We start from the raw sequence: 122392 nt of genomic DNA, 5'->3' as shown, positions 1-122392 counted from the left end.
GCTTCACACAGAGGCTCGTGACCTTTTAATGTTTGAAAGAAAGGCTCATGACCTCTTTAATACACAAATTAATATCTCTTCTAAAAGCATTTTGAAAATTTGCATGCATTCATACATCCTGTAATACTGTCGTATGACAGGTTATGAAGTGCCTTTTGATACTGCAAAACAGGATATCATGAATTCCAGGCAGTGCCAAAAAAAACCCCAGTAAACACAGCAAATTTCAAGTACCGGTAATTGTCTTTGGACTAAAATCAGCTTGTCACTGACTTTCTAAAATCACGAACCAATGTTTCTAATTTATATTTGGATCATCCCATAATTTTTCAGCACAGCAAACAATAAATCATTAACAAACTGCATCTTTTCATCAAATATAGTAACAGAAAAATCTGGCGTGCAACACTAATTTATCCTCATGTTTTTGTTTCCATTTTTATGTTTTGCTAAAGAGCCTGCTGTTAAAATATAACCTCACTGACAAAACAATATCATGTGCATATTGAAACAACATACGGTGAAAATTTAATCTGCACGTACATGAATTTCTGAATGTCTGTCTTTGGTATAATAATGCATGATGACATGATGGTATCTGTTTTGGGTAGTTGACATATTGTGCATCAAATTAGCTACATGTAGCTACAAAGCAACCTTTAATAAAAGGGGCATGTTTGAATCCCAGGATCTGATGAAAGTGCTCTCTTATCAGTGAACCCATTAGTATTACATACGAGATCATTATTTTTTTCACGCCTGACTTTTTTCTATAACTCTGCCAGAAAACTGTTTTTCTCACCTATATTTAATATAACCCGAACTGGACTTGCTGGATAGTTGAATTTAAAGTTATATCTGAGCTCAGTACAGACATGAGACTAACTCATGTACTGAAGATCACTAGCGTGAACAGCGCCCTCAACATATTTATATATCTTACTTCTACTTTACTTTATTATCAAATTGATATTGTCAAATTAATCAAAGACATCTGATGATTAATAAGAACTATGCAATATTTAATTAATAAATTGCTACTCAGTACACTGCCTCATATATATTTAAATTTATAAAGTTGAAAGTAATTATTTTCTACCCGGCTGCATAGTGCAATGTAGTCTAGTTCCAATACAGTATCACACCAATACAGTATTACGATTTACACCTCCCACTCATAGTTCAAGACCACGTAGGCATCCAGATTAAGAGTAGTGTCACTGAAATCATCATCAGAGTCTCTGCACTGAACATTTAATCTGGGATCTGAACAACTCACAGTTCCGACATCATTCAAAAAAAATCTTGAAAATTCAAAATATTAGTAGTCGGATATTCTCAAGAGAACTGGATATGGTATCTAACAATAATATAATTACAGATAGCCAGAGAGTGTAAGTAAGGCCATAATGGATTAATTGGCAACATACACCCATATGACTCTCTTTAAGTAGTGTATGGTGAAAATATTTATGTATAATTAGGAATCAGAACCACACAGTGTGATGACTATGCTCCTACTGTTTATTGTCAGGGACAGAGTCAATATGGCCACACACTGAGCTCCCACTGTTTATCAATTCTCTTCTTCATTTTTGTCTGGTTTGACCTCGGAACTACAAAGATCAGAATAATTTACTTTTGGTTACAATTTTGACTTCAGGGTGATAACTTGTATGTTACTGTTACACAGTTGAGATATTACCTGTGATCTGAGATGCGATGCCAAGTATAGAGTTACACTACAGTTACAGGAATCGAGTCTGAATTAGTGATCACTTTGGTGAAAAATTAAGTTTGACTTTACGCCCAGGAGACAAAGATAAAGTAATTTACATTTGTTTACAATTTTGACTTTGGGGTGAAATCTTGTGTTACTGTCACACAGTCTAGGTATTTACCTGTGGTACTAAATAATCTCTTAAAGAGAGATCTTCAGATTTGATGCCATGTATAGCACTATGGAGTACAGTTACAGGAATCGAGTCTGAATTCAGCGATCATTTTGGTGAAAATTTGAATAATTTGACCTCCTCATTTACTTTTAGTTACAATTTTGCATTCTCGCAAACCAGAGCTGTTATTTCTTCTGCGACACTGCGAAATAACAGCACGTTTTGAACGGTGCCGTAAAAGAGGCTGTGGTTTGCGATGATGCAAATTTGACTTGTGAGATTTTGTATGTTACTGTTATCGACATCAACAGGAATAGAGTCTGACTTCAATAATTACTTCGGTGAAAAATCTTGTCTGACTTTACCTTCACAAGACAAAGACAGTAATTTACTTTTGAAATGTTGTATGTTACAATTATCAACACGCAATAGGAACTGAGGCAGAAGTTACCACGGTAATGGTCACTTTGGTGAAAAATGTTGTCCAACATTACATCCGCAAGACTGAGATGGAATAATAATTTACTTTTAATTTCTCTACAATTTTGACTTGGGGTGAAATTTTGCGTGTCGGTAACTACACTTGGGGGTAAAAAAAGAACTTACTCAATAACAATTTGGAATCAAGATTCTATTCAATGGTCACCTTGGTAAAAAAATCTTTGTGAGTTGACCTCTGGCAGACAAAGACAAACTAATTTACTTTTCGTAGTTTCAATTTTGACTTGGGGTGTGAAATTTTGCAAGTCAATGACTACTGATGGGTTGAATAAAGTACTTGTAATATTTGAGTGGATTTTGATTTGATTTACTGAACTTTTGGTCAAAACCTTCTGGAAATCAGATCCTCAGACTAAGGCCAAAATAATTCACATTTGGTTACTAATTTTAATTGAAGGTGAACTTAACATTTTGATAATTGCAGTGTTGTTTAAAACTGTACACTTTTACAACAAAAACTTGGCATTAATTTGGTGTCTTTATGTTGTGGTGAAAAGCGCAGTTCAACTTGACCTTTGCATTACAAAGAAAACGTAATTTACCTTTGGTAAATAGTATTGAGTCTTTGACATTGCAGTAATTGCAGCATAGTTGAAAATAACAGTAATTCTCTTTTATCTTAGACTCAAGGCTGAATTTTTAACTTCACTAATGTTTAGTCATAAATTCCGTCTACCCTAACCTCTGCATAACAAAGCATAAATGATTTGTCAATGAACTTGAGATGACATTTAATATATTGGTAATTATACCACCCGTAGTTGAAACTAATTAACTTTTTTTTAGTTAGACTTGTGATTGAACTTCAATTTCTAGTGTGTTTGTTAAGAATGTTAAGTAGGTAAAATCTACCAGGGTTCTCCAGTCATTTTACCAGGGTTCTCTACCAGGTTTTCATTAATGGCAGTAACTAGGTAATATCTCCCATGGTTCCCAGTCATTTTACCAGGGGTTCCCTACCACAGTTTTCATTAAGGGCAGTAAGTAGGTAAAGTCTGCTCGAGTTCCCCAGTCATTTTAACAGGGTTTCCCTACCAGTGTTTTTGTTAAGGGCAGTAATTAGGTAAAATCTACCAGGGTTCCCCAGTCATTTTACCAGGGTTTCTGTACAAAGTTATGGTAGATTGTATTGGGAACCTATGCCACTTTACCCCTTTCCCCTGTCTGTTATTGGGGTTCCCCAACCTTAGCAAAAACACTGACTTCACTTCTGTTAGGTCAAAAAATTCTTGTCATCTCTGACCTAAGCATAACAAGGCCATAGTAATATTACCTTTAAAGTTTACAATTCAATATTTGAATAAAACGTCATAAATTGGTAATTACTGTTGGTTAGCAGCGAAGTGATACCAGTATATGTTGTTAGCTTACTCTTTTGACCTAGGGTGAAATATAATGTCGAGAATTCGATCAAAAATAGCAAACTAATTTATTTGTACAAGATTGACTTGGGGACGAATTTGATGATGACTGATACTGGGTCAAAAAAAAAACCCACTCCAATTAAGAATTAAGTTACCATTTTGACTTGAGGGTAACTTGTTTAAAGTTACTGTATGGCTAAATATAACTTACATTTGTTTACAAATCTAAAGTCAGGACATGACCACATGAATTGAACTGTTAGGAATAAAAACTAGATGAGGATGGAGATTTATGTAAAAAGAAAACTCTGGTAGAATTATACGAAAAGTTGGTCCAACAGAAAGAAATTACTCAATGCAATAAAGACCACATTAATGTAAGAACCTGGAACAATCTGATTAACATTTGATGTGGTTAATATGTACCCCAAAGGGCAGCACATATATGTATTCTCAAATAAGAGGAGTAGCCACCCCCCCTACCCCCAGGTGATAGATGTTGTATCACATGTGCAACTTCAAGTAGATGGTGGTTGTTTTTCTAGTGTTTTTAAATACACATACCAGGTAGTTATCTGTTTGACACACACTACTAGTTTTTATATTAAAAGTAACTTAGATGCATAAAACTGACCAAAGTTCCTAAAGTATTTTATTGGGGTTCCCAACCAGAAGTATGGAAGGTATACATACCCAGACAACTTTTACCAGAAGGGGTCGCTTCCAAAAATTATTGCATAAAGTATAGAAATCTATATACAAATTTTACCACATTTCCCTACTCTGTTACCTTGGTTACCACTAAACTTATTGTAAAATGTATGCAAATCTATCCAAGTCTTACCATATTTCCCTACTCTGTTACCTTGTTACCAATAAACTTATTGTAAAATGTATGCATATCCATCCAAGTCTTACCCTACTCTGTTACCTTGGTTACAACTAAACTTATGGTAAAAGGTATGCAAATCTATCCAAGTCTCACCACATTTCCCTCCCATTGTTGTTGTGCCCCACTAAAATTACGGTACCAGATGTGCAAACTAATCTTAAGTTTTTATCACATTTTTACCCTTTCAGCTGCCACTGGGTTAGCAAACCGTAGCAAAGACACTGACTGACCAGTCACTATGTTTTTGTTGTTGTTGTCAGAATGACCTTGTACATGTACACGTACATGTATAAAGATTCACTCATCTACATGTAACATCTCCAATTGTTCTCTCTAAGTATTGTCTACTGTGACAAACTATTGTGAACATCACTTATGGAAAGCAATCAAATTATATGACCTAGTTTTAAAACTGTTAAATGTACACCAATGTCCCTATAAAACGGCTGACAATGTAAGGGTGGCCATGTTTTAACAATACTACGATGTCTACACATTCCTGTCAACAAAGTTTCTCAAAAGATGCACTTATTTTGTTTCGGTTGTTGCGTTTTATGAAATCGGTTTTAGTAGCACTATAACTCGATTCAGTCTCTAAATTGAACCAGAGCTTTGTTATGTATTTGGGATGTGTTTTGATCTAACTGTGGACGACGCCAGTCCTCAGAAGGCATGTAGACATCTGTTCTTCTCAGTTTTGTGTTTATGAAAGTGATTTAATCAGCCCTATCGGTTGATTCTCTATTAAAATTGGACCTGGCTGATGCATCTATTTAGGATGTGTCTTTGATCTACCTTTGTTCTTTGCCTTCCCTCAGGAAACATGTACGGCACAAATACAACTGTTCTCAGTTTTGCTTGTTTCATTTTTATGAAATTGGTTTCATAACCCTAAAATCTTATTCTAAATATGAAAATTGGACCACGATTTTTTGTTCAACAAAGCTTATGGTGTGCTTTAGCCATTCAGCGCTACTGAACAGAACATTGCTCTGGAAATTGACACTATAAAAATTTGATTGATTGATTGATTGATTGATCGATGCATCTATTTTGGATGTTTCATTGATCTACTGTTAGTCTTTGCCCAAACCTCAGGAAACATACAAACTTCGTACACATATACAGCTGTTTAGCTTTGCTTGATTCACTTTGTGTGGTTTTATTAATACTATTGTACAAATCCATCAACTTGAAATAGGTATTGATATCCAATCGGGATTTATCTTTGATGTACCTTGGTCTTTGCCGATCCTCAGAATACAAGTACAAATACAGCTGTTTATGTCTTGTTTGTTTCATTTTATGAATAAATCTATTTTTTATAGCTCTATTAAACAACACTGATCAAAGTTAAAACAGTTTGCATAATTTATTGGGATGCATCTTTAAGCTACCTTCTACACTAATTATGCATAAAAATACAGCTGGTGTTTTTTTTTGCTTGTTTGATTTTATGATAATGAAGCTGGTTTTTCAACTTTATTCTGCCTTGAAATTCAAACATGCCGCGAATTTTATCTGTTTTTGAATATCTTTAAAGTGGCCATATGAATGAGAATTGGGTATTTATTTTTGATTTTTATTGACAGAAGAACTTTACTATGTTTTTCTCAGTACTTGAAAAAACCTCAACTGTAATTCATATTTATCATTTGCCCCTGCTAACCAGTTGTGAAATCTTTGTAACGACACTGTTATATGTATACATTTTGTATTTCACAACATTGGACTCGAGAGTGAAACATTACACCATAACACTCTCTCGAGATTGCAAAGTTTACAAGCTAACTGCTTGAACCTTTATTCAAAATACACCTTTTTGTCTTTAAATTGTGCGTTGCCTGCACATGTTTTGGTCTACTTCCTGTGCGTCCTATTCCCCCGTTCATTCTATTGTCATGCAATGCATCAAAAGCAGTGACCTATAAGAAGTTACAAGACTGTAATTGAAACGGTTTCTTTATCTCTGGTGTAGATAAAACAAAACAGTCTCAGCTACCGTGGAATGTCCTTCTTTTGTCTTTCCTGTGGTTTCTTTAGATAACTGTGACAAGGGAATTACAAGTCCATCAACCCCCATCAATAGGATTAGCATGTTGTTTTATTGACCACATGGCACAGTTACTGGCTAAAAACCTCAGTTCTACGTTTATGAGAACCTCACCGACAACGACCAGATGATCTCCTAACTTGGAACAAAAGCGTGCAGCAATAATTCCACATGGTCTCCACAATAAGTTGCATACCTTGGCCATACTAATAATATTTCTTGTTTATATTGTACTCAGTCAGTTTTTTTTAGAAATAGATCCTTCATTGAGTAAAAAATGTGTCTTAGATGGACATAGTAGTTATGTATGAGAAGACGGTTGAAGAATGAACACATTCGTTTAACTGTGAACTCTCCAGGGGGAATAACATACTCATGTTCCCTGTGGATTTTACCGGAAGTTACCTTTTTGACACTATCAGTTGGATTAGAAAACTTCACAAATATCGCCGGTCGTGTGATAGAAACTGAACTTTAGCAAAAACTGTAATATGTAATCATTACCATACAACAATATATTTAAAAAGGATGGCCTAACGATTTTCATAAGTAACTGTGAAAATACCCAAGCATTAAAACAGCTCAATGAACACTCTGGACAACAAGAACTTTTTATAGGATGGCCAGGCTACATTGTCTAGTATTGATCAAAATGACCTGATATAAAAAGTTACTATCACTGCAACTGAACTCATAAAATCTATCAAATTATTTGGTATAGACAACTACTTCAGACTTCAACTGATCTTCATGTTCTCCTCTTACTCCCCCTCTGTGATTGTTTTTCACTGTCTAATTAGCTCTTGACCACTACCTTTTGTTTTTTATTCATTAACATGGTGACAATTTAAGTCGCTGTCTTTCCTGTCTTTCCGGGTTGTAATTAACTAATTGTCATGCTGGGTGTCTTGGTTTGTCTGGAACATTAATGGGATAATTGGCGATGGGCTGATATTTTTCTGGATGTCTCCATTTTTATCTTCAGAATGTGGATTTGCCTCAGTCTGAGTATTATCTCATAATGGTGATTTACAGAGATTAGAACGATTATGAAGATCTAATCCAGCCCTGATTTAAATGTATTTATGGATTTCCAGAGAATTTGTGTCAGTGGGAAGATTTTTCCAGCTGTCCATTGATGATGGTATATAGTTGGTATTACAGGAGAAATGAAGATACCTTGGTGTTTTACTTATGAGATATGTTTTACATACACACACACATACATGTACACACACACACACACACACACACACACACACACACACACACACACAGACACAGACACAGACACAGACACAGACACAGACACAGACACACAACTTCAAATGCAATAGAGGTGCCTTTCACGGTGGGGTGTACAAACAGACAAGTTAAGATATTGATTATCTGTTGGAAAGCACACAATCAAATCCTCAAGTCCATCTGTAATTTTGTTCAGTAGAAGGGTGACTGGGCTAAGGGCTAGATATTTCACAACCAATAAGCATACCTTCCCTGACTAACCCCTACCCCACCCCACCCCCACCCCACCACCACCACCACCACCACCACCACCACGGTAATATTGCTGTGTTATTTACCAAACACATTTACTTGCCATAGCATGTATTGACGAGTTGGCTACTTGTTCATCAATTGATTCCCTCCTCCCTCAAGACACAAAAAAAATTGATTTGCATTCCACAAATTCAGATGGGGATTATTAGTACTGTGGGCAAAAAAAAACTCTGCTGGTCAAGCCAAAACCTCACTCTTACTCAATTACGCTAAGGTTTGGGTACCAAGGAAGAGGGAGTTGGACATTAGATAAATGTTGCTACCATTTTGGTGGTAACCCTCATAACAGAGGGGGAAATCTGGTAAACTTAACAATCTCAGCTGTATACGTTCAGCAACTCCAGTACAAGACTAGTTTTTGCCCCCCCCCCACCCACCCACCCACCCACCCACCCACCCACCCACCCACCCACACACACACACCATTTTTTTTAGAGATCCTAATCAGGACAACAAACAATGGAAAGTGATCATGGGATCCTAATAATTATTATGTTCATTGTTAAAATATTTTCTTAAATATTACTCGGAAATTTATCGAGTTGGACTGAGGTGGCAGCATGGAAAAAAGAATAGAATTCAACACAAACACTTTATTTATTTTATGAGTCAAATGTGAATGAAAATTGATTTGAACTGAGTTGGCAGCACAGTTATATAACTTATAAATTAGAAAGCAACGTATAACAATTTTACGGCTCCTTTGAGAATTGAAATTAATTTGAAATGAGATGGCAGCAAATAAATTACTTGAAATCAACATACCATTTTTGTACCTTCTTTGGCAAATGAAATTAATTTAGACAGATTATTTGAAGTAATTTGGACTAAGGTCGCAGTACAGAAATTTACTAGAAATCAACATACCAACAACATATTTGTGTCTCCTTTGGGAAATGAAATTAATATCGATAGAAATGACATCACAAAAATGTACTTGAAATCAATATAACACAGCTTTTGTGCAACGTTTGTGTATTTAAAGTAATTTGGACTGAGGTCGCAGCACAGAAATCTACTTGAAATCAAAATAACACCATTTTAGTGCCTCCTTTGGGAAAAGATAGTAATGCCAGGACAAGTAGAGGAATGCTATTTGGGCAAGGCAAAACAAATTACCAATTGCATGGCTGGGTAAAAGCTTTGTTTACAATCCTTTACCGTTTTATTGTAGAAGGGGTGAAGGAACCCCAAAGGAGTTCAGAAACAGTGATCACGATTGGTCAAGAGTTTGCATTGTAATTATATATATACGTACAAATATTTAGCCATAGTCTAAGCTTTTCTCTAAAAAAAAACTCTGACCATTGTCAAATGCACTTCCAATTTCAAAATCAAACACTGCATTGCCGTCAAAACAGCTTTCTGGTTAGTCTCAACTGGTTCTCATTCCACAAATCTACGATTTAATCTAGACAAGAACGCCAAACTGAATTAAAATGATTCTCTGTACTCAAGATTTTTATCCTGCAAAGTTTCAACATCAGACAAGAATGAGGAACAGGTTGGAATTTCAAGGCCATGTAGTGCAGACCGACAACCAAAATAAACATCTTTCTAGTCTAATTAGCTGTTCTTTTCAATGATTTTGAATACGTGTTGACAGACTGGGTTACCTGAAAGGCTAAATGCAGTCGGACCAGTATGAAAACAATTCTTGTATTCAGTTCTCCACAATGCCTCGGATATTCCTGTTATGTGAGAAAATATTCTACACTGCTCAAATCACACGCACAAAACCACTCAGAATATTTTTGCTAATAATTTTAGCCTGCGTTAGGATTATTTTTCCTAATGACATATCCTAAATATCCTACATTGTAATGACAATTTTGATCTTGAACGTGAATTTTATACAATGTTATTACTGACAACATCCTAAAGACAATAGAAATCACTAAACCACGTAAAGAGGTTATTTTCACACAACTCTACCAGAAAATTTGTGATATTTCCACTTGGCTGGTTTTTGCGTAAGAAGGGATCAGATTTCCGAAGTACTTAAAATGTTCACATAAGGTTGTCTTTTACTTGTTTAGTCCTTGTGCAACCAGGCTTAATAACAAATTTGCACAATTCCGATTTTGTCTGAGTTTCAACTAAATCAAAACACAGACAACCTTCCTAGCTATCTGTGTGGATTTGAAGTTTGTTTATGTTGTTTTACATGTTACATCAAAGGGTAAAGATTTCAAAAGTTCACACACACAATTTGAAAAAAGTATGGCCACCCTATATCTTGTTCTTGAATTTCAGTAGTTTCTAGTTTCTATACAACAAAGGCAATAGTCTTTTTTCATGCACACATAAACTTTTGTCAAAAAATTGCCAAAGTTTTAACTAAATCAAACTTGCAATCTTTCCCCACCCTATTACATAATGACAACACAAAGAAAGTATGGATTTTACACACACAAACATAAAATTTACCCCCAAAAAATCAAAATCTACTTTTCTCTACTTCTGATATAAATACCCAAGTTGCCTTCTAATACTTAAAATTGGGATCTCATGCACTGGTTGGATAATAGAAAGGTCAACACGGGTCATTACACATGCTCAATACAGACGTCAGTTCTAATGATATCACATGAGCCTCTGCATCCATCTATGACTGGTAGACATCACTCGACAGCCTACACTGTTTGTACACTTGGAGTGGCGAGTTAACATCTAAATTGCTGTAATCATTTAAATGGCCCTGAACTTCTTAATGGTACACTTATTTCTAAGCTATTTGATTTCAATACCATTTCAAAGCAAACTCTGAAATGTTTAAACAGACATTTCTACTTTTCAACATGTAGCCTACTAACTGTCTACTAATATTTCTATCTTCAAATTCAAGGTTTGAAAAAAAAAAAGGTTCAAATTTTCTTTGAAGAGTTTTTTATTCACTTAAAATTTAGCTTCATCAAATGAATCCTGTCTTCTCGCATAAATTTGGACAAAATTTTCAAGGTACGGAATAAACTTTTTCAGGTATGTGAAAGGAAGTGCCCACAAACTGCATATCAGGGATAAACTAGGGGATCTAATGCTATTCGTAACCCTAAGCTAAATTAAATCTAACTCCCTAGCTTGAATACAGATGTGCATCTATTGTACAGTCCACTTTTGTATTAGTTCCATACTCAATCTACTTAGTATATATACACTCTGACTTTGGAACTAATACAAATTATGATTCCAGAGACTGGACTTTTCGAATATTCAAATACAACCAGAGATTTGGCTACCTAACACAACAAATTGGCTTCCAGATGATAACCAACGTTATCAAGTCAAATAGCCAAGTCTCTGAGCTATGGTATGCCACCCCAGTCCCAACACAAAGAGGAACCCTGGCATGCCAGCCCAGAGACTTGGCTATCAGACACAACATACTGGCTTTTAGATAGCGAATGAGCCAGATAGCCAAGTCTCTGGGCTACAGATACGACGGAAAATTCATACAGTATTAGCCCAGAAACTTGTCATGGTCTTTCTACATAGTTTTGCAGAACAAGAGGTAGTAACCTCATGACTAGTTTAGGCCAACTAGGTGTGTGCTAGAAACATTTCAAAGTGTGGTATACTTACATAAAACATTGAGAGGTGCCGAGTTCCTTTGCAGTGGATTTCCAATATTAGCATCATTACTAGACATACAGGTATAAGACTGGCCGTTGTCTTCAGCCGTCATTTCTACCTCAAGTCTATTACTGTTCAATACTTCAGACACTTTCTCTTGGTTATCCTTCCACCAACTGACTCTAGCGTCTGGTTTACCACCAGAACTTGAACACAGAACACCACTGGCTTGTTCACCTGCTTTAAAGTCTGTGTTGTCACCAATGATTTGTATATCGGTTGGGGGATCTGATAAACAGAAAGCAAAAAATGTTCAGGTAAGAAACGTTCTGTTCATTCTATGTTGATCTGACCTGTTGATCCTATGTTGACCGGATCTGATGACTTGCATGTTGCCTAATTGCATCCAATACTTCAGCAATTTCATCTGGGAATGAGACGATGACCCCAACAAAGGTCATGACCTGACATCTACAAGTGTGAAACTTTTGGAATAATTCTGAGTTACAAAAGTTGACCTTTAACATCTGAACTCTGGCTCATTGAAAGATGAAAATAAAAATGTCATTGAAATAACATCACTTACATAAAATTTCTAGTGTCACAAAGACTGTATTTGATGATGACAATGGTTCCCCGCTAGCTTCACATTGGATCGTCGCCCCATCATCTCCTTTAGCACGACTTGCCATGTATGTCCACGTACTCATAACGCTGACCCTACCATCAGAACTCGGTAGATTGTTAGTGGTAATACCAGTTTCTATGAGTTCACCATTCAAATACCATATTAACTGCGTCAATGGATAGCTGTCCTCGGCACGACAGGATATCGTAAATACTTGGTTTTCTATCACTGGTACTGCAGCGCCATTGTCATACCCAACAACATAATGCTGACTTGGCGGTACTACAAATTAACAAAACACATTTTTTTGTTAGTTTAAATAATGTCCTTTTCCCTTCGTGCCCTAGACCACATGTACTGCTAATTTGGAAGTCTGGATACAATGTTTAGTAGTCTACGTGCCATGGACTACTGCTAATTTGGAAGTCTGGATACAATGTTTAGTAGTCTATGTGCCATGGACTACTGCTGATTTGGTAGTCTAGATACAATGTTTAGTAGTCTACGTGCCATGGACTACTGCTAATTTGGAAGTCTGGATACAATGTTTAGTAGTCTATGTGCCATGGACTACTGCTAATTTGGTAGTCTAGATACAATGTTTAGTAGTCTGTGTGTCCTGGACTACTGCTAATTCGGTAGTCTAGATACAATATTTAGTACTCTCTGCCCTGCACTACTGCTAATTTTAAGAATGCTATTTTAGAAAATTTGCATAGCAGGTATATGTGAAATTCACATATGACAACAATGTTGCTGAGAACTGAGTATATAAAGTAAACAACCCTAAAGAACCTTTTGAAGCAGAATTTACGTATTTGCCCCCAAACCACAAAACAATGATTACGGTTAGGTTTACTGCCCTCTACATTGTACATATACACCCAATTCAATGTACACATGTACAAATGTACCTTTAGGTTTGTTGTTTCAATTCAGTAAATGTCTATAAATTGTTACAACTGAGATTTATACAATCAGGGTCATTATCACAGCAGGACTACACTGCATGCAGTGTACACATCTGCACTGTCACAACAATTCTATTAACCTTCAGTCAACATGCACATTCCCACCAAAAATGTTGAGACAAATTTGTTTCTTTTTTGAAATTTTCTGCCAAATTCATGTTAATTTTGGACTAATATACAAGACATAATCGTTATTCATAAATTCATGCCAAAATTTTGGTTTCAATGTGACAAATATTACAAAATTTGTCATAAACCTTTGGAAAATACATTTCCACTAAAATATTGTTCAAAATTCTTGTTTTTCAGGATTTTTTTTCACAAAGTGACTTCATTTTGGGTTGATCTAACGGAAATAATATCTATAAAGAAATTAATGTTAACTAAAACTAACAAAAATTACAAGAATTGTCTTAAAAAAGGAATATTAGCTAAAGTCAATTGTGTATGTGGAAATAAAGTGCTATGCTTGTTTGCCAGCTTAGCTTTCCAACCAGAACACTTGTTGACGTCCAAATTCATTTATTTTTATAAACTACCAGTAAAAGTGAAAAATTTTACAAAATTCTTCTCAAAATTGTGACATTTGTATTTTTATACTGCGAGTGTGTGTGTGTGGAAGTAAATAAGTTATGCTTGTCTGCTTGCTTTCCAACCAGAAACACTTGTTGATGGCAAACTCATTTACTTTCTATAAACTGTTATTACGACACCCAACCTCTGACATGAATGCACACAGTGTACAATAATTCTTCATGCTGGTCTACCCAAGTGTGTCTTAAACAAAACTTCCATGACTTTTGACGCCATCCTTTCTTGATACGCTAGGACAATACAAAAGACGACAAATCACACACAGAGCAAACCCGTGGCAGTCATAAATTCTATAACAGCTGTGGGTCACTGGAAAGCTAATGAGAGTTTTACTTAGTGGGCTGTTCTAGACAATAAGAACCAATCAATTTTCCATAAATGTCTGTCTGTCTGTTTGCTTGTTCTCAAATATAAGTCTACAAAATGTGACTGTTGCAAAAAATTTCACACATTTAGCTGCTTCCGAGTGTTACAAGGGTTATAAAACGTAAGCAAAAATCATGAAAGATGTATTGAACTGTGTCCATTTTACCACATTTCCCCTTCTTTACAATCAATGTAATCAAAGCATTGGTACAAGATATACGTGACAGAGTAGGGGAATCCAGTACAATTAACGTACAGTCATTCTTTATACCTAGCACCATAATTTGATCAGGAACCCTTGACACCTGGGGAACTCAGCTAGGATCTCTCTACATGTACTTACAACAACTCTATCTCAAATATTTCATATTTCCTTCTCTATTACCATATCCCAGACACTATTCTGTCATTGGCTTAGATTTGAAAGCTTGGAAAGATCATTAATTTGGAAAACCAATGAAGAGTGTCTCTTGAAGTGTTTTTTTTTGCTAAGGTCTTGCAAACACATTAACAGAAGAAGGAAATCTGGCGAAACATTCATAGTTTCCCATATCATGTACATGTAACATAACTGTGGTGGGAATCCCTGGTAGAAATGTTGGGGGAACTCAGGTAGATTTTACCTGCTTACCATTAACAAAAACACTGGTAGGGAACCCTGGTAAAATGACTGGGGAACTCAGGTAGATTTTACCTGCTTACTATACTTAACAAAAACTCTGTCTTGGCTACTGTTACTACGGTTCTATAACCTAAGTATCAAAGTGCAGAACACTGACATTTACCAGATTTCTCCTGACAGCACTGTGATTTTAACCCCCCCCCCCCCCCCCCCCCCCCAACTCGTGAGCTTTGAAAACTCAGCTTAGTAATCCAAACATTTGAGTGTATGTAACTGGACAATGATATAAACATCAAAGTAGAACAAGCCAATACAGAGAGCAAAGATCCCTTCATAGGAAGATCAATAGATTTAGATAGCCTGGGGCACTTGTATGCTTTCTTATGCACTCCTCCCTATGACTTGACTCAATAACAATACATCCCTAAGGCAGTGAATGTCTTGACAATATCACAAGAAGTGTGAATGTCTTGACAATATCACAAGATGTGTAAATCTTCTTCTCAAACTATTCATTGACTCTCCTCTCTATTCACCAGTAGTTACGAATCTCTACAACAACGTTTACCAATCTGCCCTTAAACAATTCAAAGAATTTAGCGTTTAGGTCAAATCTGAACACTGTCAGGCTAAATGTACCTGTGAGTTGAAAAGTTGGTGATAATGTATGTTGATTTTTAGGACCTGCAGTGCATGGTTAACACGCCATATTTTTTTCAATGACTGTACAGGCAAGAAAACCATAAACTCCAGGCGAAAAGGATGGTGAATGCGTGCACAAGTAACAACCACACTTCCTAGCCTGTCAACAGGCATTGGCTAGGAAATGTGGTTGTTACTCGTAGAGCATTCACAGTCCTTCTCGCCTGGAGTTTATGTCTAAAAGTAACAACCACATTTCCTAGCCTGTCTACAGGCATTGGCTAGGATAAAGCACATGTCATATATTATTTTTTGACTCGGCAAAACATCAGTTGGATATCTTAGTTCTAACACTAGTCTTACGGCTCTTACACTCCCATGTGTTAGATACTTGAAGGGATAGTGCTTGGACCAGTGTTAATTACTGGTGGGATAATACTTTGACTAGTGTTATCGGTAGCCCAGAGACTTGACTTGTCTTGGCGGTACTATCTCAAGAAGCTCTCGTCATACCGATTGGTTTGGAGAGCTTCTTGAAATAGTTATGTTACCTGCAACATCAGACTAGTCCAGTGTAACATTAGGCTCACACAGGCAAAAAGACCATATTTTAATTTGTTTTTTGTAATTTTTTGCTCATTTTCTGTCAACTGTCCACCTTCTAGTATACTTATGTATATAAATAGGCATCCTATGGAAATGCTGTACAGATACATAATGCAAAACTAGCCAAGAGAATTGTCTTGGTGTTAGTGTTACTATCTCAAGAACTTCAAGACATGTCTCTGGCCTGACAACTAGCTTCCATGCCTGGCATCCGGACAATGTCATATCACTTACTTCTGACAGCATATTTTGAGGTTTTACCAACTTTATCATGAAGCTGAAAAGTGTGGGAAACCTTATTCAGTGGTTTTAGCAACAGAATCATAAAACTGAAACGGGTGTGGGAAAACATTTACTACAAATGTTTGTTGCTATACACATCAGACACAGGAAGTTGAAATTGAACAAACCCAACGTTTAGTGAATCACTGAACATTTCAAACACACACCCTTGTTCCAGTGACATAATATTTATCGCACTGGGATAAAAACTGTTGATATAGCTTTGGGGTATATTTGCTAGGTATAGTTATGGTGTTTCATTATCACAGCTGTCTGCCATTCAGGGGTGGGTGTGGTATGGTCAAGTGTGACCTTGTGACCTTGGCAACAACAGTGTGTTAATAGTTTTACAGACAAACAATGTTAGATTACATGGAACTAATTGATCAGTCATGCATGAAATTAAAACTGTGTTAGAAGTGTGGTATGTCCTTAACGGAGAATGCAGACAGAGTGGAAATAATATTATTAAACTTTATAGGGCGTGAAGAATGTTATAATTCAGTGACAAAACTGATTTGCAGTTAGTAATTTGACTCTTATCAATATATTTTGAATTTAGTAGGCAGCAGACTTGTCAGGGTTTTATTATTTCATGCTATGTTGGGTTAGATAGTTTCCACCTTAGAGTAATTATAATTACTTCAAGGTTCCACCATAAGTCTCTTGGGGCCTAGCTAATTGTTATTGTTAATAATTAATCAATTGCACATTTTGCTCTCTTGACACACTTCATTACATTTCTTTCATTTTTCTTTCTTTCTCATTGTTGTAATGTTCTTCCCTTTCTCTTCATTTCTGTCTGTCTGTATGTCTGTTTATTTGTCTGTCTATCTATGTCTATGTCTATGCCTATCTGTCTGTCTGTCTGTCTGTCTGTCTGTCTGTCTATGTCTATTTGTCCGTGTATATCTGTATATATGTATCTACAATGTATCTATGTATGTATGTATGTATCTATCTATCTATCTATCTATCTATCTATCTATCTATCTATCTATCTACCTACCTACCTATCTGTCTGTCTCTCTGTCTGTCTGTCTCTATGTGTCTGTCTGTCTGTCTGTCTGTCTCTCTGTCTGTCTATGTCTTGTCTCACTGTCTCTGTCAGTCTGTCTGTCTATCTCCCCTCTCTCTACTCTTCCTTCCTCATCCACTTCCTTTCTCCAACCCTCATCCTTTATTCCCGTATATCTACTGATATCGATCTACACTGACATTCCAGATAGAGCAGTTCAGGTTTACAAGTGAATCAGTCAACCCTTTCATTTGTATTAAATTGTATGTCTGTCCGTCTGTCTGTATCTCTCCCTATCTCTATCTCCTTCCCCCTTCCAATCAATTACCCCCCCCCCCCCCACTTCCTTTCTTCACCTGTTCTTACTCAACTGTTGTCTTCCCCCTGAGTTCCAAACATAGCAGTCTAGGATTAGTACAGAATTAGTCAACCTTTTAACGTAATTAGACAAGGCTAGATTTGGGTCATAAACTTTAATTGTTACACCATCCTTTTAGCACTTATTCCACTATGGCTGTCTGGCTGCTACCAGTCTTTTGTTTACCTCCAAAATATGCCATTGCATCAAAAGTTTACGAGATAGCATTGCATAAGGTGACAACAGCTCTGAAAATGTAGAAATGTCATAAAAAATAACGATGAAAGGTTTTTTCCTCCTTCAAAACTGAAGTTGGACTTTGATTGAAAGATTAGTTATTGTGAGCACTGCTTGTTAATTACACGATAACATACAAATAACTATAGCTGAAAGGTTTTTTTGTCAAAATTTCACTTTGAGTTTGAGTTTGACTGAACGAGTCTTCGTTGATGAACATCATATATTTTAGCTCCGAGACAACACAATGTAGCAAAAGGTTTCAAGGTGTGTCCACAATGAACAGACTTTCAGTCTACAATTGGACTAAACTTGTCCCAGACTACTTTTCCACATCACAGACAACTGACAACTTTTTTAGAGATACAATCGACGACAATCTTGCAAACTTTTTCAAAAAAAAAAAAATTCTGCTTGACAGTTTTAGGTTATCATAATTACATCTTCTACTTGCTGTATGATAAACAAAAACAAACTAAAAATATTCACTTTATTGCCAAGAAATGACATGAATATTGAGTATTTCTCAAATTGATGTTTTTCGCTATAAACGAACTTTAAGTTGCTGAATTTACTATCTATTCAGAGGACCAAAAAACCCTAAGGCAAAAAAATAAAATAATAATAATAATTGTGTGTTTCCGATAACATGGCCTCAGAAATTAGGGTAGGTTGGTCATAATTTTATTTCATTTTCATTTTAATTCTATCTTTTAATTGTTTTTATTTTTTAGAAAATGTTGTTTCAAGTCGAAACAAAAAAAATGTCGGTTAGAATACCCCTTCTGTGATGGTTAGATGAAATATACACAGACATCGCTGGGGAAAGAAAACAAGCATGCATGATGGTAAAGAAGGCAAAGAATTTTGTATCTATTTGTTTTAAATACTTAAAAAAATGTTTAGGGTCGGAGGTTTAAAATAGGGTCGGTTGGGTTGTCAGAAACACACAACTTTTTCTATTAGGCCTAAGTATTCTTGTGTTACAAATACAAGTACTAACATTGTAACACTTTATATTCAGTGACTTTTCTGGCTGTTAACAGATTTCACGCCAAAAAATGAACTGAGAAATCAAACTGTCAGAAAGAAAAATAGCCTGAAAAATATACTTTAAAATAGTTTTTAAACACAGTCAAAAATAACAGCTATAGTAATTGAAAACACACTTTTTTTGAATTTTACTAAAAGTCGCAATTAGCCACGCTTAGCTAAGTTTGTTATTTGTTTTCTCCAGTTCACCGCACAACAGTAAACGTTCTTACCACAGGCAAACACTAAATCGGAAATGATCAAGTAAATATCACAGTTTGGTTGACTTTTCTGCTTATTTTTAACCTTTCAATTATAAGCAGAGATAAACCAACCATTAATATTCAAATATTTACTGTCAAAATATTTGCTAATCATTGGAATGTTGTGCTATTGTTTTAGCTTACACTTACAGTCAAGTTTAAATAATAATTGAATGGAACTGTGTATTTGCTGTATGGTTTTGTAAATTACTTTGACAAAGATTTCAAACATGGACATTTGTGCAGAGCTTTTTTTAGATAGTAATTAACACTGCGATAGTGGAAATGTATATTTGCCAAATGGTTTTACTAAAAATTTTACAAATTTTTTTAAAAGTGTGACATTTTGCAAAGAGCTTTTAAGATATTAACACCATGACAATGGATATGTGTATTTGTTGTTGTTCAAAGGGTTTTACTAAAAATTGACAAAATAATTTTGCAAAGAGCTTTTTCAGATATTAACATGACAGTGGAAATGTGCATTTGTTTCACTAAAAAATGTATTTAAAAAAATTAAATTTTGGCATTTTGCAGATAGTAACATCAAGACAAGTCTACAGCTGTTAGAATGACATAACAAGTCGTATCATACTGACTAATATTCACCCTCTTTCCCCATAAAGTGGAATGGTCTGCTATACATATAAGAGGATTAAACCACCTAATACAGGAAAAGAGGGGTGTTTTTGATGCGAGGGATGAGTTCTACTTACCCAATATTCTAGGGTAGACACTAAGCGTCCTCTCTCTGGTCATAACTTCATTTTGTGCCGTACACATTAATACGTGATTTTGATGCTGATTATAAATCGGTGAAAATGTAAGTTTGCTGACTGTATTGAGTCGGTTATCACCAGGCTGGTCGACTTCTTCTGTATTTGATTCTACCGTGAATCCCCCAACTCCTGAAATTATCTGTTCATTGCCCAAATACCACAAAACATCTGCGGCTGGATTTGCTTGCTTGGCCCAACAAATAATTGTGATTGGTCGCCCCTCTATCATGGTCACCATGTCATTTTCTCCAAGCAAGTCTATTTGACCTTCGACCCCCATGATGAGATCTTGCACTGGACCTATGAAAAACAAACAAACAAACAAACAAGTTGTTTAGTTGACGATATTTTTCACATCAATGTTTGCAATAACTTGTCTTAATTGTGACTACATTATCAAAATTTAAAAAATTCAGGAATAAATGATTTTTTTTTAATTTTCTACAAATATGTCTGTCCCAAAAGTTCATGGGGAAAATGAAATAATATTTAACAACACTACTAAAGTATGTGTCATTTATTTCATTTCTTTGTCCAGTGCTGAAGGTTTTTCTCTTTCTGCTGATTCAAAAATAACAACATTTTGACAAGGATACTGAAAGTGGAAAATGATAAAATTCTCTCAGATGCATAAATTTGTCTAGCATGGCTACAATTATATTCCTTCGCAGTATAGTGGAGTCATAGATCCCGTGAGTAAACAGGCTACGAATTGGGTTTGATGTAGCAGTACACTTCAAACAAGATGGCTGCCATGGTGGTAAAACAAGATGGCAGTAGTAAAACAAGATGGCTGCTATGGTGGTAAAACAAGATGGCTGCCATGGTGGTAAAACAAGATGGCTGCCATGGTGGTAAAACAAGATGGCTGCCATGGTGGTAAAACAAGATGGCTGCCATGGTGGTAAAACAAGATGGCTGCCATGGTGGTAAAACAAGATGGCTGCCATGGTGGTACAAAGCTTGAGTTTCATTTCCCTGACCTCTGATGATGGGAGTATAATTGATAGCTGTCAGTTTAGTACTATAAGTGAGGTAAATCAAGATGGCACCCTACTGGCATCGCTGACACCTACGTAGAAATTTAATCCTACTTTCTAGAAATCTAAAATAGACTCCACACTTCTCTTGTCTGATAATACCGCTGCAAATGTTTTTTAAATGGTGTCAGAGTCAATCTGATTAGTGTGTGATTGATGAAACAATTTTTTTAATTGTCATATTTCCTGTCTTACATGTGTCTGTCCTCAAGTAGGAAATATGTGAAATATGGTAAATATTACAATCTGAGCTTTCTAAATAACTTATTTGTTTCATTTGCCATATTTCCTGTCATCTCTATTTTTTCCAATACAAGACATGTACACAAAGCCTATATAGATAATTCATTGTTGTGTTCATTATTTTAAAGGGCTATGTTTCTATCCCGGGCCATCACATTAGTGTAAATATTACATAGGAATACTCTTTTGTGATGGTCCAACCTTTTCTTAGACTGGGTTATTCTGTAAGCATACAACTTACACCAGGACAGGTATGGTACATGTAGATGTAAAATATGGTTAGATTTCTCAAACTATAACGTAAATCTTTTGTGGTCAGAATTTAATGTACACCCTCACCACTTCCAAAACACATACCAAGTTCAAAGTGATGTAAACCGTTGAATGTCATGAGTCACTAAAAACAGATCACACGGAAGTACGGAAGCGGGGGCATTATTAAGACAATATTTGATGCGTCACAAAAACTGTCACGCACCAATGATGCATCACACCGTTCAAAAAGTGGCCTCCAACAACTATCCATCGGCCTACATTACCATAAATGGAATAAATTTACATCTAATATCCATATATTTATTTCCTAAGAATAGAATCTTTTATCTTTTTATTGAGGATATAAAAACGTAACAGGTTTTTATATCTTTTTTATTGAGGAAATACCAACATTTCACACTAAAATCGTTCTAATGATATAAATTCCTACGTACAATACACACACACCAACGTTTCCTTCATTATTATTCTGATAGCATTGCTAGCCGATGATTTAGCTGTCTAATTTGTTTCCAAGTTTATAGTAACCAGTTAACAACAGACATAGGTCTAAATTAATTACAAGTCACTACCTATAAAATTCACACCTCACTATTTTCATTTATTACATCACTGTTATTCACAAGAATACTACTGAAGTTAACCGTCACATTTTTGGCAATTTTATATACAGTAAATTTTACATATAAATTGGACACATTTTGTCACTTTTTTTAAACAATTCATTTCATTTCATTTGGCCCCAATAAAACTGAACTAAAATGACCTCAAAGAAAAAAAGTTATTCTAGCCAAAAAATAATTTGGACATTTTTCTCATTATTTTGACAGTTCCCTCCATTTTGGACCCAATAAAACTAAAATGTCCTCCTCAAAGCAAAAATGCAAAAACGCACAACATTACTGTATTTTGTGAACAATTAAAACAATTGATCATGTCTGCAAACGCAAGACAAGAAGTCTGTCGTAACGTTGCAAGAATGTGTCTATGTTTTGGGTTAGATTGTCTGAGATATAACCTTACCATTAGCCATCAGGTAAGAATGTTGTCTTTATTCGGACCGCAATACTATATACATTGTCATGTACTGTAGCCAATAGAGTGTCACGCTACACACCGATATACTATTAACGTTTACAGGAAGTCAACCACTTTCTGTACTACCGGTTTGATCACCACAGACAGTAATAAATGACTACCCAATGACACTCTTTCATACCTGCAAATTAATGACTTGCGCTGTTCATTCATATATGACGAGTTTACTGACCGCGTAGGCAATACGTAAATAACTGCATTATAGTGATACATACACATACGTTTCCATACCCTGGGGCTACTACAACTGTTGTATTCACCTATCCATTCTCAACAAGTGGGCAACACATAATACAAGTTTTTAGACACTTCCCCCACCATGCCAGCATGTTGATGACTTTGTGTTCACTCATAAATCGTAGGTTTACTGACCGCTCAGACAATACCCCAATAAATTATATTATGAATCATGGATTTTCGTCACCTGAAATATTTCAATTTCTCAGAATGAATTAGACCTATCATGACGTACCTTACAGACTATGAGTGCATTGACTTATAACAATTTGGAGTAATTTATACCTGATATGAAGGCTCAGGCACCATGACAATAAATGTATGGGTTTTGATACGATGATACAAACATTCATGAACTATTTTCCTAATTAATGTATTCGAACCATAGAAAAGAGACATATGGTAAAATTTGCATACGTTTTATATTTTTCATAATAATTTTGATGGGAAACCCTAGAAACAATTGGGGGAAGGGGTAGTCTAGCGGCTATTCCTGGCTTTGAGCCTCAAAACTGGAGACATGAAGCCACATTTACTTTCTAGACTACTGTAGGTGCAGGAATGGGAGTGGTGGTGGTGGTGGTGGTGGTGGTGGTGGTGGTGGTGGTGGGCATGAATTAGGCATAACTTGGATAGATTTCATACCCTGTACATGTACCATACATTTTTTTAATGTTGGTGGGAACCTCCATAGAGTGATTGGAAAAATCAGGTAGATTTCTCACTCAGCACCCAACAACACTAATACAAAGTACCTTGAGCTAGTCAACATGAAATATTCAGTATTCATTTCAATGATTCATAAAAACAAAGCCCAGAGACTTGTCTTGGTGTTACCATCTCAAGAAGCTCTCCTCTCCAAAGACAAGAGAAATCCAACATTAATCCAATCTCTGGTGTGGATAGCTCCTTTCAAGACAGTAACAACCCGCAACAAGTCTCTTGGCTATCATAAACCACAATATAGCTCATCGTGAAAAATCTATCTCTTTGCGGCAAATGTACAACACACTCCCCTCCTGGGGATAATTTTTCAGAAATAGCATAAAAATAATCTGAGTCGTGAGAATGGAACTGCTGTGTATTTTGCATGAAATCAACCTATCCTAAGAGTCAGTTTTATTTTTATACATTTGTAGTTAGTCAGTAATTACAGGAAATGTAATTTCCTTAGCCCCAAGACTTGTATTGCCATTGGTCTTATAGTTATACATGTACTAACCCAGGTACATCACCGTGACAACTTTCTGGGCTATACTTTCCCACACTTCATTCAAAACTCACGCTAATCTCAAGTCCAATTTCATGGTTCTGCTTTTCAGATATTTTCATAAATGTTTTCTTTACTCAATTATACTAACATCTATTTGTTCAGTCAATGTTTACACAGCCATACTATATTTATTCATTCAGCTAGGGGGTTATTGCTACATTTATATATTTTTTCAGGTTTATGTACTTTAGATTCATGTAACCAAACTGTCAAAACAGTAAACATTACTACCTATGAACCATGCAAATCTATCAAAATACACCTATGTAAAAAAGAACTCCAAATATTAGTTTAGTCCAGAGACTATATTTGCAGTTTCATCACCGGAAGACTACCTTGTGGTTCGGCAGGTTGGCTTGAGATAGTGAAGCCATGACAAATCTCGAGGCTAATATTAGCTAGTAATCTCATGCTTTGCAACATGGTAATAAACAAGACCTTGGCTCTTTTTTCAAAAGGTTTTCTCGATCAAAAGCTGAGAATGACAGTACTACTGGTGAGCAGCAAGCTCTTGACAGCACCTTTGATGCAATGTGAAGTTTCGTCGCTTTTAAGATTAGTGGAATTGTTCGAGGGTGTAACAACTACCCTAGAATCAAGCCTTCTCCATATGTACATATAAATTGGTAAATATATACAAAACCATGGAAATATCAAAATGTGTACAACTGTTCAAAAAATATTCATGGGAAAATTACTAAACACTTCAATAGGATTTTAAGCTGTCTATGTAATTACATAGTCTAGTTCCTATACGGTATCGTTACGATTTCAACTTTTAGTTAGAGACCATGTTTGCATCCAGACTATTAATTTCAGTAAATATAAATTACCTATGAACTTTATCAAAATATTAAAAAGAACTCAATTATCTACGTTTTGTTTGCCACAGAGTAGCATGAATCAAAATACTGAACTCCAATGTGTAGTTTGGTAAAAAAAAAAATTAACTCAGGAATTGATGGGAAGAGGAAGCAATCAAAATGAGTACATGTTTTCAAATATTTATTGGTAAAATTATACAGCAATATCGACCAATAAATGTATGTTTGTTCAGAGTTTTCAACAACTCCATACATACACACAATGCATTCACTGCCGGCTTCCGTTTCTGTACATTCATTCCATTTCTATAAAGTGAACCATTTCGATACCACTCTGTTAATGTACATATAAATTGTGTTTATGTTATTGAGTTGATAATGTTTTCATAGTAAATGATTTCATTGTTACGGCATTCAGCTTTAAGCTAGCCTTTATTCATGTATACTATCACACTTCGTCATGAATCGATCTTGTGCTCCATTCAAGTTTTTTTTTTATATTGTACTGAATTCATGTGAGTAGTCTGTTGTTCATTTTACAGCAGTTAGACCACAATGTTCATTTTCACAGTGAGTGTATACTAGCGTCGGTTAAACTTAGCTGGCAGTGACTGGGTACGTTTGAATTCAGACTGTAGTGAATTTCCAGGAGTGTATGAACAATGTTCTTAGATAAGAGATGGAGAATGGAGAGAGTAGAGAGAGGGAAATAGGGGGGAGAGGAGGGGAGGGGAGAGGGGGAGAACACAGGAGGGAGAAGGGGAGAGGAAGGGTAGGGGAAGGGAGAGAAGAGTAGAAAAGAAGAGAGATATGCATTTGCAGGATAGAAGTAATTCTCATATTGTGAATACCCATGCCTACAGGCTATAACAGATTATGAACTGATGTAAATGTTCTATCCTCATTGACTTCTACATGTACATGTACTAGTGTGATGTCTTTGAGCACACTAACAGTGATTGAATGAGAAGCCGACAATGAGACGTCAGTTCAACTTAAATGAAATGCACAGCTTCCACTGTGACTTTGTAAAGTTTTCACTGAACCCTATCTCAGGTCAGGGACCTCTTAAAGTGATTCCACTTACTAGATTGGGTTGCTGGTGGCCAAATGAATAGCTTGTAAGTTGTACACATTTCACTACAGTCTAGATTCAAACCTACCTAAGTGTCAGCTAATAAAGTTGATTCAATATTAACCTGGTCTAAATGTAAGAAAGATTGCTCAGTTTGACCATAGTCAGTGGATGGTCTCCCCTCCACTGTCTATGGTTTGACCATATCATACAAGTTGGCCCAGTTTCTATACTGTGCTCTTTCCCGACGCTTTACCACTATGGCACTGCTCAATATCAACAAATTTCCTCATTGTTTGGGGAATATTATATTCCTGTTCCCCAATTATGTATTTAGTACTACAGATTTCACTTCTTTTTTTCTCTGTTTACAGATCATACATCTACAGTTTAGCAATATGATAGTGACAAAGGTCAGATAAATTAGGTGCGAGAAAAGCAGTACTGTATTACTTCATGTTTCTTTAACTAAGCATTTGCAAAACATCGATAAGAAACTTCTGCAGGTAGTGTACATGTTTGTATTTATCTTGTTCACATGGCAGCATCAGGCCTATGAATGCATGAACAGTGGAGAAGTAACATAATTTGACATTGCTAGTCAGTCTGGCATGTTGCTTGACTCTTTTGTCGGCACTACCCGACCTATAAGTGTTCAATTACATGTGGGACGTTGATTCCACCTGACACCTTGCCGACTCAACTAAATTAACCTTACAGGCACCACACCAGGCTAACACAAACGGCATGCATTTCCCTGGAGTCATCTTGAATGACACCTCATACAATGTATAGTGTGTAACATACACCCTTCATTACCGTCGCTATGGAATGTGTAAGTTCTCTTTTGGAAGAAATCAGAAGACAAACGTGCTGTTGCTAAGAATATTTCTCTTGCCTTGAATTTCAAAACTTGCCGCAAGGTCTACCCGCAGTAGGTATCCGACTATGAAAAGTTTTGTTGTGTTTATCCCTGAGCAGAAATAAATATTTTTCACACATTTTATGTAGACCCTCCCATCGGTATGGTCAGTAATTCTCAAAGACAGACTCTAAGAGTCTCAGAAAGAAAGGAGAAACCTTACTCTATCGTTTAAAGGACTGCAATGAAATGTTTACAAAATAACAACCACCCCACATCTCGAAATCCAGACTCGTCTAAGAAATCTCAAATATCATTATACTCAAAAAGTATTATTTGGAAATTATCTAACATATTTGTCAAGTTCTTGTATAAATACATTTTTTCAAACAAAAATGTATGCAAAGTGATGCCATTCTCGCAAACCAGAGCTGTTATTTCTTCCGTGATACTATGAAATAACAACTATAGTGCCCGTCTTGGACGGTGTCGTAAATGAGGGTGTCGTTTATGACGATGAGTGCTGCAGGGTATAACAATATTTTTTTAAAATACAATTTTATACATCTCATATTAATACCATAATCAGGATCACTAAAAAAATATAAAAAATACAAAAGGAAATTCTTATAATTCTGAAATTACGTGAATCATTTTTGTCACCGAAAATTCTCGCACAAACCGGTTCAAAACAAGTTTTCAACAGACTGTAAAGTACTGCAGGGTATAACAATATTTTTCAAAAATAATTTCACATCTCATATTTCCACCCCTTTGGAATTGGAGCAGTATACATTTTATGTAGTATTTGCACGACATACATTTTTTGAAATTAGATTCCGTTGATGATCTTATCAAATAAGACATTGATGTACAACAGAATGTAATGCAAGTGTTGAAAATATTTTAGATAAATATAAAGTTTCATCCTGTCAGGAAATATGTCATTTCTACAAATGCTCAATTTTTGTTTTGAAAAATGACAAACTTAGGTCCTAACAAAAAAAAATTATGTGGTTCCGATTGCGCTATATTTTAGAATAGGTGGGGTAGGTAGATTTTTTATTTTATTTTTTTGAACATATTTTTTTTTCATATGTGAGTGTTTAGTTCAGGTTTTTTGTTGTTTTCCATATGGTCTCTGTGTTATTGGTTTCTTCCTATCAGATGTACAGCCATTATAGATTGGAAGAACAGTTTTATATTGTCTTTTTATTTAAGTTGATGTCAGTTTCCGCATCTATCATTTCTCGCGAGACTTCACAATTTTCGTGATTTTATTTACCTAGTTTTTCGGCAGTGAAAAACTACAAATGTAGGTGGGGTCAGGTAACCAGAACCAAACAATTTTTATTTTTAGGCTTTACATTACCAAAAGCCAGCAGATTTGTCAAACTGAATCCAAAATGTATTTTCTACACATTCAGCCCTTAGGAATCCTAATAATATGCAATATTGTCATATTTTCAGTAGAACGTAATGCTGAATATGTCAATATTTCTATATTTTAAAATAATTTTGAATAATCTTTTTATTTTTAACACAATACAACTTCTCAAATTTAACATTTTTACCAACTTAGCTATCCTATTTCATTTCAACACATAGCTGAATTTGATAATATTTTTTTTTTAAAAACAACAATTTTTAATATTTTGTATATTCATATACCTTTTTAAATCTAACACTTCTCATAACTACAATATTATATTTTCAATTGAACACATAGCAATGAAGGCAGAGTAAAATAATATTTTCATATTTTTTGAAATATGAAATATTAATATTTACAATCAATCGTAGCATTTTCACAATAATTTTATTTTGACTTAAAATACTATTATTACAAATAAAACGTCAAATTTCAGTAAAAACAAGAAGACAAGAAATCTAAAGAATTGCTCAGGACAACAGTATTTTGATTAGGTCAACCTTTTGGGGGTGTTTATGGTTTTTGTGGGTGTTTACGTTTTTTGAGCATTTACATATTTTTGGGGAGGGAGAGAGCTGTTTATGGTTTTCTTTGGAGGTGTTTATGGTTATGGGGGATGGGTAGGGAGGTTGTTTATGGTGTTTTTTTTGGAATTAAGTTATAGTATTTACATGTATATATATACATATTATCATCTATAAATGTGTGTAAGAATTGTATGGCGAGTCTAAAATGTTGATTCAAGTAGAAAACATGCTGACAAACCTATAATATCACAGGGAATAATAATATTTTCATATTTCCACCCAATGTAACACCTGTGCCTACACATATACACCTGTATGTACCAACTTCACATTGTTTCATATTGGACCTAAATCTTGACACCAAAAGAAATTTAACAAACCAGCCAAAAGAAAGCGATCCAATAAACATAAAATACCACAGGGAAATTGGCATCCCAATATTTTCATATTTCCACCTCCATACAACACCTGCATCTACACTTAGTACACCTGTAGGCAACAATTTCATAACGTAACCAAAACAGTCCAATTAAGACATGTAACACAAAGGAAAGCAAGTTGACAAACAAAACACCGAAGGAAAATAACAATACTTGTCATCATTAGTCTGAGTGGTCTCTATCACAAATACATCTACTTTAACTTGAAGTGTACGTTAAAACAACAAGAGAATGCAAGTTGTTGATTTTAAGACCATCTCTGCTGGGCTCTATGTCAACTAACTACTGATTCATCTATTTGTACTGCCATTACAAACTACAACCTATAAAGGGTCATCAAAGACACAGCTTCAAATATTAACCCGACTACTTAGTCATGCTACAGGCTTGTTGTAACATGCATGTCAACTAAATACTGCTAACTAGGGTAATGATCTTTACTCGCAATTATGTTCTAATCTTGCCTCAGGTGATATATTTGTAGTTTCAAGAAGAACAATACGATGAATCACATTATTATTTTTTTGTTTCAAACTAGAATTGTTCTAATGAGCTCTCCTGTTCTAATTTACCTGTGTTTTTGTTAAATTTGGTACGCTGACAAAATCTACCTGAGTTCATCACCAAAGTTATGCATTCAATGAATACTACGCCAATTTTACCATACTCCCCCTTTCTGTTACGGAGGTTCCCCAACCTTAGCAAAAAACATTGTATGGAATGCGTTAATCATATTCTCACTACATTTTATAAGTGAAAACAAGTGAATTTAGTTGAGTGAGTTATCATCAATTGTTGCAGAGAGAATTGGTGGTTTTTGTCAAGCCTAGAGATAGCCAAGTCTCTGGGCTGGGTAAGACAAGGCCAATATGTGGAGTTAGATAGCCGAGTATCTGGGCCTATGACAACCACGGATATCAGGCTACAATTACTAGGAATGGAGACTGGGTTCTGGGCTAAGAGGACCCTCTGTCAACAGAAACACAATGGAAATATCTGAAATTTTTACCACTTTAACAGACATTGATTTTTATCAGCATGTACACATCATGATTGTGTTCAACAAGAATGTGTCACTCTCAATAATTGATTGAAAATATTCTGGCTATGTGTAGGTAGTTTTATTAATGTTTACTTGTCAATTGGTTAGCTCTATATGTACTACGAAAATACAGACAGGGGAGGGCTGAAAGGCAAATAGGGGAGGAGAGATAAAAAGTGAGGGACAGTTTGAGGAGAGTCTAGTTCCTATACAGTATCGTTACGATTTACATCTCCCCAGACAGATCAAGTCTGAGAGACTGACAAACACAAACGGACAGATACATACGGACAGACAGATAGACACAGAGACAGAGTGAGTTAAGCCAAACATACAGAAAGACTGACTAACACAGACAAACACTGATGGATACTTGACAGACAGACACTCACATACACACACATACACATACATACATACATACATACATACATACATACACACACACATACATACACATACATACATACATACATACATACATACATACATACATACATACATACATACATACATACATATATACATACATACATACATACATACATACATACATACATACATACACACACACACACATACATACATACATACATACATACATACATACATACATACACACATACATACATACATACGTACATATGTACGTACGTACGTATGTATGTATATACATACATACCATAGACAGACAGGCAGAAAGTCTTGAGGAATAGATAGGCGAGAGCAGAGGAGGGAAAGAAGAAGAGGACACACAGAGCAAAGAGAGGAAACTGTCATTTGATGCTACTTGCGAGTGAGTTGAGAAGAGGCTGTAGCCCAAATTAACTACAGTCCTAGAGTCTAGGCTAGTAGAGCACTATGGACACTTGACCAACAATAGACCTAGCTGTCTGTCTTGTACTAGGATTAGTGTCCAACTGTTGGGAAGTGGCACCAAACGACCTTCTCCACACACCTGAAGACAACTGAAGTATCTTGGATGGCCTCTCAGTGCGCTCTGTTTACTTTCTCTCAGTGTATGAATTAACCTCTTGACACAGTAAAACCCTCATCTCATGGTCTGTGTCTACCTGAGAAGTTACATTTATGTTAGGAACGTCTTTGTGTTCTCACAGCTGGCCTCAGAATTGTGCGGCTATTGCTTCAAGAGCTATGAAGCTCTTGACATGGTTTATTTCCCATAATGCCTTGCTATAGTGTACAGCAGGCCTCTACTAGTACTAAACCAGATTTGCCCATTTCAATGGCTCTATTTTACCACAGTCCCTCTACTGTGATGAGGTTGAACATTGCAGGGTATATGTGAAAATAAGCCATAGCCTTTAGATTAAGCCTTAGACTAGGCTATCTGGCATGACATCCCAGCAAATGACATTGTCAATACATAGCTATTACACATAAAAGTCTCCAGGCTAGAGCTGATCTAGCATACTGTATGTATCTAGAATATTTACATGATTTGTACTATCTCAGAGGTTCTATCATAGACCCTACAGGACTATCAGGAATCCATAAACCTCAGTGCAACATCTTAGGAGCTAATAGGTTCTCCACAGGAAATGCTTTGTTTATTTTGTTTACTTACTGTATCTCTTGTTTACTTTCACATCAGTGAAATGTGTCACTGCTAATCAGTTTTGTAAATTTTAACAGGTGTGAAGTGCCAATCATTGCACAGTTATTGTTTTCAGAACATCTATGCTTGATCTGTGACTCAGTTACACTCATTCGCTATCCAGCTTTCCCTGATGTTTGTTAATGTATTACAGCAGAGTGTGTAACAGTTTCAATTTTGTAATGAGCCTCACACCCAAAAGTGACTGTGAAGCCTTGAAGTTGAAGGGGTGTAGCAGTCACAGGTGCAGTAAGTAGACAGTCTACAGAACATCAAAACATGTACAGAATAAATGATATTGTCATATGATGTCATACATAGGTAATCTTTTACACCCACACATCAAGGCAGCCATGTTGTTAGTTCAGGCTAAAACTCTGACTACTACTATTTGAAACCGAACCTTAATTTACATAATGCAACTTTGAGTCCTTCCAGTTCAATCTGGACCAAATTCACTCGTTGTGAATTGTGGCACACAGCAACTATACTTTTTCTTTGATTATAAAAATTTCCAAAAAACAACCCCTAAAAACTTTTTTTCCAAAAAAAAGTTAATTCCTGAGCAGAAGAATTATTGATTTACATGTATTAGATGACTCATGAAAAGAAAACCATGGGTGTTACTATAGTCTGCCCACAGGAGAGGTCAAGGGTCAGTGATGACATCATCAGAATGTTGCTTATTGTTATTTCCTCTTTGTTTGACTGGATCGATACGGATTTGTCACATTTTAAGTACTTAAATGGGTCTTTTTATGAAAACTAAAGGCTACACGTTTGAGTAACAATGGCTGATACTTCAACTTACAAGGTTAAGTTGTGAAGCCAGTCATTCACACTAACAATTTTAAACAGGAATCTCCTGGGGTCCTGGACTTGAGGGGTAGACATGTGGTTTGGCGCTAAGAAACATTACAACAACAGCAGTACACAGGTTGTTTTTGAGGATGTTTTAGAACATGGGAACAGAAAGGGAGAGAGAGAGGGGAAGCTGGTCAAATTTACAATATTTGAAACTGGCATTGTGCATTTGTTTGCAAGTGTACTTGGTATTTTGTTTCTAAATTTGTACCATACCACACTTTCTGTTAGTGTGTGTAGCGTAATAAAGATTGATTGATTGATTGATTGATTGATTGATTGATTTCTGAATTTGGTAACTGAGAGGGGTTCAGGAATCCGATAAAATTTACAATGTTTTATAAGATTCTGTGTGTTTGCATTTAGGTTGTAACAGTAACGAAGATATGAAATCGTAATCTTTCTACACATTTGAAGACAAGTTTGTCTGGAATTTGTGGAAGAAAGTCAGAATGAGATTCAATATATTGTTCCACCAACATAACTCTTCTGAACAAAGAATTTAGCCATTTTCATTCACTACTAGTTGATTTTATTTGTTGTTGTTGTTGTTGTCTCGATGCAACCTGTGGTATTAAATCATCTCATACTACTTTGCAAGAGAGATCTTGAGATTTGATGCCAGGATAGTACTAGACAAGTTTTAGCTAAGTAAATGCCTGTTTTTGAATTTAAAAAAGTTGATGAAAATACTTCTTGCCAAGACTTGTTCTAGAATTCAAAGTGCCTGTTCAAGACACACTGGCTCTAAAGAACAATCAACACAAGTCGCTTAATGACAATATAATGAAGTGTAATTAGGAAAAGACCGGACTTCAGGTTGGATACATTTTAGACCGTGATGTACATGTACATGCAAAATGACAAATTACTGTTATGTAATTAAATCTGGTCTAATCCTGCTGAATCATCAAAAGTGTTGTTTGTTCTCTGTTCTTTGAAAACTATGTATTGTTCCTGTATCTGTATGTGATGTATGGATACCTGATTTTAAACCCAATCTTTAGAAACTGTCAGTGATTTCGGACTTCGTTGTTTTGTCTCCGCGTGTACAATAAATCACAAAACACAGATTTATGGTCGGTTAGCTCCAAAACAATATAGACTAAATTACCAATTGCACTTCTTCAGGGTTATGTAACCAAATCCTTCTGAGTCATCAGCTGTATTGTTTTCCCTGTCATTCCTTTTTTAAAAAAAATAATGTCTTGTACATCTCCATTTCGTTCACCGAAAGACATGCCAATCTGTCTCCAATGTAGTTCATCAGAATCTGTTCAGTGTATTGAATCCGAGACACTGGCTATCTGTGTTAAGTGTCATTCACTATCACATCAGCCAAGCCAGTATATTGAGTCTGATAGCCCAAATCCCCATGCTAATAATTTGTACCCTGTATGCATCTTGAGTTCTCAAAGCCTGCATGTCGTATGTTACTGCCTGGAGTTGATTTTTGAACATATGTCCTGCATATTGCAATAGGTCTATAACCAAAATCAACAATAAACAAATGGTCTATGCTCAAATAGTCAAGCCATCCTTCATCGAATCTTAAAGATTTCTCTTTCATTTGACCAGACAGGGTTAGAGATCATTCAATACCACATTGGCATTTACAATGCAGACTAAGGCTGTAGTTCTGGTAGTCTTGTACATGAAACAGTTTTGATTTTCTACGATCTCTTTTGAGAGAAAAGTACGACATTTACATCGCCCACTTGTTCAATGCTATGACTCATAAATCCTGTAGTTGGCAAAAAACGAGAGGGAAGTACTTCGACAAACGCAATATCCTTGTTACTCTTTTTATTTTTGTATGAATTGAAAGCACAGGCCACAGGGAACAGGCAGTGTTGTTTGGTCACTTAAAAACAGAGGCCAGGGGGAATGGCAATGTTGTTTGTTGCATGAATTTCCAGATGGCCTTGGAAGTTGACTGATATCGGACTCCAAACATGATGTGCCTTAGGGACACTTCCTTAAGAATCATCAACCTCTGGTTTTAATCCCTTTACTTCATGACATTTATGATTTACAAATCTGTATGCTTCGATTCAAAACACGAAATATTGTAAAATATCATAAAAATTTTAATATTTCCGACAAATTTTGGTAAAATCTGCTACTTACAGTTTTATACTCAAATTTCAGTCAAAAATCGAAATAAATTTACAAAAATATTTTGAAAAGAGACAAATTTTTTTGTGAGAAAATTAGTAAAATGGCAGACAAATGGCCGAGATTTTTCTAGCTGAAGACAAAAGCCTAAATTAGACTGTCTTCTCGTACTACCTGAATTTGACCCTGACTTAGTAAGTTTTACTGACTGCTAGGAGATATGAATATACCTAGAGAGTCTACTCCCTATGCAGAATCTACACCTCCACTCCATTGTCCTAAACCATAGCCTCTTTTACGGCACAGTCCAAAATGCACTGCCACTCAAACGTTGGCATCCAGACTAGAATGTAGTACCATACTCATGATACTTACACATAGGCTTACATGTTTTTTACATTAAATATGCAAAACTCTATTTGTCTCAGTTAATGTGTTGTTTAGTTCCACTTTTAATTACAATTGATCTGCTAAGTATACATACATGTAGACTGAGTGATTAATTGACTATTGTTTTAGATTTGGTATGTAAGGCACTAACACTACTTGTGTATAGAAGACAAAGACCTTCTACATGTACACCACCAAAGGGTATACGAAGCCTTACAAATAACATGATACAGGCTCTTTAGCACATCTCCTAGTCTAGTTCCTGACACCATATTCTGTATTACAATGTACTTCATCACTATCCCAGTCTAGTTAAGGCCCTGATGAAAGGCATTAATTATGGTTCAACCCCACGGTTAGCAGAGCACGAACAGCGCATGTTAGTAGTATTACAGTAATGCATCACAAATTGACGGTCTGTCGATCGTCACCGCTCATTCAGACTAGGATAGATATAGACTGGGATAGTGATGAAGTACATTGTAGTACGGAATACAGTCCCTGTCAGGAACTAGACTAAACGTCTTCTACATGTAGCATATGCATGTAGAGACTTGGCTATCTGGCTTGATGATACTGTAGTCAGGATATTAAACCAGATAGCAAGTTGGTTTTACTATCTTAAGAAGCTCTCAAGATGCTCTTCATTAACTCTTGAGAAAGTAAAACCAAGATACAATGTAAATCTCTTAGCAAGGGTTACAGTTGTCCTCTCTAAGACCTTGGTGTATTACTTACACTAGAGTTGGTCTCAAGTATTTTGTGAAGAACGTTTCAATCACGAAGAAACTGCATGTAGAAATGTTTCGAAAAGTTTTGTCTCAAACTTCAACCTTGTAAGATACAGATTCACTTTCTTACTATAATTACGAGACAAGATATAACAAACAAACATTTTTGTGAAAACAGTTTAGTAAAACTGGTGTTCTTGGGCAAATAAAGTCTTCAGCATTGTCAAACTTTTGTATCCTAAATTGAGTCAACCTTCCGATAATTGTACATGTACATGTATATATCATATGCGCTGTTGTACTGACTGTTACTATGGCAACCACTGGCTTTGACCTAACGGTGACCCCATCCCTTCTTCAAGGCATCTTTTCCAGTCTGGCACACAAAATATGAGTCCTAATTTATTCTACGACACGTTTGAGAAGTTTGAAAGAAGACCGCCCAGATTGCAGTATGTAATGAAGGGTAAGTGATTTAATAGCCTGGATGGGTACTCGGCATGTGGACATAATTTCTAGAATACATGTACCAGATTACAATCTGGTATTTTGAAATATCAATCACATGCAACTTGCAAGCTGTCTACAGTGAAAATCTAGGTTTTTAAAAGGTTACATATGTAAGTAGTTGACATAAGAAATATGTGACTAACTTAACTTAAAATTGAATCTACGAAATGAATTAAGACAACATCATTCTAAGTTTACACAAATATCTGACACAAACGTTTGAAATCCTTTAAATGCTTTACCACGTTTACTTAAGTTAAAATCAGATTCATGAAATAAATTAATCCTCTTTCTCCCAAGGTGGTGTTATTTGTAAACAAGTAATTAGTAGTTGGAAGGATGAGGATTGAGTTCATATTATCCCCCCCCCCCCACCAGACACTTTCAAGCATGTTATCTCCCCACCCCCACCTTCAAGCATGTTATCCCCCTCAAGCATGTTATCCCCACTTTCAAGCACGTTACATGTATCCCCCCACCATCAAGCATGTTATCCCCCCCCCACCACATTCAAGCATGTTATTCCCTCCTCACCTTCAAGTTCAAGCATGTTATCCCCCCCCCCCACCTTCAAGCATGTTATCTCCCCCCCCCCCCCCCCCCCACCCAACCTTCAAGCTTGTAAAAAAATTTGACACAAAAAAAAATTTGAATACCTTTAATGTTAAGGAGTACTTACTATGGTACATGTACACAAGAAATAATGCAAGTTAAGTCATTTTAAATCCAAACTGTGCTATGAATTTTATTAATATTAATTTTTATCCACTTAAAACTTTCACAAGTGTGCAAGCATTTTTTTTTTTTTGGTTCTTTTAAATGTCAAGTGCTAATACTTACTTACACTAGAAATGATGAGAATAAAGGCATGTAATATTGAATCTGTACGATGAATTTTATTAATATTAATTTCATTTATCCATCTAATACTTTACCACAAGCGTACAAGCCTAAGTTGTTTCGGGTAGACCTTTAAATGCCAAGTTCTGGTACTTACTTACTTACACTAGAAATAATATGAATAAAGTTATTAAAAATCAAATCTGTGCTACGAATTTTATTAATATTTATTTTATTCATCCACTTATTATCTTAAAACTAGTATGCAAGCATTAAATGTCTGATATCAAGTGTTTGTTTCTTTGAATATCAAGTATCGGTACTTACACAAGAAATCATGTGACTATAAAAATTCACTTAAAATCCAATCTGTGAGATGAATTTAAATAAGGTGTCAACTTGTATCTTATCTTCAGCATACAACTTACAAGCATAAATATCAGACACAAAATTTGAAGCCTATTTTTTCAATACATAATAAATATCATACCTCAAGCTCTAATTTTAGTTTGTTTTTCGATGTTTAGTTGGTGGTGTGTTTTTTTTGAGGGGGGGGGGGGGGGTTGCACTTGAAGGATAATGGGCCCACCTTCCATGTGATAACAAGTTTGCTCTGGCTAAATCATAGTAAATGCCTCTCATATAACCACATTATGAACTGACCTGATCAACTTTATCCTATATTCCAATATCACTAACCCAAATACCACAGTCTCCTTCACTTACCCGTATCTCACTTCTAAAGGAGCCATGGTAAACATACTGCTAATCTACTGCTATCCATGGAATAGAATCTCAAGATCTCTCTTTTAATCAAGTGTTATCTGTGGCATCAAGACCTCTCTCATAGTCATAGGGTGAAGAGGATTTGATACCACAGGTAAATCTAGACTATGGTGACACAACATACATATTGAAAGCTAGAGTTCTTCAGTCTTTCTAAGCTAGATTGAAATCTCTCGAGAGACTGACAGGAACTCAGTTCAATGTGACAACAATACTTGGGTATAATACAGGACGTGTAAAGCTGTTCTCCACAAGGACTTAACTTTTGTCAAGGAATAATATCAGGGACAGACGCACATCACGTTTTTAATGAAAGTGGGAGGAGAAAATAGAACAAGACTCTGAAACTGGGTCGCGCAGAAATTCCCTGTTGTTCAACGACAGAATGACTACTTCAGTTGAAGTACATTGTAAAAGTAGTTAGTACAAAGCAACATTGCCAGACAAAAGTGGCGTTCATTTTTATTCTGGGTAACAATGAGATTCATAGACATTCGGTTCACAGGAACTACATCAATTACTTTACTATATACCTAAGTACAGGATCATGAACAATCAGGCAAAACGCCAAAGAACACACGCTAAGATCATACTAGGTACAAAACAACATTGCCAGGCACGAGTGACGTTTGCTTTTTATTCAGAATAATACTCCGATTCACTGTAGTTCAGTTTGTGAGTGTTTTAGTTCTCAATTACTTAACACCTTCCTTGTACTAAGTTGTAGTTGCAATCAGACCAAACACGTACATCAAAGAACACGCACTCAGATCATAGTTGGCACAAAACAACATTGCCAGACACGAGTGACGTTTGGTTTTTATACAGAACAATAGAGTGATTCACAGTCCTTTGCTTGAGTGTTATCCTTCTCAATTTCAATTACCTCACCACCTTACATGTAGTGTGTGCTGATCACTTGCAATCAGACAAAACATGTATGCCAAAAATTCAATACTTAGATCAATCGAGATACAAACAACATTGCTAGACAACAAGTGATACTCGTTGAGTCGTTTTTATTCCGAATAGCAATGTTATTCATTCATTCACAGAGGTTCAAGTCACTCAATAATGCATGCTAGAGAAATTTCCATCTTACATGTAAGTACACGATCTTTCAATAACATCGTAAAGAATACAACTTTTAACCTGCACAGTGGACAAGCAAGAGCAAAGTCCCACATGACTGGATTTTAGACTAGCACAAAAAATACATTTATGTCACCTGACACCTACTGAGAATGATCTAACTTCTCTACGGAGATGAAATCTACAAACTCACAAGATGTGGTTCAGGGAAAATATATATGTATGAGTGTTTAGGGAGAACCTCACACAGAAGGAAAAAGCCGACACAGATGGAAAAACCGGCAGCCATATGTCTACTCCTGAGACTGATGTTCCACAACATGGGATCAAATATTTGGTATCTGGAAATCATTTTGTTTGTTGAAAAACGTTTGTCGGCAAATATCTCATTTTCAACAAGTAATATAAACACCCTATAATTATGACGCAGTTGATCAATCAGCTCTACTGTATAACACTCTACTTACTGTAAGTCGGACAAAGCAAACTGAGCAGTTACATGAGTATTTTACACCATTTCACTCCGACAACAATATTGTACACAAGAAACAGTTCGTTCAAAGTCAAAATTACTTGGTAACTTTCTGTTCAGGCAAGTGCTCCACTATAGATTCTACTTCTGGAAATCACTAATCAAGAGAAATTGATTATTGCATGCTTTTCCTTTTTCCCCAAAAAAAGTTTCATAGAAAGAGGTTCCAGGCTTACATGTAGAAACACAAAGAATGAAAGTGTATCAACAAGAATTTGTATAATCAGAAAGATGCCGAAAAGAATAACCAAAGCAAATGTTACTAATAAGTTTTCATTTTCTCTCCAAAAATATTGTGTATGTAGACATCCCAGGCTTAGAAACTGATGGATGACATAAAATCTTTATAATCAGTCTGTTGTCGAGAATCAATACCCACATAAACATTAATAAAAAGTTTTCATTTTCTCTCTCAAAATAAATTCTCATGAAATTCCAGGCTTACAAACATCATCATTTCAAGAACTTGTTTATAGGAGATTGTCTACGAGTCAAACTTTAAACACAAACATTTGTAGAAAAAAAAATTATTTTCTCTCCCAAAAAAATTATTTTCTCTCCCAAAAAAATTTCCAAAGAAGTTCCAGGCTTACATACATTTGTACTGAAGGGTAAATTGTCTTTACACGAACTTATGTATATTCAGTATATACATACTATTGAAGGTTGTTTAGAATCAATACAGACTTACAGGTCCACATCACTTTGTCAAATAATGCTTGAAGCATTTCAATCACTGTAGTATAATTGCATTGTATGTTATTTTATGGGGTTATGGGAACCAGTCAAACAGTATGCCCTGGGGTAGTAAAACTGTAGGCCTTCACAACATGTGTGCTATCACTTATGTTTAGTTAGAGATCACAGCTCTTGATGATATTACAATTTTATCCCTTTTCAGTGTGTGTACAAAACAATAGTTGATAATTCAGCTGATACAACAGGAAACCCAAAACAAACTGATCTACAGGGATTTACAATTAAATAAACATTGCCAACTTGTACAACAACAGCCCTGCTTTTCTCTTTACTCAAAAGCACTTGACTGGCCATCTTTATTATGACCATATCTTCAAATATATTTTGGTAATAGTCATGAAGTGTTTTCCAATATTCAGTATTTTTCCACCATATTAGATTATCCCAGAATTCCCTGCTGTGTCAAAGGTCATATCATGCACACTTAAAGAAATTTTCATGTCAAAGCATTATTTAAGGAACAATACATGGAAGGAGACTTCCACTCTTGCCCTCAAAAGCATAATATTGCTAGAATATAAAGAATCATGTTTTGATTAAAAAAAATCATGGCTTTTTGCATGTAGTTGAGAACTTGACCTTTGACACCTACAAGCATTATGGGAAAATTGAAGATGGCTTCCATGACAGAGTTTTGAGCTTGTAAAAACCTCACAGCCAAGAGATACAGCTATCTGGCTTGAAGAGGGTGATCACAGGAACAGTTTGTCAAACCAGAGACCCAAGCTTCTTGGTTAAAAATCTTAATACTTTAGAAACTGACAAGTGAAATTGTAGTTACTTACTGTGTATGACTAATTCTACGCCAGCTTGTTCTGTCCCACTGGTAAGGCTTCCAATGATCGTTATTTTACAAGTATATCTTCCCCTGTCCTCAATTGTAACTGGACCTGTTATCCTCAACGTAGCTTGTCCTTCTACGCTGTACCTACCAATACTGTCTGGGAAACCATCAAACTGCTGAATTAAGAATTCTTTTTGTCCAGTATCAAGGTCTGTTTTCTCCCAAGTGATGATAATTGTTATTGGAGTCTCTGCAAAGCCACTATATGTACACGAGATTGTGGTCGAAGCGTCTCCTTCTGTGGCAGTTTCTACATTGTTTACTGTGACTGTTAATTGGCCAAGACACTGGAATCCTACAAATCAAAATAAACAACAGATTTTGCGGTAAATATTTGGAAATAAATATTCTAAAATATGGGGCACTGTATGGGGGTGTGGAGGATATACCACACACACACACACACACACACACACACACACACACACACACACACACACACACACATACATACATACATACATACATACATTGTACCTTTCGTAAATCAAAAAGAAATTTGTCAAGGGATATGAATGGAAATGACAAGAAGTCAAGCTACATGCGCTTCATACGTACATCTACATGTAAATGTACACATGATGTATACAGTGTTTTTGCTTTTGAAGGTTGGGGCATCTGGACTTGTTAACAGAAAGGAGTAAAAGTTGCATAATTTTCCATACACTCTACCACAATTTTGTTTGGAAACCCTCATAAAATGACTAAGGAACCCCAGAAAATGTTCATGTACATGTACATGTACAAATGTAGTTGTACAGAAAAAAATGAAAAAACGGAAAGCAGTAAAAAAAAAAAGACTCATACTGTATGACTAAGCTCATTGGTCTATTTATACTTTTATTTACTTTGTAACAGAATAAATCTCTGTTACTTTACAACGTACAATCGTAACAATGGTACATTCACGGAAAATGAATTTAACTGGCACTTTGAAATGTAATTTATCATTTTCCCTTTTATTTTTGTTTATCTAACCTTGCTATCATACCAGTAGGTAACATATAACATAACACACTGAATAAACATTACCAGTACAGGTGTTACCAACGGACGTATTTTGACCTTAGACTGGGTGGTGATGATGCATGGACATGATGTCTCCTGATATTAATCTATGTGATTTGTAAAAGAAATACCATCTATAGACAGAAACGGAATGGGATACTTTTTCACAAAAAAACGATGGTTTATTCAAGGAATATGCGTCTGAATTAACTAACAATTTGCAGAAATCAAATTTATCGTTTCCCGTCGTTTTTTTCCAACCTTCGTACCATACAAAAATGTACACTTGTATTAAACAGAACACACTGTGTAAACTTTACTGGCACAGGTGTTACAAAGCTATGCATGTTGACCTGTGTTAACAGAAAATATCTTCTTTACTCTTTTAGAAACACAATGATACAATACGAAGTAGAATACGAAAAAAGTGGATGACTGTGTCTTGAAAAGTTTATCCAAATGCTAACTGCCACTTGAGAAATAGTGTTTTATTGAATTGTTCACTATGAAAGCAATTAAACCTGAACAGAAGGATTGAAAAAAATGTGTCTGTACACAAAAGAAGCATTACCAGAACATTGTGCATTTAAACCATCAGATCTTCTTCAACATTTCAAATTATTTACTTCACAAATTGTTTCTTTTTCCTCCTGCCCGGACTGTTTCATTGTGAATATCTTTCCTTTTGTTTAGTTTGCAGAGAATGACTGGAAGGGTAAACACTGAACAGCTGGTCTGCAGAGCGGTAAAAGAGGAGATGCAATTTGAAGTGGAGTGGCTTACAGTTGAAACCACCCTACCAGGTTGTTTATTCAAGTTGTAACATTAGCTCTGTAGGTGTGCAGTAGGGGAAATACAACGCTAATGATACCTGCACTGTCTGTCTGCACTGTGATTTGCAGGTTAGTGCTTTATAACTTAATTGCATGCATGTTGCGGAGTCTGACTAAGAGTGAGAGTGCTATCAGTCTATGTAATGCCATGATAGATCTACTGCCAGGCTGTCAACATAGAGTTTTGAGAAAATAGAAAAATGGATGGATAGCTCAATGAATTGATGCATTCTGTGCTATAATGTTCTTCAGTAATTAATTGTGGTTTTAACATGGATTTCAGCCCTCCTTTTCTAAATTTTACAGTGTAGACACTGAAAATTAGTTTTAAGAGGGTACTACGATTCAGACTAGTATATGCAAATTAGCCTTAAAGTAAGTTAGTACAGTCTTGTCTGATAGAGTAATCTGTGCACCTGTCTATCATTCTCTTTGTTCCTGTTTTCCCAGTTTAGTTACCACATTTCAGGTCGATAACATCTGAGCACTGGTGACTGACCCCAGTCCCTTAGGGAGGCTACTACCCAGTAGTAACTAGGTACATTTTTTTTAAAAATTGACCACTTTTTCTTGGAATGTATAACAAATTCAAAGAATATGAGACAAAAAATGTCCTAAGGGAGTGGTTCCAGTCTAAGTAATATTGTAACTTGAACTACACTAGGTGTTCCATAGACATGTTTTCTGCATCATTACAGAAAACAAGATATAGCTCCTGGTATATCGTTTCATACATAATAAGTCAAATCAAATGTATTATAGCAAGCCAGGCAGACATTTCATTCCCCAAGGTAATAATATCAGAGATAACATCAAATCGATCTTTCTTTCACTGTCTAATATTACTTGCATCATTTTCTATATGTTACATATCAAACTTTAACGGAATGCCTGCAAGATATCAAACATCGTGACTAACAGTGTGAAGTGGGGCTGAGATTTCGTAAGAGTTACTAAACGGTAATGAGACCGCCTACTCACTTTCCATGTTAGATATGCTATAAAATTATTCTATTCCAAAAAAAGTGAAAATATCAATTTTTTTCTAGAAAATTATTTGTGTTTAAACTATAAGATTCTGTTTTTTCCCCCGTACATCTGGAAATCATTCTGAAAAATGTTCCTTTTTATTTCTTTCCCAAATATATGTTGAATAAGCAGACTGAAAATGTTTTCAATTTTCTCAGTGAAAAATTGTTTTATATCTGTTTATGCTATCATGAAATTCTTTATGTTTTTTGTATAAAACAGCAACAAACCAGTCACTTTCAATTTTCATTCCACACAAACACATTTTGTATTATAAGAATGTACATGTGTGTTGAAGAAGTGGACTGAAAATGCTTTCTTTTCTCAATCTTAAAAATGTCAACAACTTGTCACACTGGTGGAAATTCAACTGTTGTGGTGTAGATGCATGATGAGTACTTACATGTATAACTTGTGTATTGGTTAAATTTAGCATTTTACAAATTGTCGTTTTAAATTTTTTTAAAAGGTGCCAGTACATAAATTTATATTTTTGCATGTATACATATACATGTGCAATACAAAATGTCCATTTTTATTACCAATTCTGGTTTTAGTATCTTGTACGTCAAGATGGCATACACGTATCACAACTGCGACACTTGGCATTGTTGTAGACAGGGCATTATGCAATATTAGAGTCCTGGTATTCACAGGAGAGCTGTTTGAGAGGTTGTAAAGTTTGATGGTTGGAGTATTCACATATTTCTATGTCTGTTTACAGACAACATTGTGTGACTCAACAATGACATTCTAACATCTCTTCACAAACTTTTACTCTCAATCACATTCTGTAGGTAGACAGGATAAACATTTCTCGACAGTCACACTTACGAAAAAAAATGTCATACATCACTCAAACTTTAGTCTGGATACCAACCTGGTATCGAATCATCTGGAGATCTTAAGATTCCATGAAGAATGTCATGTACTAGAATACTTAAACTTAAAGGCCCAGGTTTCAATCCATGGTTCTTGGATTATGTTTATCTTATATGTTGAGTCATAAGTATTATACAGGATTATTCTTCTGTTCTGGACCAACTTTTTCTCCAACTGATAACCATTTTTCTCACCTAGATTTTAGTCCTAATCCGAGTGTGCCTTTAAAGGCCCATGATTGAAGCCTTGGTTTTTGCATTACCGTTTATCGACCTGTGGAACCATTATGCATTAGATGGGATCGTTATCTTATTTCAGGACTGTGTTTTCAAAAACTCTGCCTTGTATTTTTCACACCTACATTTGATTCCTAATTCCAACTGAAATCTGTCTCATCAATCTTCTTCTTCAAACACACTGAACAATATGTATGATCTGATTTTTTTTTTTAAATATATATAATTTATCAAAGAATCAATCAGAAAAGAAAAAAAGAATTTTTTCCATTTATTTTGTAGTGTTTGGAATTACGTAGTATTGATATGTATGTGTCCATACAGACTGTTTGTATCTCAGTGACGTACAGGTGGTTACAAGTGATGATAATGATGTACAGGTGGTTACAAGTGATGAAAGTACAATGTATAAGATTAATGACAGTAACGGAGGGAAGGAGATGTTCACACAAATCAGACGTTAATGACTTTTCCTGTCAGACTAAATAAAATACACCCATGTGACTTGAATTAAATTGAGTAGATTCATCAATATGTTGTACAAATACAGTGTGAATACCAAATCACAAAACACTTATCACTAACTAACAAGCCACAGTAACTATAGGTGTTCTCCCAAAGGTTCCGTCCTATAATATACAGAGTTCTCCCCAGACATGTACTGATGTAGAGTAGTGGGTTCCATCCCATAATTTACTGGGTTCTCCTCAGGCCTTTATAGAGGTTCCATCCCATAATTTAATGGGTTCTCCTCAGGCCTTTATAGAGTAGTGGGTTCCATCCCATAATTTACTGGGTTCTCCTCAGGCCATTGCATCAGTCACTAGAGACTTGGCTTTCAGAATTGGCTTACTCACTAACTCAGTTACTGGTTCGACCAAAGTTCTGACAAACTACATTGTCGAACCATATGCAAATAAGTTTGTTGCAAAAACTGTCGTCAGTCCAACCAAAATGACCAGCGAAATTAAATATATTGACTTGAGAATAGTAACATTGGGTTTGATAAAACTGTCGACAGTCCTTTAGTCAACGCAAGAACATTATTACCAACATTTCGACCTCACACAGGAGATCAAAAGGATAAAAAGGTGTACTTCTAAGTTCTAGAAGTAGGCAGCAGTGACAACCAAATAGCCTAGTCTCTGAGCTAACTTTGTTCTGTTCTTGTGAGTACCTTTCCACTACTACAACGTATTAATCTATTTGGTACAGTTTTCTCAAAGAATACAAGAATATCTGTGCGTTGGCAGAACTATTGAGTCATTGCAATTCTTAGGGACAAATTGACCAGAAATATTTAATTGGGGAAAAGGAAACCTCAATGTACATTAGAAGAATAGTTTTAGCACAAGTTACGTGATTTCTGTTCATTTGAATGGCAAGTTTACAAATAGTCTACATACTTCAAACGTGTATATGTTCTTGTCTTACTGTCACTGCATCTTGTAAAAATATTCATTTTGAAAGAAAATACTCTCTTTTTTTTGAAATTTTGAATGCATACATGTTAGTGACACTTAAGTTTGGAATCCACACTGTCATGTATAAAAGTTGGTAGATAATTAGATTACTTCTAAAGGTTTGTGGTGTCTCCATGAAGTGAGGCTAAATACATGTTTTTCACTTTCAGGCAAAACTTACCAGATATTTCCAAATATTAAAACTTTATCATACCTGAAGTGCATCTGAAGATTTGCATTTGGAGAAATGATAGAGTACTCACTAATATGGAAATATGATGGCATATGGAAATATGCAAGTAAAAGCAAAACTTTTCAACCTAGCCTGGAGACTTGTGAGCTTACCATCTCACGCGACATGTACAATGTATCCAAAATAATAACTTCAGATACACATGTACGTTGTAGCATTCGTAAGGAGAGTACATGTATCTACACTAACACCTCCTTCCCTCTCCCAATCTCTTTGTTACCATCTTACCCCTTTGAACAAACTGGTAACTCTCTACACTAATACCCCTCCGCCTTTCCCCATCCCTTTCTTCCCAAAGATCTTACCCCCTCTAACAAACATTGCCTTATCAGGCAATCATTTAGAAACCACGAACTTCAGCCAAATACCAACATTTCACAATGTTTTCCGTAAATGGAATTGACACAGCACACACAAAACGTCTGATGTGGAAACCACTTTCAGGCAACTAAAAATCACTTCATCTGACATTCATGAGTTTCTGAACCGTGAACTCACTCAAGAACAAACATTTTTTATTTTGTTTTCTATGGAAATACAGTCTTTATCAATGAATTTCAAGTTCAGATTAGTGACATATCCACACGCTAATCTGGCTAATCTGACATTGATGTATCAGGATGACATTGGAAATGAAAGACAAGGTTGACTGATCGGCTATGTTCAATAGTGGCCTTGAACGTGCCTGCATCTGTACATGTACACAACTGGTTACTACCTTCTAGTTCAAGTGCTGGTTTGGGTTCAGAAAACACTCAAGGCAAATGTTTGCTTGTTTCAACTTTGTCTGCACCAAAACAAGGATGTTTGTCCAAGTTACTTCAAAGGAAAAAACAAAGCAACACCTACGTTCAAAGATTCCGATCTAGTTATCTAGCATTTCAATCACACAGGTACAATGTTGTTGAGGGAGGTACAATTTCAAACAAAGATATTTGACAATTGAAAGTTTTTGCAAGGGTTTGGGAACCCTGGTAACATGGGGGACGTTCGCTCAGAGATTTAGCTATCTGGCATGACAACATTGTTGGCCAGAATATCTATCCAGCCAGTATGTTGAGCCAGAGAGCCAATTCTCTAGGTAGACCCTATAGTCTGGATGCCAACTGTGGTGAAGGTATAAATCGTAATGATACTGTATAGGAACTAGACTATGTAGAATCCTGGTAACATCGGGAAGTTAGCTCAGAGATTTGGCTCTCTGGCACACACTTTTTCAAGCCAGTTTTTCAAGCCAGTTGCAATATTTCCTATTACAAAAAAAACACGCTATTATGCAGTATGTATTAATTGATTTAATCATAGACACTCCTTCCCAGGTAAAATTCATGCTCCCTCGGAACTTAGAAAGAACTCTCGCAAAACACCCGGTCAGCTCTAGCTCTGCATTGCACTGAGACGTCGTGAAGAATTGTGTTCAGTAGGGTCTATGATATAATATTAGCCAGGCAGAATAAGCATGCTAATTTTTCTATAAAAGTCAACTTTCCCCAAGAGAAAAATGGCTGACTAATTCATTTGAGTGACTCTTAAAAAATATATGTCTTTTGGTGCTCTCGGTAATACATTGTCTGCTAACACAGCTGAACAAAATACGTGGAGAAAAAGGGGGGGGGGGGAAGAAACAACACAAAATTGCAGCTAAGCTACAACATAACTAGCTAGACTTTACATTGAATTCAACACTGCCTGTAGTCAGGATTAGCCTAAAACATGGCTACCAAATATTGTGTGTCCTTCGTCTTTCATCACCTAGACAGCTAGTGGAAATGTTATACTAACATTTGATTTAGACTCTAAAGTAGAAAGGTGTCACAGCTATTTGGGACAGGACTGACACTGGACAAATGATGTGTTGATTCTCCATACCAAACATCAAGATACGTGAATGAAAGGGGCTGCCAATATTGTTGGTACACCATCTTTGTGTAGTGTCCTTTGGGACGTTTACTCTTGGGGGTGTCTAGCATACAATAGCATGCATGAGATACTTGGACACCCGTAAGGTATGTTTTGGCTTGATGACATCAAAAGTTGGACGATTTGATATGATTGCAACCATATTTATACAATTATTTATTGGTATCTCATTTGTAGGAACGACTTCAGTAAAAGTGATTGTTCAACTTCAAAACAACCTCACAACTCAAACAAGTAAAATGTTCTACTACTAGCCCAGAAACTTGGCTATTTGACAAAACAACATACTGGCTTTTAACAACATTGTCAAACTGAACAGCCAAGTCTCTGGGCTAACAAAATACTTGATACTCACTCTGATAGAATGGAGTCTCTTCAAGACACCCATAAGGTACAATTTTGCCTGATGATAGATCCAAAATCTATCGCCAGTCAGACGTCCTAATTCTTTATCATTGAATACTTTAATTTCAAGGGATTACACTTTCACTGAAAATTATTTTGCCGGGACAAATTTTCACTTTTTTTTTTATTATTTATTTTATTTTCACTCATTCAGTATTTAGGGAAGTATGGCTAGTGTTAAGTTAACCTGGAGTCCATATGAAAGGGTGTTTTGCATTCGTTGTTTCCCTATCTGAAAGGCAAAATTCAAAATCCCAATAGGTCTGGATTCTAGGCTACTGTAGTCTCGTAGTAGTAGTTCCTATAGATACGGTATCGTTATGATTTACACCTCCACTCAGTTAGGAGACCACCGTTGGCATCCAGGCTAAGGCTAATGGTAAATATGAATAAAATGTATTCTCACTGGTAGGAAAAAAACTATGTAGTTGTAAGATACAGCGTGTCGTGCTGCCCTACCCACCAGGAGTACACTAGAGCTGAATAACACAATGTATCTCATATTGTATAAAGTCCAAAAATCATACATTTTGTGAAAAAAATTGGTGATTTCTCCCCCACCTTAGTGATGAATACAAACTGGTAAATACGCCATCTATATCTATACATTAACATGACTACACACGTACCTTTAACTTAAACACCGTGGGTTTAGTTTTGTTAGTTTTTAACTTTCTCAGTTTGTTAACATGTCTACTTTCGTTCTGCTTCCTTCATTCATCTTAATCTATTTTCTCTCTCCTGTAAACATGGGAGTGGTTCACTACTTGAACTGATCATGAATAATCTACTGCAAATATTGGTAGTAGTTAAAATTAGTTTTATTTGTATCGTACAGCAGGTTAGTCTGTCTAAGATACATTTCGTGCCATGCTATCAGCCAGCACTCACTAGCCTGATACGGCTACACAACATGACATATCTAAGTTTTATAGTTACAGTCTAACTACAGTCTAACTTCATGTGAGGCCAGAGACTTGTCTTGGTGTTTCCACTATCTCAAGAAGCTCTCCACTATCTCAAGAAGCTCTCAGCACCAAGCCAGAGAATCTTGAGATATAGTCTAGATGCAGTATCAAATCATGAAAGACAAATCTTAAGATTTGATAAAGGATATCACTACACTACTTGAGATAGTAACATCACAAGGAGTTTCCTGGCTAACTTTTGAGCGAATTCAAGTTTTAAACTTTGACTTTGAGTTCAACATTATGAAATCGAGAGATGTTTACAGGATGTGAAGAAAATTTCCAACGTTTTCAATAACTATCATTTTCATTGCCAAAATTCTAGACAAAGTGAAAAAAAAAATATTTTTTTGAAATTGCCTATTTGACTGAAGTGTGTAGAGGAATAGTGTCTAAGTGGGAATTATATAGGAAAAAAATACTGGCCACTACATCCTGTAAATGTTTTATTGCCAACATAAAAAGTAACATGAACATGACACATTCCTATAAAATCTGTCTGGATGAGATTTTAAATATGAACAGAACATTTGACTACTAATTTAAAATTATGACAGGCTTTCAACTATCGTACATCCAAGTTGTGTCTAAAATAATAAAAATTCCAATGATAGAAAATTTTCAAAAATTTACAAAATTCACAAAATTGTTGAAGAAATATCAGGAAATTCCAAATTTTGACATACTTTCATCCATTATATTTTTGTCTATGGGTTGTGTCGAAAATAACGATAAACTGTTTAAAAAATTCTCAAAAGTTCAAGAATTTGTTAAAAAAATATAGTCTGAAAAGCAAAACTTTGACTAGATTCTATCTACTGTGTATATGTCTATGAAATGTGTCTAAAATGAAGTTGTACTGTTAAAAAAATTTACAAAAAATTCAAACATTTGTTCAAGAAATGTCTTCCAGAGAAGTTACATTCAATCCACAGATGTTACAATTGAGGTCATAATAACCATGTCATAGTATTTTTGAACTGTAGCCTGTATTGTTTAAATTCGACACATACATTTCAATGAAGTAACCACTGAAATATTCAGACAAGTGGTAACAAAAGAAGCCATGTTTTTAGTTAAAGTCTTATGTAATATTACAAAATCACAGTTCTTTGCACAACAGTAGTAGTTGGAACAAGAGCTCATTTTGATTTCCAACAACTGAGTTGAACTAACATATCAAAATTAAATTATACCTGATGACAATTTAATCTTCTGTGAAATTGTGTTGCGAGTATCAATTTCTTTGTATTTGTGAAATTAATTCTGTTCATAATCAAGCAATTATTGTTTAAGGTCCTGTCAGATTAATAAAATTGTAAAATTTCATTAAGAAATCAAGTGAAATGAGCCGCAAACAAAATTGGCAAATACAAGAGAAGTGCATTTGAAAGGACTGACATTTCGATTTTTGAAATGATCATGTAGTCCGCAGTATCAGTTCACTAGCATGTCGGATTACCAATTTCAAGCCTGGATTAGGCAGCACTGGTTAGTCAGATTTCGAGTGCTTGAAGCAGTTTGTTTATATTTAGTAAGAAAAACATTCCACCAGCTATATTTCTGGCACTCAATTTGCCTGCATGACAAATGTGAATGCCAGTGAGAATAAAAAACATCAAATATTGCAATTTTGATAGATTCGTGAAATGTTTTGGGTTTTACTCGTGATCGCTTATGAATTTTGCATCAGGTGTATTAAGTTTCATCAAAGATCGTCTCCCCCTCTTATTTTATATGTATACGGATTTAGATAATCATGGCTTCGCAGTTCGATTGCAAAAGGAAACGCTCTTTCTTCCTTATGGATACTTTTGAAAAAACAACACACATTAGTAATGGGGATTAGGAAACCGCTGATTAACTGAATTTAGCATTTGCATTCAAACTGTAAAAGCCGGTAACTGAAGCGTTTGCTTTCAACCGAGAACAACACTGCACAGGACAGATAAATATAACACTGACTGTTGCCGACAAAAAGTTGATATTCGAAACGTCTCCTGCTGTTCGCGACTCAAGACATGTTTCTGCCTGCTGGGTATGTTCTGTTGAACTTGTCTCCGATCTGAACGCGAAATTAAAATCCATTGGTGAGGAACATTTACTCTCAAATGTCCACACACCGAGCGACCTCTGCGATGCTGTGAAAGTCAACAGGATCGCGAGGTGGTACCATTTACAATACGAGCCCCCGCTTGGAGAAAAACATAGCTTTCTACATCAGTTTCAATTGCTTCGTGTGAGCTGGCGACGCCATTCTCTTAAATACGATGTAATTGTTTGCGGATCTATTGTTTTGGAAACTGTACACCTCTCTGATTTGGAACACACGACGACCGGGTCGAGTCGTAAACAGCCGACAATCCAAGCCATATCTGATGTTTGAAAATCCAACTAAAGTTGTGTAATTCCTCGCAATCTAATATTATCCGATATTCACCTACATACAGAAACAACTCAGTGAAATACATAAATATCTTTCAGTTGTTTTTAAAGTAGAGAAATGAATAGTGTGGTAACAACACTTACAACACTTCCATAACATGACATTGACAATGCCAACATTAACACCTTTCCCTCACACACAAAACGATTGTGAAAATCAGAACAAGCCAAGAGTTAGTTTTAAAATATTACCTGAAAGTATAGAGATCAGAAGCCATGTCCGTATGATATTGCACCTGTGAGTTATAGAGAAATCCATGCTGGCTATGAGATGGTTGTTGTTATAGTGTTTAGATAGGTCTCCTTATGGCATATAGTATTAGCTCGTAACGCCGTCTGCTAATCAATTTCCATACCTCCATGCTAAATAGTGCTTCTACTTTCCACTTCCGCATTCTAAGTACACCTGATGGGTATTGTGTGCGTCCGCGGGGAGCTGATAAAGTAGTTCGGTAATACGTGTCATATCTGGTAGAAAGACGGCGCTATGGCTTCAAAAATGTCTCCTTTAGTTCTATGAATTAAGATTGAATAAAAAGGCACCACTTTTGGTAATGCATAACTTCATATAGACTTTTATCGCAATATGAATACATAATTATGGTGACCTCTCATTTGCATAGCTAATTAGATTATAATTAGAGAAAGTCCTTCCCAATTATTAGCATGTATTTACATAACAACGCCAGTTTAGCAAATTTGACGTACGTGCGCCCCCTAGATAACATTACACTTTCGACTTGAGCACTGTGGGGCGCTATTCTGAAAAACTTCATCAGATCAGCAAAACGAACCTGCATCGTAACAGTCGACCGCTAGAGGTGTACGACAGTGAAGTCAGGTAACACACACACATTGGTGAGTACCAGATCCGTCACTGGACTCACGGTGATAACATCTCGTTGTTGTTCTGCTGTCACTGCTGGTCAATCATGGACGTACCTATCAACACAGTCGTGGTAGTACTCTTACTTTTAACGGGTAAGTTGACCGTTGAAGTCACCGTGTTTATGGTGCTACTTCACGTGTTTAATTAATGTCATGAGTGAAGCTTTGCTTCTTTGATTGTCTTGATTTTACTGTCGTTGTTGTTTTTACGACCTGGTTCAGCACTTGTTAGCAGTTGCCCACCTCCATGAAAGAGAGAGTGTGGACGGAGTACGTCGAACCACACACCGGTATGTCCGATACCTGCGTTTCTGTAAATTCAGTGACTGACCGACCGCTATAGTTGTCATTCAGCTAAATTGAATTTAGAAACCGCGTTCAGCTGTTCATGAGTACAAAACGTACAGAGGGGTCACTCACTACATCTCACGGTTGGCTGGACACCAATTCTTCTGATTTAAGTGAATGCCGTGACTTGAAGTGATAATTTACGATTCTGGAATAAGCCACAAAACTTTGCTGGAGTACGTAGTATGTACGCAGGCAAAGTTTTTCAACGATGCTCCACGACATACGGTGGCATATGTCAGCTGTAATGCGATCCGCTATGCGTGTATTTAGTTAGCTGTATGCCGCCAAGTACTACTGTTTTTAGCCACTGTTTTGTGTATTGTCAAAGGCAAAGTTCACGGCAGAAGAAAATAAAATGTGGTTATGTTGCAGTAGGCAAGAATTCGAACCATTAAAATACCAACTCCCTTGTTATTTTGTCCAAATCGTCATGTTTCAGCCAGTTGTATACAGCCGGCCATGTTCGCGTTCCAACCTCTAGCTCTAGCCCGTGTTGTCACTTTCAAGAGTCATTGTGATTTTCGTCTTTTTACACAAAAGCTGCGTAATTACTTTACATTGTGAAGCAGAGACAAAAAATCTGTCTCAGCGGTCACTAAAGTCGGCTATGTTTACAACGGACACAAAACATAATCCCTAAAGTAGGTTTTCCTGGATCTTGCAGGGATTCTCACCCCGACCGGAACTGTCATCATCGTAAAAAATGACACACGAGTTATATTTGTGATTCACGCTTGGACTGGCGACCATTGTCGTATAATTGTTTCTCGTTTACAAATCAACATTAAATTTGGCACGCAAATCCATTTATCGATTTCTAACACTGTGTAAGAAAAGTTGTGATCACCCACATTTGTCAACTCGAATTTATTTTCTATTTATTTAGACTGTCACTTGATTGCGCCGTAAGTAAACATGACTCTGTGTTCCCACGTTAAAATGACATTGAGAAAATATTTTTTCAACGACTCTTGCTGTTAAAAAATTACGTCGGGCCGACAGTTGATTTCATTCATAGTTATTCAAGCATGTACTCGCTGATTGACCATCTCAAAACTTTACTTGTAAAAAGTCTTGCTGTAGTCTTAGAAACGAAAATGTAACAAGCCCAAAACGATTTGCGAAAAGGGTTACACTTTACGCCGATCTGCACAAACGACTTTTAATTGAACGGACACGAATGCGTTCAGTTTACCGTGGAAAATGTTCATTAATTTGGAAACTTTGTCCCATAAATTCCATAGAGACTTTACTTGACCGAAACAACTGTTGACCATTGATAATATCGCTTTTCAAACTTAGAATACAAAATTTTAATTTGGGTGTTGTATTCTTTGACGATGCAACGTCTGGGGATTTTCCAGTTCGGCTAACTCGAATTGGAATTGTAAGCAAGGGGGGTCGCTGCTACACAATGCAAGTAAATCGCAGTGACGACCGACAGACCGTTTAGGATAGGAATGGGAATATTAAAAACCTTCCCAACCACATGTAGTTTATATTTACACAGTTTTGTCCCAACTTTAAAGTCAAAATTGGTAATGACAATACTTGTGACATGACGACCTGGCAAAAAAAAATTATTCCATTATCAACATATTCTATCAAAAATTATGGGAATTTTCCATTTGTTTTCTCTGTGATTTTGTTAATTATTAATCCTAATTTGAATTATTTTATATCTGATTTCAAGTTCAGTTCAGTACATCAAGGCAAATAGCCATGCTGTCATCATAAGGTAGCACAATTTCTCAATAATTTACAATTTTCGTTCCCATACATATACTTGAACTAACATTATCATAACATACATGCAAATGATGTTGGTATGATGAAAATTTACAAGATAATATAGATAAATTTCTAAAAGATAAATTATTTTGTTCTTATGTCTTCCAATTTTTTGGTAAAATTAAAGCTATCGATTAGTCAATTTCATTTTTTTATAATCATTCTGTTTGGTAGCATGTATATGAAAATTGTAATAAGCAAAAAATACACCTCTGACATGGAAAAGAAAACATGGCCGCCAATTTTAGAATTGATACCATATTGTTGTTTGGTTGATTCTTCCCCTGAATGCAGTTCAGTCACTTTCCGGTCAATGCTTATCTTAACAGCATAGTATTTCTTGTTACAACCACTGTAAATACATAAAATCTATCTGGATCGACAGGTATTTATACAAGAGTGGCGAGTTTGACTCTGTATGTCGATAGTGATAACAAGATTGTAGAGTTCATTGTATTCACTATGCTTTTACCAGTAGACCAAACCATGGCTCAATGGGAACAGTAGTCCAAAGCACGTAGACATCGTGGGGATTGGGTATAAATGGCAGTTTCCCTGTACATTGTATCATAATATTGTTTGTCCCTGACTTTAACACTAGCAGGAAACCCTAGTGAAAAAAAAAACCTGGGGAAGTCAGGTACATTTTATCTAGTTACTAACCACCATTAGCAAAATTACTGATAGGGAACCCTTGTAAAATGACTGCGGAACTAAGATAGATTTTACCTACGTACCACGCTTAACAAAAATACTGGTAGGAAACTCTTGTAAAATGATTTTGGAATTCAAGGTAGATTTTACCTACTTACCATTCTTAGCAAAAACAGATCGTTTTCTCATGTGGTTAATTAATTTTCATATCAAAAGTCATGTTGTTTGTTATTCCACAGTAAAGCAAAAGCAAACATATCAAATGAATTGGAAGGTCTGTCCTTTTATAGAGTTTGGTAGCTGGCAAGGAACCCTGGTAAAGTGACTGCAGAACTTAGCTATACTTTACCTTCTTACCACCTAAAAAAAATACTGGGCAAGGAACCTAACCTTAAGTAACTCAGGTAGAGTTTACCTGCTTACGAACAACATTTTATCAAGGTTCCCTACCATCTACCAAAATCTAATAAGACAAACATTCTAATTTCAACTTAGCAAAAGAAAACATATGATTTCTTATTCGGTTAATTTTCACTAAGAGTTATTTGTTATTTTACATATATATCAAGTGAATCACGACCTGTTTGTCTCTCAAAAAATTTTGGCAGCAGTATATTTGGATGAATCAGACAACACCAAGGCCATGTTTTCCCGTCTTTACAAAAAAATGAACAAAATGCCAACAAAGATATCCCACTGGGATAACCACTGTGTTGATAATTTCAAAGACAACATTATGATGTCCATCTTCTGTTCAATTCATCTTTACCTCTATCCCATTATGTGGCTACGATCACATCTGAACAAAGAAGGGTATGGTCGTCGATAGAAACAAATCAATTTTGTTCAGCCTGCCACCCCATTCTCCACCTACCTCTTCTAAGTAAGGCAAAAACTGGGCACAATCACTCATCTAAAGTTGTTTTATTTTCATTCAGTATGTCGATGGAAGGTCAAAATCTTTCATTTCTTGCGTCAATTGTTCGGTTCCAACAAAGGAAGGTACAGTTATCGATAAAATCAGTTTTATTCAGCTCGCCACCCAGTTCTCCACCTACCTCTTCTACACAAGGCAAAAAAACTGTCTCCAATCATTCATCAAAGTTGTTTAATTTTCTCAACAATTTGTCGATGGAAGGTCAAAATCCTTTTATTTCTTGCGTCAGTTTCTAGGTTTTTGACGTTTGATGTATTAGCTCCTTGTATTGTGACGCCTGCAATAGGATATGTTGTCATTTGTGTTGTTACTTGTAAATGTGTCAACATATTCTGAAAAAATAAACTTTGCAAGGAGGTGACAGATATAGAGGGGAAACTGAGAACAGCTGATAAAATAGATAGTGTACTTGAATTTGAATTTGTTTCATGCCACAGTAGCCATATTTGGTTTGTCAAACACAAACTACATGTATCTTGGTTCTCGGTTTTGTCTTCTGAGTTTGTTGCGTTGTGGCTGGCAGACGAGTTCTTGCGCAGATTGGAAGGCTGAAGTGTGATCATTTTTGTTACGGGTCACAAGTGCATAAAATCTGTATAGTTATACTGTGGTGTTTTGAGGAGAGCTATGTTTTTTTTTCCGACATTTTTTTTTACTTTTGTATAATTCTCTTTAAAACTTGTTTATGATGTTCTACAAATTGATAATTTAGAATTGTCTGGGTTTAACTCCTTTCTTGCAAACTCATATTAAGTGAAATATTCTCAAATGAGTGTTGTCCTAAATTGTATATCTAATAACTAAGAAGAAGGCTGGTTTTACTGATGAGCAGATGTCATCTCCCTAGGGTAGAGTCCATTAAGATTTGTCAAACTATTAATATCTGTAATATTTATCCATGGAGACTTTTACTTTTTCTCTTTTTTTTCCATGGGGTTATTAAGCATATCAGTGTAACTTATTGAAATATTAAATAATCTAAATTTCAGTATTTTTGCTATTTATTTGCCATATGGATGAGGATTGGATAGTTATTTTGGGTTTTTAATTTATAAAACAATTTTATCATGGCTTCCTACTTGAAAAATCAATGTTAATCAATATATGTCAAGTCCTTGTTTGTAACTCAATACATTGCAAAAGGCTGATAAATGTGTAAAATGTTTTTAATTGTACGTATGATAACAAACTTTTTACACATTTTTGAGCTTTTTGCAATGTATTTAGTTTCAAACACAGACTTTATCAATGTTGTTTCACATTCATTTTTTCAAGTAGGAAGGCATGATAAAATTGTTTTATAAATTAAATATCCAAAATAACTATCCAGTCCTCATCCATATGGCCCTTAAGAGGTTATAAAAAGTTTAAAAATCAGATAAAATTATGATAGATTTGCATATCTAGATTTTGATGTTGGACTAATCTAGAGGCAATCCATGGCTTTGAATGCTTTTCCACAAGCCACTGATAGCCTCAATATTAATGTGTAATCCAGTAAAATACCTGGGAAAACTCCGGTAGATTTATCCTGGAATCTTCGTCTTCATGTTCACAGTTGAAGGTAATCAGTACTCTCATTGGTCAAATATTTAGCTGTTCCAAAATATCAAAGGGTTTTAAAAGATTATGTCTAGCAAAATAGTCCAGATTAGATTCAAGGTTTAAGTTTCATTCCCGGAATTACTGAATTCCGGTACATTCCGTTGACTGCAATCAACTGTAGTCTCTTAACAATATTCAGACAGAAACATAAATACTATTAGGTAAAGGCTAAACCTAGTGTATGGTAACAAACAAAGTCAATACTCACAAAATAACGACATTTTTGTGTAATTTCACTAAAATCCCAATGTCCTGTCAGCTGTTGATCACATGTCAGAAACGTCTTAAAGACAAAAATTCCTGATATGAAATGCTGTGGATTTCACAACGAATAATTTCACGCCATAGTGCCAAAATTAGTTTGGGTATTTAAACAACTTGATTGTGACTTTTGCTTTCATTATAAAAGTCTAAGCCAACTTAGTAATGTCCTTTCACAGAGAGTAAACACTCTTTTTGAATTGAAAGAGTAGTGTGTGCTTAGGCGATTTGCATATATCATTCATAGCTGTACTGTGTGGAGAATGTTAGAGATTTTCCTGTTATGTTAGTATCAAATTTCAAGGCCATTGTCAAAAAGTCTGCAGGTAAAAGACTTAGAAGTTATTGTCTCTGACAGTTAGTTTAAAATCTGCTTAGTACAGGTAGATAAGTGTAAAAGTGATCTTTGCTGCAAATACAAAATCTAAACAAACTTTTTGTTCACCTGCCGCTCAGTTCTTTTTTCTGATACACTGATTACAATGGTTCCATAGTTTGAACTAAAAGGTAGGAAAGAGACTCACAGGGCAGTAAGCTGTTGAAGTTCAAACAAATTGTTCTCGGCTGCTGATAAACAAAACGTTGAAAGTATGCTATGGTGAGAGACTGTATTGATCAATGTACATTAGGATGAAGGATTGAAAATTAGCAGTAGTCCAGGACACATGAATTGTTAATCATTGTATCTAGACTACCAAATTGGCAATAGTCCACGGCATGTAGACTACTATAACATTGTATCTAGACCACCAAATTAGCAGGAGTCGACACATAGACTACTAAACATTGTATCGAGATTACCAAATTAGCAGTAGTCCATGACACATAGACTACTAAACATTGTATCTAGACTACCAAATTAGCAGCAGTCCAGGGTACATAGACTACTAAACATTGTATCTAGACCACCAAATTAGCAGTAGTCAACACATAGACTACTAAACATTGTATCTAGACTACCAAATTAGCAGTAGTCCACGACACACAGACTACTAAACATTGTATCTAGACCACCAAATTAGCAGTAGTCCAGTGCACATAGACTACTAAACACTGTGCCTAGACTACCAAATTAGCAGTAGTCCATGACACAGACTACTAAACATTGTATCTAAACTACCAAATTAGCAGTAGTCCAGGGTACATAGACTACTAAACATTGTATCTAAACTACCAAATTAGCAGTAGTCCAGGGCACAGACTACTAAACATTGTATCTAAACTACCAAATTAGCAGTAGTCCACGACACAGACTACTAAACATTGTATCTAAACTACCAAATTAGCAGTTGTCTAGGGCACACAGACTTCTAAACATTGTATCTAGACTACCAAATTAGCAGTAGTCCAGGACACACAGACTACTAAACAATATATTAAGACCACCAAATGTATAAGGTGGTAGTCTGTTAGAGCAATAGAAATCAATATAACTGTGGCTGAAACAGTCACTTGGCTTAAAATCTAACTAGAATTTAAATTTGAGCCCTGGGTACTGAGGACAGAAACAACATGAAATATCTGACTCTGTACGTATTTGTTCAAACTTCATTACATGTTTGCCACCTCAGTGACTTGTTTATGAAATCCAATGCAGAACAAGAAAGTGAGAGTAGTATTTGTTAGTGAGGATAAAGTAACGTACTAATATGTTATCGCTTTGACCTTAATTTGAACTCATCTCGGTGTAACTGAATCTATAATAACACCTGTAACTTTGACAAGAACACAACATTCTCTTTGATATTACCACATTAGTATTCGGTATACTTTTGCTTCTGTGCTGTAAATTCTCCACCTGAGGCAGAATTTTACCAGCTAGGCACATCAGAAGAATAACTAACATTCAATTTATTGGTTGTCACCATGAGTTCCACTCTGTGTACTACACCTGTATTACTATTGAAAATGAGTCACTCTAATTCCATTGTGACTCTTTAGCACTAGTAGTCTGGATGCCAAGGTGGTTTCTAACTAACATGTGAGTGGAGGTGTAAATCATAACGATACCCTATAGGAACTAGACTATGTGAGTGGAGGTGTAAATCATTAACGATACTGTATAGGAACTAGACTATAGCAGTAAGCACTAAGTAAGAAGCTGTTTCAGCTACCAAAAATTCTAGGTCCACAATTTTCAGTGAAACAAAGTTCAAAATTCTTCATTTCAAGTATAACATGAAAGTACAAAATGTACAGTTCCCAGTCAGAAATGTGACCAAGCTGCCACGAAACGTACCAGAAAATCAACAGATTTTTTGATGAGCAATCTGAATTTCATAGTCAGTTTTATGAATCTTATGTTATTATTTTCATAAACAAGTAAACAGGTAAACAAAAAAAGGTTGGACATTAACTCATTAAGTGGCAGGTGGTGTGGGAACAAGCCGGGCATGATAACTGAGTGAAACCCAAAGAGAGGACACAGTACTTCGACAGTCTGCCCTACTATTGTTTCATTCTTTAAAAATCAGTTGGTGGTAGCAAGCTTAACATGCCAATCTTACTTAAGATCTAGAGGGCAATAGGACACCATGCCGACTTCATTTTGTCATGGATTTCATTTCTTTTTACTAAGCCGTGTCAATTATGTCTGTAAGATTTGTGGAATGCCTTTTCAAAATACATCTGAAGTGTGTTGTCCAGAACAATTTTGTTACTGGTTGTAAGGTATTTGTTTCATGAACAATAACAAGAAAAAAGGTCAAACTCAATGAATGTAACCACCTCTCGACAAAATCTCTCAGTTGTAGAGTCCTTAAAAGTATTTCGATGAAAGCTGCCTCCAGAAACTTTTGAAATGTCGAGGTATCCTGTGCCGTTGGCATGCAACCAGTCACGCTGAAGTGGTTTTCTATCCAGTGAAAGATATCACAAACGTGGAAAATACACAGCGATCAGTTTTTACTGTCAAGTGTTCCATGCTTCTCCTTAATTTTACCACTCATGGAATACAAACATGTATTTTTTGTTATAATAAAGGACGTACTTAGATGCCATTTAGTTTCTGAAATATATCTGATTTGTAAAGGTGCAGTATCTAATATACGCCCTACTGTGCAAATTTTACCTTTGAAAAAAATTGAACTTTTCACTTTACTTTGTTCTAGAAAACCCACACCCATCCTCTTTTGAAATCAAGAAATAAAATTAGGAGTCATTGTATGAAGTTTTGAAATAGTGGTCAGAATCTTATCAAAATCAAATCATTTTAGCCTACTCCGATAAAAAATGCCAGTCGAAATTTGTTCAGCTTGTAAACTTAGTTATATGATGTGTAGTTTGTATTTGTAACTAGGATGAAGAGTTGTTGAAAAAAATGTGCTTCCTGAAGATTCATCTAACCACAGCATAGACCCTCCAGTCTATGATCACAGTAATAATATTAATAAATTTTAAATGAAAATAAAAAAATGCCATCTTACAGTTTTTCCTGCATATTATATTCCTCTCATGCCTTTGGGCTTTTTGGCCATCTGGATATTTCAGAAATATTCAAATTCACTGTGAAAAAAAATGCTTCAGAGCAATCACAAGTAAGACTTTGAAATACTATAAACTTAGATATTTTCACTACAAAATTTTGCAATTTTTACAGTCTTCAGCAAGTTCTGAAAGACCAATTTTCTCTAATTACCAGACTGGTATATTGTGTTCATGTACAAGAACACATTTTTGTCACTACTCATTTTTGCGTTTTTTGTTTTCCAGAGAAATTAGTGAAAATAAGTCTTTAGTGAAAATGTCCAGGTTTACAGTATTTGTCTTTGTTCAGACTAGTCAAAGAGAAATGGTGGAAAACCCTGAATGTCACAAGTATTTTCCTGCTGAAGGTGGAAAAAATATAGACAATGATATAGTTTATTTATTCCTTAGACAGCGTAATGAATGGAAAATTGGAGAAAATACCAATTTTTTTTTTGTTGTGACTTAATTTGCAGCCCCCAGAGAGTAGTAAATTGATGTTTTGAACCAGATAGAAGATAAATCTCATATTTTCAGGTCAAACATATACAGCTTTATCTTCTGCTCAGTTATAATGCAAGTGTCTGCTGTTTGAGTGATATATATGTATCTTAGATATACTACACTAATCCGGACTCAATGTCTGACATCCAAGCTAACAGTTCATAGTACTCCTATCAGTTCATAAAAAAATTAACATATGCAAATTATTTCTGTTATTCAGGACTGCCAGATGGAGTCACAGTAAAGATAAAAATGAATGAAGAACAGACAGCCAATGTTGGCGACGAACGAGTTGTTATTTTTTGCGAATACACAGAACCAATCACAGACTCTGAAACCACGTTGGTTTCATCGTACGTGGAGTGGGAGATGGTAAACGGAAACGACCAAGTTATCGGCATGATAGTCAACGGGGTTGTACATATCCAAGCAGATAAAAACAAATACAGTATAACCGAATCAACGTTATCCAGAAAACAACCTTCTTTGGAAATTTTTAACATCAATTTGTATGACGAGGCAGTGTATTATTGCAAAGTGAACTTTATCCTGAATGGAAACAGTGGCCCATCACAAGAACAAGACTCACAAAGTACAATTTTAACAGTCAACAGTAAGTATTTTATATCCTGTTTACCCCTATTATGTCTGTATTTTGGTTATGGCCCTATTGTTCTCAAGGTGTGATCATTAGTTTATAGGTAGAGACCTGGGGTTGTTTTTCCCTCTTTTTTTCTCATAAAATGTTTAATCAGTTGAAAGGGATGTCATCAGTTTTTATAGTCTATGCAAAATTGTAATTTTTTTTACCATTTGTAAAAATTGACAATTTTCCAAAACAAATTTGTTTGGTAACAATGCTGTCTGTACTGTTGGTCTAACTCTGGTAGCAGGATAAATGTAGTGTTGATGTTAAAATTGATATGTTATTTTTACTAATACCATGACAATGGTAAAAAAAACCACTTCCTTGTTTTTACAGGACTTGTTTTGTCACATTCAAAAAACAAAGCAATTCTTTTCACAATTTTGCAAGCGAAATCTGCAGTATTGTCTTTCGTATATAAAAGATCATAATCAGAATATTTAACTTTGTAGGATTAACTAAAAAGATATTCACAAACCTGGAAAATTAACAATAGCGCACTAATTAATACTACTGAAGACATTTTTGTAACAAAGAAACTGTGTGAAATTGGTCATTAACTTATTTGAATTGCTAAAATACTTTTTCAGAACAAAACCTGGAGAATTAACAACACACAGTATATTATTCAAAACTATGGAGATAATTGTTCTAATAGAAAATATGTGAATGTTGTTACTCAAATTATTCAAATGATTAAAAATTTTAATTGAGAAGAAAAACAAAACCTGAAAAATTAACAATGGTTCACAAATTAAATTAAAACTAAAAAAACAAACAAAAATTAAATGAACAATAGTCCACAAATTAAAAGTGAATTTTTTGTGAAAATGACAATGTGAATTTTGTCACTATACTTATTTAAAATTCGTAAAGTGGCCATATGGTATTTATTTTGGATTTTAATTTCTGAAACAAGATCGACGAAGTCTGTTTGTAACTCAATATATTGCAAAAACCAAAAGATGTGTAAAAAAGTTTTGTTATTGTATGTACAACAACAAACTCTTGTACACATTTTATTATGCTATTGCAATGTATTGAGTTAGAAACACAGACTTGGTATATGTTGTTTCACATTGGTAGGAAACCACGTTAAGAATTGCTTTATAAATTGAAATTCCAAAATAAATACTGCAATCCTCACCCATATGGCCACTTTAACAAAAATGTTTTCAGCACTGGATAGTTTTGTTGACATCCTGTGTCAATGACAATTTAGTAGGCTGTTTCATCATTTCTGACAAAGGAACTACTGAAAAAACCTGTCTTTATATAGTGCCTTTGCAATTTTTATGGCAAACATGTGATGCAGGTATTCAAACACCGGAATTTGACTTTTGGTCGGAAGTAGAACATCAAATTTGTGTACATAGTTGTAAGACGGTGTGTGTTACCTGGGAAGCAATGAACTCGGAAGCTAGAATGAATAATTGCTCAGCTATGATTTATGAAATAAAAGAAAAAACAGAATTTAGAAATAAGAAGACTTCAGATTTCAAATCTGAAAATGTGGAAATCATGCCATAATAGTTGGTAAACAAATTATGCACAACTTTTTTTGGGGGAAACACCAATACACTCGCTGTTTATGCCAGCCTGTACTGAGAAAATATTGGGTCCATCAAAGAAAATAACTTTTAGTGGAAAAAGGAAGATTTAGTTAAAAGTAAAGACGTAATTTCAAAATTAATTTAAGAAAATCTGATGTTCAGAAAGTGGTATTATAATATGTGGCAATCACAGATCTGGGGTGACTTTATCGTTTATGAAAGGGGGACTGGGTTTAGTTTTATACATGACAACATGTACATAGTTCATAATTGTGTTTTTGTGCCAGCCAGTACCTAGAGATATCATGGCTTCACTGTTCACATGTGATTGAATTCAAATTTGCAGATCTTAAGAACTTTACAAAGCATTTGACAAATGTGTCATGTAGTTATTCAAACATGGAGGTGACTTTGGTAGGAAGGAAAACATCAAGACAATGTACACAGTTTGTGTTTGACTTTCATTTACAGAGAAAGGAGAGAGAAAACAATGAATTTTAGGTTAATCGTAACACATCTTTTGATTCAATCAAAATTTGACGATCAAAAGAATTTTACAAATATATCATGGCGGTACCAAAACATACAGGGTGACTTCTTGTCAGAAGGAAAACGTCAAGACACAGTGTACACAGTTCAACACTGTGTGTGTTTTTGTGTGTGCCAGTCAGTACCGTAAAAGACTAACCCTTTGTTGTTCTTGGCACAGACGGTATCCCCAAATACACACAGGGACATTGAATTGATTCTTGTACGGTAAACATTTAACATCTCAGCACTAAACTATTCCTAGGTGTTCTCTTTTATCAATAACTGTGTTAGAAATGTACACGTGCAGATGTAGAATTTGTGGTATCGATGATGGATATTTACTGACATACCAGACTATGAATGGGCTATTCTTTATTTCTGCCAAAAAATGTTGACATTTTTATTTTGGATGAACTTTCAATTTGAGATCATTTAAAGCTTATTCCTGTCTGTTTTGTAACCTTTGTTAAAGAAATAAGTAATTTAATCTAAAATTAATCCTAAAATTTGCAATAATTTAAAACAAAAATAGATTTTTGGTTGGATTTTTGACAAAAATGGTTGTCGGTTCAGAGGTATTCAGGAACATGGTTTGATGTAATTCTAATTTGCAATTTTATTTGTTAGGAAATGTATATGTTAGATAAATAAAAATAGGAATTCTATAACCAGGAAGAATGGAACATCTTTACATGTTCAGTTGGAATTATGGAAACAGCTGAAACATTCTGAAAGAACCAACTGTTGTTTGAAAGGACAAGCTATATGAAATTTTATCTTTCATTACTTACTCAAGTTACTGACACATTTAGAATTCACTGCACTGTCAAATGAAAAAAAATTGAAATATTTTTGGTCACAATAAACGAACTTCCATTCAAAATTGATTTTCACTACCAGAAGAGTGTTTGTTGAAATGCTGTTTGTAACGTTATTTGTCACAGAGGTGAACAATGTCTGAAGTAGATTTCTAAATCGGTCTTTTGACCTTCGTGATAGTGTTGACGGATATATTATGCAGTGACAGATTATTTCCTTTTGCCTAAAATGGTCAAAGAATTCCATTGATGTAGCAAGTTCTATTGATGTGGCAACTTCGATTTGAAAATGACATTGAAAATTTGGGAAAATTTGTCGCCCAACAAAGTGACCGACAATGTTCGAAATTCATATAGACTCGGTCATTCAACTGCGTGGCAGATGTAATGTTTCGTAATCTCTTCCTGGGTATTCTAATTCCAAATAAGTTGAGGGTTCCTAATCATGTATCCTGCCCGCATTGTGCTCCATGTGAGTCAGATACCATCATCCGAACAATGCAGGCTCGGTCACTATAAAGTCGCTTCACTACAAACAAGAGAAGTAATCTCAGTCACATTATGTTGGTGCAAAACCCCCAGGAGGCATTTGACACACTCAAGGCGATCTAACCACTTGAAATGTTTTCCATTCTCTAAAAATACACCTCCCAGGTGTTCTTATGCCTATTAACCCTAATACAATACAACAAAGGGAAAATTAAAAGCTCAAACAATTAAAACACACTGCTCCTCGTAACATCCATCTACATACAAATATTTATATCTATCTTAGGTGCAAAAAGTTTCAGTAATTCTGTTGCTGCAGTTTGTTTACAAGGTGATCTGATGTTTCTCTTCACGTTGACATTATACTTGACTTCAGTTTAGTGTTGTTAGGTCGTCTAATTTTTCAGCTGTCACGAAAAATAAACATTGTAGGGTTGTACGTACAACAGGAGATGTTGGCACGACTGTAGCTTAAACAATGGTTTGTGACAATAGAATTTGTCAGCTGAAAGAAAAAGTGACAACTTAAACTGTTTTGAAAAATAGGTGTTACCGACAGGATTGAATATTGACCTCGGACAAATATTTCACTTTTTGTGAACTTCGAACATAATCTCCTACAACTTTTTTGAAAGCAATAGTCAAGAGGATGAATAAAGTTGATATCATATTTTGTAGGCAACAGAGTATTTTGATATTTGAGATAAAGTTATTTCCAGTATTTTGAGTTTGTGAAATTTAAGAAACATAGCCTTGTGTAAGTAAACATGTTTTTTTGGCCATGATTCAGGAAACAAATCCCTAGAAAAATGTACCAATTAGTGGATATAATTGCATGACTACAAAAAATGGTATTTTGTTCCAATTAGTTTTGTTTTTTGAGGGAAAATCAATCTACATACAATGCAATACAAATTTTTTAACTAAATGTGAACACATTATCTTGTGTAGGTAAACAGACTTTTGGCCTTCCTTCATTGCTAATAAATAAATAAACTGGGGGGTGGGGGTCATTCTGATAATAAAGGGGAATGCAAGCATGACAGAACAGCTATTCTTTTTTTTCCTGTGAATTTGTTCAAAATCAGTCGATTTCCTGTTGACAAAGTGTGTTGACTAACCATGCATATGATACAATTGACCACCACCACCATTGGTCAGATTCCCCATGTACATTTATAACATCAATCGTAATTGGCTGAGAGAGTGATTGAAGCCAATCAGAATTGAACTTTCAGAAGACTAAATAGAGATAAAAAATGAACAGCTGTTATCTGCTATCAGCTGATTATTGTAGTTAATTTTGGTATACTTAACAAATCAACAGTAAAGTCCAGAAAATTGTCATCAAGAGCATTAAAGTCTTTGTTTCAAATATGTCTTCAGGGAAAAAATTCCTTCTGCAGGATTTAGTAGGCTGTAAAAATTAAAAAAAATAAAAACTGTAACAGCTGGAACTAGTGCAATAAAATTCCTTTATCTAGCACTAAAACAACAACCTCAACTGCGAAATATACTACGTAAAAATTTTGCGATTTTTAGTTTTCATCTGGTTCTGAAAGACTCATTTTCACTAATTACCAGACTTGTACGTTGTGTTCTCCTATGAAATGGCATTTTAGTCACTACTTATTTTTGCGTTTTTGTTGTTCAACGAAGTAAGTGAAAATAAATCTTAAATGAAACTTTCCTGGTTTATAGTATTCGGCTTTTATTAAAATATTTATAATGTACATTTTTTTTGCAAACACCCCATTTTTTTATGTGTTGTACATTTTATAGATTGTTTACCTGTGAAAAGACAACCAGAACAATTAAATCTCTGTACACAAATACCACAACAAAAATTCGTTCAAATGAAGAATTGAAACATTTTCAGCAAGTTGGTTACATTTTCTGACTTGCTTGCTATAAGTGTATACACCAGGGCAAAGAGTAGTTTGTAGTGTTTATAAATTCTTACACTTGGCATGACCCCATCCAGTTATTGTGTTTTTTTAATGTCTCCGCAAAGATAGCTCAGGAACAAAAAGTTTACCGACACACAAAAATGTTGTCTTTAGCTTTTTAGACTGCAATTAGCCTATAGGCTATTTGGTTGCTGTGAGGTACGTTGTTTCATACCTTAGTGGAGACCAACAAAGCGTAACGTGACTGTATTTCGTAGAGCTGTGGGGTGGACGTGCTTACCTGTAACTCACATGAAGTATATTGAAACTTGATCGATGGGATATTAACGTATGGTCTACCACTTATGGTATGTCACTATGCTTTAAGTTGCGAGTGGTACATGATTACATGGTGGCTTACACTGTCAAAGGGCAAGCTGCTCCAACACTGTGTCCTTTCTTTGTTATTTCCTTTGTAGGTTTTCTATTTCTCTTGCTCTTTTGTGGGGTAATGTTAGGTGTTAAAACAATGGGTGATATATTCAGGCAATCAAACATTCAAAAATTTTGAAATCAAATTTAGCTAAAACTTCATCTAAGTTTCCTGAAACCGTCATGGTGTTGTGCAAACTGCTCCATAACTGTTTCCTTTCTTGGATATTTCTAGTTCTCTTGCAAGTCATTTGTGGGGTAATGTGAGGTGCTAAAGCAAAGGGATGGGGTAATATATTTAGGCAATCAAATAATCAAAAAAAAAGACCAGACAAAAAAAGATCATACATTGTACTTAGCAAATCTATCCTCTATGTACCTTCAAAGTGTACGTATGATCTGGGTTTGCAGCAATTTCTTCCAAATTCTGAACATTTATTGTTTATCTTTTTAACATTTAATACTTGAAAAAGTCAAATTTATCTCAAGTTACTGTGGATTCTTGACAACACGATACTCATTCCTCTTCAAAATAACTCTAAAAATGAATGAACGATTTTGTCAATTTGCTTGGATTCCATTCTGTCTGACTCTCAACTCTTTCAAAACCATAGAAAAACTATGCCAAGGGGGCAGAAACACTTCTCTGGAATCATTCAAGCCATCACCCATTCGTTGATAAATGGCCACTTTCTTCAAAACTCTGCATTGTGTGGCCTTTTATCTTTAAATTCAGTCCAGAATGTCGTAAAGGTATAACCAATCATTACAAACAATAATCGCATAGTCAGTGTTTGCATACTGGGTACTTAACTCATAACGTAAAAAGGTTATAGTCAATAAACGTAAACGTCCCTCATCAATTATTCATGTTTTACATCCAGACAACACATACTGGTGTTTTAAGTACGTTTAATTCATTATATCAGACGACGTGAAGTATGTAGGTTTTTTTCATTCTAGTCACGATAACCCAAGTAGTACAAAAGTCACTTTTTATGTCCCCATTTCACTTACAGCTTGTAGAAGTGATAATTAAATCCCCTAAATTGTTCAATAACTTTCTGGTTACTGTAGTTGCAGACAGTTTCACTCGATGACTAATGTTTGACTGGACAGTCTTAAGCCCTCAGGTAGCTGTAACTTCCCATGGCTTGTTGTTACAGGCACACAATTCAGTCCTATGTTCCCACATTAGTGTTGCATTTAAGTTGTCGATGGAACTATTAGGATTACATAGGACCACTCTCTGATTGTTTAAGGACCAATTCTTTTATAACTATGCCAGGCAACATTTTTAAAGGGCCATAATTTAGCCCCAAGTTCTCGCAGATTATTAATTTATCAGTGGTACTGTATGCGTTATACAGAGGGTCATTCTTTTGTGCTGTAGCTTTGTCAGACAACTGATTTTCTGTTAAAGGCTCATGATTCAATCCCAAGTTCTCATTTTCAGCGTTATCTAATCAGTGAATTACATAGGATAATGTTCTCGTTGTGGACTAACTTTTTCTATAGCTCTGCCTGACACCTGTTTTTAAGTCCCAAACTTTCATCCCAGCCCTAACTGGGCTTTCAGTAAAGTTTTATTTTGAACAAAGAAATTATGTCAAAGGATAAGTGATTTTTACTGGAAACTGTTCATTCGATAACTGGAAATTCAGAAATGCACAGGAAAGAATTTGGTATTGATTAGAACAGAAAGACACTTTGGCAGACATTTTGTTTTTCTAACAATCTGAATAAACACAGACATTTTCTTTTCTTTCTCTTTTTTTTTTTTTGTTTGACAAAAAGATTTTACATCTTAAGTGTAAATTTACTAGATTTGCCCATGATGTTGGAGAGGTTTTAAAACTTAGGCATAAACACTAAAATGACACTTGGCAGGATTTTTGACAAAGCAGGGATATTTGTCCCTGTGAGTACATCAATTTGTTGGTTTAAGCCTCAGGCAGATTTACTAATGAGTACCCGAGTTGTCCCTGTAAATTACGTTCCATTCACACGCTAACCTTACACAGAGCTGTCTGTGACCTTTGTCCTGGAGTTGACAAAGTTTATAAGGGACCCTCCCTTTAGTTTAGGCCACCCCAAAGTAAAGAAGTAACCTTAAGCCCAACATAAGCAAAATTTGAGATCTTAAAAAGTAGGTACTTATCTTGAATCAGAGAATGTTCACATTACAGAAATGGATTTGTGTTGTGGTTTGTGTTTTAAGTAAGATTGATTTGTGAACGGAGAACAAAACACAGTACTTGTTCTAGCTTAAGGCAAAATTCATTGTTTATTTTATTGATTATTTAATGGCTGAACATTTAGTACTAATTGTCAACTCAAATAATATACAAGGGTGGTCACTATATGTGTGAAGTGAACTGACTTGAAATAACACAAAATATCTGGCTTGGCCTCGGATTCTTACTAAGAATGCTAACTTCAGCTAAGGAGTTAAGACACATGTTGGAGGTAAAGTTCATTATACTTAGAAATTGTCCTTGAAAGATAAAGAAAATTCAGTTTACTTCTAGACACTGAAAACGGATGAGAACAATATGTAACTATTTTTAGAAAACTAGGGGAGCACAATGATACATGATTATAATTAATATTGATTATAATTTAATTAAACCATAAATGTTCACATATGCCTGTGGTATGTACATGTAGTTAAGAATCGGCCCTGAGTTGATCTTGATTATCCCCTCTTAACACAAGATCAAGGGTTGTATTATATTAAGCTAATAATCATCACGAAAAATAATAGGTAAAATAAGTTCACGATATGTTTACTTTGCTTTTCAAAAAAGAGCTTCATTGATTGATAATTAGATACGTTGGTAAACTACTGTACACATTTAGGTTTATAATCTTTGTATGTAAAGGCCGGTGGTCTAATATAATACAAATAAAAGCATATCATATCATGAAAAATATTTGTATGCACACATTGCCTGTTACTAAATAAATAAATAAATATCATTTATATGGTCTACTGTGTACACACAAGAGGTAATACATTCATGAAATATATCAATGTATAAGTAAAGATATATTTAATATATATATAATTATATATTTATCTACAGTAATAACTATTTACAGTATTTTGTTCAGAAGCCATCATAAAATGTATTACTCAAGTTTCCCTGACATCTCACCCCACCCCACCTCCACCCCCCACAAAATGAAAAGAAGAAAAGTCATGGTAAATGTATTGTGACATACATTTGAAATTGAGTTACCAATCTTTACCTATCTTTAAATTAAATTCCCTCTCACTGGATTAAGATTAGAATTTAGCTTTGAAAAAACAGTTATTTGGCAGAAATATAGAAAAAGTTGATCCAGAACAAAAGAATTATCTAGTTGGCTTTGCTGATCAAATAACAATAACCATGATTGAAAGCCATGCCTTAATTGCTGTATTGTGGTTCTAATACTAAACATTTTCACCAAACTGAACCAGTGATAATTGACATATCATTTTACCAAACTGAATCAGTGACAATCGTACACATTTTCACCAAACTAACTAGTGACGTCATACACTATTTTCACCAAACTGATGGATCATGGAACATTACACAAATAGCAATCTTCTGAACAATGTAGATGAAATCTGAAAAGAAATGCAAAGGAAAACAAACCACCCATCAATTCTTCTACACTAAAAACAAAACATGGAAAGCAAACAATCACCTTTACAGTCAGTCATGCCTAAAGGCCGTAATTATGTGCCATAAATAGCCTTCTAAATACAGTGTTAACGTCATTGATGAAATTCTTAGATTGTAATTTATTTGTGTATAAATTAACAGATGGTTAGCCATGCACATCATTTATGTACACCTTGTGACCTTCTAATGATAGCCAAATTTTGTTGTTGCAAGTCAAAATGATATAAACTGGCATTTCTTGTGAGTCACAACATAGTAAGAGATAGAGGAACACCAAATTTTGGTGCATCACTAGAAATTGTGTGCGGCAGTGACATTTCAAATTGGCTTAGAGGGCACTCTGAGTCCCTGTCTGTGTTAGCCATGTACAGCGCTTATGTACACTCTGTCTCTGTTTTCTTCTACATCAGCCATGCACATCAGTGTGTTTATGTTGTCTGTGTTGTCTGCATTCTACAAATAAAAAAACTGTCTTGGATTACAGTCGCCAACCTGTCACCTACATAGCATAGTCATGAATTTATCGCAAACAAGACTGAAAAGTAAAAAGATTCATGGGTTATTTTTCAAAAAGAGGAATTTCTTTTGAACTGATCACCTACTTCATGTAGATAGGACAGTCAAAGTTTATTGCAAGCAAGAGTGAAATGTGAAAGTTTTAATTTTTTTCAATCAACGCAATTTTTTTTGAAGTAGTTGCAGTGACCAAGCTGTCACCTAGAAAGTACAAGCAGACAATTTATTGCAAACAATATGTAAATTTAAGCAAAAGATTCTTTCAGAAAGACAACTTACTTTCAAAAAGGCAAACAATTCCATTATTGAAAGTAAACTAATGACTGTAACAGCTGTTTGTTCTAGATCCTGTGTTCTGTAAATGAACCACTTGTTAATGTCACAAAAGTTGCACTTAAGTCTCCTTGAACGAGGTTACAAATTTGTTTAGTCCCCCCTCCCCCAGTATCCAAGCCCCTCAAACAAAGTTGTATCAGAAAAGTCGTCCAGCTTAAGAGGTGCTTTTTCCATGTCCCCTACTGAATTAATTCAAAACAGATTCAAATTGAATCAGTGTAAATCAGTTCAAAACCAGTTTCTGTCATAAGAAAACCGAGAAATGGATTTGAATCAGTAAGCGATTTCAAACCAATATTTTGAATCAGTTCGAAAACACCTTCGACATGGTTCGAAACCAGTACAACTAGTATGTACTTCAGTTCAAAACTGACGTAGTGTATGTGGTGATAGTAAAACCGATTTCAATTCAGTTCCAAACTTATTTCACTCTTTCACCTGGAGAGTACAGGCTTTATATTATAACTACTCCATAGGTCGATTGCATCCATATTGACCTTTGACCTGAAACCTTAAGTGTACAACATGTATAATATAACCAAAGTTGTGTTATCTATTGATTGTAAACATTTTAGAAGAACACTGCAATACATTTACAAATAAAACTGATGAAATAATTAGCTATGCAGATATCATCATCATTGTCTCAAATATGACGCTATATAAGGTATTTTCATATTCTAAAGACAATGATACTATAGTCCTAATAGTATATAATGCAATGTGGCACCTTCTAGTCTGGTGTGGCTATATGGTTACATCATATTTCATAATTTGGGATATTTCAATTGCAAAGGAGTATAAAGAAAAATATTTTTAGTATGTCAAAAAAATTCATTTTAAACTGCCTGAGCCAGATGTCTGTCTAGCTTCTGGGTTCAAATTTAACTTCTGTGCTTGTCAGGTTTAGCCAGGTGAAGTGTTTCACCTGTAATTTTCTAATGATTTCCATTGGTCTAACAGACTACCCACATTATAATTTGGCAGTATAGATACGGTTGTTTGTTTGTTGTCTGTGTGAACAGCCTGGACTGATACTAAGTTTGTTGAGCCCTGAAAGTTACAGAGATGAAGTACACAAGTAGCTGACTGAAAATTGTCGTTTAATTCAAGGGGTATGTTCCAACCCCATATCATCACGTTAAAGTTATCTTATCAGTTAAAGGCCACAGTTTCAATCCTAGGGTCTCACATTAGGTTTTCACATCTAAATTTTGATCCAATTCCGAACTGGGACCTTAAAAAAAATAACTGGGAGCAGTTTTTATATCCATACCTTTAATTATATAATCATATAGCAGTGTTATGTCAAAACTGCTTATAATTAAATCCCTAATGGATAAAGTACTTTCTCTGTAATAACTTCTGACAAGATAATCACTAAAACATACAAATTATTGATTGATTTGACTAATTGATTGATTGAAATATATAGGTCACCTCACTAATCTATTAGTTAATTGGAGGTTGTCTCTATTTATTCAAAACTATCAGATGTAATAATACATTAGTATAACATTAAGAGCAATATTGCAATATTGTAGTTCTAAGCACTCGCTTTATTTTTGACGTACAGATTATATCTGTTGAACATTTTATTTCCTTGAAACTTGCATTTAGAATTAAATATGTTATTAAAGTTTATAAAGAACCTAGTGTATAAAATTGTAGATAGAAAGGATAGTATGAATAATGTAAATGTGATAAAATAGATTTGGCATTTCATACATACATACATACATACATACATACATACATACATACACATACACACATACACACATACATACATACATACACACATACATACATACACACACACATACATACATACATACATACTTTACATACATACATACATACATACATACATACATACATACATACATACATACATACATACTCATATCAACAGATGGAAATGTTACATTCCAGGACCATAAATCTTGCATAGAAACAGAATGACAGGTATTATACAACTGTACATATTAAAAACGTCAAAAAGTATGTGATGACAATAGAATTAATACATGCTAATTGAGGGAGGCCATTACCCTAACAGGTTAATTGTGTCGCTAACAATGGCCCAATCAGCATAAAATGACAAACATGTATTGTGTGGGTCTAGCATTTATTGTAATTTGTGGTGAAATAACTGTTGATGGCGGCCACTCCCAGTAACTTATTTTGTATAACTGGGTGTAATTGTGTGAGCTAGTGAGTCCGTTTGACTGAATGCAATGCTAGAAACATCATGTGTGACTGACAATTTTTGTAGTATGTGGTGAAGTAACTTGATGACGGCCACTCTCAGTAACTTATTTTGTATAACATTGTGCAACCCATGAGTCTGTTTAACTCACTGCAGTGCTAGAAAGATCATCCTAAATTAGTCCTCTTTATGACTCCCCAAGATGCACTGCCTTGAGGCCATGGTGGAATAATTATGTGCGTCGGCTTGCGAGAATGTGCTAGAAGTGGATCCTGGTGGTCAAACTTTTAAACCAATATTATATCAGTCTGATTAGTGGTCAACACTTTCTTCAGTTTGAGCTATTATCTTCAACTTTGCTTGTATCTCGGTTTATTTTGGCCGGGATCAGACTAGTTGGCAGATGACAATTTTTTTTATTACTTTCCAATTTATATATTCATATATTAAATAATTATGTAATTAGTTATGCCTTCTTAACTGACTCATTGTATTATTATTATATAGAAATAAAGTCATAAATAAATTAATAATAAATTTTATATGTTCATGTTTTGTTTTTAGTTGCATGTAACCCACCAAAATGTGAACAAGTGACACAATGTACAATTCAAGCTAAAATAGAAGGTGCTAATGAACAAATAACTGACTACTTTTTCAGATTTTAATAAGATTGTAGGAGCAGTGACCAATCCAAAATATAAACATGTATTAAAAAGGATAATTCCAACAAAACAAGACAATAGCTAACACAACATATTGAATAACTTGACCACTATTATTTCAAAAAGTTGCCATATAGATGACAAATAGGTATATATTTTTGATTTTGAAAACTTATCACAACTATTTTTTTTCTTCTTGAAGTAGTTGTCTTAACAGAAAATTACAAAAGTTCTCAGCATGGGCTGGTAAATTCCTGCTATAGTGTTAACATTATATAATCATCAAATCAATCAAATTTATCTTGTTTGCATGACTTGTAATCTTGTCAAGGTTATATTGAAACCAGATAATATTAAAGCCAGTATTGGTTTCTAAGGACTGTGTAAATATCTTGACAATCCTCAAGACTATTTTTAAATTGGATTTTCACTGTCCAGGTTTATTGTTCGTATAAAGAGAATCCTCCAAATCAAAAGAAATTTATTTCACTATTTTCAGACAAATTAACAGGTATAAAATTGGTATCTAGAAAATCATCAAAACATTAAATAATTTTGGGTTTCAGTGTTCAGTTTATTTTTGATACTTGTAATAACTTTAAAACATGAATAACGTTGGATTTTCAAAGTCTAAGTAAAGTGTTGAAATCAAGATAGACTGTAACTTAGTGCAAGAGAAGTACGTCTGGTGTGTCACTCAGATTACTATGTTCAGCTCTAATCGGTCCTGTTACAAGTATCTTCAAAACAAGATAATTTGGTTTGAAGAGTATATCTTAGTATCTAGAGAATCACCAGAACAAGATAACTGTTATCTCCATATTTGATTTATCCTGTTAGCGGTCATGTGCTAGACTGTTAACTCAATTAACAACCACTAAGTTTTGTTTGTTTATCTTACTCACTACAGTAGGAGTGATATGTTTTCCCTTGGCAGTAACCCACTCAATTTGCTTCAACTTAAGTTTAACCTCCTGTAAAAACAAACAGAACAGCTTCTGGTCAACTAACTGCAGACATTTGTTGACCTTTGACATGCATTCCAGTTGTCTTGCCACAACAAACCTGTCCAAACACAGGTGGAAATAACTTCACACCATTATGTGTATATTTGTCTGTGTTGATGGCGATAAACAGGTAAAATCCCAAGTGAGAAACTTAACAGTCCCAAAGTGTAAAGTCAAGTTCTGACGGAAACCAGTCGACAATGGCTGTTATTAATTTTGGAGAAGGGGAGTTTGGGATGTTTTACGACTTTTGATTTGTTATTCTATAGACATTTATGATATGTTTACTTTACTTAGGTTTACTTAGGTGTATTCTGAAGGCAGGCTTTCCAGCCTATATGTTCAGATGTCTGGTCTGGAATTCTGCTCTGCTTGAATTTAGCCTTGTAATAATACCTGATATCTAGGTTCTTCCATTGATTGTCCAGGCGCTGTTCAATTGAATGGGTTAATAGTTGTAGCAATTCTTTGAACACATTGTGAAAAATTAAATTCTGTTGCAACTAGTGATGTGCTTTTTGGCATAATAATGACTGGACTATTTATTTGCTTATATGGTCTCGCAAAGAATACCATTATTTCTTCATTTTGCAAGATCAAAGATTGGTTGAGATAAAAGAATATTTAGTCACCAAACTTGTGCATGTGAACACCAATGAGCCTTTCTGATGTGTACAAGGGCATTATAAATGTTAAACTGTAACACAAAGGAAAAGGGAATGGTCTGAACAAAACTCAAATCGTAGGGTTTCCAAAATTTGTGACTAGCTTTCACCCCATTGACAGAGAATCATCAGATCAGCAAATTAAAAAACTGCTGTAAATGCAACAGAAAGCAAGGCTATTTACACATGTTCTTTATCGCAGTTTACTAGGGTTCTTTAAAACTTTTATTAAAAAGCAGTAGATTAAATGATTAGTCAAATTTAGCATCAAACCAAGATTTCACAGATTTTGTAGAACAGGAAATGTGAAGATTATAGTACATGAAATAGTGAAAAACAAAGTTGAAAAAAAAACAGGATTAAAACGAAAAGTCAAAACACCACACACTGTGATCTGTAATACCATGCTAAATCTGCTTACATTGAATGAATGAATGAATAACATCTCTCCTGAAACTTAGAAACACTTAAACAACAAATCTGCCTAATTCTTCCGAAACTGTCCTCTTCATTTCTAAAGCCAATGCTGAGTAGCAGATTTAATTAGCATAAAAAGTAAAAAGAACATCTTTGTCGGTGGAAATTAAGGGTCCTAATCTGATATTGATTACAACCAATTCAATAGAATTCATTGAAAGTTGAGGTATGTGGGTGGTTGTAGGAATGTTAGAATCGTTACTCAGGTCCCTAACTTAACGTACTACGCCTCGGAAATACTATAGTAAGTCACAATTTCATTGTTATGGTATTATGTTCAAGAAAATTCAAACTCATTTGTAGTTAAAGTCAAGAAAAAATATTGTGGTCGCCATACAATTTTCTGAAAAACTGTTATTTGATTAAAACACTGTGTGTACAAATTTGGTGATCAAGTTTATCTTAAATCCCAAATATTTCCAGTATGGGAATATTATTAGATATTGAGAACATGCAGATCAGATTATAGATTTCCAGAAATCAACCCATATAAACACACACAGAATTACGTATACTGTCGATGGATATTTGTGTTATAACATTGAAACCATTGATGTGTGTACAGAATTTTGATTTGTTAGTAAGCTCATAGTAAAGGTGTGAGTTGTTGTTTTTGCTTAGTGTATTAATACCAACTGTTACATTATAACAATTCTAATAGGATATTAATTGCAGCGGTTACATTCTCACATATTTTGACTTTGCTCATTTGCATTACGTCACTAAACTCCTGGTACCCGTACTCTGTTTTAGAACAAAGAGAATATATTTCTGGTATTTCCAGTAATTAATTATTAATGATGTAGGCAGGTACACTAACTGTGACTGTGCACATCAAGCATGAATAATCAGACATTTCACAATCCTCTACATGTTTTGGCTAGCATTTGAAATCTATTCACAGTGGCGATAAGCTGATTACCTTGCATAATTAGATACTATTCCCCAACGTTTTTCTTCAGTCAGCTAAGAGAAATACAAATGACCTATGGGGCCTTGTCACTATGGAGTCAAACATTGAGTACTGACAAAACCTTCAAGTCATGAGTATTTTCTGACTCAGTGACTGAATAATAAAAACTATTCAGGAATAATATACTCCTCAGGATTAATTTCTGGAAAATTAGGGAAAAGAACACATATTCTAAATGTTTTGACTCATATTATGACCAACACAGCATAAATGTGCCTCGTCACAACAATTAACATAGAACAATAGGATATAAATTCCATATTTTTGTTTGAAGTTGTTCAACTTGGCTTGCATGAGTTGTAATGTTAAATACATCTTAACGAGGCAGATAAGTTATGAATCAATAAAGTGATATTGAACTTGAAAATTAATGACCCTCATAAAAAGTATAGATTCTTAATATGAACTGCATATGGTTTTCCTAATATGGTCACACAAGTATTATTACCTAATATGGTAATTTTACTGTGTATAGTTATCAAATAATTTCCTAATATGGTTGCATTATTACCTAATATGGTAATTTTGTTATGTATAATTAACAAATATGATGGTAGGTACCAGTGCTTCATTTAGGTTAATACTAAAAGAAGAAGATACACCACAGAGATTAATTTTTGTTGAAATCAAAGTAGCTGAACCATTAAAAATGTTGCCTTATGAAAGCTTGTCCCTGGTTCTTTTGAAATAATAAAATAAATTTAGGGTTCACCATCTTGTTTTCAAGAAATCGGTAATCTTTCATTTTCCCATAGAGTTAAATATAGTACTCGGCAGCCATTTACGATCCTAAATATGCTTAATAGGCCTTTCCAAAGTTTGCCATGAAGGCGCTCTACCTCCTGTCTGTGTGTACCTTGGGGGTATACATGGGTTACTTGGTTAATCATAGAGCACTGCTGCTTTCCACAATGTGTGAACAATACTAAAATCATCCCTGATTTACACTTCTACAGAATACCAAGGGACAAAGCTGTTAAGAAACGGTACTCTGGGATGATGATACCTCCAATTTGAGTGAGGGTTCTGTATATTCTCAATTTCCTGTTTTCAGTCTGGAATGGCCTATTTTAAGTTTTTTTTGACATTCATTAAAAAAATTGAGGTTAATATTAAAGTACATATTGTGTGTTTTTTTCCAGAACCACCATCAAGGGTTGATATTGTTGGATATGAAGACCAGGAAAGCATAGGATTGAATACCTCGGGAGGTGTTATGTTAGAATGCCGTGCCTACGATAGCAAACCTGCCGCAATCCTGACATGGTATATTGGAGAAACGAAAATAATGGATAATATTCGTAACTCTACAGTCAGAAATGATGACGGAACTTTTACAACGTCGAGTATTCTGACGTATTTCCCTTCATCTATGGATAACAACAGAACAATAAAGTGTGCGTGTGAGTCAAACTCTGTTCACTCGGAGGTGGAATACACAGACCAAGTCAAAATCAACATTTCAAAAGAAAAACTCGTCGCTGATGGACTAGCAAATAACATTTGCAGTAACAAACTTCTGACGCTTATAGTGACTTTTCTTGTACTTGTGTATATAGTATAGCAGATAGACATTGAGATAAAATTGTAAATATTTATAATAATATAGTTTTATATCTTCATAATTCAACACATGACATTGACTGTAGGGTTTGTGGATTATCATTAGTTGTTCAGCTGTTGTCATGTATGGATCAGTCTTACAAGTATGCACTCATTTGGAAAAATTGCTGCCAAATCACAACAGTGAAAGACTGTGTTAAAATATAGGCAATGTAATCAATGTTATTCCAGAATACAATCACATTTATGAACATGTGATATTTCATGTATGTTGCCATATTATTCCTGAACGTAATTGCATTATTAAAAATGCGAATTTATGTGTATATTGCCATATTATACCCAAATTGCATGCCTATGTGTCATATCAGATATGTAAGATAATGTGTTCATAGTTGTAATAATTTTATGTATGCCCTGGCACAGTATGTCTAAATATGGTATCACTTGCTTTGCACACTATGTCCAAATATGGTACCACACCTTGGCACGATGTCCAAATATGGTACCACACCTTGGAACAAAGTCCAAATATAGTACCACACCTTGGCACAATGTCCAAATATGGTATCACCTGACACATTTTCCAAATATGGTATTACACTTTGGCACAATGTCCAAATATGGTATCACACCTGGCACACTTTCCAAATATGGTATTACACCCTGGCACACTATGTCAAAATATAGAACAGCCTATGGTAGTAGCAATAAACTATTATTATCGGAAATATAGAACAGGATGTTTTCACAAATATTATTCAGCTTTGAGTTTACACATTTGCTATTTTTTTTCAAGCTGCAGACTAAAATTTGAAAAATTTAATCAAGATATTGTAATTTTTGCGTTAGAAAAAAGTTGTAAATTATTGCATTTAGACGTTCACATTTAGGCTCATTGCACAGTTATGCTTATTTAAACACATTTGCTCGCTTTCAGTTTTTAGCTTGCAAAAATTCTGTATGACCGTATATCATGAAGCTTTTTGTAACGTTCATTTTGATTGGTTCATTTTGTAAGGTTCATTTTGATTGGGTAGAAAACAAAGGGGGAAAAATGACACTTGTTGCCTGGCTTAATTAATTAAGTGTATGTTATGATAAGAAAATAAGTTACATATGCTGGCCAATCAGTTGGACCCTTTTGAGGGGTTTCAGTTAAGGACAAAATTCTAACAGATCGTATTATCCTTAGAAAACAACTACTTTGTGCACAGCTTGGCCTTCAGTGTATACTGTAAAAGAAAGCATTTTAGTCACTATTTATTTTCGCATTTTTGTTTTCTAGTGAAATTAACCAAAATAAGTCTTCAGTGAAAATTTCCAAGTTTACAGTAATTAATGATGGCATTTTACCCACTGCACAGATTTTTGAATTACAGAGGTTATAACACACAAACAGTTCAAATTTAGTCACAAACAATTAAGCATTAAGTCAGTTCTAGTTGACAGTTCTCATCAGATTGATAAATTTCATATTGATAACCAAACTCTGGATCACCGAAGATCGATCAATCAATCAATCAATCAATCAATCAATCAATCAAGTCGTTTATAAAGTACCAGCATCCAATACTAAGTGAAGTTCAGAGGCGCTGTACAATTACATATTGAAAGATCTGCTGAAAAGATATTTTGTAAGGTTCTTCCTAAAAGAATAAGCTATAGGTTTTTCACATATTTCCAGCAGCATGACTAAATTCACTCCATGTACTACATGCAATACTCTCAGCAGAGTCAGCACATGATGAGAATAAGTGGACCTTCTTGTTCTATTTTGACCTGAGGCATGAGGTACAATACTATTACAGAAAGCAAGTATTTGACAAGTTGAATGTGTGTTATGAGTTTGTAGTCCAAATTTTCTACCAAGGTGTTGGTTTATACCTAGTGTACAATTCTTCACTTTCACTTTTAATCAAAATTAATCATCTATCAATTGGGTCAAGATAATAAGATTAGTTAGAGAGCCACCTTACCAGGACACTGGAAATCATATCATTTTTATAAAACAGAAATTTATATTAAGGACAGTTATTTGTAAATATTGGAAGTTGTTGAAAAAAAGTTGAATCGTTTATTATGACAAGAAAACTTTGTGTATTTTATAAAGTATTAAATCAGATAAGAAATACATTTCATGCCAGTTAATTCAAGTCATACTCACAGACAGGGTTGACAGACAGGAAATAAATAATTTAGAAAATTATTGTCATAAACTTTTAAGATATCACTATATGAAAGATCACAGTGGAACATGAGTATGTGAAGATTTAGTACTATGAGACACAAGCATACACACATGTACACATGCACATACGCACGCACACACACACATATGCACATGCATGCACATACACATACACACACGCACACACACATACACACATATATACAAGGTAAAACTGTTGTCAATGATGTAAAGTTTGCTTATGTTTCGAGCAATAACTTTTAATATTGAAAATGGAGGTTTTCAACACCTCTTTTAATACAATCCTAGCAGCATTTATTCATTCCACACACACATACACAGACACACAGAGACACACACACTATTTCAACATACAAACAATAACAAAAATCAGAGCCCATGTCTCTGACAATGTTATTACTACAGCCAAACAAACTTTATAAAAATACATTGAATTGGATAACAATTTTTATAATCAGCCATATCTTAAAAAACACAAGTTTTAAAAGCAATAAACAGATATCAATATTTTACAATATAGGATATAGAATTGTAAGATAGTGGACAGGGTATAGATCAAAAAGTCTGTACTTAGATGCAAGGCTATTACAACTGTGTAGCGGTGCCGAGTGAGTGCATGTGATAGGGCAGACTCCAGTCGTTGGAAGTTTTGTTCCGATTTTGAAAAATATTCAGTATAGTACAAGGCCGGTTAATGTTTCTATTCATAAAGAAATGTTAAATTTGAATAGTACAACAATTTTTGTTAAGCCCAGCAGTAATAACTGGAAAATTATTTTAAGTTTTTTGTTCAATTTTTTGGTTGCTTATGTTAATCTTGCCAAAGCATGTATGAATGCTTACTGATTACTGTACCAATACCCATAAGTTTACAATCTGTTGACAAACAAGTAATCAGGGCCATACTTGATTCATGACTGTTTACACATGGACATCAAGTCAGTGTACACCGTACCATCAATGACTGGTAGACAGATAATTCAGATGATTCATACTGTTTACACATGGTCATCAAGTCAGTGTACACCGTACCATCAATGACTAGTAGATATGTAATTCAGTTGATTCATACTGTTTACACATGGACATCAAGTCTGTGTACACTGTAACATCAATGACTAGTAGATATGTAATTCAGATGGTTCATACTGTTTACACATGGTCATCAAGTCAGAGTACACCGTACCATCAATGACTAGTAGATATGTAATTCAGTTGATTCATACTGTTTACATATGGTCATCAAGTCAGTGTACACGTTATCATCAACAATCAGTAAACAGATAATTCAGATAATCAGAATGATGGAACTTTTTTCCACTGTAACCGGATTTGATAAATTTTTACAAGGGACATAATAGAAAGTTAGAGTTTCTTGAGCCTTAAGTATTTTACATAAAGTAATTGTAATTGGCCTTGGTTTATGCACTAGATTTTGTAAAATTCCTATATCATCTCTATGGTGCTTTTGTAAGGAATTTCATCATTGGTATGGAATAAATTTACCATGTTAAAAGGGTTGTAGGTAATCCAATTTCTTGGATGAGGTCGCAAATGTTATTTAAGAAATAATGACATTTTCCATATTTTTATAGTTTTTTGACTTCAAATGTTCTGTTACTGTATGTTTGTACAAGTCATATCAACAGATGTGAAACATTAAAACTTTATCTTTCATAAATCTATCTTTTGAGTTTGGATTCCTTTTTTTTCCAACAGCACTTACGAATTTGTTAAAGTCATATGACACCAAAGCTCACCAGTTGCATGATAACACATACCTGTTCGTCACTTTTTAGTTCCCAGAACGAGGACTCTATGTATTACAATTAACCACCAAAGGAGGGGGCTACTGCTATGAGCTCCATCTGTCTGTCTGTCTGTCCGTCTGTGCATCTATCTGTTCATCTACTCATCCATAATATGTAATTTCAGTCAAACCTGGTACAAAGGTGACATATGGGACATCAGCAAGTCACTTTGTTTCTCAACATATATAACTTTGATCAAACAGACATAGTACCATACATTTCTATACCTCGTGTCATAACCTTGCTTTGAAATGCTAGGAGTTACTGAGGAACTGAACATTTACAATCAGACCAGTGTTATACAGCCATACCCCACCCCCACCCCCACCCTGGTAACTGAGAGGGGGTCAAATAAAACTGGCATATAATTCCATACATTGTACCACTTCTTTTTTTTTGAGAGGGAGGGGGTGGTAATTTTGGTAGGGAGTCATGGTAACAGATAGAGGGGGGTCTAGAAAAACTAGCATAGATTTCCACATATCATGTACCATAATTTAGGTTGGCAAGGAACAAACCTCTCCCACGACTCATGATAGTCCATTGCCTACCAAACCACAAAAACCAACTATATGTATAACCTTAAAATTTGTGCTATTAGTTGGGAAAATTTGGGATTCGCGTCCTATAAATCTTTTTGACTCTGTGAGTAGAAATTTCCATTACCAACGTTGTGCTTTTGGTTTAAGTTGAATGTTCCAATTTCCATGTTAGTCACAATTTTAAAGTAATGTTAACAGTGCCTACTAATGGGAGGCTTACAAATAGTATATACTTTGATAATGTTTGTACATGTACATGTATACGCTAAAGAGAACACGTTTTTGATTCTGATTCTGCAAAGAAGGCGTCATCAGCATTGTTCACAGCCCTTCTGTCTGATATAGAGGAACGCTGTTCTGTCAATACTTGTTGGTGAATTGAAGTTTAAAAATCTGTGAATGGATTTAAAGGATTTGCAGTTTTATTCCCTACTTGTCGACATTTTAAAAGACCCAAAGACAAGAGAGGTCATTAGGGGGTCCCTCTGACGAGCTTTCTGAGGTGACGGTAACATTGTTGAACCATTTACATCCCCTATCAGTTGTGACACATTATTTAAACGAATGGTTAGACATAAAGGTCAACAAACCCAGTGGGTGGTGATTACCACAAAAGAAGGCCCAAAGAAATGGTAAAATAATAGGTGATTGAATTCATTAGAAAGCGCAGACTGTAGACAGACAAAAGTGACTCGAAAAATCGTTCCAAAAGAATGCGCAGGTGTTATGTAACAGCGGAACGTTCTGACTTTGTGAAAGTTGAGAGTGAGCAATGGATTGTAATCTGCGAAACTCTTCGACTGTCTTAATGAATTAAAGATGCAATTATTTAGCTCTGTTGATACCCATCGCTTAAAAGGTGGTAATTATTGGCGACTCCGACCACTTTGAAGTCTCTGTGGACCAGAGTTGTAGAAGTACTCCAGATTTCTGAACACGGACTTAGCTCTTGTTCGAAGAATAAACGATGTTTTATGCTACACTAGGCATTCGTTTTGAAGTTGTCGACACTTGTAAAATTCATCGTTCGGATGTGAATGCCTCGTTTTATCCGTCTGTTTGGAACGACCTGAAGCTAAAAGCTTGGCTGTAAAAGGGCAAATGAAAATCCAGTCATTAGCGTGTGATAAGGAGTTATTGACTGTGTCTGTGTTTGGATTACAGAGAACCATCACCCAATTAGTTAGACTTCCATTTTCTTTCAAGGAGCAATGCTACGTCTGAGGAATGTTATAGTAATGTTATTCGATGCTATCAAACACTTTTTTAAACACTTTTAAGGACGGAGACAAACTTGGAGTAAATCTTGTTAAAACATGTATGTTTTTACTTTTAGGAACGCGAAATAACAACAAAATAGGTTTTACTTAGCACGTTAGTGTGACAATTCAATAAACTGAAACTTAATATATACACATAAGAATCTTCAAAACGTGCGATCATTACTCTGATCTTCACTGTTAAACTTTAGGGTAAAGTGTTTTACAGAATGACATTTACCCCAGGGTCAATGGGTTTATTCGCTATCATGCTGTCAGTCACTGAGACGTACTTTTTAACTTTACACATTGGACATTGGACATCCACCCGTTCTTTCGATTAATTCAATTGTTTCTAGCCAAGAATTCGTACATCTGAAATTGTTAAACAAGTACTTTGTTTTCTGTTAGTTGTTTATTTTAATCAGACCTACTTATTACCTTATGACTGAACTGTACCGAATGTCTTATAAGTTGAAATAGAGTAGTAGCTATTGAGCTGGTACGATTATGGAGAGAACTTTTAAGTCGTTGCCATGACAATATCAGTTTGTTTTTGATTGGGATAAGAGAAGAGAATTTAAAATCGTGCATTGTCGATGTTAGTTGTGATGATGATGATGATGATGATGGTGGTGGTGGTGGTAGTGGTGGTGGTGGTGGTTGTGGTGAGATGATGACGATGATGATGATGGTGGTGGTGGTGGTGGTGGTGGTGGTGGTGGTGGTGGTGGTGGTGGTCAGATGATGATGATGATGATGATGATGATGATGATGATGATGATGATAATAATGATGATGATGATGATGATGATGATGATGATGATGATGATGATGATGATGATGATGATGATGATGAGGAGGAGGAGGAGGAGGAGGAGGAGATGTGGGAGTTTTTTGTATTAGTGTTCTGGTGATGGAAATGAATTCAGGAGGATATTTTTGTTGCAATGGTGATATAATTATTTTCCTGAAGTTGTTTTGAAGGACTGGTTGTCTTCCTGTTTGTTGTTCTTGACTGGTGGCTGTCATATGCGGATTAAAATGAGAATGACACCACCACTAAAAACAATACAACGCGGTAATAGATAAAAACACAGTGTCGCAAAACTTTGAATATTGTGGTTTCAGAGTACAATGTACCTCTCGTTCATTCCCACAAGATGCTAGGGATATGTATTAATTAATAGAAATTCCCACAACAACGGGGGTGTACACACTATAACATTATGGGGACTATTTGAATCATATATGAAAGCCTTCGCTCTTTTTTAAAATCTCTATCAACTAGTTTAATTTAATGTAGTCTTGTGAAGTTTGGAAGAAATTTGTTTAATATTGAATTTTAAGGTGCATTCTCCATTCTACCAAGTCAACCAAACGTCAACAGATCAATTACAAAGGTACAGACAATAAATTAAATTGTGATAAAAAGGAAAATTTTCCACGTCTCTAATTTCTTATAGGGTGTGTTGATACGAAATAAGAATTGCGAAGACGACCTGTAAGCAAATGTAATGACAAATTACTCGGTGAGTGATGTCTGGTCAAAGTCAAAGAATGAATGTCCTCCATTGGTTCACTTTGTCAAAGTGTGTCTTACATTGGATAACTATTATTTTAATTAAAATGTGTCAAGTCATACACTGTTCGAAAATAGAACTAAGTAATTAAAAATACTAATTAAAGTTTGTTACAGGTGTTAGCTCAGGTGGAATAGTGTTCTATATGACTAATTACCTTTCATAACAGGTGAGAGGTAACTTTGATTATTCTTTAATTATCCGTGACGGATTTTGACTTAAATATTGATTTTTGTTGTTCTGGTTGAAGAAACCTTGATATTAAATGTCATTATCCCCAATAAACCAATAAAGAGACGTCTGTGCAGTTTGATTGACAGTTAATTATCTAGCTCTTATGAGGCGTTTCTGAGACTACTGCCGTATCGACGTAGCGGAATTTAACAGTTTATGAGAATGTGTCTAGTGTTTATTTGAGGTTGAAAACTTGTCTGTCCATCTGTCTTTCTGTATCCACGAGACAAGGGACGCATACATTATGTATTATGCGGATGAGAATAACTTGAATGAAACAAATAGCGGCTTTACTCTCAACACTGGCTTTAACTTTCGAAGTTATGGCGACGGGAGGGGGGGGGGCTATATTGAATCGGCAATACGGAATTTGGGAGAGTCCTCTCAAAAGGTGTCCTTTTTACTATCTTCAGTCTTGAGAAAGTGTAAAACTTAAGTTAAAGTCGAGTTAAATAAATCTTAAAACAGAGTTTTCTTCAAGGATGGTTCAAGATCGGAATACATTTATGCATGGCGTTGTTGCGGAAAGAAACCCACTCATTGTGTGAATACCACACGGTATAACTACTTGCTATGTGTATATAGCCAAAATTGCTTCAATCTTGAAGACAAGTTTTAGAGTGTGATTATTCGCCTGTAGTAAAGAATTGAAAATCTAATATAAAATTTCAATGCCAAATCACATCATTATTAAAATATTTTTGTGAGACTTATTGGATGTAAGCTAGGCAGGTTGATAAGCCCGGATCAATGACGTCATTACTGTTAGCACTGTAATAATATATCAGACAACAGACAACAGATATGTTACACACTTCGTTGCCAAAAACCTTAACATATGTACATCATGTTTATTCTGATGGTATCATATTTTCCTTTCCGACACCGTACCCCCTTCCCTCCCTCCTTCGGGATTTAGGAGAACTGGCTTGACAACGTCGATATTTCAGTCAGAATGTCGAGTTCCTGTAAACTCTCGGGGCAATTTTCTGACAGGTTTTTGCGAGCATAGGACGACCACTATATTCAATAGAGCCAAAAAATGTGACGTCACCTAATATAATTGTGATATACTTTATACAACAATTGTCATTCAACTAAAACATGCCAAGACGTGTTTTCTGACATAGAGCTGTTTTTTTAAAATAATTATTATAATTTTTTTTCACTGAAGGGGAGGGACTATACTGTTTGGTGTATATGTTTCTCACGGTCCCTGAACCCTTGAATCAAGTCGTGGATGTACGTGGGAGTTTTTACTCTCGCCAGCATCATTCGCCTAATTACGCATGCGTGGCAGGGGCTTATAACTAGCTGCAATAATTGTAGTTTTCTTTTTATTTGCAAAACTTTTTTGTTCTTTTTTTATATTTTATCTTATTCAACATTTTTCGTTTTACTCTTTATTTTCGCACGGGAAGATTCTGGCAGATGACCGAGATGGATCGAAAACCGCTATAGTTACTTAAGCTAGGGCGTGACGAGAGCAAACATTTCTATACGATTAATTTTTGACTTCTACGCTAATATACCTCTAATTATCGTCAAATCAATATTTCACCTAAATTTTTTGTAATGTTGGGGAAAGTAGTCTGTGCACATCGCGATCTGTATTTTTGTACAAGCGAAAACACAGATCGCGATGTCACGTAAACCTAATCTAGTACCTATAGCTGCGACGTTTTCTGCGATCACCATCTCCCCATGATCGTAGTGACCGTAGCACGTATAGGACAAACTAGACTGGATGTAAACAGGCTATAGTTGGGAAAGGGCTGGGAAAGGCAAACATTCCCGAACTACAATGTAATCAAAAGGGATACGCATTTAATCGAATACAAGGCAGTGATATTTGAACGAATTGTGTATTTCTAACAACCATTGTTTTGTGTAGTATAGTCACATGATGCATGCACGATACAACTTAGGGTAGGTAGATTTTTTTTTTTTTTTTTATTAGATTTTTTTATGTGTGAGTGTCTAGTTCAGGTTTTCCATTGTTTTCCAAATGGTCTCTGTGTTGTTTATTTCTTCATATCAGATGTACAGTCATTACAGATTGGAAGAACAGTTTTATTTTGTCTTTTTAAGATGATGTCAGTTTCCACACCCACTATTTCTTGCGAAACATTTACATGTAATTATGATCACCTATTATCGGCATGTTGGTCAACACCTCCACGGCTGTATCTATCAAGCTACCTAGTTTTCGTGTCCTAGAAAATCAAACTTCTTGTCGTGCGAGAGCAGACGGTATGACGATAATGTGTGATTTGCAGTGCAATGATTTACACGCATACTATTAAGGTGGTAGAAAAGGGCAACTACTCGTGCTATTAGTGTTTCCTTTATATCAAGTCGTAGCACCTGGTTGACAACTTGAACAAAACAAATTGTCTTCGGTACTTGGAGTCGCGAAGTTTACAAGATCAAACAAACAAGCCAATAAACCGTAATCGCGGTCATTTTCTACTGCTCACAGACAATGTTACAATGCAGGGTAACTCGCGAATTATCACTTTGGAATTAGGTCAACCATTGTCATGTAGTCTAAAGTGTTTGAATTTATCGCGACAAATAAAATTTTAGTACCTCTATATTTGCCAAATAAGTCATAAATACTTTTGATTCCACTGTAGAGGTCGTAGAAACTAGTTATTCTCGACGCGGTAATGGGTTTAACTGATATGTGACCCGAATATTTCGTTCACTCAAGGTTTACGATTTTAGAGGCTAAAGGCTTTAAGACACTCTTTTCAGAGGTGTAATTTTTATGGAGCCAGTCCCGATAACCCTACATTAACCCAGACAATAAAGCGTGGCGGTCGCCAAGTCTGTGTCTCGATGTGTCGTTTCCACCTGAGTGAACGTCCAGCAATGGAATGTAAAGTTGACGACAGCGTGGAGCATTCTTTTTTTGACGACCATTTGTAGCGTTTTTGTGAGGAAAGAGCTATCATTTAAAAGAACAAACACACTAATTTTTTACGATTTTCTCAAGTATACGTCAACTGCGGATGACCGTGGTCGCATATTAATTGACCTACCCGATTCTTGCTAGAAGTTGTCTGAAGTACGTATAAAGATATCACGCCACATACGCACGCGAGGAGAAATAAACCTTGGAAACGTATGCATGTCAGAACTTTCTGGCGCTAGAATTACCGTTTGCCTGTGGCGCGTAATCCAGACAAACATTTAATTTCGTAATATTTTCGGAAGATTCGTCGCAATTTTAGGCAGAACGTGAAGAAATAGCACTACTTTGTAAAAAGTTACCAACAATTTGATGTAAAGATATCAACTTTGTTCGTTTGGGGGCGGGGGTCTGGTGTCAGTGCGATTGCGGAACTCCATTTTCGCACTTCAAACAAACTTTGGAAAACTTTCAACAATAACAGGTTCTGTATTTATTACTAAGATGTTAATAAGGTAGTTAAAATTTACTTCTAATATGATATGTACTGAGCTTCTGCTAAATAAATTATGTGTTATGTGTAACTGCACTTGGACACCACAATTTTCATCATGGTTTATATCGTATATAAATGTGTCGATGTAGCACTGTCTTGTGAATGTTCGTTTATGGGGCGGGGTTTTTGGCCGAAACAGTTTCTTTTTATATTGAGCGTGTGTAACATTGTGCGATCGTCCCTAAAGCTGGTATCTATCAAATTTTGGGCCTGGGGCAACAATGTCACGTGATCTGCCAGCTGCAACTTCAAAACCAATCAGAACCTCTTGTCATTGGCATTGCTTCGGAAAAATCGTGCGAACAACGGTCTCAGTCGAATTTCATGGCTTGAAGGAGTCGGCGTTCTCAAACGGTCACCGACCGAACTTCTGAGAACGATACTTCTGAAGTGTTGATCAAAAAAGACAAACAACTCAAAGATCTCGCCCGTGGTTCACAGCCTTCACAGTAGTGTCATTGTCTTGCCGTGTCTTGAATCAAAGCACGGCTAAAAACCCAATATAACGTAAAGTACAAAAACGTGTAGAAGCAGTAACGAGATCCCCCTCACCCCTCGGCCCTCTAAGCACGGCTTACACCAGTGAAGTAAATGTACTCTCGTTTTTTTTTCAATGCTGTCTGTTTTTCTTTCCATTTTCACATTCTTGTTTATAATTTAGTTACGTGCACAAAGTACATTTTGCTGGTGGCGAAAACTAGGGTTACATGATACAGCGTTTCTCACGAATGTCACATTGTATTTCTATTAGCCCATCACGTTATGTTATCGCTACAGTAGTCTTGCTTTCAGCGAGTAGTAAATGACACTCAATTCCCCTTTGCAGTATTAAGTGTAGTTTGTGTTTTGTGCATAAAAAAAACTAGTGGAGTCGTTTGTTAATGATGTTAGTTGCTTTCATCAACGAAGTGTGGACTCCACTCTACGTAACTTAACTCCATTGTCTCGTTATCTCTGCCATTTTGCCAGGTCAGGGGTCACAGTTTTGAAATACTTAGCTGAAACACTGATGGTGGTTACCTGGGCTGTATTCACATAAGCACTGTGGTTGTTTTCAACTGGGAAATAATGGGGCTGCTCTTTTTAAAATAAGTTTTTCTTACTTTTTTCTTCCTGCCAGTGAACGAACTCGGGCCATTATCTTGATTACAGCGTCATATTAAATGTGATCGGAGGTTAGAGAAGGATGGATACCCAAGTATCTGAACATGTTAGAATTATGATACTCTTGTGATAGTGTACTACTGCTAACGAATTACAGAACTGGAGGTTATTTTACAGGGAAACATCAATCACATTCTCGCAGAATACGGTTCATTTCATTTCATTTGTACCCACGATGTGTTACCGTTGTTATCGCAATGGCAGGTGTAAAAAAAACACAACCACCCCAGACTTATTCACTTACTTCATTCCGTTCTATGTTATTCAAACTTTACCAGATTACGTTTACAAGTTTGTTACTGCTGGAATTAAATTTGCCATGGACTAATTAGATTATATTAAACTTGTGGACATGCAGAGTTTGATGACTGGATGACGTCACTTATGATGGTTAAGCCAACCACTTGAGAGCCACGATGTAGAATGCGTATTTAGTGTTCTATGCGTATGACGAAAGACGTCGTCTCTACGGGATATCTCTCTCTCTCTCTCTCTCTCTCTCTCTCTCTCTCTCTCTCTCTCTCTCTCTCTCTCTCTCTCTCTCTCTCTCTCTCTCTCTCTCTCTCTCTCTCTCTCTCTCTCTCTCTCTCCCTCCCCCCCCCCTCTCTCTCTCTCTCTCTCTCTCTCTCTCTCTCTCTCTCTCTCTCTCTCTCTCTCTCTCTCTCTCTCTCTCTCTCTCTGTAATGTGTTATCTGTATAACATGCAAGCACCAAATCCACACATCAATATAATATTCAAATATTGAAACAGTCTACAATCGACAGTATATATTGAAATGAATGAAATAAAAAATAAAATTCATTTTGATTGCCCTGTGAAAACAGAACTTCAAATATGTCAAAACATTTTATGTATATAATTTTTCTAGAAACGAGCACATTACTGCAGAGAGATTTTGTATCGTCGTACAGACACCACCCTTCTTTGCGGCATTGATAGCAAACACTCGAGCTCTCAAAGAGGGGAACTCGCCAGAGTGGGAATTGCTTCGTCATGACGTCATGACATTGTGAATAAATTATGTAGGTATAACAGTTGGGATAGTAGTAATTGGGTGTATACCTGTTCAGTCCTTAATAAATAAATAAATAAATTGATAAATAAATAAAGTTATGACGCGACGTTGAGTCACGTGAACATGAGTGGACAATCAATGTGATTAATCTATATTGATTCTTCTGTTAAACATGGGTCCCTAACAAGGGTCCTTGACATTTTTCGTACATGATACATTTCAAAACATCAAGTTGACTGAACCTTCCCAATAATCCCAAAAGATGCGTAAAAGGCCGCACTGCATCATACATATTTGATTATATTATGATATCGCTAAAAACAGACACCCTAGAGTAAATCCGTCGGGGGGTTTTCAGGTTACGGTGTAACATTTTCTTTTTGATAGACGGGTATCGAGGGATCTAATTAAATATGTTGAAAAAAGCGCATTGATTTTTTTCTCTCACATTGAATATTGTCAATGGTTGGAATGTTCCCCTTTTCATAATACAGTAGAACGTAAACGAGTCACGTATTGTCTGCAGTAGTGTAGCTGTGTTGAATGTCGCTCTAATCCGTCTCTCAAAATCTATCTTACAATTCTCATTCTTTGCGGTGTTGTGTCAACATCTATTCTGGTATTTTTAATCTAATTTACGTTTAATAGTTGTGAATATGTTTTTGAACTGGTGATGGCGACGACGCGTTTCAGGCTAACGCTTGTCGGAAAACATTTCTAAACACGTCCTAACAGAGGTGTTCATTGTTTCCTGTGCAGACAGACAGACAGACAGACAGACAGACAGACAGACAGACAGACAGACAAACAGACAGACAGATGCAGACAGATGCAGACAGACAGACAGACAGACAGACAGACAAACAGGCAGACAGACAGATGCAGACAGACAGACAAACAAACAAACAAACAAACTAACAAACACACATGGTTTTCCAGATAAAATGTGACGAGAGAAACAAAAACATAATCCTTCAAACCTCAGAATTATCACACACAACGTATATTATTGTGCTGTGAATGTTATACACGTAATTAGTTTCCTGTCATTGTAAATTCGGTATAGAATTAAATTTCAGAACATAGGGACGCGTAGCATTTCTATTTCATCTAAATAATAATAAGTGTCCCTGTGATGTAGAATACATACAAATTTTTTTTATCTCACTATGCTTATAACGATTGTTTCAATAGTTCCTGTCCAAAATTGCGTCATAAGCCGTCAAAAAATTGTAAACGGTCGAAAGTTTGTATACTATTAATTTGGTGTACAAACACTGTAAAAATTAAAATCTAATTTCAAATTGAATTGGTCTCGTTAGATTGCTCATTATATTTTCATTACTTCCTGTCCAAAATAACGTCGTAAAGTGTCAAAAAATTGTAAGCGGTAGAAAATTTTCATATAAAATAATTTGGTGAAAAACCCTGCAATTTTGTAAAATTTAGATCAATTTTTCAATCTAATTTTGGTTCATTAGATTGGTATTGCTTGTTTCAATAATTCGTGTCCAAAATTTACAGCGTCAAAATTATTAAAGGTCAAACAATTCGAAACTATTTTGGTGCAAAAAATGTGCAGACGTGTACTGACGAGGTTTGCCGTCAGGTAAATTGTTGCCTGGGGGTGATACGTCTCGTCTAAACATAAAGCTATGGTGGTGACGTTCGTTTGGTAATTTAAACTCATTATAGAAACAACCGCTTTTGTTTTTTCCTCAACGTTACGTAATTAGTTGATTTATTAGGAGAGAGGCTCGCCAGATTGAATGAATTACGGTGGTCGTCGTCATTTTAAACAATACACATCCACTCCACAGAATGATAAATTAGGTTTTAGCACTTTGGCAAAGCGTAAAATTCGTAAACCCATTTTAGTGCGTTGCGTTGTAATTTGGTTGTTGCAATCCAATATTTTGGCATAAATTCACTGAGAATGACTTTATCTGTGATTTTGGTCTAAAATCTAATTGAGGTGTTGTAAATTACGAAAAAATAAGATTCTTTGGTTAATTTACAAGTTGACGGCTAATGCTTATTTCCGGGAGTGCGTATGACGTGACTTATCTATGCAAATAGCTTTCTTAACGACTTATAGCATCCGTTTGCGGGTACTATCAAAGTAATTACTTTTTGTTTCAAAATAAAAGCCCGCGTTTTTGTCTTCACGACAGTTACGTAAAAACATCTGATTTATTGAAAAAGTGTGTGAAAGAAATGCGTTCGGATTCCATATCCTCGTTTCAAATACTCAAAGACTTGTAAAATGAGCTTAATGATAGGGGTCAAACGTCTCGCGGGATATAAGGAGCTGAATGTTTGCTTGCTTTCCCGTGTACACAGATATAACAAAAGACTTTTATTAAAATACGCTGGGAAGAAGTGTGGTCCCAACTAAGTTTGAAGTGTACATACACACAAAAAAAGAACTTATTGGAATCTGGCTTCTGGCCTCGAGGACAGCACTTGAAAACACCCAAGTCGGATGTAATTCAAGACATACCAGATTGAAATACAATGAAACTTGTTGTTTTCTTTCCGCTGACTAGTTTTACCGTATGTTGGTTTAACTGCATCACCCTCAATGACTTATTAGTCGTTCGCAAGTTTTACAGACTGGAATTACCAATGTGAACATAACGGAATCAGATTGTGTATGGATGGCCGGGTCATATCGACATACGAAGATGTAACCATAGTAACCATAGTATATGAGAGAGGGGACTGGTTGTAGGGGACGATATGATGGTGTTAATGAGGGGGAGGGGGTGTTACCAACCAATGAAAGAGTTCCTCTTGCATGCATCCCTCTAATAGTCTCAATACTATCACAACTGAAATGGCCACACATTCAGTCATTCCTTCCTACCTACCTACCTACCTACCTACCTACCTACCTACCTACCTACATACCTACCTACCTACCTACGTACCTTCCTACCTACATGCATACATACCTGCCTACCTACCTACCTACCTGCATACCTACCTACCTACCTACCTACCTACCTACCTACATGCATACATACCTGCCTTCCTAGTACCTACCTACCTACCTACATACCTACCTACCTACCTACCTACCTACATGCATACCTACCTACCTACCTATCTACCTACCTATCTACCTACCTACCTACATGCATACATACCTGCCTTCCTAGTACCTACCTATCTACCTACCTACCTATCTACATACCTACCTACCTACATACCTACCTACCTACATACATACCTACCTACATACCTACCTACCTACATACCTACCTACCTATCTACCTACATACATACCTACCTACATACCTACCTACCTACATACCTACCTACATACCTACCTATCTACCTACCTACCTATCTACATACATACCTACCTACATACCTACCTACCTACATACCTACCTACCTACCTACCTACATACCTACCTATCTACCTACCTACCTATCTACCTACCTATCTACCTACCTACCTACATGCATACATACCTGCCTTCCTAGTACCTACCTATCTACCTACCTACCTATCTACCTACCTATCTACCTACCTACCTACATGCATACATACCTGCCTTCCTAGTACCTACCTATCTACCTACCTACCTATCTACCTACCTACCTACCTACATGCATACATACCTGCCTTCCTAGTACCTACCTACCTACCTACCTACATGCATACATACCTGCCTTCCTGGTACCTACCTACCTACCCACCTAACAGACTGATTTACAGACAAACCAGCAAACCAACCAATTACACCAACTGATTAGAATTATCTCACTCACTCACTCACTCACTCACTCACTCACTCACTCACTCACTCACTCACTCACTCACTCACTCACTCGTGTATATTAATTCGCTAACTACTTAAACTAACTAATAAATAAAACAAATAAGTAAATGAATAAATAAATAAATAAGACACGTACGTGCTTACTTTTACTGAATTCCTAAGGGTTTATACCATGGTTGTACAAATCTGATGAATGTTTTGGTTTATTAACTTTCTAACTAACTAACTGACTGACTGACTGACTGACTGACTGAATGACTGACTGACTGAAATTTAAAAAAAAATAATGTGGCCACCAAAACTTCAACTGTGGAAAACCTAACGCTGACTTTGCAAGTACGTAAGAAGTTAGTCTGTATGCTACATATGAGTGGACGTTTAATGGTAACGATACTGTATAGGAACTAGACTAGTAAGATGTGAGCTAAGAAAAGACTTCAATACAGAGATGAAACTTGAATAACTGTTAAACTCAGCAAGAAAGGTGATACAAAAAAACACAGTGGATTCCCGGATGTAGATTATTGTGACATTCTTGTCAGAATGTACGTGTTCCCTACAAAGCTACGAATTTCAAAACTTGATAAACTTTTAATTGTTAAATTGAGCAGTGTTACCCCGCAGCTTGCAAAAACCAACACAACTATTTCAAAATAACGATTCCGTTGAAAACTGTGATGGTTCACTGAACGAGACAGATACGAAATAAAAAAAAAAGACGGCGGGTGCGGCGTAGGTCGATGTTAATCAGGATATACCCATGCCATGAATAATAACCACACAAAGAAAGAATTCGAAAGAATATAAGATTTCTATGTGTTTACCCAGTATGCCGGTAAGCCCTTAAAGTACACCGTAATACCGTCAAAGGGCTTTGTATTACAGTCTTTTAGCTTGGGTTATTGATCTGCGTTCAGTTGGAAACTTTTGAAGTTTGTCTCGGGTTTATCTTTTCATGTGAACAGTTACCCCTATTAGACCGTTGTGTCGCATCAACAACGAGTCTCTAACTTTCTGTTTAGAATTTTTTCAATCGTCTACCATGTTTATGGTTTTAATTTATTTCGTCAATAGGTTCGTGATCTCAACAGAGCTTTGTTTTTTTCTAAATAGACGACGACAGATTTGAATTAAAAATGGATTAGTGAGTCTATGTAAAACTTAGCAAACACCTGTGCTTTTATTGTAGTAGGAAAACTACAAAAAAGCCCCCCCCCCTCTCCCTCCCCCGATATTGTAATAAAATGAACAGCTCCTAATGCTTGTGACATTGGAAGGGGGACACACTGAGCTTGTATATGTTTTGGGGGCGTACTCTACAGCTAAACTGATGTTGGCTTGGTGTTTCATTCATGGGGCATTACGTTTTTTGACACAGAGCTAGACATACTTATTTCAACTCTAGACTAAATATAACAGACGCAATAAACACAGCAGGATCCTTTGCCCCATCACATTGAACACTGATAAGCATTGCTATTCTTTCACAGTGCAGTAGAAAACAGGCTTCTAATGAAAACATTACACATGGACTTAATGATTTTAATTAATGACTAATTAATTTTATTTTCTAACTGATAATCAACATTTCATTTGCATTAGAAGTTGTCTGAGGGTGTGTAATAATGTCATGTCACGTGAGTGAAACACCAACGCAACATCATTTTAGCTGTAATTACTGACTCACACGTAACTATCTCTTGGTATTTGGCAGAACTCAAACCCAGTATTTAGGAATATATAAATATTTTGATGACGTAATTTATCATACGCATACTAAAATGTTATAGGGGCAGTGTTATGGTATCAAGCGCGGCAACAGCCGCCAGAATTCGATTTCAGTGCCATCAAAGACAATACGTAGAAATTAATTACGATTTTATGTAAATAATTTTATACGAATGAAATATCAACTCAACTTGTGTGACTTTTAAATATGTGTGTTGATATGTTTTCTCAGAGACACGGTCAGTGCGTTGCAACATAGACAGACCCTCTACTGTCTATGGTTGCAACGACCAGAGGTTGAGTTTTGAACGTATGGCATATCAAAGCTATTGTTGCACATTCCTGTCCCATTGTTATGCAAATACCCATTAATTAAAGCAACATACTTCAGGGTATTAGAGTCAAACTTGAACCCGAACCAGGCTGCGGGACAGTACACATGAACATGATTTCCGTTTCAAAGCTCTTGGCCTTTCACATATGGATGGCAAATTTAAATGGCACGGTTGAAACTCACAGACTATTTTTTTTTAGGAATTTTTTTAAAAACTTTAATAGCACTGACATCAACATTTAAAATGATGAATTAAGATCATTTTTTCCAAAATTATATCGATACTTAAAAAAATGATGCAGACAAAACGAATTTTATGAGTGATTTTGGCGGGAAAATAAACTTGCAATTCAATTGTAGTCTGCAAACATGATACTTCACAGAAACAGAAGATATGAAAACATAAAATGTCATTTTGATTTTGATTTTTTTTTTTACATATGGGCACTTCTCAAACCCCAGAGCCGCTTTACCACTGTGTTGTGGCCAAATATAGACAAACCGATTCGATGACTGTGTATTCCAATTTCAGACAACCAAGGGAATGTCAAATTTCGCAAATTCACTTTCGATTGTTCGTGTTCAGCATCATATCCGTAACGTTGGTAAGGGAATTTCCTGTATACATGACACTCTGGTGTTTTTTTTTCATGACCTTCGTTAACTTTCACCTGATTACACCTGTTTGTTTTTCAGTTTTCAGTCATTAGATTCGTCATGGTGTGTTCTCATATTGGCGACAGCTTAGCCACATTTCCGCGTCAACTCATCTATTGATGTTTGTCGTCTGCGCTTTACAAAACCGAATATATTTTTTTGGGATTTGAGGTTGAACTTCACTACCACTGATTGAGAATTTGAATTAAACTTAGTTTTAAGGACAATTTTTCATCATTCAGTCTAAAATGAATCCAAAATTTCACGAAATATAAACACGATTTTTGAAAAATATTTTGGGAAGGGGGAAAGAAGAGCGAGTGGAGCTGAACAGTGAAAAGAATTGTCAAAGACACGGACTGTATATAAGGAAAGTTTGTAAAATTAGGGAAAACAAATCGTTGGTGACACCACCAAGAAACTCACATTTCTGACTACGACTGTTGTAAAATGTGGCGATTTTACTATTCATTGGTTGCCTAGTTAAAGTTTCTTCGCAATTTGATTCCACCTAAAATGCCCAATTTGGACATGGATTAAAATTTAGATCTGAAAATGTGTTTGGTAGAGCTCTATTGGTCCTAAACAAAGGGAATATCACATCCCATAATTATGTTCCTCGTGGTTCAACTTGAATTAAGAGAACACTAATAAATGCGGGAACTTGGAATTGCCACAATAATGGGCCTTTGAAAATGAGTAATTTGATTAAGGTAAACCTTTAGAACATTGTCGCACTCTTGTTTCGTTTTATTTGCCTTTCTTTGATATAGTTTCTTTGATTTACTTTACGCCTCTTCTGTAATGACGTGAGAAAATATTTGGCTATGTAAGTTCCTGTGAATGAGATGACTTCAATACACTCCATTTATTCATGTCATTAGAATTGCACTTGAACTTGGGATCCTTGATTGTAAATGTGAACTTGAAGCGTTTTTCAGTTTATTTGACGTGGTACTAGAGCTGAAACAGTTGTCTAGCTGTAGTGTATTGATTGTATGATGATTGATTGACTCGACTGTTTATTTTGAAAAGATGGTCTGCTAGCCAGCGACAGCAGTCAGTATAAGGCAAAACGTAAAACATCGATCAAAAGACACATTTTTCGTTTATTTTCAGAACTAAACACGATTAAACAGTGAAACATTAAAGCGACAGAAATGCATACCTATAGACAGTCAAACTCGATACACAAATCAATGGACGAACAATTAAATGCATCTCTGAATAATTTCTAATGAAAGTAACAATTATAAACATTGCATCATATGCTATTTTTGTCGTTGACGGCGCTTTAGGGCATGAGATCGATACTTTGTGAATATCGGACACGATGAATAATTAATGTATAAATACCTTAAAGAGAAACAATGAAAGTTTATGTGCAATAAACATCGTTTTTCACAACTGTCGCCTTGTCAGCACTAATGTGACTTGAGCAGGTGGGAGACCGGCGGGGTGATACGTGTGGCCATATGGAGGTAGAAACACCTACCTCGAGCTCCATGGTGTTGCAAAACTATATATGGTTGACGCGTGGCAAATTCAATATATATTTCGATACAAATGCACGTTTTAACGAATATATGTATATATAATTCGCAGTATTTGTTTTGACTTCATTTTTGGTAGGATTTGGGAATTCTTCTGTTTGTGTTTTAATCTCCGGGTCTTACGCGTCGGTAGCGCTGAAACACACTACACGGATATGATTCTGTGTGCGGTTTGTTTGTCGCACTCCCCGATCCCCTCTGTCGTATTAAAATTCCAAACCCATGAATGAATAGAAACATTCGGTCCGCTATTCAGACACGAACAAAGAACAGCGTTCGCAGCATTCATTCCGCTATCCTCTATTCGGATCCACGCGCCACCCGTTTTGATTAGGGCGCCCTCGTTTGGTCATGAAAGCGAAAGAGGAAGATATTAATATTCATCAAATTAGCATGTGTTGAATATTCATGTATATGAATAATTTATTCAAATTTAGAGCAGACGCTTATTTAAATGAGGTCAAACTCATGAAAGGTCCCGGATCAACGCGTAATAATCTTAGACTCAGGTGCAGAGCAATGCGGTTTTTGGAATTTTAAGTGACTGTGCTATTCACCTTCCTTCGAAGGCGGAGACATGCAAATAAAGTTGCTGTCGTAGGGCCCCGGTTGTCTCATTCATTGTTATTGCATCGAGTAGGTGCATAGAGAGTCTGATAGCGTGGTAACGTGTCCCACTGTAAATATATCTCGGATTCAAACCATTTTTCATTCATCAGAAACGACGGTATGCAAACATGACCACTACAGCCAACTTTCTCGTATGTTTAACTACTGACTGCACGAGTCATCGCGAGAAGCGGAGAAGATGCATGTTCTGTATGCTAATGTAATACAGTTCTTCAGTACTTCTGAGCGAACTCAGTAAAGAGTGGCTGCGTACAAGAACGAGGAAGCCGGGGACAATCATTCGGTATTTGGCGATTATAGCTTAGGTGACAGTACTTTTAATGTTCGTCCATCGAAGAGATAATTGAATCTCGTCTTTTGAACTATTTCGTGAATTTGAGAAATGCTTCGTCGAGATGCATTGGCCTATACATTGACGGAAACACAGGGACTTTATGCAATAGTTACAAGATCGAAAAGGATGAGAAAAACGAAATCTTACACAGCCAACTGTCTGGGATATTGAATTGAAGAACGGTTTGCTACTTTCGAACCAGACGTCCTGTTTTATAAGCTTACATCAATAAGTTGACCACTCGTCATGCACAAGACATTCCAGATGTGAACAAATGAACACTTTGAATTGAATGTTTTGGTCTGCCCTCTTCCTGATGTACATTTTGCAAACTATAATTCTGTCTGTAGAATCAGAATCGAGTAGCGCAAATCGGGAGGCTCCGCTTAAAATATGGATACTGACGTAATCGAGTGCAACACCGATACATGGAGAAAGTTATAGCAAACATCTTCCAAAGAACCGATTGGTAATGTCCCACGAACGTCACGTGGCTTCTTTGCGGCGACATTGGTACCGCGTCCGGGTACCACGTACGTAATGCAAGAACGAGAAATATTTGGATTTGCGGGATTTGTTACAGACCGTCCTTGTACTCATAGAGCTCGGAATGACCGGAGTGGGGGTAGGGGTGGGGGTTAATTTTTTTTATGTGTGGCATTCCAGGGTACATCAATATGGTACCGTTATTTATGAAGTTGCCCCGCCCCTATTGCACTAGCACTCAGTGCAGAGTGGTTGTTGGTATGGCTGATAGGATGGTCTGACACGTTGTATCTTTTACGGGCCACTCTATAATACTCCGCTATAGTATATATATATTTTTATTGTATTAACTAGTCAATGACTGTTATGATAATTATCTAAACCCTGGACAGTGTTTTTATTCTATGATTTGTTATGTATATTCAGGTTAGCTGTCACCCTATAAATGTTATTACGTAATTCATTTATCATTTTAGTATTTATCTATTGAATACCATTTTGTTCACTTTGTTACCCATTGTTAGGACTACAAAACACTGCATATACAAATGTAATACAGAAAGAAATAGTACAAGGAGAGTATACCAAATACAAACAAATGAATATAAAACAAAACAAACGCTTTTATATCGCGCGCAGATAGATTTAAAGATAAATAGATAAATAGATGGGGTACATTGAATACACTAGCACTATCAGACATACACAGACACGGACACACAGACACAGACACAGACACACACACACACACACACATATATATATATATATATATATATATATAGTTAGGTATATAGATAGATAGATAGATAGTTATCTATGTATGTATAGATAGATAGATAGATAGATAGATAGATAGATAGATAGATAGATAGATAGATAGATAGATAGATGGATGGGCGGGCGGACGGGCAGACAGACAGACAGATAATGGTTTCCAGATAAAATGTGACGAGAGAAACAAAAACATAATCCTTCGAACCTCAAAACTATCACACACAACGTATATTATTGTGCTGTGAATGTTATACACGTAATTAGTTTCCTGTCATTGTAAATGCGGTATAGAATTAAATTTCAGAACATAGGGACGCGTAGCATTTCTTGGATACTGGCTAAATATGACAACGTTTTGGCTTGAATATATTCCACCTACCTCTATATGGATAGAACAACATATATCGATACATTTGTAGTAGCAGGATTCGTGTATTATTTTCGTTACGGAAACAATCTAAATAATAATAAGTGTCCATGTGATGTAGAATACATATATATTCTTTTCTTTTTTTATCTCATTATAACAATTATTTCAATAGTTGCTGTGCAAAACGGATGGACAGACAGACAGACAGACAGACAGACAGACAGACAGACAGACAGACAGGCAAGCAGGCAGGTAGGTAGGTGGGTCGGTCGGTCGGTTGATAGGTGAGTGGGTGGATGGATGGATGGATAGATGGACGGATGGATAGATAGACAGGTGGAGATTAGATAGATAGATAGATAGATAGATAGATAGATAGATAGATAGATAGATAGATAGATAGATAGATAGATAGATAGATAGACATATATAACCCGACACATGGCACATGTGTACATCTTACGGCATTGAAATTATCTAAATTTCTTTTCATCTATTTCTAGACGATGCTAATCTGAAGATTTCTAATATTGAATCAATTGATGTTGGTAACTACACGTGTACACTTATGGCAACGCTTGAGGGAGAGGACTCACTCGGACAACCACGTCTCGTACCACATAACTCATTAGAGTAAACGAAGACTCGACAACAGAAGATACTGACGTTGGTGGCGCTGTGTGCAATTTTGGCAATCAGATATTTTTGCTCACTTATTTCTGTGAAAGTACTGTAGTGTTACTCGTATCAACATACTGATAATACTTTTAAGGTTAATCAAATTATTTATAAGAAAGAATAAAATGATTAAGGAGGTCAAAGAAATTATTTGTAGCAAGTGTATCCCAATGGAACATCCGCGTTCGGGCAAAGCCCTCCTGCGAACTTCGTTCGCTTATGGTAACAGAAAGGAGGCCCGAACGTCTAGCAGCAAGGCTATTAAGACAGCTGATCTGGGTCTCAACCAAGCCACGCGCCATGAATGAATGTCGTGCAGCGACTGGATTTATTTGTCTACTAGTCGTTTCTAGGGATAATCCACAGGGAAAGGACAACAAGTAATCAATTTTGTTCTCGCGATTTTCCGGATTTCTAATATTATTTTCTGTATGCTTCAAATAAAGTTTTAAATAATGTTTCCTCTCACGTGCCTGTTTTTTCTTTCTATTTCCTACCTGATGTCACTATCTTATCTTACGGACATGTACTCCCATTAGTCGGATCAGTAGATGTTTACACTCACGGCATAATGCGTTAATGTGGGCAAATAGTGAGTTTGTTCTAGCACATAGACCCTCCACTGTTGGTGGAGGGTCTATGGTTCTAGCAAGCTCTAATTAATGCAAAGCTGATAAACTCAGATAAGACAGTGATGTGTATCAGTTCTGAGTATTCAGGGTACGAAGGCAATCTTTTTCAAATGTAACCAGAGCGTGTTTTTCAATACACATCAAATTGATTTCGTAAAAATCCCGAACCTGTCACGAGCACGGTATGATGCTGTCTCGTGACAGGCGCCGGTCACGAGACACTCCGATTTAAATAACTGGAAGTTACGTCAGTAGTTTTTCCAGGGTTCCAGACAAATTTTTATTTAGATTAATGGTAAGTCGGCCATTGTAAGCTCTTACACTTGCTTCATTTTTAAGACAGGCAGGACAGCTCACTTGTTTCCACTCCAGCCGCGGCTAGACGGTACTACTAGTACTAGAACCGATCGTGTGCATGCCTTGACCTTAGTAGACGATGATTTGTACAAATACTCGATAAACTTTGCTGGTTTCGAAATTACCCATAAAATATTGTCTCATTGGGAGAATTCATTCGCAGAGTTCACACAGAGTTCACTCACTACGCCGGCGGCCGACTGCAATGCTCACGGAGACGAACAAAACAGTAAGCATCAAAATTTGGACGCGTGTCAACCGTACGTGCATTATCGCTCATTTTAGACGTGCTGGTTAGTTCGTTGTCTAGACAAATCAGATCTCTCCATTTGCGCCATCAATATACTGGTATAATCATAATATAGCGACATATTATGTATAATGTTCTAAGGGAGTGTCCAGATATTACTTCGCGGGGGGGGGGGCGCTGGAGGATTTTCACGGGGGGCATCAATTTTTCTCAGGAAAAATTAGGGGGGGGGGGGTTGGCTAAACAAAAAATAAAAATGTATAAGTTGTCCGTGGGGATGTGCAAGACTTGTTTCATCACAATCACTATCAGTGTTATCATCAGTACATGAATTTTCTGAGCTATCAGTATCACAATTGTCTCCATCACTGCCTAGAACATGCATTACAGAAATGTCACTTTCAGTCTCTGAGTCACTACTATCTGTTTCACTCACGTCCGTGATATTAGTTTTAATTTCATTTGCAGTCATTTTGCTAGATCAAAATTAATTCTGGCGTTCCTACTACGTGAGTGGATATTATGTCTATTTTTTCTCTCTTTAATGTTCTCTGTTTTGGTAATTTATACCCATCAAGATATTTATCCAACTCTTTCACTTTCAGTTTTTCAAGAGTTCCTCTCAAGAACAACTTCATCCAGTCATAGTCATTATATTTCTTGTTTTCTCTTTTTTTCTGTTGCTTTTCCCAATGTTTGGTTCTGATGGTTTTTTTACTCTCTCCAGGTTATTCAGATGTTCAATGTAGTTTTGACAATACTTATACTGACAATATATTTCTCTGCAAAACGAGTTCTAGCAATTTCATCATGTAATTATTTTGAAGCAGACAACTTTTTTATGTTGGCATGGGGTTGGAAGTCATCTACAGTTTGGTTTGTGTTTGCGAAATCAACTAATACGGGAAATAGAAGTTAAACTTCTATAGCAGTCAAAATATAACAAGGAAAAATGTTGATTGTTAAATTATTTCAGTTTTTGACTATTCCTTCCAACAATAAAAATGTTCACATTTATACTTACATTGTTGACAAGCTGAGCAACACAAACTGGCATTGGAACTAAAGTTGTTTTCAATACATATCTAAAAGCTAATACATACATACATACATACATACATACATACATACATACATACATACATACATACATACATACATACATACATACATACATACATCCATCCATCCATCCATCCATCCATCCATCCATACATACATACATACATATCATATTATCAATGTACATATTATGTCTACATCAAAAGGTCAGCTTTCTTTTCATATCTTGACCTTTGCTTTTGATCCATTTTCAAGGTCAAATAGTAAATTGGTCAATAAATTATGAAGCTTAGTAACTCGAGACACAATTCAGATTGGCACAATAACGTTGCTATATGATAAAACAAGTTGGGGTCTATGTGTTCGATGAAGGCTTGTTATTGTGCATCAATGATAAATATTTCTTGCATCATACCAGCTTTTTTATTTTGGGATTCGTTCATTGCATTGCGGTTGATTTATGTATGCTATTGAAAGTACATCCAGGGCGAGTGGAAAAGGTTACATTTGTATTCCATTGCTGTCATTCAATAGCGGGGTACTCAAAATTGATGAAAACAGTAACAGCTGGCAGTGAAGGATCATGGGAAAAACAAAGGGAGGAAGGCCATCCCTGGGCAATCCCTGAGGGCGCTAATTCACCCCAATGAGAAACCCATTGGCACATGATTGATGAGTCGCATAAAGCGGTATCATCACTTTCAATATACACTAGTTATAAAACTCGAACACCTTTCTTTTTTGTAATTGTAATAAGGTCACATGTAGGGTCACACATGTAAGATAAACGCCCTCATGCAAACATTCTGTATGTTTGGATGTTCGATACTACTTGTCTCCAGTATTCAACATGGCAGCCAACACAACTAAATAAATGTAGTAGTAACAGTCACATCAGTGTATGTCGAGTCATTTTTGTGCACCTAAGGCCTAAGTGATAACACATCATGATATTACAGTAATCTGATTCCGACTACATTTATTTCAGAAAGTCTACTAATGTATACATATTAAATGTTAATGGCAAAGTGATTCATCATGGATTTGCCTGTGACTTAAAAACCTACTTTGAAAAAGGATTAAACTTGATGAGGAGTTAAAAACGGTCGTCTAGCATAGCTATTAGTAATAGTCGGTCCTGAGCAAAAGAATAATCCTATGTAATCGTCATGGCTCCACTGATATGATAACACTAAATTCAAGAACCTGTGACTGAAACCCTAGCTTTGAACATCTATGTAACGTTGTATTGGCAAGCAGTGAAATATAGAATGTAGCTGAGGACACGGTATATTATGTGTACAATTTATGCTAGATTTAAATCACACATATAACCAGCGACAGGCAAGTGGTAACAAGCTAAACTTGTTACATACAGAGAAAGTAAATGTTAAATTTGATTATTAATACTCGGCACAGCATGTTGGAAGTACTGAGGTGTGTGTTACATTTTATGATTTGATAAGAACAATTTTATGTCCTCTTTATATGTACATGAAATACCAGGGGAGCTTCAGATGTGTGTGAATAATCTTTAACTGCCCGGATATAGGTTTTGCAGACCAAAATTGTACAGCAGAAGACTTTACTACCAAAATCCACAAACCCTTAAAGGTTTTATCTTGCGCCATCACACAACGACCTATGTCATATGTCATATGAACCCTAGTTCGTGTGTTCGTTATTTCTCTTTCCTTTGTTTTGTACTTTATGCCTATCCGCCATTAAAGGTTCATTCGTACTAATTGGTTTGTCATTATTGCCGTGGTGGCAGCGCTTAGAATCCACGACCGCCTACAAATCTTCAACAAAAAGAAGAAATAGACAACCTGATCACCCTAACTACGTCTATGTTGTTCCACCATACTACTGTGTCAAGTGTTATTAATCCATTTCATTTATTTACTTTCCCTGTTTGTAACAGGATTAAGAATGTTATCACTTGGTTGTCACCGGTTGTAATGTAAATTCAAATGTATGTGATGTGACACATTGCTCTTATTATATCATCCAGATGTACACTTAAAAAATTAAAAATGTTTTTAAAACTGGTTTTAGCCGTCTATATAATTTTACCATAAAGGAAAGGGTTTGAACAGAAGATGAACACGTATGTGGCATAAATATATATTCTCTTATTCGTTATTTTGAAGTAAATTAATTACACCAGATACAACTGGTTGGTTCAGATTAGAATTAAAACATTGCCCTCATAAGTTAGAAAGGATATCACTTGAAGCTTTTGTTTATTCCAGCTGGTGCGTATTCCATATTTCAATCATATGCGATTCGTGTTACACCGAAACAAGAAATGACACCGGGAGATCCGGAAACCTGGCTGATTTGTGAATATTTGCCTATAACAGGTGTAATAGAGACCAGTATCAACATGTCATTAACACTTGACATTGCCTGGATGAATAGCAACGGTGAAATACTGGCGACGAAGACACTTAATGTTGATGATGGCTCGACCTCTAGGAGTTCTTCCAGCAATAGGTAATTTAAGTTCAAATTCAAGTACCGGTTCTGCCAACAATTACATATTAGATCTAGTTTGCATATCACTGATGGGATCATCATGTCATAAACAATTCTTCATCTACATATATACCTAAGAACACCTTCTTTTTTTCAGTAGTAACAATTTCCCATCTACACACTGAAAGTAAAATTCCCACCAAGTTTCACTGCAAGGGACTCAGTCGTTTTGACTTTACGATGTTTACACACACACATACACACACACACACACAGAGATAGAGAGAGAGAGACACACACACTCACTCACTCACTAACACTCACACAAGGCCAACCAACCAACCAACCAACCAGCCATACATACACCATACATACATACATAAATACATACATACATACATACATACATACATACATACATACATACACACACACATACATACATACATACATACATACATACATACATACATACATACACACACACACACATACATACATACATACATACATACATACATACATACATACATACATACATACATACATACATACATACATACAGACATACAGACATACATACATACATACATACATACATACATACATAGGTATGCTAAAAGTCTACATTCTCATTTTACACAGATACGAAATTATAGAGAAGGCTATCCTCGTGATTTACAATGTTACGCTAAGTGATGCTGGTACTTATACTTGTTCAATTACGACATCGACAACAGAAGATGGAGGACATTCGGATGAGGTACGCGGATATGTGGAACTTGTCCAGAAGGAGGCCCAGACAACGGACGCCCCCGACACAACAAAACCTGTCGATGGTGGCGCTGCAACTGTGTATGTGTCGAGATATGTGCTGGTCATGGCTGTGGCTACATTGTTACTGGTATCAACGCATGACTACTAATAACGACTAATGGTAGCAGTAGGGTGAAAGAGCATACATACATTAGTTCTATGTCGATTCCCTTTAAAGGGTATAATATGTTCACTTTACAGTCTTTGTGTGTTTACAACCCATAACACTCAAGTACAGCATTTGCATGGTTTGTCGTTTAACGATCGTTATGCATTATCATATCACGTGTACTACCGTTTCAACTGTTTTCATCATCAAATAGTTTGATTAATGTTTACTCACCAGTATATTGTGTAATGTAATAAATCTATCAACAATATCAGTAGTACACTTAAAGTACATAGCCAACCTTTTGTACTGTTCTTTTTTCCTTGCAAAGACATTTTTTTAAAAGTGCATAGTCAATAACCTAAGTGTTAACATTGATGTTGTCATAAAACCATATTATTTTTCACTAGTTTGGTGTGCTGTGAATTTTATACATAATTAGTTTCCTGTCATTGAACATTCGGTATAGAATTAAAAATCAGAACATATAGGGGCGTGTAGCATTTCTTAGATAGGTTTCGTTTTCCTCGTCTACTGGCTAAATAGGACCAACGTTTTGGCTTGAATATATTTCCCCTACCCCTATGGAAAAAACAGCGTATATCGATACATTTGTAGTTGCATGATTCGTATGAAGTTTTAGGAAAACAGTAATCTTAGCAATTATAGTGTACCTTTGGATATAACGACCACAATGGTTACCTCATCATCACTGTAACCCAGTGTATTAGTGGACAGCATTGATGAAGTTAGAAATATCACATATACTAGTCTTAAAAATCAAAGCAATTAAAACTGTGTTGTTTTACACCCGATATAGTGTATGAATGTTGTGAAGAGTGTTAAGGGTAGTACTGTTTTTTCTTTCTTCACATAACAATGTCTTTTTATCACCCATTCAATAATGTAAAGCCTCAAAAAGTTGGTTTAGGTTACAACGGTTTCCAAATTCTGTCTGTATATTAAACCATTTCATGTTATGTTGATACCGATTTGCTTCATAATACGTTAAAAGGGGAATATCACTGTAGGAAATAGTTGTATTTTCCTAAACTTTCGACTATGCAGAGTCATGTCATGATTTCAGAATCACCTAAATTATGCACGATTGCCAAGAAATGCAAAATTGAAACTTTGTTACATTCCTCTTGTTCTCATACTGGTCTTTTTATCTAAAGGTCATAAACACTTAGAAGTCATGAATATTCAGTGTTCATCTAATGGATATGTATGCCTGTCAAAGACCTTTACTGTACTCTGTACGACCCGACTCCAAGAAGGGCCGGGGCGCATATATTTCCAGAGAGTGATTACCATGGAAAATATAAAGCCCAGAAAGATAACATATTTACACAAGTTGTAATTTAAGTTTTGCATGTGTTTAGCTATTGAGACTGGAAGACATGTCGGTAGAACCATAGATTGTTGTTTTCTTATTGCTTAGAATGCCGTTTTTATATGAAAATATCGTACGAATCTTGCTGCTACAAATGTATCAATCTCTATACTACTAAGAAATCCCCTTACATGTAGGAATATATAATCAAAAGGTTGTTATATTTAGTCTGTAGACCTGGAAAACAACAATCTGTGAAATATTACACGCCCCTGTGGGTAGAACTGTCTCCGGCAGAACATGTATTTTTTGTGAAAATGAAGAATGATCTAAATGTCCTTGAAGATGAACTGCATTTTTTGTTATTTTGTCCTTTATACCAGTCTCTTAGAAAGGCCAAGTTATTTTTTTACAGTACCCAACACGAGATAAAGCAATAACCTTACTTTCAACCAGAAATCAACTTGCACTTTTTCGTTTGTCTATTTTTGTATTCAAAGCTTTTTTACTCAGAGAGAAGACGCTATTATCTTCGTAATTTCTATTTTATTTGTCATTGTTGTAGTATCCACAAATAAGCATTCAACCACCAAGTGGTCCTAATGACTTAAACATCCACATACCACCTCCTCATCATCACAGTGTAACTGATCCTTATATCCATCTGTACATATGTGAATAAAGTATCATACCGTAGTAAGCATTCAAATAGCAAACACTGTCTTCTGTGTCTATCTCTATCAACCCACTCAAACAAATATATACAGATCCACATAAAAGACTTTACAATTGTGTTCCCAGAGTTAATATATCATTTATCCTCTTTTTGTCGAATGATGGGCGATTGTCCTATTGTTATAAAATAAAATAAATCACAGACAATTAATGTACTTGCCTGTGATTAAATATACAAAGTTGAGTACACATCACGTTTGCAATGAGTGAATGTTCTCTTTGATTGACACTCTTAAAACATGTATTGTTCTTTATTTTAACCATAGACACCACAGGGTCTATGTTTTAACTCGTAATCAAGAACTCATGTAACTGAAACGACATTAGGAATGCGGCTTCTCACACCATCCGAGTTCTTACCGTATTGGGGCGGGCTTGTTCGAGATAAATTCTCTTCTCCATGGGTATGAGGGTAAATGGACGAAAGCATTCACTGATAAGTCAAGATGTATCACGTGCACCCAGTCTTATTAATAGCACTTTGTAGACCTGAACGTGGTCAAGAAATTTTTTTTTTTTAAATTTGACATTAATCCATATAAATACGTTTTTTTAACTAAAATGAATGTCGTTAATGGGCGCGATGGCTTGCAGTTTGAAGGAACCATCAATGCAATGTGATTGGAATCGATTTAGCTACGGATGAGACTTTACAAAATATTTTCAATTGTATGCCCATTGGTCAGTAGACATACTGCAATAATTTCAACTAAATTGAACTAAACCATGAATAAATTAATAACGATAATATATAGTAGTTATCGCAAACTAACTCACTCCTTGAAAACGCAGTACAAAGAACGAAGCCCATGGTACGGTATACTAGCATTCATTACATGCATTGTGGTTATGAAATGGTGAGCGAAAACAATTTGTATTCATCAAAGAACTGAATATTCATTACAAACACCATACATTAACGTCAACAAAAGGAGTGGTCAAGGGTGGCATGGGCACAACGCTGTGCGGTTTTAGAGGTGGACCATTTGATATCCGGGGGGGGGGGGGGGGCTTGGAAGATTTCGGGGAAAAAAAGATGCCAAATGGATTTGCTTTAAAATAAAATCCGGATATGAGTGGGTGATGGAAAAAAAGATGGACCACTGCTGCTAGAAAATAAAAATTCTTGACATGGAAATGATGCACAGGTTCGAGTATACTGTTCAACCTGCTCGTACCTCTCCAACCAGGACACTTGTCAAATCATGACAAACAGTTTCAAACACATGTCAGGGACCAATACAGTTTCGTTAGCCTGTGGTATATATATACATATATATATATATATATATATATATATATATATATATATATATATATATATATATATATATATATGTTGAGGGTAGAAGAAAATCAAGTCGGGTTTTTCGTCTCTACAAGCCTGTTTCGTGAGTAAATCACTCGTCAGGAGATGTTGATGTATATATATATCAAGCGTGTTTGAACAATGACCCCATATGTTAGAACAGTAGTCAAAGTGGGGTAGTATAAAACAATTGTAAAAAGTAATCTTTGCTCTCTGATTTAAAAAAGTTCTAATACGTTTAAGTTGATGAAGTTTAAAAGCAACTTTACTACATACAGTGTTCACTTGTTTTTCCCAAGTCAGTGTATCATCAATATTTACACCTAAAAGCTTTTCATTTGAGATACATTCTAGCTTGGTAACTGCCACATGTAACATTGATACAGTTATTCGTCCTCGCCTTTTTCTGCGATGTTTGGAATACTATTGGATAGTTTATAAAAGAAGTTAATCTAAATTGTTCTAGTCTCTTCAGTATGAATTTGTCAGAAGGGGTGATATACTTCCTATTTCAGACACTACATGTATCGACACCACAACTCAAATTCAAGTTTCTATCGTACATTAGGTATGACCTCCTAATTTGCTCTCACACATCAGTAACTTTACTATACATGCAATATCAATGCCCCTATACCAATCTTACAGGCCCACTTTTATAACATGGAAAACTTATTTACATTAGCTTTTCGATGCTTGGCAATATATCAGAGGTTATGAATAACCTAAAAAATGCCTAAATAGAAACAAAAAACTGCAGATCTGGCAGGGGGGTGGCCTTGGACTCCATCACCCCAGAGGCCACTCATTCGTTAAACCAACAATAAGATTCACCAAAATTGGTAAAAAAAACTTCTAGGGGAGACCCCCTAGGACCCCCCGTAAGACATGTCCAAGCCTCAAATCAAAGTTCTTCCCTCCACCTCTTACTGTCAAGATGCTATGAAACTATATTTAAACTTGTAAAGTTTGCAAATTATTATCTGAAAGTGTCTGTTAATAGCCTGAAAATTGGCTTTAAGAGTTAAAATCCTCCAGGGCTTTTAGGGGGACACCCCCTAGAAGCCCCCTCCCCCATAAGAGGTACAAATGTTCTAGTTTCAAATCAAAGTCCTTTCCTCCAACTCTTACTGTCAAGATGCTATGAAACATTATTTAAAAAATGATTCAACCTCACGTAGTTGCTTTTTACATGATAGAGCTCTCTTGTAAAGTTTGCAAATTATTGTCTGAAAGTTTCTGTGAAGAGCCTAAACATTGCCTTTAGTAGTAAAAATCCTCCAGGGCTAGAGACCCCCTAGAACCCCCCCCCCCCCCCATTCACACACACACACACACACACACACATTCACACAAGAGGTGGATATATCCCAGTCTCAAAGCTCTTCCCCTCTACAGCTTACTGTCAGATGCTATGAAACTTTATTCACGGGGGTCAGTGACTTCTTGTTGGCCCAATGGAAAAAAATACTGACATCCCCCCATCCCCCCAAGCTGGAGAAACTGACCGCTCTATCTGAATGGCTGAGCTCACCAATCAAGTTTCCGATTTGTATTTTCAGTGTGTCATCATACCATGGCATAAAAACTGTCAATGATGTTTATTTAATTGAAAATCAAACATGTATGAAATATGTAGTTTTCTAAATAAAATATGTGTGTGATAGAACAACATCTTTTTACTCTAAAAAAAAATCGGATATCTCAAAAAAGCAAAGAAAAAAGTTGCCAGCATAGGCGAAGGAGAAAAAAAATAATTCTCAGGCAAGCAGGTGGGGAAAAAAACAATGACTCTCCACCAATCTTCCAAGCCCTCCCCAGGATATCAAATGGTCTACCCCTTAGTAGAATTGTTTAATAGTTGTCTATATATAGCTACCTACGTCTTTGATTGGCATCAACTTAAAAAGACATGATAAAAATGTTCTTCCACTCTGTAACGGTGGTGGTACATCTGATGAGAATAATTAAACCAATATATAACACAGAGACCATATGGAATACAACGGAAAACATAACTACCTGAACTAAGCACACACACACGAAAAGAAGTAAGTCGACCTACCCACCTATTCTAAAGTTGAGCGTAATCGGAACCACACAGTTTATTTCATTTATGCCTTATACGGGCTGTGGAGAGATACATGCAAATTAGGTACTAGGTAGAAAGTATGTAGGTTAGGTCGACTTACCCTTGACTATTATAAGTGACTCCGGCCCCTCCCTCTTTAATTGTTGTCAAGTCCCTCGTACCACCATGTTTTCCATATATTAGCTGCAAGCTATTAACGGCAACACATCCGATACTGTGTCCAGGCCTGCGTTCAGACGACACCCTGATCTAGTTACCTCGCTTGTATTCACGACAATTTCGGATCGGAAGTAAACATGAACGCCAGGATATACTACACTGTTTGTGTATGTGTGCTGATGATAGGTAAGATGTTTAAAAAAATGGAATCGGCGATCACAACATTTCATCGGGCTTTGCTGTCTGTGTTTTTATCCTTGTTCGATGATATTGCATATCATTTAGGCCTGGTGAATTATTCACACACGTCAGAATCACGCTGTAAAAGATATATGAATCCTCGATGTCTACTGATCCTTTGGAATATAGGAATGCAGCTACACAATCTATGAAATAATTTGGGCGAAACAGGCTAGGAGATTGTCGTTGATTATGAATGGCAGCCATATTTGTTGTTGTAGTTAAATCTTACAATATATCATAACATTGGAGGTATATGTAGTGACTCCATCAATAGTCTCGCTGTCAGACTCGTGGCTGTCGTCCCTAAGCTTTGAATGCCGAGCGGCGCAGCTGCGTGAAGAGGGATTTGTCACAAGTCCCTCTCTTCTCGCGGCTAAGCCGCTCGGCATACATAAAAAGGTTAGGGACGATAGTCATGAGTCTGGCAGCGAGACTACTCCATTAAGTGCCTACACCCATACTATCAAATGTGAACGTTCTTTTAAGACCCTGACCCTTGACCTTGAGAGTCTTATTCCTCCCAAATTGGGGTTATCTTCATAGCTTTTTGAATCAAATATTTCAAGTGAGGGCGGCCTTTTTTTTCTTCTGTTTCTCATCTCCCGACCGACCCCAATTTGCAGCTCCGACATCAGAAAAAAAACCTTTTTTTATTTCCGACCGACTCGACCCATGAGTTCAACACAGCAAGACTGTAAGGTTCGAACGAACATCAAACGTTCCTCATGGCGTCTTAGACCAGTGTTCTGCCGAGGCCACGACCTTTCGACATTGGCCCCATAAAATTACAAATGACGCAATAATTTTCCCACCTTTTCCCGCTTTGGCGCATTCATTTTACAGCAGACATCAACATTATCTAAGTCCAGGGCCAGGCCCTGACGTCAATCCCACAAGAAGTATACTGACTCCGTAAGGGAAAGTTTTGTTGACACTCATATAAGATACAGTGACAACACACAGTTCTATGGTTAACATAAAAAATGCCACAAAAAGATCAACTTTGATAAACTTAATCTACAAATTGAAACATTAGACTCGAGGGAGTAGGTGAGACGTCGAAATGGACGTCTCTCGTCACATGTTTTGTCTACACGTCACTGTCGCGACCTCTGACCTACTCACTGACTGTGCGAAACACTGAACTTGCTACCGGAAATCGGAACATCTATCTGCCACAGCTCAGAAGCCTTAGTAAACCAAATTTATGGGACAGGTTGTGATTTTCATTTGTTGATGGGTTAGATTAATGGAAACAAAATGAGTACATGTGTATTTTGATTCCGTAAAAGCTGTGTTAGGGGATCGTGTTGCATGATGTTGACAGTGCTAGTGACACATGTGAATGTTGGGCACTGACTGAATCAATGCGTGATCACTGGCTTGGCCATATGGACGGCCGATGCATGTGCGCCCGGTCAGACATGAAGAATGAACTTGTTGTGCAAATCAGAAAATAATTACAGTGGTATTTACAAAGCATCCTAACTTTGACGTTGTTGATAGTTTTAGTTCACGATTTCTGAGTTTCAAGGACACCTTATAATGTCAGCTTCTAGTATCAAGTTTACAGTACTGTAACTAATGCTGTCATTTGATATAGCAGGACCAAATCATGATACACAGATAGTAGATAGTGTTGTTTTTTCTTAACCTCGTCATGAATTTGAAGACGGAATGATATTAAAACACAGCAGTGTACTAACAGTTTTACAAATGAAACAAGTGGTTACGTACAAGATTAGGATTTCTCAAAGTTTTTATTCAATCATATGTTCCCTGTGACTTATATTGAAGTTGTTCTTTGTCCTTGTCTGAAAAAAAGGAATTATAAATTTGAGCACTGCTATTCATTGATATTCAGATTAAAAATTGTGACTACCTGGCTGTCTAATCTTTCTAAACAATATATAATATACTCTGTAGAAATGACTTAAAATTACATAATCTTAATTGCGTTCTTTTTCTAAGGTGTAATGTGTAGTACACAATTGTCAAAAAACAGCTTACTGGGAACTGTTATTGTGAATGGAATTTTTTTATGTTGTTAGGTAATAGTCTATGTGTAATGGAATATCTAAAACCACAGTATCTCTATAGTGGTCTGAGGTAATATATATGATTATAATATACCTCGTGATAATGCTGTGCCATGATTCGCTAGAATCAGTCACGTGATAGGAAAATAGAATGACAGTTCCATCAACTATTACATAGTCACGTGACCACCGCGCGTTCACAGCAGGTCAAAATGGCAGCTTCTGACGATATCGTCTGCCACCGCGAGTTCACAGCATGAGGTATATCATAAAACACATATTGCCTGGCCTATATTCGGGCTATAGCACCCGTTCATTACCCCCTCGTGACTATGAGTTACAAGAATCACATCCTATTTCCCTCGGCCTTCGGCCTCGGGAAATAACATGTGATTCTGGTAACTCACAGTCCCTCGGGTGTAATAAACGGGTGCTATAGCCCGAATATAGGCCAGGCAATATGTGTTCAATATTTCATAGACAATGATAATTGACCCCACTCCCTGTCAAATGCCCCCACGTTTTGCAACCAAGGGGCCTTTGTCCCCACTTGTTGGAAACCTTGGCAGAACACTGCCGTCTACCCCCACCCCCACCCCTTTGTTATGTCGGAGCAGCATGTGTCTTTCATGGCTGAAGTCGTTGAGGTTTGATGAGGGACAGGGCTCGAAATTAATGCCGTCGTGCGGTACATTTTGCTGCAATGTAATAATAGCTCAGAATATTTCTATCATTTTCAAAATTATGTTAAAAATTGGTAAAAGTCATACTGCATTCCTCAAAAGATTACATACTAAAGTTCAAATTGGAAGCTTGAAAAAATTGTTAGCGATGTCAATGCCACTTTGATTAATAGGACGAATGTATTAGTACTCCTGATAAAATCATACAATAGTTCATGGCTACAGATATACACCCATCAGGATTCATCTTCTTACAAAGTTGTTCTACGGACTTGTCAACCTTGCTAAAATGAAGGAAAGAGACCTGTAACAAGGAATTCAATAAAGAGAAGAGAAAAGAAGTTGTAGAGAGACTGACAGGACAGAAAGGACAGAGAATAGAACTGAAAAAATACAGATTTTTTTTCCCTTGCCTCCTTTTTTTTTATTTCGCCCGCCCGGCCCCCGCCTGACTATTCCACTGGAGATGAGAAACAAAAAAAAGGTCACCCTATGAGAACAGAAGGTGAACATGTATGTGGCATAAATATATAATATTCTCTTATTCGTTATTTTGAAGTAAATTGATTGCATCAGATACAACTGGTTGGTTCAGATTAGAATGAAAACACTGCCCTCATAAGTTAGAAAGGATATCACTTGAAGCTTTTGTTTATTCCAGCTGGTGCGTATGCCACATTTCAATCATATGCGATTCGTGTTACACCGAAACAAGAAATGACACCGGGAGATCCGGAAACCAGGCTGTTTTGTGAATATGTGCCTGTTTCAGGTGTCGACACCAATATTAACATGTCATTAACCCTTGAAATTGCCTGGAAGAATAGCAACGGTGTAATACTGGCGTGGAAGACACTTGATATTGATGATGGTTCGACCTCTGTGAGTTCTTCCAGCAACAGGTAATTTAAGTTCAAAGTCAAGTACCGGTTTTGCCAACAAGTTACATATTAGATCTAGTTTGCATATCACTGATGGGATCATCATGTCATAAACAATTCTTCATCTACATATATAGCTGAGAACACCTTCACCAAATTTCAGACTATTCTGACCATGAACCAAATCACATACCTGTGGTGCGATAATCCTTTATTACGTACGTACATACACACACACACCTACCTACCTACCTACCTACCTACCTACCTACCTACATACATACATACATACATACATACATACAGACCTACATACATACATACATAGCCAGACAGACAGACAGACAGACAGACAGACAATTACTTTGCCATGTCCATAGCACGCGTACGACTGAACTTTTATACAGGTGTGCTAAAAGTCTACATTCTCATTGTATACAGATATGAAATTATAGAGAAGGCTACCCTCGTGATTTACAATGTTACACCAAGTGATGTTGGTACTTATACTTGTTCAATTACGACGTCGACAAC

The 122392-nt window shown here is 35.8% G+C and overlaps 3 protein-coding genes across 3 annotated transcripts in view; 2 read left to right on the top strand and 1 right to left on the bottom strand.

The window, feature by feature from the left end:
• Positions 1–11827: 11827 nt before the first annotated feature.
• LOC144439868 (nephrin-like) lies at positions 11828–53478 on the bottom strand. The gene is made up of 5 exons (XM_078129103.1): positions 53324–53478; positions 41631–41984; positions 20174–20536; positions 12425–12748; positions 11828–12126 (listed from the first exon to the last, which is right to left on the bottom strand). The coding sequence occupies exons 1-5, from the start codon at positions 53388–53390 to the stop codon at positions 11828–11830; spliced, it is 1407 nt and encodes a 468-aa protein (XP_077985229.1). The 5' UTR covers positions 53391–53478.
• Positions 53479–53951: 473 nt separating this feature from the next.
• On the top strand, positions 53952–82586 carry LOC144440387 (CD276 antigen homolog). The gene is made up of 3 exons (XM_078129756.1): positions 53952–54112; positions 63808–64200; positions 81619–82586. The coding sequence occupies exons 1-3, from the start codon at positions 54064–54066 to the stop codon at positions 82038–82040; spliced, it is 864 nt and encodes a 287-aa protein (XP_077985882.1). The 5' UTR covers positions 53952–54063; the 3' UTR covers positions 82041–82586.
• Positions 82587–118012: 35426 nt separating this feature from the next.
• LOC144440253 (uncharacterized) overlaps positions 118013–122392 on the top strand; it is a 6270-nt gene continuing 1890 nt past the window's right edge. Inside the window, exons 1-3 of the mRNA XM_078129588.1 lie at positions 118013–118198; positions 121639–121879; positions 122300–122392. The exon at positions 122300–122392 is cut by the window's right edge and continues 1890 nt beyond it. Coding sequence (XP_077985714.1) covers positions 118150–118198; positions 121639–121879; positions 122300–122392 — 383 coding nt within the window. The 5' untranslated portion in view covers positions 118013–118149. The remainder of the gene's footprint in view (positions 118199–121638; positions 121880–122299) is intronic.

This window comes from Glandiceps talaboti, chromosome 9 (assembly GCF_964340395.1).
Source record: "Glandiceps talaboti chromosome 9, keGlaTala1.1, whole genome shotgun sequence".
In the NCBI taxonomy this organism is placed as follows: Eukaryota; Metazoa; Hemichordata; class Enteropneusta; family Spengelidae; genus Glandiceps; species Glandiceps talaboti.
Note: the sequence above shows the minus strand (reverse complement) of the source record. Positions and strands in the feature narration are given on the sequence as shown.

Excerpts from the sequence above, each read along its gene's own strand:
- LOC144440387 (XM_078129756.1), top strand. The coding sequence starts at position 54,064 with ATGGACGTACCTATCAACACAGTCGTGGTAGTACTCTTACTTTTAACG. Across the intron at positions 54,113-63,807 it reads AGTACTCTTACTTTTAACGG|GACTGCCAGATGGAGTCACA; the intron begins GTAAGTTGACCG and ends TCTGTTATTCAG. Across the intron at positions 64,201-81,618 it reads TACAATTTTAACAGTCAACA|AACCACCATCAAGGGTTGAT; the intron begins GTAAGTATTTTA and ends GTTTTTTTCCAG.
- LOC144439868 (XM_078129103.1), bottom strand. The coding sequence starts at position 53,390 with ATGGATTTCTCTATAACTCACAGGTGCAATATCATACGGACATGGCTT. Across the intron at positions 41,985-53,323 it reads TCTGATCTCTATACTTTCAG|GATTCCAGTGTCTTGGCCAA; the intron begins GTAATATTTTAA and ends TTTGATTTGTAG. Across the intron at positions 20,537-41,630 it reads CGTAGAATTAGTCATACACA|GTCCAGTGCAAGATCTCATC; the intron begins GTAAGTAACTAC and ends TGTTTTTCATAG.